The sequence below is a fragment of the Anolis sagrei genome, chromosome 3 (genome assembly GCF_037176765.1).
Source record: "Anolis sagrei isolate rAnoSag1 chromosome 3, rAnoSag1.mat, whole genome shotgun sequence".
Lineage (NCBI taxonomy): Eukaryota > Metazoa > Chordata > Lepidosauria > Squamata > Dactyloidae > Anolis > Anolis sagrei.
Window position 1 is genome coordinate 142,505,683 of NC_090023.1, and position 131,886 is coordinate 142,637,568.

General features: G+C 40.2%; 3 protein-coding genes and 1 long non-coding RNA gene across 6 annotated transcripts; 2 read left to right on the plus strand and 2 right to left on the minus strand.

Annotated features, from left to right (window-relative positions):
- Nucleotides 1-237: 237 nt before the first annotated feature.
- On the minus strand, nt 238-16,219 carry NICOL1 (NELL2 interacting cell ontogeny regulator 1). Of its 3 annotated transcripts, XM_067466930.1 has the most exons (5): nt 10,664-10,921; nt 6,783-6,877; nt 5,862-6,008; nt 3,955-4,043; nt 238-633 (listed from the first exon to the last, which is right to left on the minus strand). In XM_067466930.1, the coding sequence occupies exons 3-5, from the start codon at nt 5,980-5,982 to the stop codon at nt 562-564; spliced, it is 282 nt and encodes a 93-aa protein (XP_067323031.1). In that variant the 5' UTR covers nt 5,983-6,008; nt 6,783-6,877; nt 10,664-10,921; the 3' UTR covers nt 238-561. The 3 variants fall into 3 exon arrangements, with proteins under 3 accessions (XP_067323031.1, XP_067323032.1, XP_060625286.1); XM_067466931.1 differs by lacking the exons at nt 6,783-6,877; nt 10,664-10,921 and adding an exon at nt 16,154-16,219; XM_060769303.2 differs by lacking the exon at nt 6,783-6,877 and having other exon boundaries at nt 10,664-10,908.
- NELFA (negative elongation factor complex member A) lies at nt 15,848-45,284 on the plus strand. The gene is made up of 11 exons (XM_060769301.2): nt 15,848-16,262; nt 24,096-24,267; nt 28,037-28,198; nt 28,806-28,895; nt 29,985-30,115; nt 31,650-31,719; nt 34,267-34,355; nt 35,303-35,414; nt 36,388-36,620; nt 37,749-37,848; nt 41,612-45,284. Exons 1-11 carry the CDS (start codon nt 16,011-16,013, stop codon nt 41,794-41,796), a joined length of 1,596 nt encoding a protein of 531 aa, XP_060625284.2. The 5' UTR covers nt 15,848-16,010; the 3' UTR covers nt 41,797-45,284.
- Nucleotides 45,285-48,485: 3,201 nt separating this feature from the next.
- Nucleotides 48,486-115,743, minus strand: NSD2 (nuclear receptor binding SET domain protein 2). The gene is made up of 22 exons (XM_067466932.1): nt 115,629-115,743; nt 100,243-100,865; nt 95,125-95,281; nt 93,687-93,853; nt 92,335-92,838; nt 90,401-90,545; nt 87,752-87,870; nt 83,725-83,803; nt 82,128-82,243; nt 75,210-75,338; nt 67,428-67,551; nt 65,628-65,828; nt 64,111-64,290; nt 60,821-60,977; nt 60,094-60,299; nt 57,979-58,082; nt 56,919-57,188; nt 56,107-56,223; nt 53,672-53,813; nt 53,278-53,384; nt 51,616-51,817; nt 48,486-49,416 (listed from the first exon to the last, which is right to left on the minus strand). The coding sequence occupies exons 2-22, from the start codon at nt 100,831-100,833 to the stop codon at nt 49,154-49,156; spliced, it is 4,080 nt and encodes a 1,359-aa protein (XP_067323033.1). The 5' UTR covers nt 100,834-100,865; nt 115,629-115,743; the 3' UTR covers nt 48,486-49,153.
- LOC137096745 (uncharacterized) lies at nt 69,969-71,570 on the plus strand. The gene is made up of 2 exons (XR_010909708.1): nt 69,969-70,124; nt 71,253-71,570. It is a non-coding gene; the product is annotated as an uncharacterized lncRNA (long non-coding RNA).
- Nucleotides 115,744-131,886: the final 16,143 nt, after the last annotated feature.

Sequence of the window (131,886 nt, forward strand, 5' to 3'; positions counted from 1 at the left end):
CAAAATGGTGCTGTTAAAATGGTGCTGCTCACCTACACCTTTTACTAGCTCATCTTTTAAAAAATCCTGTAGCTATATTAATAGGGACATTTTCTTATTGAATGATATTTAAAAATCCAACTGTTACATATTGCAGCCACAATTTATTTTCTCTGCTTCATTCAATTTTATTGTATTTTATAATACCCCCTTTTAGATCATTACACAATTATTTTTTAAAAAAACACTGGAAACAAGAATGTTTTGAATTTTTATACAGTTCTAAAAATGGATACAGTTAAAAATGAGAGTTCTAAAATTAAAATGTTAATAGCGCATAATTGCACCTCCTTTGACTGCATTTCCCTTCTTTTGGAAAATATCTTGACTCTCACGATGACATCAAAAGGGGTAAAAATGTCTTACACAATAACTTGGATTGCAGACACAAAGTAACCTAATAAATGTATGTGCCCCAAGGATTACATCTTTGCAGTATTTGTTTCCTACATTTTTCTGCATTAACTGCAGCATTTTAAAAACCGTTCAAGAACCAGAAACATCTAGACAGATATCCAGTATTCAGTTCAAGGTATTTGCTGTTAAACAGTCGCACAGAGTTCTCTTCTCCACTTTAAAAAGCAATGTCTCTGTCTGCATGGAAAGAAAGAGAGAGGGAAGAAATACATTTGTTATGGAAATTAGCATCAAGTCATTTAGTATGCTTGGGAAAGAACTGCTTTACTGAAACAATACTCCACGTGTCAGATTGGAAGGAATAGTAAAGGTAAAGATTTCCCCTTGACATTAGTCTAGTTGTGCCTGACTCTGAGGAGTGGTGCTCATCTCCATTTCTAAGCCAAAGAGCCGGCGTTGTCCGTAGACGCCTCCAAGGTTGGCATGACTGCATGGAGCACTGTTACTTTCCCACCAAAGCAGTGTCTATTGATCTACTCATATTTGTATGTTTTCAAACTGCTAGGTTGGCAGAAGCTGGGGCTAACAGTGGAAGCTCACCCAGCACCCCAGATTCGAATTACTGACCTTTCGATCAGCAAGTTCAGCAGCTTAGCGGTTCAATCCGCTGTGCCACCTGATCACATCTATTATTGGTGACAACAGTGAAGGTGGGTCTGGATCAAGGCATCAACTAACCCAACTGTTGATAAACATGCTGACTCTCCAGAATGCTGCTAGAAACTTTGGGATGGTGGAAAGGATCCATCTGAAGACCTGCCCCACATGATCCTGCTGCACGACTCCCTAAGCTGGGCCAACTCAATTACTTGCCCCACATCCAGTCCCATGGAAGGGACCTCTTTCTTTACCAATGCTAAATAGACACTGTCCATAGATTTACAGATCCAGGATGCATACAATCTCCCCAGAATGCTGTGACAGTAACAAGGAACCCCACATGTCATAAAATACATCTGTATAAATAGCATATGTAGCTCCCACTGACCACAGGGTGGGTGAGTTTGTTGCTACACCAGATGGACAGCCTAGTGCACACGAGAGCAGTCTGATTGGAGTTAAAATCCCACCCACGCCACTCCAGTCAGACCCAGTCAAATAGACTCAAACCCTGCTTTAAGCCCATTGGTTGGTGGGTTCCGCTTCCTGCCAGGCTGTGCCGGGCCACACAGGCACCTAGGAAGAAGTGGGCAGTACTTGTCATGGAGATGGATTGCCCCAGCTCCACTATTGCCTCAACTCCAGAAATCTGTTGCACAGTAAGTAGTCATCCCACAATTCTCTGTATTTTCTTAAAAATAGAGCCCTGTTGATCATGTTGAGCTTGTAATAAAAACCTTATTAAACACATTTTTTATTACACATGATTTACAATGTTTCATAGAAATATTTTATCTGAAATTTGGGCTATCCACATTCTACTGTGTGCAATGTCTTATTACTATATGCAAAGAATAATTACTATAAGTAACTTATAGAAAACAAGGGTTGCTAGGAACACTCACAACTTTTGACATGTAATATGTAGGGTCTAATCCAGGCATGGGCAAACTTAGGGGCCACATGGTGGGCCAGGAAGGGCTGGGTGGGCTGGAAGAGGGGATTCTCTTTAAGTCCCCTCCCTGCCCTTTCCTCCCCTTCTTTTTTGGAGGCATAAAGTGAAAGAAAGACAGGAAACATTTGGATCCCAAAACACTTTGCCTTGGTCAAGATGAGATGGTGAATGGGAGAGAGAAAATGTATCCATTAGACCCCATATTGCCTGTTCCTGATAAAGAATCCTAGAATTGGGAGATACTCCCAAGGGCCATCCAGTCTTACCTCCTGCCATGCAGGATGGCACAATCAAAGCACTCCCAATACACAGCCTCTGCAGAAAAGCCTTTAGAGAATGAGACTCCACCACACTCCAAGGTAGCCTTGCCACTCTCCAGGAAGTTTTTCCTAATCTTTTCAATCAAATCTCTTTCTTTGCCATTTTAACCCATTGCTCCCTTGTGCCTTGGTCTCTAGAACACCAGAAAATCAGTTTTCCCCCTCCTCCTCAATGGGACACCCCTTTACATCTTGAGACATGGTTATTGTGCTCCCTCTCAACTGTCTCTTCTCACAGCTAAATATCCCTCTGGAGGAAAGAAGGAGGGAAAAAAGCAAAGGGAGGGAGGAAGAGAAGGATGGATGGAAGAAGGGTAGAAGAGAATGGAGGGAAGGAGTAAAAAGAAGGAAGGAAAAAGAAAAGGAAAGGTATGAGAAAGAGAGAGGGAAGGAGGGAGGAAAGAGGGAACGAAGGATGAAAGGGTGGATGGAAAGGATGGAAGGAGAAAGTGGGAGGTAAGGAAGGGAGGGAGGGAAAGTGGAAGGAAAGAGAGAAGGAAGGAAGGATAGGAAGGTGAGATAGAGGAGGGCCTGAGAAAAGAGCCCAAGGGGCTTGGGTTTGCCCATACCTGGAATCCATGTGATAAATTCTCTCCTGTTGTTGCTACAGTTGTTGTGTGCTTTCAGGTTGATTCCAATTTACGGAGGCCCTAAGCTAAATTTATCATGGGGAAAAGTTTGTTCACAGGAGGTTTGCACTTGTTTTCTTCTGAAGCTGAAAGAGTATGATTTGTTCAAGGTTACCCAGTGAGTTTCTATGGCCAAGCAGGGATTTGAATCCTGGTCTGCAGAGTCATAGCTCAACACTCAAACCACTACATGACGTAGCTATAGCTTGGAGACAACCTGAATGCACACAATAACGATAATATTTGACATCATGCATAAGAAGAGACATGTCTTTTAAGGGCAGCTAAGGCTGGAATACAGCATGAGAAATATACCAGCACACAAATACATGGTCACTGATGCTCTATATATCAGTTTAAAATTAACAGTAATACTTGCCAATGATTCTGCTAAGTAATATTGGTTAAAAAAGTTAACTATCAAATATGAACAGAAACAATATTTTCACCAGTCTTTACTAGAGGAGCTACTTTCCCAACGCTCTTTGCCTGCTGCTTCCATTTCCCTTTTGGGACAACAAACACTAGATTCCAAACACTAGATAACATCTGGAGGAACTGCAGGGGAAAGCTAAGGCAGGCTAGATGCTGTCAGAAGATGGAGCTCCATGGCTTGACATCATCTGTAAGCTGCCCTGAGTCCCCCTCTGGGGGTTGAGAAGGGTGGGGTACAAATAGTTGAAATAAATAATAAATAATAATAAATCCAGCAAACTAGGTGAGATGGAGTAACAATTCAGACCTTGTATCAATCCTATTTCTCACCCAGCTCTAAATGCCATAGGCTTCTTTTCCCCCTCCTCAAGGAAACATCACTAACCATTAATGTGAACATAATGGTTTCTTAAACAACAATCTATCTGATTTTGCCTCTGAAATAATAGCCAACGAAAGTCTTAATTTATATGTACCTTAAAAACCCCCCAATGATCTATAGAATGCTTGTGTGTATCTGTGCACATGCATATGTTAAGAACAAAGACAGATGCCTTACCCGTGAATCTAAATTGTAAGCTGTTTTCTTTAAATCTTGCAAAGCTCTTTGCATGAATTCAAATGCATGGCAATCAACACATGGGCGACCTAGAAACATTGGTAAATAAGCATGTAATATTAATGAGAACAAAAGTGTCTGAATTTAAGAGAACAGTAGCCAAGGCATCCTCAGAAATAGAATTTACAAGTCTAAGATTACTAGCTTCATAGAACATTTTTTTCTGATAGATTCCTCCAACCCCATCAATACAGTTTGGAGCACTTCAGAAACACTATATAGCTTTGAGTGTCACAAAAATGCCAAAATACAATTATCAACATTAAGGATACAAATTAAATAATGTATACAAAATTATATTGTTTATTTCAGTAATATAACTTTTGACTTCTTGGTATCCAAACTGGAGTACTATGGATCCAAAGATGTTTCAAAAACACAAAAGTAAAGCCAGAGGCAAAAACAGAAGCTATATAGTGCCAATAAGAACAACAGAGGGTCATGGGGGAATAATTCCTCCAAAAGGGTGAAACTCATGCTATAAAAACATATTAAAGACTGTACTTCAGATCTTTAAGAGAAAATTTTCATAATTCACTTGTGAGAGTATTTTGAAAGATGTATAACAGAAGTTATTTGGAAAGTGTTCATGTTTTATCCTGCATACTGTGGCATCACTAGGTATCACAGGTATATTTACTGGTCTTTCCTCCTCTCACACAAGCTCATTCCTCCTTTGTTTTGTTTTTTAAATAGACATATAGTACCACTATTGCTTTCTTTGTGATTTAATAATTTGGAACATACTTTGAAGTCTTTTAGGGTCAATCCAGACAGTCCCAAAACAGTCCCAAAAACCTGTCTCAGTTTTTATTGGAAGTATCCAAATAATGCCTCTGGTAAAAATGAATTAATTCAGAACAAACCAAGGTTTCCTTGGTTAGTTCCGAATTAGTTAAATACTTCAGTAGATCCAGGCCTTCTTGAAAGGCACAGGTCTAACGGGCTATTGGGCCTATGGGGCCTGACTTCCAAGGTTGCATTTGTGACCCCAGGGGTGTCTCCACTACCATCCCACACCTTTTGGGCTCCTGGAGACTAAAGGTAGGGGTGAATGCCCACCTCCCCTGCCCCTGTTTTACCCCCTAAAACTTAGTAAAAAGGTTCCTGTTCACCATAAATCCTCCTTTTGTGTCCTCCTGGTACAAAAAAATTATGCACGAGGAAACTGGAGGGGAGGGAGGCAAGGAGGGATTTTCCCCTTCACTCCTTCCATCTCCTCGGGCATCATTTTCTCGCACCAGGAGGATGCAAGAGGTGGATTTATGGCAGTCAAGGACCTTTTTAGTAAGTTTTTGGGGACAGATCAGGGGTTGGGGAGGAAGGGGTGGCTACTCTCTTGCATCTTTGGCCTCCAGGGGAGCCCAAAAGATGCAGGCTGGCAGTGGAGCATATTTTACTCTTGTGTGGAAGGGCCCTTCATATGTATATTGGTAAAAATCAATTTTGGGGGGGAAATCCAAAATAATGGCTTTATAAAGTTTTACAAATCATATTAAGACACCACAGAAATTGATCACCAACAAGAAGGCTTACCGAGTTGGGATGGCTTCCAAGACAGCACATTTAGGAACCAGTTCAGCTGTATTGACTATCACTAATTCAGGATTTTCTCTCGGGTTAACTTAACCCGGGGAAAGCAATGATAAGGTGGCCTTTCCCCAGGTTAAACTGCATCAGCCCCATGCAGCATTTAGCTGCCTTGGGGTTGATCTATGGCCACACCAACCTAAGTGGTCAGTTGTCCTATGTGGTCAGTGTAGATGTTCTACTTGATTCACATTAACATTAAGTGAGATTATCTTCGATGTGACAATTTGAGAGTCTAGATAAAAATCAGTACGCACTTTCTGCAGGGATTGTTGTTCCCGATTCTTCTTCAGCTATAGTTGGCTTTGTAGAAATAAGCCAAATTATTAGAATTAGTGGTGCAAAAGTGATCACTCTGTTTACACAAGTCTTCAGCATCTTGCTAGTTGAATCTTCCTCCTTCACTGGGGGAAACAGAGTAACAGGATGGATATAACATTTTGAAGCATATTTAGATGGGTGTTAGGAAACATATTTTAACAATCTAGACAAAATAAAAAAAATCACCAAACAATAAATACAGTAGCAGTATGTCAACATTCTCAATGTAATTAATTTGTCTTATTCAGCCACCATCTTCAGACACATCTATGCAACTGTAGGCAGAATACTTACAGAAATGCTGAGGTAGATACATTCAATTTCCTAGCAGAAGGATAATATTAAGTATGAAATAATGTTGCCAAATCATACCACACTTACTACTGCCTCTGTAGTTGGAAGAATGTAGCACGAGATGAGGCCTGAGGTAATCTCTAAATAACTTGTTTGTTAGAGGTATACAATTATTTTGAGAACCTGGGAAGCTAAGCATCCTACATATCCACTTTAGTTTTGTTTTCCTTAACAAAGGAGAAGCAATATTATAGATGTGAAATGTGTTTAGCATTGCACAAACCTGTTTCTAGACACAGATACAGGTGGGACTGAACACATAATCCCTGTTGCAAAATATATTTATTTTCCCTAGCCAGCACTGTGCAAGCTAAACCCATGTATCATCCCTGTATTGATGATCAACCTTTTGGATTTTGGAATTCCAAAATCTGAAGTATTTTAAAATTCAAGACTATCCACATGGGTGGCTGTGACACCACAAGGGTCCGTTCTAACCCCAATGCTTTTTAATGTTTACATTAAACTGCTGGAAGAGATCATACGGGGACAAAGGTTCTAACCTGAGGATGAAAGTGTGTCAACCAGTCCTGGATGGGGTTACATTCTCCCTGAAAGACTTGGAAGTGCTCCTGGATCCATCTCTCCAAATGTCAGCCTAGGTAGATGCGACAGACAGGAGTGCTTACTATCAGCTTTGACTGATATGCCAGCTGCACCCCTTCCTAGAATCCAAGGACCTGAAGATGGTGCCACACACACCTCAAGGCTCGACTTTTGTAATGTGCTTTACATTGGACTACTTTGTATTTTAAAATTCAGATTTTGAAAGTTTGGAAACTCTAATTAGTTCAAAACATGGCAGCCAGGCACATCTAAGGGTGAGCACATCATATCCTACTAAAGTCACTCATCTGTTTGCCAATTAAGTGCTTCCAGACAGCACCAAATTGTGGGTTTAATAGGTAGCACAAAAAAACCCAGGACCTGAGAGCAGGTCCACACACAGACCTGTTGGTTCTGGAATTTGTGCCTGTGATGTCCAGACTTGCTGCTTTGTTTTGGGATTTAGAAGCCTGCAAGATGGCTGCTGCGGAACATCCGCTGAAAACTCCGGCTTTTTGAAATATTTTTTTATATTCAGATGTGAATATGCGGATCATTTGTACGAGTTTTGTTCCTGGGTTATAAATATAGGTTCCACATTGGTTCTATTATAAAAACCTGGCGAAAGTTGATTACAGGGAAAAAACTTTGTTGTGGCAAGAGGGACATTGCCATAAACCCATTTATCAAACTTTTTGGCATACAAACAAAGTTTTTTGCTGTGTAATCAACTTTCCCCATGTTTTTACAATAGAAGCAACTAGGAACTGACATTTATAACTCAGGAAGAAACCAACATAAAAAATCCCGTATTTTCTGAGTGCAGGGACATATAGAGATCCGAAGATCCAAATCTTCTGGCCAGAACTGGGATATCCCAACACTTTTTTTCTCACAGCTTTTTGGGTTTGTAGCAATTCCTCCTGTATTTTCAGCTGATGTCATCTAGCCACCCTCCATTATGAACCAGGAGCTCCTGGGATAAAAGTGCTATGTGGATGGGCCCTTAGTTTCCAGGCAAAGTACAAAGTGTTGCTTCTAAGTTTTAAAGCCCTACATAGTTTTGATCCAGGTTACCTACAGCATTGCCATCTCCTGTATAATATGCCACTTAGGGCACTGAGATCCTCCGGGGAACGGTTACTTCAACCAGCCAAAACCCGACAGATGACTGTCACCCAGAGAGCCCGTTTCATAGGCCACCTCTAGACTGTGGAAAGACCTGCTGGAAGAGCTCCAACAACTAAAGTCTGAATTTAAAACACAACTAAAGACCCATCTCTTCCAGCAACCCGAACCTAGCCTACTTTGAACCATACATTTTAGATTTGCATTGTATTGCTGCGGGTTTTTTTAATATTTGTACCATGTGTATGCATTTTATAGTAGTGTGTTTTGATATACACACTATCTACAGACTCACTAATAAAATTCAACAAATGCTATGTTCAGCAAAGGACAAAAGGGATCCTCTCACCTCTGCAGGGCTCTACCGTATACCATGCAGCTGTGAACAAGTCTACATAGGGACCACCAAACACAGCATTGCCCAAACATGAATCAAAGAAAATGAAAGGAACTGCAGACTACTTCAACCAGAGAAGTCAGACAAAGCAGAGCACCTGATGAACCAACCTGGACACAGCATATTATGTGAGAACACAAAATTGCTGGACCACTCTGAAAACCACCATGTCAGTCTACACAGAGAAGCCATTGAAATCCACATACATGTGAACAATTTCAACAGAAAGGAGGAAACCATGAAAATGAACAAAATCTGGCTACCAGTATTAAGAAACTATAAAACCAGGACAGTAAATAAAGAGGAACACTCTGAAAACAGGGGAATTCCAGACATGAAACAATCAGGGTCAGCTAACACCTCCCAACAAAGGATTCCCCCAGGCAGGAAGCAACCAAGACTTGAAGCTGCAAGGCTTTGCAATGCTAATCAAGGTGATTAATTGCAACATTCACACTTGCCTCCAACAGACAAGAGTTCTTTCTCTCACCTTGGACCTTCCACAGATATATAAACCTCCTTTGTCTAGTTTCCAATGTATCTCACAACCTCTGAGGATGCCTGCGATAGATGTGGGCAAAACGTTTGTGGAACATTACGATAAAGCCCAGAAAACTCACAGCAACCTATATGTATTTTGTTGTATGCATTTTATGTTGATATGTTTTGACTGTGTTGTATCCCGCCTTGAGCCCTGAGAAGAAATGGGTAAGAAATATATTGTTGTTGTTGTTGTTCAATATCTGCAAACTTTGTTTTAAGCGCAAAATTGTTACAAATATTGTATAAAATTACTTTCACACATTGTGTATAAGATGTGTATGAAATATAAATGAATTTTGTGTTTAGACTTTGATCTCATTTCCAAGATTATGTACATTATGTACATATAGGCAAATAAAGTATTCATGATCTGAAAAAAAAAACCCTTGAAATCCCAAACACTTCTAGTCTCAAGCATTTTGGTTAAAGGTACTCAATCTGCATTTATTTCCAGCATTTAAGAATGAAATTGCAACCCACACAAATCTCACACCACACTGAATATCATAACATTTGAGCAATTCTCTTCTACAAATCCAGAACACATAAAATGGGGTCATTACAGCAGCTAAACAAGTCAATGGTTTCATACTTTCAAAAATTATATCCATTCTTCAGGAAACAGATGTTTCACAACTGCAGTCATTTTTGAGCAGGATGATGGAATCTGTAGCTATGCAGTCTCGCAATGATTAAGCAAAGAAGCAGGACATTGAAACGACACAACATATATCTATAATGAACCAGCAATGCTAAGCATATTGAGTATCCTTTATCTAAAATGCTTGGGACTAGAAGTGTTTTGGATTTCAGAATTTCTCAGGTTTCGGAATACCTGCATATTTGCATATTCATACATAATGAGATACCATGGGGATGAAATGAAGTCTGAAAGTAATTTTATACTATATATATTATACTACATTCTAAGTATCTTTGTGGATTAAACAAGGTTTGAGTACACAGAACCTTCTGAATGCGTATCTCAACCTCCTGCATGCAAACAATCTTGGAGGATTTCAGATTTCTGGATAAGGGATGTTCAGCCTGTATATGAATGTTGATAAACAAATAGGGAGTGCTAGACTGCTCCATTTCCTATGTAGAAAGCCAGTTAAGAATAATACAGTCAAACAGCTGCTGGTTAAATCTTCGTATCTACCTCCTGAAGCTGGTGCTTCAGTAAATTAGCTATTTTGCACATGTAAGTGGTACAGATTGCTATTTCAAAAGCACTCATTTTGCAGCCACAACATTAACACATATTATTTCACATAATTTCCATTAAAATATATTTCATGTAAAAATTCACCTTTGTATGCTTCCCCCCCCCCCCCCAATCATCGGAAATTTCTTAATGTGTTTTATTTTAATTCCTTGCAATAAAACCTGCTTCCTACAATATACATTAATGTCAATCACTGCATAGAGTGACTTCAGCTTTGTGGAAGTCTTTGTCACACAGCACAAAGGAAAGCCCTTCTCCTTGCTTTGGTGAAGCAAAGGTAATGTGATATTTCCTGCAAATACCTCGTACTTAATCAGTCCCAGCCTCAGGATAGTTTATCATAACAGCCTCGGGGAAGGAAAGATGGCCAGACAAAACCTCCTGTTTCAGACCTTGTGGTCTAATTATTGCATAGCAAGTAAAAGCATCTGCACAGCGTAATTCAAAAACAAATGATGGGTGATGCTCAGTGTATTCCCTTTTCGGTTTTATAAAATGGAGACATCATGACAAGAGATGAACAAAATGTAAAATAGAAGTACCTGATCTTTCCCTTCCCTTTGCAATGGTCTCTTAGATGGCTGCTGCAAGCTGCTAGTGGAGCATGTACACTTGCATCTCTGAGCATGTGCACTGCCTGTCTTTATCTTACCCAGAAAGAATCTGCCATGGCAACACTGCAGAGCACTCCAGCAAAGGGAAGGGTGAGAGAACAATGGCTTTGGTCCCCCTGCTTTGCTATTGATGGGAGTGCTTTGAAGGGAGAATCCAGATCCAAATTATTGAAATCTATATCAAGGCAGGCATTAGTGACAAGACAAAATCACCCTGCTAAGAACCCCTGAAAATTACATAGAGGGAAGAAATGATTTTAATTCTCTAGAATTCTTCAGCAGGCAAGATGTTACGCATAAAGAAGAGGAAGTAGCAAAAGGGGGATCTTTAGAAATTAAGTCTACAGCTGTTATGGTGGAAGGTAGGAGGTGCCAGACAGGCTTCCTTACCCAGACAGATTGCCAAATGCATCCAGGATTATTGGGAGAAAAAAAATAAATTATTATTGTTCCCTCCATTTTTTATCATTCAAAAAATCTGGTAGTTGCTCAGAATTGTCTCCAATCATATCAAAACACATATATCTGGATCAAAATAGCTCCGTATCATATCCTAGATTTAAACAGCTAATTTCTCTTGCTCCACAGAGGTATTGTAACTAATTAAAACTAATCTCCAGAAGGTCTGCTTTATAAAACCACAATCCTGGCTTATACAGAGGACCAAAAGTCTGGCAACTGTAAAAGCAACATTAATATAGGAAATCCTAAGAATGTTATAAATAATCTGCATTGCTTCTCATACACCCAATAAAGAGATAGATAACTTTGATTTAAATTATTAATATACCACTGCATATCATAAGTTCTCTGGGTAGCTAACAATAAAATCAATTTAAACAGTTTCAGCATATTTTAAAAATGAATAATGTTTAAAGTTAAGGTTTTTTTTTTAAAAAAAATCTAGAATCCGTGTGTATGTATATAGATGAAATAATTAGACATGTATCTCTCTTCAACACATCCTGTAATAACTATTAACATTTCTGCTCAGGAGAACGTCCTTATGAAAATGTCATACCTTATCCATACCTTATCCAAAATGTCATACCTTATCCAATGTAACAATGCCTTTTATATAATGTTATGAGAATAATGTGCTCAGATGTTAAAATGTTAATGTTTTCCCCAAAGACAGTGGTTTCCAACCTGTGGTCCATGGACTACCAATGGTCCGCAAGAACAGAAATATGATCTGCAGTCCAACCATGACTACACCGTTGCTTCAAAACCACACAGCAACGACAGCGATTGTCTTGCAAAACCCTCTTGTAGTGCCAAGGCAACAGGGATGTTGGGAGGGGAGAGGCTGACTACCCACAAAAGATTACTACTACTGTGCCATTACACCCAGACGCTTTTAAAAAACAAAACTATGATGTGCTGCTCCCTATGTCTGGGCAAACTACTGGGGCTCTTCTTGAGACGATTGAGATAATCAGCAACTGAGTCTTGCAAGTTCTGAACATCAAAAACTATATTTATTTCAAAGTCTTGCTGACTTGGTACAGTTCTTTCAAAGTTGCAAACAAAGTTAATAGATAAAACCAAATAGATATTCCTTCTTTCTCTTCTCCACCAGTTACTGAGTAGGCCTTTCCCAAGTGGCAAAGGGTCCAAGAATCCTTCACCCTAATCCAGAGCCTTTATCTTTAGAAAGAACCAATCTTTCCCTATCTATCTTGGCTCCAGATTAGCCTTGGAGAAAAGCAATGACGTCTCTCTCCCTATAAACTCTATAAAACTCAATTCTATTCTATCTCAATTGCCTTCTCTAATTCTCTATTCTCTATTCTCAAACTTATCTCAATTGTTTTTGTGGTGGTTTGTCGGAGCTACCTTTTCTGGCCTCCTGCACACCAGATTCCTTCTTCAGAACTAACAGACAGGGAGGACTTCAAAATGGAAGTCCTTCCCCGGGAGCAGGGGCGGGCCCAAAGAGCTGCTCCCTAGGCCAATCACTGCAAAGAGTTTGCAGACTGGCTTTTTCCCGCCTTTGGCTGCAAACTCCAGGCCCTGCAAGGCTGCAGCAGCTTCTAAGAGAAAGGCAAGGGGCAGCCACTTCAAGCAACCAAAAAAGCAATATAAACCAGTCTCCTGAGAGACGGAACAACTACCACATCAACTCTAGATTATTAAATATGGTTTTCTGTGAGCAAGCAGATGGCGACTACTGGATGGCATATGTTCTACATCAGAAACTAGAACTGATGTGGTCTATCCAATGCAATTTTCTGAATCAGCACTCTATATAAGCAAACCAAATCTAATGTTGACCAAAAACGGATTCGTAACTCTTTTGGATCTAATGTTGGAGGATGGGCCCTGGTCAAAGTGGGCCCTGGTCAAAAAAAGGTTGAGAACCACTGCCCTAAGATGAGTGGGTATGTTTGCGTGTCTATGACTGCCTATAATACATAGCCTAAAAATAGAAAGCCTGTTCATTCTCCCATATAAATATCCCAAGATTCCAATACTTAAGAGAGTATTGTTGCTGACAATGCCTTTCTGGATGTTACTTTGGGCAACAATTTTAATGCCCAGTCAGCCAGAAGGTGTTAAAAACAACTTCCAAAGATACAGACTAGCTGAGGAATGGCAAGGTGCCCTCACCCCTCTTTCTAAAACGTTAGGGATAGGGAATTACGCGTGTTTCATTATACTTGGTACAGAGTAGAAAAAGTAGAAGTATGTACCTTCAGGTTCCCATACAATTTTGTTTTTGCCTATTTATAATGAAAAGTTTAATTCAGCTCAATTTATCCAGTGGAGGTATTGATTAAATTTAGAAAAGGAATCTCAAAGCTGAAAGTTAAAAGACCCACCAATCACAAAATTGTACGGAACCCGTCCAGGCCCTGAGATTTTCAGGAGAGGCCTTTCTCACAGTCCCACCTCCATCTCAAGTTTAGTTGGTGGGAATGAGAGAGCGAGTCTTCTCAGTGACTGCCCCATGACTCTGGCACTCCCTGCTTAGGGAAGCCAAGCTAAAACCTTTTTATTCAGGCAGGCTTTTAAAGATGAAGGTTTTAAAGAACAAGTCAGGGAGTGCTGTGATTTTTAACTTTGAATATGTTTTTGTGGATTTTAACTGATTTTATATTTACTTTGGGTTGCTGTGTTTTTCGGTGTGTATGGCCATATCCCAGTAGCATTGTCTCCTAATGTTTTGCCTTAATCTATGGCAAGCATCCTGAGAGGTCTGTTCAGAAGTCTGTTGGAAATGAGGAAGTGGAATGTGTATATGTATGTGGAATGTCCAGGGTGGGAGAAAGAATCCTTGTCTGTTTGAAGCAAGTGTGAATGTTGCAGTTAGCAAGCTTGATTAGCATTGAGTAGCCTTGCAGCTGCAAAGTCAATCAGCAAGGGTATTTGCCTAGAGGTAGCCTGGCTGTTGTGTCAGGAAACATCCTTGGTTTGGGAGATGTTAACTGGCACTTGATTGTTTGTTTTCTGGAATTCCCGTTTCTGAGTGGTGTCCTTTATTTACTGTCTTGATTCTGGTGTTTTTTAAGACTGGTAACCAGATTTTGTTCTGAGCTCTGAGCCTTACGTTCTTTCAGCTCCGCTCCTTCGGGAGCACTGTTTGCGCAACGCAGAACAGAACACACATATTATAGAAGGAATTTAAGAATTCTTTAATGGTAAAACCCTTACCTGAACCCTAAGCCTTACCTCTTACCCAGGCCCGTAGCCAGGATTTTGATTCGAGGGGAGGGGGGCTGAGTTTGATGGGGGGGGGGGGCTGAGTCTGAGTGAAAGAGGGTCTACCCTAGCAAACCTTTTGTATCGTTACCCCAATACCCCCCTGCATATGGGATATATTGAGCATGGTGATCAGATCATGATATGACTAAACATAACAGTTTTAATAATGTATCAGTAAGGCCTTCTCGCGGACCACCCTGAGATTTTCGGGGGTGGGGGCTGTGAAGCCCCTCAAGCCCCCACCCCCCACTGCGTGCCTGCCCTTACCCTAACTCTAACCCCTTACCCTAATCCTAACCCAAACCCTAAACCTTACCCTAATCCTAAACCTAACACCAAAGCCTAATTCTAACCCTATTCCTAACCCTTACCCTACCCCAAACCCTAAACTTTATCCTAACCCTCCCCTCCTTTCTATCCTTCCACCAAATTGAAGTATATTCCCGCCCTCCACAGTGTGCCGCTCTCCCTTTCCCTTATACACAACCACCATTGCGGAATGTGCATAACGCTCGGAGCTTCCGGGCCCAGCTATCATACTATCACCACCCAGAATATCAAGGTAGAGAATCTCACAATATCTGCTTTGAACTGGTTATCTGAGTCCACACTGCCATATATTCCCTTTCGAAGTGAGAAGGGCAGCATATAAATGTAATAAATAAATACTGTGGGATTTTCTGCCTTGCTATTCTGGGATACAGGGCTGTATGGAAAGGCTCCAGTTTGTTTGTTTGTTGTGTCAGGAGCGACCTGAGAAACTGCAAGTCATTTCTGGTGTGAGAGAATTGGCCGTCTGCAAGGTCGTTGCTCAGGGGACACCTGGGTTTGATGCTTTATAATCTTTGTGTTTTTATCATCCTTGTGGGAGGTTTCTCTCATGTCCCCGCATGAGGAGCTGGAGCTGATAGAGGGAGCTCATCCGCCACTCCCTGGATTCGAACCTGTGACCTGTCGGCTCTTCAGTCCTGGCGGCACAGGGGTTTAACCCACTGCGCCACCGGAGGCTCCTATAATCCAGTTTACTGTGTGGAAGGGGCCTTAGAACTGAAGGGGATGCAAGGGCTGCCCCCTTTGCGCATGCGTGGCTCCTGGCCTGGCCGCCTGACGCAATTCCCGCAAAGGACCTAAAGGCCTGTCCAGCGTTGATACCAGGAGGCCAAACGTCCCCTAAATTTTCCCTCACGCGCCTATGGACCACCAAAGCACGATTTAGAACTGCTATTATTATTCCTCGAAGACAAACGCCTGGAGACGAGGCCTGAAAGTACCAAACCCCAGGGAAAAACGACAGGAAGGAGGCGTTTCTTTAAAGCGACCGCCATCTTTGGGTACGGAAAGGTTCACCCGAGCGCGCCATTTTGCGCCGGCTTCCTCCGGAGACGGGCGCTGCCATTTTGCGCTTACGTACGTTGCGTCCCACTTCCTCCCCTGGCCACACACGTCACACCTCCCTCGCCCCATCAGCAGCGGCGGCGGCACCATCTTGTGTTACGGACGAAGAAGGCGGCCCCCTGGAGGGGCTGGGGCCTGGCTTCCCCCCTCCTTTTTTAGGTGTCTTCATAAAATGCCTGCCGAGGGTCCCCTCTCGCCGCTGCTCCGCTCCAAGATGGCGTCGATGCGGGAGAGCGACACGGGCCTGTGGCTGCACAACAAGCTGGGCTCCACGGACGAGCTGTGGGCCCCGCCGAGCATCGCCTCGCTGCTTACCGCCTCGGTCATCGACAACATCCGCCTCTGTTTCCACGGCCTCTCCTCGGCCGTGAAGCTGAAGCTGCTGCTGGGGATGCTGCACCTGCCCCGCCGCGCCGTGGACGAGGTGAGGCGCCCGGAACAGACAGGCAGAGGCACAGACAGACAGACAGACAGAAAGAGCGCCAAAGGCCCCGCACTCGCCCGCTCCCTTGGCAAGGCCGCCCAGGCAGGCCGCGCGCGGCTCCTTGTTGTGAAGGAAATAGAGCACACACCTTCTGCAGAGCCTCCTGTCAAAGCTGCCTTGTTGTTACTAACACCTCTGTGTCAATACCACTAGAAGCCTTTTCCTGTTGGCCAAAGTTTTCGTGGCCCCAACATTCACCTAAGTAGGGGCCCTTCCTTCCACACAGTCGCATAACCCAGAATACCAAGGCAGAAAATCCCACAATATCTGCTTTGAACTGGGTTATCAGAGTCCACACTGCCATATATCCCAGTTCTAGGCAGATAATGTGGGATTTTATTAAGCTGTGTGGAAGGGGACTAAAGGGATCTCAATTGAGGCAGGGATACACAGTTAAAGGTAAAGGTAGTCCCCTGACATTAAGTCCAGTCATATCTGACTCTGGGGTGTGGTGCTCATCTCCATTTCTAAGCCGAAGAGCCAGCGTTGTCCGTAGACACCTCCAAGGTCATGTGGCCAGTATGACTGCATGGAGCGCCGTTACCTTCCTGCTGGAGCGGTACCTATTGATCTACTCACATTTGCATGTTTTCGAACTGCTAGGTTGGCAGAAGCTAGGGCTGACAGCGGAAGCTCACACCACTCCCCGGAATTGAACCTGCGACCTTTCGATCAACAAGCTCAGCAGCTCAGTGCTTTAACCCACTGCACCACCGGGGGAGGAATCTATATATATATATAAATGTAATGTTCATTTGTGGGATTAACATAACTCAAAAAACACTGGACGAATTGACACCAAATTTGGACACAATACACCTAACAAACCAATGAGTGACCATCACGTTAAAAAGATTGATTTCGTCATTTAGGAGTTGTAGTTGCTGGGATTTATAGTTCACCTACTATCAAAGAGCATTCTGAACTCCACTAAAGATGTAATGTAATCAAACTTGGCACACAAGACTCCCAAGACCAAAAGAAAACAGTAGAAGGGTTTGGTGGGCATTGACCTTATTTATTTATTTAGGTTGTGAGGTCTGTTGGAAACTAGGAAACCATGAAAATGAGCAAAATCTGGCGTATTGAAAAACTAAAATCAGGGCAGCACATAAAGAGGAACACTAAGAAAAGCACAGGAATTCCTGACATAAAACAATCAGAGCCAGCTAACCCCTCCCAACAAAGGATTCCCCCCAGCAGGAAACAGCCAGGCTTTATTATTTATTTATTTACAGCTTTTATATTCTGCCCTTCTCACCCCGCAGAGGACTCAGGGCGGATTACAGTGTACACATATATGGCAAACATTCAATGCCAATTTTTGACATACAAACATATACAGACATACACAGAGGCTATTTAACTTTTTCTGGCTGCCAGGGAAGCTGTCGCTTTCAACGTCCATCTGCGACGCTGATGAAGTACTTCCGCATTCCCCTCATGCTTTGGAATGCTTTGCTGGAGTCTTCTTTATGGCCTCATAAATTAGTTAATTTTAGCCTCCCCACACTTTAAGGTGGTACCTAATTTTCCTACTTGACAGATGCAACTGTCTTTCGGGTTGCAAAGGTCGACAACAGGCTACACACAATTGGTTGGAAACCCACTCCAACCCGGGCTGGCTTTGAACTCATGACCTTTTGGTCAGAGTGATATTAATGCAGCTGACACTCAGCCAGCTGCGCCACAATCCCGATGCCGGGATCCCGGTGCCACAATGCCCAGACCTTGAGTTTTGAAGTTATAGTTTATACCCAGAGAGCACTCTGGACTCAAAACAATGATGGATCTGGACCAAACTTGGCACAATATGGAGTTTGGGGGAAATAGACCTTGAAATTTGTAGTTGTACTTGCTGGGATTTATAGTTCACCAAAAATCAAAGAGCATTCTGAACCCTACCAACGATATAATTGGTCCAACCTTCCCACACAGAGACCCCCATGGCCAACAGGAATTACTGTGTTTTCTGGTGGTCTTTGGCAATCCTTCTGACACTCCCTCGAGAACCCCCCCCCCCCCCCCCCCCCAGGTTGAGAAATGCTGCCTTAAGGCCATTCAGATTCAGTCCAACTCCCTTCACCAGAGCAGGGAAACATAACCAAAGCCTTCCTGATTAAGAGCCATACACACATACATGTATATGATAGATATACTATCCTAGATTTGAAAGGGCTCCCCTAAAAAAGGACAATTATATGTAAGCAACCAGACAATCTCCACATCAACATTGACAAAGAAACAAGAAATACTGTTTACCCACAAGCATACAGATATTACATACATTAGAAACCAACACTTTATCTCTACTTTATTTTTCAGATCACCAGACTGGGCCACAGCAATGCTTGGCAGGGGACGGCTAGTCTATATAAATAAAAATGTCATGTTCGTTTGTGGGATTAACATAACTCAAAAACCACTGGACTAATTGACACCAAATTTGGATACCACACTCCTTAACAGACCAACGAGTGACCATTACTCATAAACCCCTCCCAAAATATAGCAGAAATGACTTAAGAGCCCCAAAAGGCTACATGACAATCCAGCACTTGTGTGAAAATGACAGCTCCCAGCATCCCCTAGACCAGGCCCTTTAGGGGAGGAGGATGATCCATATTCACTGCCTCCAATCTGCAAGCTTTATTCTCCTTGGATTTCTGTGAGAGAATCCCAATCCGTATGTATTTCCTATTCCTGAACTGTAACTCCCAGCAATCCTCCAGATAGATAGGAAGTATAGGTTAGATATAGATAGTAGGTAGATAGATCAATCAGGAGGACTCCTGGGAGTTGCAGTCCAAGGTAGAGAAAGAAGACAGGAGAGAAAGACAAAGGGAGGGGAAGGAAGGAAAGAGGTAGAGAAGGAAGGAAGAAAGGAGAGAAGGAAAGAAAAAAAGGGAAAGAAGGGAGGAAGGGAAGGAAGGAGAGAAAGAAAGAAAGAAGGAGAGAAAGAGGGACGGAAGGTTGGCCACAGCAACACGTGGCTGGTACAGCTAGTAAAATTATAATCATAATCACAATTTTATTTCTCGCCTCTCCTCGTGACTCGAGGCGGGTTGCGGTCTAATTAAAGCACATAAACTGCGTTAAAATCCCCCAAAGACACAGATTAAAATGTATTTCTATGTTTAAAACATACTTATTAAAACATATTTCTACAAAATGCATATTACAATTCACAGAACGGAATTAAACACAAGACACGAGTTTAAAATTCTTACTTAGATACACATAGAATATCTACCACAAATATCATGGAAACAATATGATAATGGCTTGCTATTTTGGGGGCCACAGTGGCACAGGGGGTTAAACCACTGAGCTGCTGAACTTGCTGATTGGAAGTTCAGCAGTTCGAATCCGCAGGTCAGGGTGAGCTCCTGCTGTTAGCTCCAACTTCTGCCAACTTAGCAGTTTGAAAGCATGCAAATGTGAGTAGATCAATAGGTACCGCTTCGGTGGGAAGGTAACGGCATGCCATGCAGTCATGCCAGCCACATGACCTTGGAGGCATCTGTAGATAACACTGGTTGTTTGGCTTAGAAATGGAGATAAGCACCACCCCCCAGAGATGGATACAACAAGACTTAATGTCAAGGGAAAACCTTTACCTTTACTTCCTATTTTGGCTTTTAAATTTTTTAGCAAAATTTATTAGCATTAATTTTGAAGTTTTCTCTCTTGAATTGTTATTTCTTAAACGTAATTTTGCTACGTCATGTCTAATATATTGTAATGTTTTCACAGTTACTGATGTGGGGGGTAATATATATATATATTAATTTAAGGTTGTTTTGGTTATTTTGGTTTTTTATTGCACTTGACAGCCTTGAATGTTTGCCATTGTCAGCTGTGAACCCCCGAGTCCCCACGGGGAGAGAGGGCAGGATAAAAATAAAGTATTATTATTATTATTAAAACTAGCTGGGTGTAGAATAGAATAACGTTATTGTCATTGTACATCATAAAATGAAATTAAATGCCATTCCCCAATACACGTTACATAGGTAGAATTACAAAGCAAAACACCTATCCTTCTACATTCTAATTGCTATTGCACAGCCACATCAGTGTGAAACCAGAGTTAAGGAAAGCTGTCTCTCAGCCTATTTGTCCTTGTTCTTATCAGTGTTTTAAAGAATTATGCTGCTGGCCTTGGCAATAGCCAGGAAAGATGGGGGTGGTTGTCCAAAACATTTGATGGCTCCGTTAATCTCTGAAGGCGCTTTAAGAATATTAGAAGTGTCTCCAGGACCAAATCAAGATTTTTCTCTTTCAGTAGAATAGTTAGCAATCAGCATTTTATTTAGCCACAGTAGTATTCTCATGACTCTACATAACATGATTTTTGTTCCTGGGTTATAAATTTCATTTCTTAATTGGTTCTATCATAAAGACATGGGAATAGTTTTTTAAACTATAGTTTTGTTATAGTTTTTCAGTGAACATCTCAAGAGACTATCAACCAATTCAACATAGTTTGTGGTAGTTACAAAAACAAAGTTTCTGGAGTATAACTCCTTTCAAAGGAAGTAGCACACATTTAAACAGGAAATGACACTTTCAAACCAGGAATAGAACATTTTTTACATTTTGTAACATAGTGTTATAATTGTGGTACTTCACTGTGAGCTGCAAGATTGTCTTGGGCACTGCTTCTTAAACTGTGGATGCGGACCCCAAACGGGGACTCTCCTTCACTCAATATTGAGGTTGATTTGGCAACAGTGAAAGGTTTCTGAATGCCACCCTTCTACATCAATCTATTAGCAACAACACACAGTGTTGAGTGGACTCTGCAAAAATTGCTTCTGCTGTACTTCATAAAAAGAGAAAATTGGATGGTTTAGCAAGATTTGCATATGCTGATTTATTGTCAGTAAATGTTTGATTTTTATACCTATTTTATATACCTATATACATTGAGTCCCATACAAATTTCTCATGTGGAAGAGGTCACAAGTGGGAAAAGTTGTAAGAAGCCATGGTCTGGATCAAACTCTAATATTGTCTTTGTTTACAAGACAATATTAGCATTTCCCACCTGGCCTTTGGTGTGTGAGGAGAGCATCCTGCACCTGCTTAGAATACAATGCAGTTGAGAGGCAGTACTTACAAGGACTGTGGTACTTCAGGTTTCAAGTAGGGAAGGATTTATTTTAGTGTTGCTCTATAAAAGAGTTCCTTTTGGTGACAGGCTAAAATCTTTTCATTTAGGCAGGCTTTTAAAGCAGAAAGTTTTAAAGAACGGCTCAGAGGATGCTGCGTGGTGCTTGATTTGTTTTTAAGTTTTGTACTTGTTTTTATGTGATTCTTTTAGTAATTGTAGCATTTAATTTTATTTTAATATTTATAATTTATATTATATTTATTATATTTTGCTGGCTTGTAAATTGTATAGTTTTAAAGGTTGCATGCCACGTTGAATCGTGGTTCCTAAGAGAAAAGTGGGTTACAAATAACTACCGCTACAACAATAAGGATGAAAATAGTAATAGCATGAAAGGGAGAATGTTAGGGTACTGAGGTTCTCTGTACAAGAAAAGTTTGGGAGTGGTGGGGGAGCGCAATCAAATGTGTTAAGTACTCTATATCAGTATATAAGCACATTCATATGACTATGTGTGTGTATAAACTATTCACCATATTGTATTGGCACTCTTTATAAAATCTTAGATATGCCATCATGGACCATAAAGACTTCCACCATCCCCATTCCTCTCAATGCAGGAACTCCAGCTAGAGCTTCTTAGAAGTAGGTGTCCAACTTCTTTCTGAAGACTTTGAGAGAAGGCGACACCTCCATGTCTCTAGGCAACTGGTTCCATGGCTGAACTGTTCTCATTGTTAAGAAGTTCTTTCTCATGTCAATGTAAATCTGCCCTCCTGTAACTTAAAACTGTTAGATCTGATCCTATCCTTCAGGGAAGTAGAGAATCAACCTGCATCCTTCTTGTTGAAAGCCTTAAAGCAGAGCTTTCCAAACATTTCATGTTAGTGACATGTATTTTATATATGCATTTCACTACACAGTACACACTGTTTCTCTATTAAGGGCAATTAGATATTGTGGAATTCCAAATTCTTTTACGAACAACAATTTCTCATGATTTACATAGGCTGTACCTTACTATAAAGCCCAGTTTGTTTTTGTTTCCTGAAATTATTTGGTGTGTTCTATTATACAACATATGTTTGCATTGAGATTCTTGGTGCCTCTACCTTTTCTGAACCCAGTTTATCCTTGTTGTGAATCCTTTTTTTACTTGAAGATCTCTTTTGTTCTATATTTTTGTTTTCTGTTTCTTTGGATTGATAGTTGTAATAGTTATCTATATCCATTAGCATAAGTCATAGAACAGTTGAATTTCAGAGTCTGACCCTGTCCATTTCTACTTTTGGTTCTTAATGATTCAAGGAGTTTCAATCTCATCCAAGGAGGTTTTTATTTCCTTTTGGCTACAGATAGCGCAATTTTGCATTCATCTCTGACACTGTGGTTTTGGTCCAGAATTCCTCTGGTTCTCTTTCAGCGAGGATTAGTTGTGGAAATCTGTTCTTCACACAGTCCTTACATTCTCTAGGGATCCTTTCAGGTTGTATTTTGACATGATGATGGACTAGTATACTTCTTTAGCTTTACTCTAATTTTTGGTATTAGTTCATGGTGTGTGCTTGAGTCAGCTTCTGATCTTGGCTTTGGTAGAGCATCTCCAACTTAGGGTGCCAATTACTTCATCTATTTGATTTCTATATTTGTCATCTGGTGAGATCTGTGTCTTCTGTTGCCTGAATAATGTATTTTCAGTCAACAATTGTTGGTCTCATAAAATTCAGTCAGTTGCTATCCTGCTTTATTTTTGGATCCCAGGTTTGATTCTGTTAATAAATAGTACATTTTATTTATATTCTACTCTATCTCCCGGAGGGTACTCAGGGCAGATTACAGAACACATATACAGCAAACATTCAATGCCGTTCTCAACCTGTGGGTCCCCAGATGTTTTGGCCTTCAACTCCCAGAAATACTAACAGCTGGTAAACTGATTAGGATTTCTGGGAGTTGTAGACCAAAACATCTGGGGACCCATAGGTTGAGAACCACTCTCCTAGATAAAGATAAAGTTGGAGATACCTACTTGGACAGATAGTCATATAGTGTAATCCAGTATAGGGTATAACATCTTCTTTTAGAAGATGTTCAAATCTTTCAGAAATTGGAATACTGTTATAAAGTTATTTTATAGTATTACAATAATGGGATAGCTGGAAATATGATTATGATGATGATTATGATGGTTTATTTATAACCTGCCTCTCCTTAAGGCTCAAGGCAGTGCACAACCTAGCTAAAATAAAAGCACATATTAAGAATACACATACATGAAACAAAAGTTAAAACTCAATAAAACAGACTGTGGTTTTCAAATTCATGGTTAAAACGGACTGGGTAGGCCTGCTGGAAGAGATCGGTCTTCAGTTGTGTTTTAAATCCTGACAGCTCATTTAACTGTCAGATCTCTTCCAGCAAGTCATTCAAGTGCTGATTGTATGGAAAAACGAGCCTCTCTTCATTGTGCTTATATTGGGAGGAAGGCTAAATGACTGATATATCGCAGAAGCAGCAGTAGTATAATCTTGTTCTTTGGTATATGTAATGCATGTAGTGTGTATGGGCTGTATCCATTTAGAAATTTTTATCAGAAACAAGCTGTTTCTTGCTTTGAACAATCCCCTTTTAATTTTTCCCTTCTTTCTTATTAGATGAAAGGTGCACTGACTGAAATTATCCAGCTTGCTACTTTGGATCCAGACCCCTGGGTCTTAATGGTGGCTGATATTTTAAAATCCTTTCCAGATATTGGCTCCCTTAACCTTGATCTGGAAGAGCAGAATCCCAATGTTCAGGATATTTTAGGAGAATTACGAGAAAAAGGTAAGTCCCCTTCTGTATCAATTCTTTTATAAATGTTGTCTTCCATTTATTGTGTAAAGAACAGGTTGAGCTTTTTATCTTTTTTTAACAGAATAGGTTTGGTGAGTATTCAAAGCCTAAGACTTAGGGGCCAAACCCTCAAAAGATTGAGTTTAGTTAATTTGTGATGAGTTGAGACAGAGTCATGTTTGTGGGAGACTTGCCTAACTCCTTGTCAATTCAAAATTATTCTATTATTCACCTAGGAATCAGAACAATTAAATGTTGTGACACATCCACTTCTATAACACTGAACCATAGTATTTCATGGTCTTTGCTATAATCTATAAACCATAGGCTGATTTTTTTCCAGAATTATGGTGTGATCAGTTTTCCAATATATGCTTCTAAAATGATCCTTTCCAGAACTCAGTTTGGACATTTGGGATTTCTTGTGCAATAGATGGTAAATATCTTTATTATAGAAATTTGAGCATCATGTTGTTTGCAAAGGTAATTAATTAAATGGACCTGTGGATATTCCATTCACTATTTCCCCCCTTTCTTGGGGATTTGAATGTATATTGGGTGTTTCCAGTCTATGGTCCATTGTTCTGTTTTCCATATTTGTCCTGCAATTTTAATTAGAACTAGATTAGATTCTGTTGGTGTATAATTTAATAACTATTTCTTGCAAGTGTTCTGAGTGCAGCTTCCACTTCCTTTTCTAAAATTGTAGGCTCATCTTCAATTGGTTCTTCATTGAATAAATCTCTCTTTTGATTTCTGAGATCTTGATGAAGAAGTTCCTTCGTTCTTCTACTTTTCCCTTTTTTCTCTGCATTGGTTATTGCATTAGTTCTTCTTATCCCTGCACCAAAGTGGTTCAACAATTTTATTCAGGATTAGATCTTATTTCTGTCACTTTTTACTTTTCTTGTCTATTCTTAAGAGTTTCATCTGTCATCCATTGAGGCCCCTTTCTTTTTTGGCTGCAGATAGTGTCTCTTGTCTTCCATCCTGCAGTGTCTCTGGCTTCAATCTCAAGTTCTGGCTCCTGGTCAGTTAGCTCTATGTTTTACATTAACTTTAAATTCTGTGGAAATACTTCATTTCTGTATTGGCCACCAGTGAAGTCCATGTATGATAGAGGATGTGTTTAAAACTGCACAGGGGAAAGAGTCCTTTTATAAGGATCTGTAAAAGGACAATCCTTCAAGCTGCAGTAGTCAGTTCTGTCCTGGAGATGACGGTTTGAGTGCATCCCGTGTGCAGTGGGTTGCTCCTTAAACTTCATTGAGAATAGGAGGTTGATATTCACTGTGATTGGTCATTTTAGTGAGGCTGAAGGAACAACCTGCCCAAAAAGAACCAACTTCATGTGTTGTCAGTGAAGTTATATAACAAAACTGTGGTGAGAGTGAGTTAAGAACAGTAGACAGAACATTTTCGAATTTTGAAGATCCTGCCTTGAACTGGTTGGCGTGAGGGTTTAACCATGTGTTCAGCCTCACTAGAATGACCATTCATAGTGAGTATCGACCTCTCATCCTGTTATGAAAAAGAACAATGCATGAGAGTCCACACAAATGCTTTTGGGATTCTGCATGCGTGTGTCCCATCTGTTTTGTTCATGTTGGAATCAGGATTTTTCCCCAGTCCATTGGACCCTTCAGTAGTTCAAGTGTGGAGAACATCTTTTGGTCTATGAGCTGAATTGACTGTGGCCAGAAAGGTCAGAGACCATACCCGCAGTAGTAGTGCCATTCAACTTTTATCATGTGCCCTATTATGCAGATTTTAGTCATAAATATATGCAAATAGACAACCTTGTATATGCAAGATGTACACATCATTTTTCTTCTTCGAAAATGCTCCCACATGACCTAGACAATTATCTCCTAGTCAGCCTGACATCAAAACCAGGGAATTTTTTTTGTCTTCATCAGTAACTTGGATGATGGAATAACGGGCATGCTTATCAAATTTGCAAATGCACCATCAAGTTAGAAGGGGTAGCTAATGTACCAGAGGACAGAATCAGAATTCAAAATGGCCGTAACAAATTAAAGAGCTGGGAGGCAATTTGAAAAGACAATGCAATTCTCGGCTGCATCAATCGAAGTATAATGTCTAGATCAAGGGAAGTCAGAGTCCCAGTCCATTCTGCTTTGGTCAGATCTCACCTGGAATACTATGTCCAGTTCAGGACACCACAATTCAAGAAGGATATTGACAAGCTGGAACGTGATCAGAGAAGGGCAACCCAAATAGTCAAAGGTTTGGAAACCATGCCCTAGGAGGAACAGCTTAGGAATCTGTGTATACTTATCCTGGAAAAGAAGACTTTACAAGGTGATATGTTAGCCATGTGTAAATATTTTAAATGTCATATTGAAGGTGAAGCAAACTTATTTTTTGCTGCTTCAGAGATTAGGACTTGAAGCAGTGGATTCAAACTACAGGAAAAGAGATGGGGGGCTTTTCCGAATCTTATTACAGTGTGTATTCAGTTTTTTAAAAGCAGTTTCTTTCTCTGTTACTCTTTCCCATCTTTTTGAGACAAGCACTTTGTTGAAGGTAAAGAATTATTCAAAACACAGAACATTTGTAAAAAAATTACAGTCCTAAAGTCATGAAATGTAAAGCTGTAGTGGAACAGGTAGTGTTTGTTGCGGAAGAAACATCACAGCTCTTCATTGAGTCCATATTGAATATAATCAAATTGCTGAAAAATAGTTCAATATTTTCAATTTGGAACATCTTTTTGAAGTAATTTTATTGACTTATAGTGATATTGAGGTCATATCAAAACATTGTTAGACACTGAGATGTTTTTCAGTTGACTCCAAAGCATTTCCAGTTTTTGATATCAGGTACCAACAAATACATCTTAACTTAGAAGCTTTTTTGTATCATGGGTACAAAAGTTATATATGTTGGTTTTTGCATGTCTCCTGTAAGTATGCCATGTGTTATAGGCAGGAACAGTATAGCCTAGCACAGGGGTCCTCAAACTTTTTAAACAGAGGGCCAGGTCACAGTCTTTCAAACTGTTTGAGGGCCAGAATATAATTTGAAAAAACATGAATTCCTATGCACACTGCACATATCTTATTTGTAGTGCAAAAAACACTTTAAACAATACAATAATTAAAATGAAGAACAACTTAAACAAATATAAACTTAATAGTATTTCAATGGGAAGTGTGGGCCTGCTTTTGGCTGATGAGATAGGGTTGTTGTTGTGTGCTTTCAAGTTGTTTCAGACTTAGGTTGACTCTGTGTGCGGGCCGGGCAAATGACCTTGGAGGGCCGCATCCGCCCCCCGGGCCTTAGTTTGAGGACCCCCGGCCTAGCAGAAAGATTCACTGAAAGGGAGACAGACATCATTTTTGAAATACGCTAATATCTCATTTTTTATTCTTGTCATAGACACAGCAAGGCAATGTGTCAGGTAAACTGTAGCTGCCGATTTGTTCTTGTTTGGGTCAAAATAGTACATCTTGGAAACTGCCAGCTCTACTTGTATAAATAGTAATTATTTTCAAGCAAGCACATGAAAAGCAAACAGGTCCATGCAGTGGCAGTTTTGCAAGCAGTGTACTACCTTTTAAAAAATGTAATGGGTACAATTCCTTTGCAAGAGTCAATGATAGAGGCTGTGCATATATCTGAGTGCAGACAGTAAGCTGAGCTATTTATCCATGAGGGTTGTTCTAGGGAGGTTACTGAATTGTTTCTAGTGGTGATGGGAACTTATTTCCTATCTGTCTTCCCTTTCATATAGTGAGTGAATGTGAAACATCAGCCATGTTGCCATTGGAATGCCAGTACTTAAACAAAAATGCCTTGACCACATTGGCTGGACCACTTACACCTCCAGTGAAACACTTCCAGCTCAAACGCAAACCAAAAAGTGCCACTCTCCGAGCAGAGCTTTTGCAGAAATGTAAGTATCAAGCCGACTGGTAAGAAAAACACCAAGGGTGCTCTTAATATTGTGTACAAGAATGGCTGTTTTAAAATATTTAGCATGTGCAGCTGATGTATTGAGATCTGGCCTAAAAAGAAGAAATAAAAATAAATGGGAGGAGGAGAAGTAGAAACAACTCTGACACAATGGGAAATAAGTACTTTTACTTTTTATAGGCTTGTAAAAGAGGACATTCAAGTGAATGCAGATTTAATTTCTTTGACAGCTATTAAGCTCGTATGTTGAATTTTCTCCTGTTTTTAGCTGTAAAAGATACAGGAATGTTATGCTGCTTTCTATCCATCTACCATAGAATGAGGGGAAGTAAAATAAGCATGAACTGTAAAATTTAAAAGTGGGCCATTCATCAGATAACCTGACAGATTTGAAAACTAGTGGCTCATAAGAATGTCAGTGTATATTAAAGTGTAAAATGTGCATATTCTTTTGGATCAGTAGTTCTTGAGGTACATATGACCAGAGTGTTTTGGTGATGTCTCACAGCTTGTGTTTCAATTGCAAGATGCATTTAAGAATGGTTGTGATCTTATAAGCCAATTATTATCTAAAATTATTCTTTCAGCTACTGAAACAGCACAGCAGCTCAAGAAAACAGCTGGAGTGCCTTTCCATGCCAAAGGAAGAGGACTGGTAAAAAAAATTGATACAACAAGTAGGATATTTCTCTCTCTCCTTTATATTTGGAATTCATGCCCAATTCAATTATTTTGTGTGAGTTTGAAGGGGAAATGGCTCTCTTATTTCCTTTCAGCCAAAACAGGAAGGAGGTTTCTGGCAACTTAAAGATTAGAAAATTGGATTTCAAAAAGACTTTTATGGATTCCAGATCAGATACAGACATTGGGTCTATGTGGTCCCTATACCTGAGGTCTTTTTACCTGAGGAAGTAGGTTTGAATCTAACAAAGCTCATGCAAAATAAAACTTGTTTGTCTTCAGAGTGCCACAAGCTTCAGAAAATATTTCTGTGATGGATCGTTTCTAATATTATTGGCATTGACTGTCTTAATTGTATTAGAATAAAATTGAGGTGGAATGGCATTTCTCCTCCTCTTTGTTGTGCAAGTGAGAATATAAACAATGTTCTTTACTCTTATACTATCAAAAGAAGTTGGAAGGAAATGTGGAATGTAAAAGGGATATTGTCTCAAATTTTCTTCCTCTGAGTCTTCCTAGGGCACCAAGGGAATATTTATATTTTGAATTAATTACTGTAATTAACGGTAGCTTGATTAATTAATGCACACATCCTTTTGAAAAGAAAGATTTTTTACTAATTGGCCAATATAAAAGTGTTAGAGAAACAATGTAAAGAAGATATTTTTATTTCTCACACCCTTTTTGTGAACTATGTCAATTTGGTTGTAGTCACACTCTTGAACATAATGGTTGTGTCTTCTGATTCCCTAGATTAGGCCTGCACAACATATGTCCCACAAAGGGGTTCCCTGTGGCCCACAGATGGGGCGGGGTTTCACCTTTGTTTGTTGGCCCTTTCGTTGTCCTGGTCAGTCAGGCAGAGAGGGAAAAGGTCTGCAGAAGATTTTTTTAAAATACTGGCCCTTTAAAAGGGCCAAGTTGTACAGGCGTGCCCTAGATAAAGGATGTAACAAATTTAATAAAATATATAGCTTGAAATGTTTTGGCAGTATTTAGTATTTTGATATTCTTTGTCAGATGTGATATGATCATAGATTTTCAGTAATACACACCTTTGCCATTCATATATATTTAATTTTCAGCGCCTCTCAAAGGAATACCAAAGCAAGCTCCATTCAGAAATCCTACTGCTCCAAGTGTATTTAGCCCTGCTGGAAATAGAACTCCAATTCCTCCCTCAAGGACCCCTCTGCGTAAAGAGAGAGGAGTAAAGGTATATATACTTAAAAAAAACAAAACATGTTTAACTCCTTCATTCTCCCCCATCTACCCAGAAGTGCAGCTGCAAGACCATGCATTGTTGAGGCATCGTAGTTGCATGATGACATCAGTGGTGCACTGAAGAGATACCTGTAAATTGCAGCTATCTCTGTTCACAGGAATGCTGCAGGATGAATGCTGCTTCATGCGTGAAAGTCCAGAGAGATTAAAAAAAAAAGAAGTTAGAAGTATAATTGAAACTGGTTTGTTTGTTTTTTTGTCATGTCAGGAGCGACTTGAGAAACTGCAAGTCGCTTCTGGTGTGAGAGAATTGGCCATCTGCAAGGACATTGATGTTTTTATCATCCTTGTGGGAGGCTTCTCTCATGTCCCCGCATGAGGAGCTGGAGTTGATAGAGGGAGCTCATCCGCCTCTCCCCAGATTCGAACCTGTGACCTGTCGGTCTTCAGTCCTGCCAGCACAGGGGTTTAACCCACTGCACCACTGAAACTGTTAGACATCATGGTGAAGGGCGCTTCCATACAGGCCCAAAATCCTCCCTGCCCTGAGTGTTGTGAATAATTGAGGCTAGGGGCCGTTTGTCCGCTGGGAGAGGCTTCTAACAGTAATCATCTGAATCTCTATGCCCCACCCTTTCAAGGGTAAGAGTTTAATTCATGGCCAGTTTGTGGTTGCAGAAATACAGCAATTTCAAATCAGGCCTTTTTTTTGAAGCGTCATACAATTAAGGAACAGCAAAACAGATGGATAGTGGTAATATTGTTTTCAATAGTACCATCCAGTTAAATTGTCTTTAGGGAATTTCCCTTCTGTGCATTCAGAGTTGCAATTAATTTGAGATGTAACGATTGTATGCATACGCAGAATTGTTGAAAACAAATAGTGTAATCTGTACACCAAACATGCAGCTAATATGTTGTCTTAAGACTTTCATGGCCAGAATCACTGGGTTGCTGTGAGTTTTCTGGGCGGTCTAGCTATGTTCCAAACGCATTCTCTCCTGGCATTTTGCCCACATCTATGGCAGGCCTCCTCAGAGGTTGTGAGGTCTGTTGGAAACTAGGAAACCATGAAAATGAACAAAATCTGGCGTATTGAAAAACTCTAAAATCAGGGCAGCACATAAAGAGGAACACTAAGAAAAGCACAGGAATTCCTGACATAAAACAATCAGAGCCAGCACCTCCCAACCAAGGATTTCTCCCGGCAGGAAGCAGCCAGGCTTTGAAGTTGCAAGGCCATTCAATGCTAATCAAGGTGGCCAATTGCAATATTCACACTTGCCTCCAGCAGACAATAATTCTTTCTCTCATCCTGGATATTCCACAGAGATATAAAGCTCACTTTCCTAGTTTCCAACAGACCTCTCAACCTCTGAGGATGCCTGCCATAGATGTGGGCGAAATGTCAGGAGAGAATGCTTCTGGAACATGTTCATACAGCCCAGAATACTCACAGCAGCCCAGTGGAGCTAATATATAATTTCATAAATATGAAAGTAAGCATTCCCTTTATTTATTTGTAGTTACTAAACATCTCAGACCTAAAGATGGTTGGTGCTGGCTGGGAAGCGAAAAGAAGAAGAAAGACCATAGGTTAGTATAAAGCATTATGAACTTTAAAGATTTATGTATAATGAAAAAAAAATAACTTAAAACAAAAGCCAAATACATTACTTTTTAATATGCCACAGTGGGGGATTGAATTGGCTGTGTTTTCCTGTAATAGGCTTGACAAAGATTATTTCCTAAATTGCAAGTGATTGCAGTTGAGTAGAGATGATGGGAATGTAGTATGTGTGCACATAATGCAATGTGCAAAGATATGATTGTGGGTCAAAAAGTTTTGCTTCCTGTGTCATAAAAATGTTATGAATGAACATATAACAGCAGAAGTTGCTACTCATCATAGCCTGAACTGTCCTCTACGGAAAACTACCATTCAACATTATCATCATTTATTTGTACACATTTGCGCCATTGTTTAACCCAGGCATCAAAACCGTTTTGGAAAAATTCAGGGTTTTGCTTCGTGACCCATGATTTTAAAGCTATTTTAACATCATTCAAGTCACTGAACCTGAGCCCACGTAGGTTGCCTTTCAGAGGTCTAAACAGGTAAAAGTCACAAGGGGGCAAATCATAAACATTCTTCAAGCAATTATGGATTTCCTTAGGTGCGCAACCTTCTTTTGCCAGAGATTCAACGACAACTCTTTCTTTTAGCTTCAGATTCATGGATCTAATCAGTCAATCGTAAAAAGAAAAGACTGTATCAGTAGAGTAAGGTTACCTCTGTCATATCATGCATAGATAGTTAGCTGTGAAAGAAATAAAAGTTAGAGCATCAGAGTGACCCACCCTCGTACATTGTGTCATTAATGAAATACATAAAAGATAAACGAAAATTCATTTTTTTCTTTGTCCTAGATCTGTTTTTTTCTTAGTGAAAAGAAAGGTTGAATATTAATTATCTGAAATGCTTGGGAACATAATCAGATTTTGGGATACAGTAAAAAGACTATTATATTTTATTGCATAATAGTTGCAATGTTTGTCCCCTTTTTGGTTGAAAAAAAAGGGAGTGCAACTATTATGTTTGCTGGATTCTGTTTTTTTTTAAACTATTTGTCCTATTCCCAAGATGAAGAGAAGAGAGAGAGACCTCTCTGATCAAGCTGACTTTTCTATCTTAGCTTTCTGTGGCTCAGAGCCCAGCTGTCAATCACATTGAACTCTGACCCCAGTGATGGTGGGTCTAAAAGTCACACTTCGCTGTTTGATGTGTTGGCTCCATCATTCTTGCTCTTTCATTGGACTAGAATATAAAGTGGCAAGAGGCATGGATCCCCGCCACTTCAGAGATCCTTACATGTCTATCCAGCTGTGTCTCCAGTTACGTCTTTCTTCAGTCTCACAAATACAGTAAAAATATCTGTGTGGTGAAAGTTTAAAAGTTTTGAATTTTGGATTTCAGAATTCCAGATAAAGGGACACTTAATAGGCAGAGTACTGGACATGGGTTTCTCAAATGAAAAATGCAATTTTCAAATTCATGTTGTTGAGTGTCAGCATTAGTAAAATGAAAACTGTATATTCTGGCGTATAAGACTACTTTTTAACCCAATAAAATCTTCTCAAAAGTCAGAGGTCATCTTATACGCTGGAGTAGCCTTATGTATGGGAGTCATCTTATATGTGGGAGTAGTCTTATACGTCTGGAGTTGTCTTATAGAGCGGGTGCTGAAACTTCCAATCCGGATTGGAGAATCTGTGGTTGCTGCATATTGGGGGGGGGGGGGAGCTCAAAAGTGGCAGTGGCCGTGTCCCTGCCGCATGCAGCGACTCTATGAAAGCATTAAGGGCGATGCTGTACAAGTGTGGTAGAAGAAAATCCATTTATCAGGATTCGTGGACAATGCGGTCCCGATGGTGAGGTGAAGGGTGGAGCAAGCTGCAGGCGTCTGGGGTGCCTGGGGTATGGAAAAAAGAGATAGAGTGGCTCTGGGCCCAGAAAAATACACCTCTTTTACCTGTCTGGCCCGCCCTTGTATCCTGTTACCATACCTCCTCCTCTGCCTCTCAGATCTCACTCCTGAAGACTGCAGTGAAGTGGTGCAGGTTCACATATGTGAGATCTTGAGAGGCAGAGAAGGAGGTACAGTAATAGGAAAATTACCATATTGGAATCAAAGCTGATGCTTTTAAAAATTTTATTTGGTGTGCGTTGGAAGAGGGGTAGTCTTATACGGCGAGTATATCCCAAACTTTATATTTTAATTGGAAAAGTTGGGGGTCGTCTTATACGCCCAGTCGTCTTATATGCCGGAATATACTGTACATTGTTTCGATGATTGTAAGACATACTTTGTTCCATATGAACATCTCGAAAACCAGTCTCTCTCTCTCTCTCTCTCCCTCTTCGTGTGTGTGTGTGTGTGTGTGTGTGTATAGATAGATAGAGAGAATGAATATATGTATATATACTTTATGTACAAAGCCTTTTTCTGTTGGTGGTAGTAATATTAGTGTGCATCTTATAATCGATGCTGTCTTAGAATTGTTGAATTATGGTATATTCATGTTAGGCTTTATCCTTCATTTTTCATCCCGCTTCATTCTTCTGTGTTTTCAATTGAATAGATACAGAAGTAGTGGAAAAGCAAACAAAAGAAGAAACTGTTGTAGAAAACGCTACTCCAGACTATGCTGCTGGACTTGTGTCTACACAGGTAAGAGTTAACAAGCGTATTATGTGTCCCCAAAGTTGTAATGATCTCTTACATTAATGCTGAAGCCCGACATATAAGTAGTAAATAGTCACAAATTTGCAAATTTCCCCGTGGTGAAGGGAGAAACACTGAAATGGTCAAGAACTCAGAAGAAGACTAGGATTTGGAAGGGCAGCTATGAACGAACTAAACAAGATTGTGATGTGTAATGGTATATCAGTTAGTACTACAGTTAAGATTCTCCATGCTATGGCTCCCATTTCTATGTATGGTTGTGAAAGCTTCAATGAAGAAAATGGATAGGAATAAAATGAACTCATTTAAATTGTGGTGCTGGAGCAGAGTTCTCTAGAGACCGTGAATTTGCTACAAAGACAAACAGGTCCTAAAGCAAAACAGGCCTAAGCTATGCCAAGAAATCGACGACTCTCTATGGGAGGGAGTGTGCTTTCCTTCTACATACTGACCACATTTTTGTTAAAAACACACTATTTGTTTATTTATCACAGGAAAAGCCTCTTGTTCTAAGTACTTTGTGGGGACAATTTTGCCCAGTGTGCTTTAGGCTCAGAAGAGGGCTTTTGCTAAAAGTGACATCAGGTTTTGTAAAGCAACAATATCCATCAGATCATAAATAGTCCTGTAATATGAGGTGGTTGGTGAAATATTCCTCTAAAGAAGACATCCTCCATATGTGGCCTTCCAGCTGTGTAGGACTCCAACTCCCAGGAGCCCTTGCCAGCTTGTTCATTGGTTAGGAATTCTGGGAGTTGGAGGCTCAAACAGCTGGAGGATGCCTGCTCTATAAAGTCTCTGGAGGATATGAGATATAGGGAGAAGGGGCCTCTGAACGTAAGTTGTGGTGGTAGGATGCACTTGTCCACCCCTGTCCACACTAATAATGTCCTGCTTGAAATGATTTTGTCTTTGTGTGTCCTGTCATACAGAAACTTGCCTCCTTGAATAATGACCCTGCCCTGGCTTCCACAAGCTATCTCCCTGCAGCACCCAGCGTTGTACCATCCTCTTCCTGTGTTCCCAGTTCTGACACACAGCCCAGTAAGTGATGTGCTTTTCTTCTTCAATATAGCTTTGTGCTAGTTCTTCACATATTATGTCCAGCGTTTCAAAAATGAAATGAAATATTGTGTTGCCGCTAATCTGTGTTAAGCTTAGGTTCTTTGTAAACAACCAAAGGTCAGTCCACTAGCCAGATTTTTGAACTTCTTACCTGTTCAAAACATCCCCATTCCCTATCTTTGCACTTGATGGGAGCACTTGAAAGCTCATGCTACCTTTGTGGCATTTTTGTAATGTTTTATTGGCTCCGCTTAATAAAACAATAAATGAAAAAAAATCTGGTTACTAGTATTAAAAAAACCTCTAATATCAGGACAGTAAAGAAAGAAGAACATTCAAAAACAGGGGTATTCCAGAAAATAAACAATCAGGGCCAGTTTGTCACCTCCCAACAAAGGATTCCCCCAGGCAGGAAGCTGCAAGGCTATTCAATGCTAATCAAGGTGAGCAATGGCAGCATTCACATTTGCCACAAACAGGCAAGAGTTCTTTATCACATCCTGGACATTCTACAGATATATAAACCCCACTTGCTTAGTTTCCAACAAACCTCAGAACCTCTGAGGATGCCTGCCATAGATGTAGATGAAACGTCAGGAAAGAATGCTTCTGGAACATGGCCATACAGCCCGGAAAATTCACAGCAAGGTGATAAAGTATTCTGCTTTTTGTATAGAATCTTGACCTTTTTTTTAGCCACCCGCTCCCCCCAGGGCAACACAAATATTATCAGAATATTCTCTCCCATATGCTGGAGTTATAGCATGGTTTAAAAAAAAAACTTCAAATGAGAGTATATTATTAGATTCAATTCATTTGGCTAACTGACTGACTCCATTTGTCTATCTGTGTCTTTGCCATTGTGACGCAGGTTTGTTTTGTCTGTGTGTCTGAGCAAACACTCATTTCCATTTATGATCTGTATTCATTTACATTATTTTTCTCCAAATAGCTGGACCTGTTCGGGAGCCCTTGCAAGCTAAAGAGGAGCCTACTACACCTCCCACCACTGCAGTGACAACTCAGTTTAAGCAAAGGACACCCATGTACAACAGTAATACGAATGTAGCTGCAGTCACACCTACCTCCCCTGTGACACCGCCGGCTGCCCCTCCAACAGCGCCGGCACCACAGGGCACCCCTGCCCCTCAGCAGGCGCCGCCCAAGAAAAGCCTCTCCTTAACAGTAAGGACAATTTTGTCACCGTTGCGTCGGGAACTTGATTGAATCTGAAGATGATCTTGTTACCTTAGAAATGACCAGGCATGTTTTTGAAAGCAGGAAGTTGGGAGAATTAAATAAAGTAACTAATATTCCTGCATAGTTCATAACACTGTGTAACATAATTTTAGTTCCTGGGTTATAAATGTCCTTTCCTAATTGGTTCTATCATAAAAATATGGAAAATGTTTATTAAACTGGAAAAAGAGACACCCCGCTATAGCACCTTTTGCTATAGGTATTTTTTTTATAGTTTGTGGCAGCCACCAAAAATGAAGTTTCTGGAGTATAACTACTACTTTCAAAGGAAGTGCCACACAATTAAACAGAAAATAACAATTTAAAATCAGGGTTAGATTTTTTTCTTCCAAATTTTGTTACATAGCTCACCAAGGTTGTTTTCATGTTTGGATATATTACAAACAATGCTATTCTTATTAAATTCTGGTTTCTATAAATCAGACTCTAATGTTCCCTGTTTTATACTATTTTTTAAAAAAAACCTTTTAAAATGTATGCTGGCTTTATAGGAATTTTGTCTTCTAAATCCAAAACTGACTTCAGATTTGCTCTGTCACATACTTGCATTGACATTTCCATGTTGGTAATATATGACTGAGCAAAATTAGCTCTGAAATCAGTAATGAAAGTTACTGAACTGTGTGTGATCTTATATTTTATTGATCTTACATTTTGTTGTGGATTTTAAGTTCAGCACCCCAAAATACATAGAAAACAGCTGCAAAATTGAAAAAAAAAAGATTTTTATTGGCAAAAACAATATGCGTGTTGTTGCTCTGTGTGTGTGTGTGTGGTGTTTATAACATTCAGCTACAAACTAGTGCAATAAAGAAACAGCTGTGCACAGATTATTCTTCATTTCATAAAAATTGTGTTAAAATTAAATCTTCGAAGGCCTTGTTATGATGGTTAAGGCTGCTGCTGTTTTTCTGTTTTGGAGCTAGAAAATTTGTATTTGTAATTGTAGAAACGATAAGAACGACAAAGTTATTCTATGAAGTTAATATTAATCTTGAAATATAATATTCTGGAATCTGTTTTTTTTGTGTGTTTGTTTGTTTGTTTTTGTAGAGGGAACAAATGTATGCAGCCCAAGAAATGTTTAAGACAGCAAACAAAGTAACAAGACCAGAGAAGGCTCTTATTCTTGGATTCATGGCAGGATCCAGAGGTATGTTTTGAATTAGTCCATACAGTGATAATGTGCTTAGAAAATGGCTGGGTTGGCTGTCAGGAGAAAGAACATTGAAGAAAACAAGATAAAGCATACAAAGCCCAGCATGAATAGGATGACTGACTTAATTCTTTCAGAGACATCCTGATTGCCTTCATTGGAGATGCTGGTGAGATTCACTAGCTGCCAGTCTCTTTGCAGGCACAATTCAAAGTGCTGGCTATGCCCTTTAAAGCCCTAGACAGTTAAGGTCCAGACCATTTGGCCGACTGCATCCCCTTGTATGAACCTGCCCTGTCCGGCCCAGCGATCCTCAGAAGAGCCCCTTCTCTCGGTCCCACTTCCATCTCAAGCTTGGATGGTGCAAATGAGAGAGCAGGCCTTCTCTCTCATTGACTGCCCCTCGAGTCTGGAACTCCGTTCTTCCCAGGGAAGCCAGAATGGCCCCCTCCCTGCTGTCCTTCCGGTGGCAGGCTAAAACCTTTTCATTCAGACAGGCTTTTAAAGATGGTTTTAAAGATCTAGTTAGAGGGTGCTGTGGTTTTTAACTTTGAATTTGTTTAATAGTTTTTAACTGGGAATTTTCAAATATTTTTTATATTTAATCTTGTTTTAATGTTCACATATTTGTATATTTTAAATTGTTATGTTAAGCTGCTTTGAGTCTTCAGGGGAGATTAAGCGGAATAATAATAATAATCATCATCATCATCGTCCATGATGTCCCTAGACATTTTCAGCACTTCCTTTTTAAGGAGCTTCTTACAAAGATTTTGTTTTTCCTTTTTTTCTCTCTGAGGGGCCAAGATTAGATCTAATGTGCTTAAGGTATAGAAAGCTAGCTTTTCATTTGAATGTTATGGGAAACCTTTTAATTTTAAGAGCAATCAAGCAAAGTATAGGGGATATGGGGCTGTTCCTCCTTGGAAGCTGGGAAGCCAAATGCTGGGATTTACTTTCCAAAGCAGAGTATTAAACCAGATCAGGACTTCTTAAACTTTTTCAATTCGCAACCTGATTTGTCTGAGAAGTGTATACACAATTTCAGATTTATAAAGTACAATGCAAGAAAGGGGGAAACATTCCCAAACTCCCAAAATGGGAAGGAAAGGAGAGACCCCCAGATTCCCAAGATGAGAAGGGAAGGAGAACCCCCAGACTCCCAAGACAGGAAGGAAATGGAAGACCAACACACTCACAAGACAAGAAGGGAAGGAGGGATGCACAGGATTCATAAGATGGGAAGGGAAAACCCAGATACTCTCACAGGTGAAAGGGTTGCTTAATCCCTCCACTCCACAGACCTCAAAGCTGGGATATCAATGAAGCGCTCCCTTCCTCCTTGTTCCCCTCCCTTTTCTCTCTCTAAGCAGTGGCTCCCAACCTTTTTTTGTCTGGGGATCACTTGACCAGGGATCACTTTGACCAGGGACCACTCGCTAACATTAGTTCCAAAAAGGGTTACGAATCAGTTTGGTTATTTGGGGTGCTGATTCAAAAAATTGCATTGGGTAGACCACATTAGCTCTAATTTCTGATACAGAAAATATGCCACCCAGTAGTCAACATCTGCTCGCCCACAGAAAACCATATTTAATAAGCCTCGGCACTGTAAGAGGGTTTCGCAAGGCTAATTGCTCTTGTTGCAATGGTGTAGTAACTGTGAGGCTGTGGACCATATTTTAGTTCTTGCTGTCCTCTGGTGGTCCAGGGACCACAGGTTGGGAACTACTGTTCTAAGGCAAGCAAAAGCAGCAAGGTCCCAGGGAGAAACCCCTGGCCAGAAGAGGATGCCTCTTCAGTCAGGGGTTCAAATCAGCATGAAATGGCCTGTTGAGTAATAGAAGGGTCTTTTCACTCTTGTTAGGAAGCTAAATAGCTTCTTGCAGTGAAGTAGTCTCCTCAGGAACAAAAACACAAGGCTGTTAATTCCAACTGGAAAGTTTTTCTTTCTTAACTTGCAAAAATAGTAAAAATATCAAGACAGTATTTACATTATGTACAATCTCTCTCTCTCCTATCTTCATTCACCAACCCTCATCAAACTAGCACGCCGTAACTACAACCTATATACTATATTCTCAGCATTAGCCACCACACCCCAATTACAATGACACCTGTGGTTAGCCCTGGGACACTGATCCTGTTATCACTTAAAGAAATGCTTACAAATCCTGACATCTTACCTTTCTTCTCCCTCGCCTCCTTTCGGTTGGCCTCGTTCTCTCATAAATTTTTCCCGACTGCAACATAAAGCGACAGTGACCCTGCTTGGGGTCGTAACCCACACTTTAGAAAAGCTTAGGTTAGATCAAGATTTAGCAGTGTTAGTCTCTGCTGGCAAAGAACAGAACCAAAGCTAAAAATAAGCAAGTTTCCTCTTTTCTTTCTTTTGATCTTTCTCTACATTTAGTCAACTTTAGGGGAAGAAACATCATCCTTGTGCTAGCCTGATCACTTCCAGGGGACTTTTGAAACTAGGCCAACTGTAGCATATCACACTGATGGCTGTAGGCTACTTGGTCTGGAAATAAAATGGTCAACAGAGCCCACTCCACCAGTTCTGATCTCATGGGATGGAAAAGTACCATAATGGAGCACCAGTGGCTTCGCCTCTTTCTCGTGGTTTGATGAATTGAAATGTATAATAATAATAATAATAATAATAATAATAATAATAATAATACTTTATTTATACTCCCCCCCCCCCCCACCATCTCCCCAAGGGACTCGGAGTGGTTTACATGAGGCCAAGCCCAACAACACATTAATAAAACAAGAAAGCAATAGTGTTTCTCAACCTTCCTAATGCCGCGACCCCTTAATACAGTTCCTCATGTTGTGGTGACCCCCAACCATAACATTATTTTCATTGCTACTTCATAACTATAATTTTGCTACTGTTATGAATCATAATGTAAATATCTGACATGTAAGGTGTATTTTCAGTCACTGGACCAAATTTGGCACAAATACCCAATACGCCTAAATCTGAATACTGGTGGAGTTGGGGGGATTTATTTTGTTATTTGGGAGTTGTAGTTGCTGGGATTTATAGTTCACCTACAATCAAAGACCATTCTGAATTCCATCAACAATGGAATTTAACCAAATTTGGCACACATAACTCCCATGACCAAGAGAAAACACTAGAAGGGTTTGGTGGGCATTGACCTTGAGTTTTGGAGTTGTAGTTCACCTACATCCAGAGAGCACTGTGGACCTGAAGAATGATAGATCTGGACCAATCTTAGCACAAATACTCAAGATGCTCAAACCTGAACACTGGTGGCGTTTGGGGAAAATAGACCTTGCCATTTGGGAGTTGTAGACACTGGGATTTATAGTTCACCTACAATCAAAGAGCATTCTAAACCCCACTAACGATATAATTGGGCCAAACTTCCCACTCATAAATCCCATAATCAACAGAAAATATTGTGTTTTCTGGTGGTCTTTGGCGACCCCTCTGACACCCCCTTGTGACCCCCCCAGGGATTCCGACCCCCAGCTTGAGGAACACTGCAATAAACAGAAAAAACAATACAATACAATTAATATAAATCACATATAAACAATAAGCAATAACACACAAGGATTTAAAAACCTATGGGCGGGCCAAATGCAACAATTGAAAATTTTAAAAAAAACTTTGGGCATGAACAAGGTAGGATATATCTGGTAAAAGGGTCTTAAAAGAAGTGAGGGGAGCGCAGTCCAACCCAATCCAATAATTAAAGTATACCTTTTGCCTCCACAGAAAACCCATGTCAAGAGCAGGGAGACGTCATCCAGATCAAGCTGAGTGAGCACACAGAAGTGCTGCCAAAGGCAGATGGCACAGGAAGCACCACCATGCTAGTGGACACTGTCTTTGAAATGAACTATGCTACTGGCCAGTGGACCAGACTAAAGAAATACAAACCAATAACAAATGTTTCTTAAACAGTTCGGACCCCCAGAATTGTAGACCAAATGGACCATAGGATAAGCCAGCTTGTATGTCATGTGGGGACTCGGTTGAAAAACATTCCTGCGTAGGCCTGGTTGTAATCGCCCAGCATCCTGGCTGTGATTGACTGAAGTAGGAGGAGGGGACAAAATAGGAATTCTTTTATTTTTAATTAAAAGTTTGGGGAGTATATAGTGATTCATAAGGGTTGAGAGATTAAAATTGAAACACTTCTGCCTTGGGAGAAAAGAGGTTATGTTTTTCTGTTTTCTCAAGGGAGCATCCTGTGCAAGAAACCTTCAAGAAGAACACATTTTACAGCAGTGGTGAATGGTTGATTCTATTTTAGATTATTGTGACCGGTTTTCCCTACTCTACTTGCAGTGCCTCGTTCCTTTCTGTAGCAGACTGTTAATGCTTTCTGTCATGTGCAATGGCTCCCACTGTAGTGGTTTTACCACCTGTTGGGAAAGCATGCAGAGTATTCCTCGATTGGCATACATTAAGGGCTTGAGGGTGCATTTTGTAAAGTGGCATGGAGGAAAATTGGCATTCTTCGCCCCTTGTGAAGCCCATTGTCGGACCCTAGTGTTTGCCCCATAATTAATTTAATGGTTTCCATTTTAACCTCTTTAGATAAACGGATGAATGAAATCAAGCCCTGACATCCAAAGGTCAAACCTTCGACCTGGATGGCATTGAAGATGATTTCGTTTTGTCACTTCTGAAGTGACAAAATGTATGATTGGCTTCCTTGATTTGCTTATACTACAAAATGCTCTGTAAATTGATCAGTCCCAAGCTCTTTAAAGGGTCTACCTCAAGGTCATACAACTCGTTACAAGACGTCGAAGGCAAGGTCTCAATGGACCTATGCTTCTATGTCTTTAGCTATCATAATACGACATCTTATGTCACTGTCATCCCTGTCTCTATGTTGGAATGTATTTAGGCCAGTCACATAGTTGTTTTCCCCCTAATTTTTCTTGGGCCCATCTAGTCGCCACTACTGGAGAATTATTCTTTGGGAGGGATATTGCACACCCAAAATAATACATTTCAGAACGTTTTCAGTACAGCCATTCACAGGACCTGTCATCCTTGGGATGCAAAATATTATGACCAAGAGTATATCTGTAGCCTTATCAGTTGCTTCCTGAGACTGAAGATCTCTGCTGGGAGCAACCCTGTTGCAGCCGAGGAAGCTTCTTGCGAGCTGTGCTCTGTTTGCTGCCCTCCAAGAAATGTCAATCGCAATGAATTACCACTTCCCATGTGAGAATTGAAGACTTAATGCGCCAGAACAAATGAAGGAAACAATTACATTTCCTTATGTTATTCTTAATTACATTCATAATTTTGGAGTTGATGTTGAAGAGGAACTTCCTTGTAGCAGCATGGGATATGAGGAGGGCTTTGTGCCGACCTAGACTTAAAATGGTGGTAAAGAAAAGACTTTAGCAAAAACTCTTAGTCAAGGTATGCTGAGGCACTAGATCACTTTAAATTTATTTAGCACATTGAGTTTCTGGGCTACATGTAATTTTAGTCCCAACTAGAGTAGGACTGAAATTAATGGGATTTGTTCCTCACTGCTTACACAAATCCAATTGATTTTAGTGGATGACCTCTGTTTGCAGATAAAATTGACTTTTTGGCCTTTTCAAACCATTCCTTGTCTGAGAAAATTTTAACTTAAAGACAGCTTGAAGGTGGTGTCAACTAACCATAATTTTTGTTTTGGATACAGGATCACTTCAAAAGGCAGTGTTTTCTATGTATTTGTCACTGGAAGTTGTGCACAGGAAAATTAACTCTTCACTTGTTTTCTAGCATCTCAATTTGCATATATTAGCAAGCCCATTTTTTTTTACTTTTATGTGATTGCTAGCATTGGATTTGATGGTTTAAAATGAGTAAAATAATTTATTTTAGCGTGCTTAGCCGTGGTTTTGTCCACTTTTGCCCATAAAATATCAAACTTGATTATTGTTTTTCAGCTGGACCTTTTGATCAAAATATTAATGGGCAAGTTAGTGTTGCTTTGAATGACTGTCATAATTACAGTGATCTAAACAAGTTGGTCAGAATTCTTTCATGTCACTATCTTTAAATATGGAAGGTGACACAAGTCCCAGAAGAAGGGGAAAAGTATCTTTGTTTTATGCTTGTGTAAAAGTGTATCTTTAGACTTGGCGTTAACAGAGCAAAGCACATGTTAGGTTTGGCATGATGAAATGCTTATGGTATATGCAGAAGCTGACCAGCGTTGGGCATCTTGACTTCTTAGACAACGTGTCTTCCCCTTTCTGTTGGATAGCTCCTCATCCTGTGCCTAGCATTAAAGCAGTGGGGCGAGAGAACAAAGCTGGAAATAGAAACATTTCGTAGATCTGATTAAGGTAGGGATATCCCATTCTGTAAATACAAAACCTCCATCTCTGGTAATCCTTTGGGACATGTTGGCTGTAAAATGCATTTTGTATTAGGAAGAGAGCCAAGTAAAAAATTGCTATATTTTGGAAATGATGGGTGTGTGTGTCTTTGGAAATGGTTCCTGAAAACTTGGGTTTTTTCACATATGGTTTCCACTTCCTGTTGGGTCGCATCTTAAGATGCAGAAAGTACTTTCCAATTACGCATGATTCCTTTTAAGACAGTGGTTCCCAACTTTTGGATCTCGAGTTGTTTTGGACTTTGGCTTCCACAATTCCTATCAGTTGGTAAACTGGCAGTGATTTATGGGAATTGAAGTCCAAAACACCTGGAAAACCAAAGGTTGAGAACCCCTGCTTTAAGAAGTAGAGAAAGAAGTTTTCCTGAGGGAAGGAGGATATAAACCAAAGGGTATAATTACAGAGATGACAGCTCTGCTATCCTAACCAGGCAACTGTATAGACATGAGCCCCACAAAAAAGTGGAAGTAAGCATTTTAAATACTATATTTCTCTGTACAAAGAGATTACCCCAATCGTTTAAAGTCCTAAGTCCCATGGAAGAGGCCAGATGAAAATGTCAGTAACCAATTAATCTCTTTTGGAGGTAAAACATTGGAAATTCTAATTCCAGCTATCAACCGTTGAGATCCACTCATTCAACAACAGTCACCTAACTTTCCGTGAGATCTGGGCAGTGGTGATGTCTGAAATACCCTTTGTCATCTTACGGTGTCTCCCAGTGAATCATGAAGTGACACTTGCCAAACTTCTTGAACGTACTTTGACATCGCCATGTGGATTTTGTTTTCTTCCTTGGATGGAGAGGAAAAAACCCATAAAAATGTTTTAAGCCAGAGCCTTCTAGGAATCTTGGAATTTTTAAAAAAAGCAATGCTGTTTTGTAAAATGTTGCATATATAGTATAGCAAACCATATGTTTTCTATCTGTTATGTTTTTGTATAAATGTAAATTCAAAGCCTCATGTCCTTGAGTAAATATTTTCAACATAGCACAATATAATAAAACATTTTTCTAAAGAAAATTTTCCTTCTTCCTGTAGTTTTATAATTAACTGCAGTAACTCTTAACATTCCATTAGTTTACATAAGTGATCAATTAGGACTCAAGCTGTTTAGAGCACACTTGTAGTTTTGAGAGGTTTTTTTTTGTGTCATGAGCAACTTGAGAAACTGCAAGTCACTTCTGGTGTGAAATAATTGGCTGTCTTGTCCAGGGGACGCCAAGATGTTTTGATATTTTACCATCCTTGTGGAAGGCTTCTCTCATGTCCCCACATGGGGAGCTGGAGCTGACAAGAGGGAGCTCATCCACTGTCCTCGGATTCAAACTTTTGACCTGTCAGTATTTAGTCCTGCCAGCACAAGGGTTTAACCCATTGCACCACCAGGGGCTCTGTTTTGAGAGCTGAGGCACAGAATGATAGAGTTGGAAAAGACCTTGCGGGTCATCCAGTCCAAGCAGGAAAATTGCATCCAAAGCACCCCCAACAGATGACCATCCAGTATGAACTATTGCAGCCAGATCTACTTTCCTAGGTGCTAGTCACAAACAAAAGCTGAGTTTCCCCAAAGGTGTTATTTTTTGCCATGATTGCTTCTGTATAGCGTCATCCAACAGAGCTGTCTAAAGTAGGCAGGGACAGGCCTTTTATGCTTGCCTGGCAAGAGCAGCAACATTCCCAGAAGCCTATTGTGAATAATTTGCATGACACTTTACAGATAAAGTTGCTCCTGTCCAGCCGATGGATATGGACGGAATCAGTTAGGAGGTGAGAGACATAACTTGTGTAATAGATGAATTAGAAAATGTCCAGAGGGTGACCAAAATGGTCAAAGGCCTGGAAACCATGGTGTCTGAGATCTCATTATGTTTAGCCCGGAGAAGTGAAGATTGAAAGTTGTCATGATAGCCATGTTTAAACAGTTGAAGGGATGTCATACTGGAGTTGGATCAGGCTTATTTTCTGCTGCTCCAGGGGCAATGACATAGAGCAGGGGTCCTCAAACTAAGGCCCGAGGGCCGAATACAGCTCTCCAAGGTCATTTTCCCGGCCCTTGCTCATGGTCAACCTGTCTTGAAAGCACACAACAATCCTATCTCATCAGCCAAAAGCAGACCCACACTTCCCACTGAAATACTAACAAGTCTGTATTTGTTAGAATTGTTCTTCTTTTTAATTATTGAATTGTTTTAAAGTGTTTTTTGCACTACAGATAAGATATGCGCAGTGAGCATAGGAATTCATGTTTTTTTCAAATTATAATCCAGCCCTCCAACAGTTTGAGGGACTGTGACCTGGCCCTGTTTGAAAAGTTTGAGGATTCCTGACATAGAGCAATGGATTTGTACTACAGTTGTACTTAAACATCAGTACATGATGGTAAGAGCTGTGCAGTGGTAGAATACTCTGCTTCCACTATCCATTTTTAAGCAAAATTCTGGTGTGGATGGTGTTCTCCAGGCATTCCTGAATGAAAGGGCAGAGCTCCCCAATACCTTCTTTGCCTCAGTTTCCCCCCAAAAGGTAAACATTTGATTGGGATAATAGCATAGATGACACAGTAGGGGAAAGACAACACAAAATATGTAACGAGGCAGTACAGAGGTATTTGGCTAATCTAAATGAATTCAAGTCTTCAGGGCCAGATGAATTACATCCAAATAATGTTTTGTTTATGTGTTGTACCTGTGTGTTGCTGCTTGTGGGCTGTAATCCTAAGAAAGTTACATTTGAGAGGTGGGTAAGACAGCTGGTTAAGTTGGGAGGTGACCCACCTACTTTCATGATTGCATTTTCTTCTATGAACCTGCGCGATCTCTTCGATCTTTAGGGGAAGCCCTCCTCTTGCTCCCTCCTCCGTCACAAGTGCAGTTGGTGGGGATGAGGGAGAGAGCTTTTTCTGTGGTGGCCCCTCGGCTCTGGAACTCGCTATCCAGGGAGATCAGGCAAGGCCCCCCCCCCCCCTCTGGCAGCCTTTAGGAAAAGTTTAAAAACTTGGCTTTTCCAGTGTGTTTTTGATGAATGAGCAAATCCCCATAACATGTCTGTCCCAGTACAAACTTGTCCTTTTGATGTACTTTATCTCATTCCTCAGTGAAGCTCAACCCCATTGTTTTTCCCACTCGAGTCTCCCACTATATTCACCACTCTATTTATCTATCTCACCCAGGGGGTTTATAATTTTATCCTTTGCATTTGGCCCTGCTCGCTGTGTTTAATTCTTTTATCACTTCATATTTTGTTTCATTAAAATTATTGTTATTATTTTATTGTATTATTTTGTTATTGTTTAGTATTTTACTTGATGTTATTGTCTGTTGTATTTTATTTTGCCTTACTGTAATTTCTTGGGCTTGGCCTCATGTTAGCCGCCCTAGTCCCTTCAGGGAGATGGTGGCAGAGTATAAATAAAGTTTATTTTTATTATTAACTATCTGAAGGGATGACAAATGGAGGAGCAAGCTTGTTTTGTTGCTGCTCCAGTGTTTAAGAGCACATCTACACTAAGGTTTTACAAAGTCTTAAACATTCTCTGCCAGTGAGAACAAGTGTGTCACCAAATTACAAATATCAGCGGGATTCCACAGCATTGAACAATTGCACTAGAAGTGGCGTCAAACTGCATCAATTCTACAGTGTAAATGAAACCTGGAACAGAAACCAATGCATTCAAATCATAAAATATTCTTCATAAATATGAGAGAAACTACTTAGAAATATAAGAAAGAATTGTTCAATTGACTTCTTCAGGGGGTTGTGAACTCTACTTCTTTGGAGGTCTTTTCATGACTTTTCATGAGTGCTGTATTCCTGTATAACAAGAGTTGGACTAGATGGATTCTGTGGTCTCTTCCAACTCATGCATTTTATTAATAACCCCGAGGAACACCTTCTGAGATGGTATTTCCTCATCCATCACAGGAGAGCTCTCCTGACCTGCAAGTGACACATCTGATGTACTGACAGATTGTGACACATAAAAAAAAAGGTTTATGTGGGTGGAGGAGTAAAAGACATTTTCTTTGATGTATTGTATTTGCTTTAAAACATGTACATAAATCTCTCAAGATGACAATTACTGGAAAAACATGTAATAGAAGAAATCCAACTATCATAACAGAAACTAAAAATTCAGACACAGTGGGCTGATTTTTTCTCTATCATGTTGACATCACAGACACTTACCTGGACCAGTCATCTTTTTTTTAAAGAAACAATAACTTGATTTTGAAAGACTTTTATTATGCAAATAAAATCGTAAAAACAGAGCTAAAAATTCAGTATCCGTTTATAGGTGGACTTGGGCCATGAATCACTTTGCTTATCTGAAGTCCAAATGAGAGATGGGGCTCTTTCTTTCAGAGCTTCCCACAGGTATGTTTGCTTCCATCCCTCATATTTTTATTCCCTGATAGAATACTGTTACAATAAAATTATAAAAAATCAAGCCAAATATCCATACTGTGCTCTGCACTTTATGCAGGCAAGAAAGGCAGTTCTCCCCACAACATTCAGTTTAAAAGCTAATCACATCTTTCAAGTACTAAACACTTGGATGGTGACTACTATTTCAAAACACCTTAATTGGTTGGGAATCAACATACCTCCAACTGGGAAGTACTGGAGAGAACTGTTCCACTCCTGACAGTTCAAGTGTTGTCATTATTGCTGAAAAGTAAACTTGGTTTGTCCTGAAAGTGTTTGAACTTGGCACGCCAGAACTCATGATCAGTGCAGTTACGGCAGGACATCCTGCTGCGATTGGCTCAGTGGATTAAAATGATTTCCGCAAACCCATTCTTGCACGTATGTAAAATATGTGTCCTTCCCTCACTCTATTCACAACGTATCTACAAGACAGTACAGGTAGCAGAAACTGCAGTTGAATACTATTTACATTCCGCCTTCTTCCATTTGTTTCTTTGTCTTCTCTTAGACTTCAGCGTGATCATTTTCCTGGCAGTTCTCTTCACCTTCTTTTCTGTGAAGTTCTCCTCAATATGGTCTGTACAGAACAACTGTCCGCTTAAGTTAGAATCAAGCACTGCGTCATCTTGATGATCCTTGCAAAAAGAGTTTGGACAGAAGTGGCAAAAGGCAACAGAAAGCTTGCCGCACACATCACAGTGGTGCCAAGGGCATTCCCATTTTCCTGCCATGGAAAAAAAAATACATCCAATTCAGAAAAGTTGCTTCAAAGGTATGAGCCTGACCAATCTGTGTAAGAGTGTGTAAGTCTAGCACAAGTTTGGAAAAGGAAAGCATCTCTTTAATGTGGTTTCTTTCGTGTCAGGTAAACTATGGCAAATCTTAAAACCAACCTTAATTCGACAAAGAATGGCATACCCGTTAAGGAAAATCAGAAAGTTTGGTATCATTTGTGATTGTTGACACAGATTGCTTCAAATAAAAAGAGCAGCTGAATAAAACAGTACCATCTCACAATGCTGAGAAAAAAACTTCAACCAGTAATTGTGTATTTTTTTCAGTTGTTCGCAGCATAATGTGATTTTAATTTTTATATTGTTAAGTTTTATCTCCATGTTTTAATGTCTAAATGTTGTTACATCTTATGATTTATTTGACAGCTTAATGTTATTGTTTTATGTTATGTCTTCATATGTTTGCAAGGCATTGAACTTTGCCGTAAATATGTTGGAAACCAATTTGAGTCCCCCCCACCCCCTGGGGTGAAAAAAGTGGTATACAGATAAATAGATAGATAGATAGATAGATAAATGAGTGGTGCATATCTGTATCTCTTCCTGTCTCAAATATGCTACGTGCTCTTAGTAGTTTTGTGAATATTCTAAATGCAGAAACTAGCCCTAAAAAGATAACAATTTGAATTGCAATATTCTCAGCTGAAATTACAACATTGAGACGGATCCAGAAGCATGGCAAACGAAGATTGCCAAAGCCACCATTGTGTCATTAAATGAAACCTGCTTCTGATCCGTCATCAGAACTCTGGTGATTAGTGGCAAGAGAGGGGATGCACGATACAGAGGACCTGTCCACTGGAAAAGAAACACATCTTTCAAGATATCTGAATGAGGCAGTTTTGTGTGTAATAGTAAGGAAATTGATAACTGGGCTGGCAAAGAAGTCCCATAGATCAAATATCTTCTGGATGTGCGGCAGAAGTAGTGTTCATTTGTGAGATTGAGGCTGGTAAGTGCTGAGGATGAGAATCTTTGTCACTTATTCTCAGATTTACAATTTCAGTGCTAAGTCAGAGAACAGCAGGCAGGGTAACTGAGATAGCAAAGTATTTACTTTTCTAGGCCCCTATTGGTAGCCTTGCAGCTGCATTTAGATATAGTTGATCTTTCTGAGAAGTCATAAATGACAGATATAATTATAACGTAACCTAATCTGCAGATTTTAGAATGTGCAAAAACAGTACACTGGCCCTCTCTATCCAGCTGATGACATGAATTTTGTCATCCAATGTGCCATCCAAGGTTCTAGTGGTAAAAAAGGACAGAGCCAGGGCTGACCTACCTTTCAACAGAACCAGGCTGCAAATCCAAGCCTTCAGGGTGAATGTAACTTCATCGAGGATAGGCTGACCACTACCCCTTTTAATGTCTAAAGAGTGAAATGTCTTATGGACATCTGAATGAAATTAGGATAAACCTTATGCAAGCTATAGCTGTTACAACAACCAGTACGAAGTTAAAAACAGGTATGAACTGTGTGTGTAGTATACAACTCAACCTGAATAGAAAAAAGGTGGAAAGCAGAAAATGTGAGTGATTCCCCCCCCCCCCCCCGGGGGAAAACACGATATTTGTTCCTGGGCTAGAAATGCCATAATTGGTTCTATCATAAAAATATGGGGAAAGTTTATTAAACTGCAAAATCTTTGTTTTGGTGGGACATCCTGCAGCATTTTGCTATACTTTTTCAATGAATGTCTCATATAGTCAACCAGTTCAACATAGTTTCTGGAGTAGAACAACTACTTTCAAAGTAAATACCACACAATTAAACAGGAGATAACACTTTCAAATCAGGAACATTTTTTCCCTATTTTTGTTGCATAGTGTCTTCTTCTAATCACTTTCACAGACTTGGTTCTTGTTTGGCAGAACCCCGTGCATTCTATATCTGTTATAACTGATGAGGATTCCACTCTTATGTTTCTATATAAAAGGCAACACTCGGGATGTTTTATAGCAATTCCTTACTAGTTTTTTTTTTCTTTTTTGGAGCAGCAGTTGGCTAAATTTGAATTTTCTTTGCAAAAAGGTATATACAATATACCACATTTTTATTGAGGACTGCCAAAGGCTCAAGAATGATTGTTAGTAACCTATTTAAACCATGCTTAATTTTTACTCACCAAAGGGGCGCTTTATTAAATCAAGACAGGAGAGATGGTATGCCTTGGTACAAAATTTTCTGTCACATAACACCAGCTGCCCTCCATCACCGCAGCGGAAACAATAGTCCTCAGTTTTTTTCCTCGCTTTGCTCTTGCTTTTCCGCCTCCTTATTCTTTTGGTTTTCTTTCCTTTCTCCTCTGAAGCATTAGAGGATGAATTCTAAAAAAAAATATAAATATCATGTAAAATGACAATTCCCCAAATCAAAGAGGAACAACGCAAAGACAGCCCTGAGTTGAGCAAAAACCAAGAGTTGGGCCTTGAGTTGGATGAGATTATACTTCTAAATTTTAAAAATGAAACATTAGACCATCATGAGTTGCCAGTCTCTATACATTTTCTGTGTTTGACAAGTAAGTTAGCCATGAGCAGACTCAATCCAACAAGACAGAAGACTGGATGTGGGTTTTCGTGACCACAATGACATGTGTATGTGTGCGAATATAGTCTGGGAAGGATAGTGTTTGTTCATCAACAGGTAGCAACATAGGAATATTCACTAACAATTAAAGTTAGTACAAATACTGACGTCTTTTCAATTTGAAAAGACCAACACAATTGCCAGGCTTTGTAAACTTGAACTTTGGACACTATAACATCATTACCAAATATATATCCAAAGAGCAGTTTGAAGGCATGGTACAGAATGTGGCAGTCTGCCTTTTATCCACAAATTGGGGAAGCAACATGTTTTAGCCATCTTGCAACTGAATTCAGGGAAATAAAATTATCATGGTTCCATCGCATATAATTAGAACAATGGTTCAAAAATTGGGTAAAAAATAATACAAATGGAAGTAAGCTTAATCAATTTGAACAAATAATACAAAATGGAAGAGATATAGATGAACATAAAAATATGAAAGGAATTACCACTAAAATATATATTAACTGAAATAAAGGAAGGAAAAATAAAGAATAACACTCTCAAGGAGATTTGGGAGGAAGATTTAGAGATGAAAATAAATGAAATTGAGTGGTCACAACTATGGGAAAAAAGACTTTTTAAAAACTTATCAATATGAGTTAAGGAAAATTATTATAAATTGATATTGAAATGGTACCTAACACCAATAAAAATAGCAAATATAAATAAAAATTACTCAAAACATTTCTGGAGAGGATGCCAAGAAGCGGCAACATATATACGTATGTGGTAGCATTGTAAATATGTAAGCGATTTTTGGTGAAATGTATTTAGGGAGGGAGATAGATGATATAATGAACATAAAAATAGAAAGAAGTCCTAGTACTGCTTTATTGCCATTATATAATAATAAACAGCTGAAAAGAGAAGAAAAAGATGTAATATCTAACCCATTAACAATCGCAATACTGTTTATAGAAAAGAATTGGAAAAAAAGAAGTAAATATACAAATTGAAGAGTGGTAATTGGAAATAAATGATAAGCTGACATTTAAAAGTTAAAAGAGGAATATGAAAAAAGTGATTTTTATGATGTCTGGGGGAAATTTATTGAAAGAGGATTTAAAAAGAAGGGTGGAAAGTTACCTCCACAAGAGGAAGTGAAATTTTGAATAGAAAATATAAAAGAAGTGGCTCAGGGGGAGGGGAGCATGGTGGTGAAATATATTGAATATTTTTGCCCTCTCTGTACCTTTGGTCTGTCCCCAAGAAAACCACTACAGTTGGGAGCACCACATTTACACACAGTTTTTTCATTTCCCAGACAGTCAAGGTTGTAATTAAAGGTCAGCTCCGTCCCTAAGTAGAAAGAGAGACAGAGAGATATTATGTTACTTCATAATAAAAATCCCAAATATCAACATGTCAGCTACAGTATCTCCCTCTGCCTCCACACAGTAAAAGAAATGTAAGGACAAATGAGCCGCGAGAAAGCCAGGAAAAGTAGCAGACTAGCTGCTGGAAATTGTATTGGCTGCACTTTCTCAACTGTTTTTCTCAAAGATAGTCCTCGTTTCATGTCACTTGTCAAGCAGGCTGCAACGGAGTTACAGAAAGGATTTTGTAATTTTAAAACTAGCATGTACCTGCAGGAATATCACACACAGCAAATAGTCCCACGCGGGTGTCGCCATGTACTGTCCACTTCAGAGTCTCACAATTAGGCTGACAGCTGTGATTCATAAAACGAGAATAATTTCCTTTGGGTCCAGCATCAATTATGCGGTCCTAAGCGTCAAGAGTGCAACAAAATGCAAATGTTCATTAATAACAACACTATTTAAAATATGGTTGCTCTAACAGCCACGTGGCTTTTTACACAAGCTTTTGACCATGTTTAGGGATTATTATTATTATTATTATTATTGTAAGCTTAGTGAGTGGTCACTGATGCACTTTACAAGGATGAATATTGCTCATAACTGCTATTTTATAGCTTGTTGAGTCTTTTAATATTTTTAACTGATAGGGGTTTTATTGTTGTTTTATGTGTAACGGGGCTAATATTATTGTTATTAATTTAACCTTTTATATTTTCTTGTATGTGTATTGTGTGGTACTGAGTGCATCCTGCGTGCCGCCCCGAGTCCCTCCAGAGAGATGGTGGTGGGATACAAATAAAGTTCTTAAATTATTATTATTACTAATCTTTCATCTAAACTATAGCTCTTCACTCCAATACAACCCCTAAGGAAAGGCACAAGTGCAACAAGTTCATTATTCGCAAGGAAAGGGAATAACATTCGATGAAGCATACTTCAAAAGATATCTGAGATTGCATAACTAACTATGGGCATGACTTTCTTAAACAATTCCCCTTACTACAAACTGATGTCTGAATTTATATAAAACATGTGATAAAAACATGTTTAATTTTACGCAGTCTGTTTCTTCACAACTTTTAAAGATTTTTGTTACCTGCCTTGAGCCTTCAGGATAGGTGTGGGCAATAGATCTAAATAAAATAACCACAGGAGCAAAGAGTTTTTGTATACTTGATATAAATATAATTTTAACATACACAGGAAATTCTGGAAAGTTGCATTACTTGTGATGGTTACTCAAGTTAATTTTTTGGAAGTAAATGTACTGGGGACTTTCAAGAGGAATGGCAGAGATGCTCCACGAAGTGATTACAGGTCAAGCTGTTGATGGCCGGTAGAATTGATCCCTGGGACAAAGGAGGCTCAAGGGATCAACTACAGGGGTCTAAAACAGTGGGTTCCCAGATGTTTTGGCCTTCAACTCCCAGAAATCCTAACAGCTGGTTAACTGGCTAGGATTTTTGGAAGTTGTAGGCCAAAATAGCTGGGGATCCACAGGTTGAGAACCACTGGTCTAAAACATCTCTTTTGGTGATAAAACTGCCTTGTTAGTGGCGAATGATTGAAGCAAGAGGGAGGAAAGGCCGAACATGCCAGCATGTCCTGCCACATGAGAAGTCTGCCTGTATGGGGTACAAAAAGGACCAAAAAGGAACAAGAATGTTGGAGAGGCTTTCTGATCACAATGATAGAGATATACTTCTGGCCAAAGAACTGCTCTGTATGATGAATAGCTTTGTGAGCAAACTGGCTTGGGATTTCTTTCCAGAAGCCTTTTAAAACAAGGTTAATAAAATGCAAAAGGCAATAAAATTAAGAGAGATTTACAGAATGTTAACTGACACATGAATAGAAAGACTTTAAATGTTTTTGAAAGAAGGAAGAAGATTTTAATCGTAGGATTTGATATTCTGTAAGTTCAGACTAATTAGTAGGTGAGATCTAGTTTGAACATATGGGAAATAAGTCATCTAAACCCTTGGTAGGAAAGCTGGCAGTCAGTTTTTAGCTTATATGTTTCTTTGTATTTTCTTTTCTGGAACATATGTGTATTCTTGTGGTAATTTTACAGTTTGTAATTAGTTTATAGTGTAAAGCAAAAAAAGTAGAAGGAAGCCTCAACCCCAATCACTTGTATGGAGTCCACAATTAAATCAGAAACAGAAAACCAAAATTCAAGGGTAGGCCAAGAAATCACAAATAACAATTAGCAAGAGTCTAAGGTTGTAGCTCCAGGTACTGATGTTGTAGCCAGCAACAAGGTGCCCCACTTGAGCCTTAAATGCTAAGTTTTGGGGTGTTCCCTATTGCTGGCTTGTTTCGCAGCTACTCTCAAGGGCCTGCAAGGGCTACTCTCTTTGTAGGTGCACGAAAATTGGGACACTTAACCTTTCCTCAGCCTGCTCAGAGGAACTTGCTTGAACTTTATCTGCAGGCCAAGAAGTGGTAGCTACTTGAATGGGTTTTATTTCTATTTTTGGCCGAGGGAACTGCTGGGCACTGCTGGGTCCAGTTCCAATGCTGGCCCTTCAACCAGCATCTCCTCTCCCTCACTCTGCGAGCCACCCCACAACAAATCAGACTGAGAAAACATGATGGATATATTTACTCTGCTGTCACTGACAGACTAGAAGTGCTGATTTCAGTTATCCAGGGTAACTATGAGATACAAATCAAGACATGTTAGAATACTATACCTTATCAATAGTAAGCATGTAAAAGTGTGTGATGTCGTTTTCATGAGCATACTTGATTCGTGCCATACACTCCTCATCATCAATTAACTCACCAACATATTCATTCACAAATTCACCCTGAAAAATAAATGGACTGTTGCAAAACTATGTATCATCTGACAGAGGTACATTCTACAGGTTTTTAATGCACTGCAGCAGCATCTCTATCTCATCAGTTTTCCAATATCCTTAAGTTAACCTAAAGAAGATTCATGATTGAATCTATTCCAATTGTTTGCTCTAAAGACAAGTCTATTCTTAGTAATGTATCCTTGGTTTTAATTTACACAGCACTAAACTCTGAGGTAGGAAGAAGATAAATTCAGAACAGCAGACCAAATCAATCAAATAAAGCATCAAAACTCTAGCACATAATAGAGGAACACCTTATCTTCCCAATGAAGATTTATCATTCAACAATAAAAGCCAAGCTATCATCTCATTTAACTATGAAAACCTTTACACAGAAAGTGTGGCCAATCTGAGGAGTCTGGAGGCCATCGATCTACCTGCTGCATCACTTTGTCAAATCTAACCCATCTTCATTCTCATCTCAATTTTAATGGTGAGACTTCTAAGTAGCACAGTTTTACCTTTTCTATTTTTGAAAATGCAAAGGGCAGTCTTGATCCAAGTTCCCACAAACAGGTGGGGGAGAATATATGGGACCCACATTGCCCGTATACAAAGAAAGACCCAGGAAGTCTTCTGACCAAGAGTGTGGCACTATAAAAACATTTCCACAAACTGATCCAGCTCTCCGAAACACATACCTTTTTAATGTCTCTCTTTGCAATCAAGCCCCATCCTTTGCCATCAGTCTTTATGATCTTTGTTTCGGGGTACTGGCGTTTAGTAAAGCATTGGTTTTGGCAGCGCTCTCCGGCTGGACACACTTGTGGGTGACACTCATACATCAACATCCGATTTAGACACTCAGAATCAAAACCACAGGGGTTTTCATCAGAGGGTTTGCAATTGCATTTGGGAATCTCAGAAATGTCAGCAGTATACACCTGAACCTTTCCAAAAGGCTTATTTACCTGAATAAGGAAGAAGAGATGTGAAGCAAATTCTTAGAAAGGTAAGAAATGTAACAATTGGGCAGCATAGAGAACATGTATTTAAAAATATTATAGAATACTTTCAACTTATTTGAGGAACAAATATTTAATTCACCAGTGCAATAAATGTGGCTAGGGAATGAAATACTACAATTACAGGTTTGGGGTTTTTTTTGGGTTTTTTTTTGTATTTACAAATTACTTTTTCTTCTATCGATCTAAGGGTGGCATGCATGGAGGTAATTCTTTTTAACGTTGCATCTGCCATATAGCACAAATTAAAGCAGAAAATGTGAATCCAAATCAAACAAATTGTCATCATGTGTTCGTTTAGAAACCTGATTTTAGATCTACCCAGTCCAAGTCCAAGATTACCCATTACTCAATATGGCTCCTTGTAAATATTTCCATGTGTAACTGGGCAGTTTTAATGAAATTTTAGACAGGATCAAGGTTGACTAAACTAGACCAAAGACATAATTACAGTTCATTTTCTGGAATTTAACTGTTTTACAGCAGAAATAATTTCTTAATAAGTAATATAAAGTCCTGCCTTCTATTTTTTCAACATTATATGATCAATACAAGGTTGTTCAATTTGACACAGTCCAATTGTGAACTGATAGGTGTTTGAACGGTGTTCACACATTATGATCAGGATAACTGGATCCCAAAGCAAAAAGCCTCCTGCCAAGCAAAAGGTTGTATATGAGGGCCTCATTAATCACAGCTGAGAGAAGAGATATATGCACTCAGATACCTTACTTACCTTGATGTGTTTGTAAGGAGGAGGTTTACGTTCATTTTCCTGAGTTTCCTTGGCTTCACGTTGAAATTTTATTTCTCGAAAACGTGCTTCAGCATCTTGCAAAGCTTTAAAAGAAAGCAATTAGTAGAAATTGGAGAAACTAATACTTCATCCTCATCAAGATACCCTAGTTTTTGACATAGCGGCTGCTAGGCATTGATTCAGCATGTCTGCAGTTCCTCCCCATAGTCATGGAAGGAAAGGGGCATGCATATTTTCAATGTTGTTGTTTAACACCAATGCATCTCTGATTCTTTATTGAGCTGGAATCAGTGTGTTATTCTCAAGCTTCTGCATGTGCATAGGCGACACACCTCCCGCCAGCAGAACTAAAGAAGACATGTATACAGAGTTGGGATAAAAAAAATGGCCAGAACTTGTTTATTGATTACAGGAACAAGGGTCGGCTGGCATGCATGGGCAGCCCGCAAGCCAGTTCCAGGGCGAATGCCACACACCAACCTAAAAGTTGTGACAAGCTAACAAGAATCGAAAACATAACAAGCATGAACGGCGGGTGGGATGGATCAGCCAAAGCAAGCATGGTGCCTACAAAGGTCCAGGGAAGCCTTATAAAGGCTGCTGGGTGAAGAAGGAAGTGGGCCCTGGCCAATGCAGAGGTGGGGTGGGGCCTGCCATTGATCACAGGGGGCTTCTGAGAGGAAGAAGCCCCCCCCGCATGTTCCATGGCCAGTGGGAGGGCGCCCAACATCACAACAGACTTGCCCAGTAAGTTGGGCAATGCATTTAATGAGAAGTAAAATGCTTTAGTTTTTAGAAAGTGGCCATAAGCAATGCTTTTTTTAAAAAATAAAGAAAATGAGAATGCAATTGCAAAGCGCAGAATGCAACCTAGCATCATGATACAGCATAACAACATATTCATTTTAATATAGAAAGCAAAATATGTTAGGATGTGTGTTCAAAGTAACCAAGATGGTTGTTCCGATTAGATAATTTATAATTTGAGTTAGGCTAAGGAGAAAATAAAAGATGCCAAGATAGAACCACAAATTAGAATGCCTTTGGACATGTTTTGACCAATAAAGACATTTGGAAAGGGTGCTAGCCTGTCCAAATATGCTGAAAGATGATACTGGTAAGATATGCTGAAATAGATATATGTTCAAACATGCCCATGTTTAAAGTGCTGTAGCTGAAGCGCAAAATATAACAAATGTATACTACATTTCCCCAGTACAGGTAAAAATAAAGATCTGACATACAACCAGTGGCTTTCCACTTTAGCAGGTCTTACTTTGACAAATGTGATCATTCAGGGATTATTTTCTGCTGTTTCTGTTGCTACCTTGAGAGACTATGGCTTACAAATCCCTATGAAAACTGGCATGGATTTGCCAGCAGGGGAAGCGAAAGGGAGAAACCCAGTGCTCATACCGAGGGAAGCATAGAGCAAGTGGATAGGCACAGAAAGAAAGGAGGGTCAGTTTCTCCTTTTCTCTGCCCACCCACTTGCTCCCTTCCATTTCTCAGCTCACTTGTTCATGGCCCACTTCTTTTTCACACTCAGGGGCACATGTACGGGAGCAGAAAGAAGGCGTCCAAGAAGGCAGCCAGGGTGAGCAGCAGGATTGCGCCACCCTCCCACCTTCGCTTGCTAACTGGAACACAGAGCCTGAATTCTAATAGTTTATTAATTGGGGCTAGCTACTGGGAGTGGACAATTTCTCCCTGCTCCCTGCCCTTGGTTGCAAAATCTCCGCTAGCTACTACCATTTCCGGGCACAATTCACAATGCTGTTTTTGACTTATAAAGTCCTATACAGTCTGGGTCCAGGTTACTTGAACAGTTGTATCTCTATAAACCACTTAGAATAAATAAATAAATAAAGCAATTAATAGCAAAAGAGAAAACAATTGCCCATGCAACAAACTAAATGATATATGTTGCCTTGACACAAAAGTGAAACCAGGTTTTACAGAACTGCATGAGCAGGGTATCCAAATTAAATGAAACTGAAAAGGTTGCAGCAAGTCCTCACACTTCAATGCACATATAACAATGCAACTACAGAAGTACAAGATCATTTTAAACATTTCACTCAATATTTGTACCATTTTTGAAGACTTTTCCAATTCCTTTCATTCCTTGGTATCGGCTTCCCCGATCTCCTTCCATGTAGGGAAAGACACGAGCCTGATGAGTCCAGTAATAATCTTTAGACCCAAAGAAAAACACAGGGAACTCTCCGATTTCATGTTTCATTTTCTGGATATTTGGGGGAACATTTTTTGGATGGCAGACTTCTGCAGGCCACCACCTATAAGAGAAGTATCCCAAAAGAAGCAAGAATTTGAGAGACCTATTCTCACAGACGTGAATAATACATTTCTTATTTTCATCATAAATACAAAGAAACAAATGTACTCTCTTAATACTAAGGCCAGCTGAAATGTTACTTTTGAGGGCCCCAGTAGTCCCCAAATCAAAAAAAAAAAATGCCCCCAAATGCCACATAAGGGGTGGGGGTGTGAGGAGGCATTTTTCTCTTCCCGGCTAAGTGATTTCTGTTCACTTCGTGTTGTTAAAGGGCACTCTTCTGGGCCTAAAATGTCCTGGGGATGGGAATGGGGGCCTAAAGCATGACAAAAATGATTACAGCCCTGATTTCTTTATTTACAGGAGTGTGATGGGGGTGCAATCCTTAAAAGTCTCGAGGCATAAAACTGCACCCCCCCCCCAGCATTTCAGTTATCTGTATACACACAGGCAGACTCTTCCTGATCAAGCTCCTCAAAAAAAGAGATACAAATATGAATATTTAATTATATAAATTCAAACCTGTATTTTCCCAGTTTGACCCAAATAATATCCTGAAAACGAATTTTCTTTCCTGCTTTGCAATCATTGCAATACCAGCTTCCATCTGGCATTTCTATGTTTAAGCAATCTGGATGAAAGGCAGCAGGGCAAGATTCACAACATAAAAGGCTTCCACCTGCAAGATAAATCATATTTACATGGAAAGAAAAGAGAAAGTTTTACCTAGAGCATAAAAACTAAACACTAAACCCATAATCTATAAACACAGCATCAGGCTGCAGGCAAGGAAGAAGAGGTTTCTTACCTGTAAATGTAGTTCTTCAAGTGGTCATGTATGCATTCACACAAATGTGTTTTTTCCTGCACAGACCCCATTCGGAAAGTTCTAAAGCTCTCCAGCTTGGTGGGAATATCTCCACCCCTTCCTCCCTATTCTGCATGCCTCAATTGCCAAGTTACTTTTCCCTCAGTTTTGAAGTCCGCCAACATAGTGCCAGGGACCTGGAAGAGGGGAGGTAGGGTGAGTTTGTATAAGGGCACATATGACCAGTTGAAGAACTATAGTTACAGGTAAGCAACCTGTTCTTTTCCCTCAGTTTTGAAGTCCGCCAACATAGTGCCAGGGACCTGGAAGAGGGGAGGTAGGGTGAGTTTGTATAAGGGCACATATGACCAGTTGAAGAACTATAGTTACAGGTAAGCAACCTGTTCTTGGAATGGTACAGTTTTAGTTAATATGCTAGAGTCCAGCATATGTCCAATGAATTTAGGGATTGTTCCAGACAGATGGATGTGGATAGAAGGTTGGTATCACAATGTCCTTACTCAGATGGAATTGGGATACACCCTCCAATAAAAAGACCACATCTGGTTGAAGGTTATCATATTTTTGTCAGAGAACAGGGCTGCTAGTTCACATGCATGCCGCTCAGAGATTATCACCACAAGGAAGACAACTTTTAGGGTGATAATCTCTCAACTGTGCATGTCATTGGTTCAAACCGTGGACCCATCAACTGAGATGGTGTCAGAGGAACCAGAAAGCGACAGGCAGTCACATAGGTGAACACATGGGAGTAATCCTTTCAGGAGACTCTTTACTACGGGATGTACAAATAAAGAAATACATGTTTGTTGTGGCCGGTTGATGAGCCACAATGGCTGCCAGACACTTTTTGATGGAAGAAAGGGTCAGTCCTTATTCCTGAAGACAAAAGAGGAAATGCAATAACACAGATGGGGAAGGAGGCTCTGATCTTAATTCTGGGAAGAAGCAGAATTCACAATATTTATCATGGGGCCCTTCCAGACAGCCCTATATCCCAGAATATCAAGGCTGAATATCCCACAATTTCTGCTTTGAACTGGGTTATCTGAGTCCACACTCAGATGTGGGATTTTCTGCATTGATATTCTGGGATATAGGGCTGTGTGGAAGGGCCCATAGTCTTATGAATTCCTAGTAGAGCCTTTGCATGAGGGAAGGAGTACTTCTCAAATTCATGGGGAAAGTTACACCATTATCCCCCATGTGGTCTCTTGTAGAATGAACAAGTTGGGCTAAAGGGTCTGGCCGTGAGAGGAACTGTCATGCACCAGACCTTTAAAAGATGTAGCAGGACAAACAATGGCTGCCTCAGTCAGAAGGGAGCCACACACAGATGACACTGGACTTTCCCCTGCGCGATTTCACTATCAGCCTGGATAGCAGTGGGAAAGGTGGAAACAGAACAGAAGGCTAGACCTGCTGAGGGGTTGGATTTCTATGTGGAAATAGACATCACAAAGGTCTATCAAGGTGAAACAGTTTCCTCTGAAAAGGGGAGGATTGACTGTCGGGTCACCATTTTGAACTTCTTGGAGAAAATGTATATGTTCAACCCCTAAAGGTCTAGAATTCGTTGGAGCCTTCTATCTCTTTTCGTAATCTGTTGCCATTAAGTACCCTTTTGATAGAATCTCTGTGCGGAAAGTAGATAATTTCTTTGAGAAGGGATTGGGAGGGGAAAGTACAAAGCCAACATGTAGAATACTTGAGAGCTCTATGCTGTAACCCTGATGCACAATGGTAAGGACCCAACAACAAGTGGTGATGTTCCACCAAGTGTTGTAGTGGTGGAATAGTTTGGATGACTGGGATGGAAACTGGTCACACTGATGGAAAGTTGACATCAGTTCCGAATATGGATGGTCAGTGACGTTGGTGTTCATGCATTTCTGAGGCTTAGTGATTGACACTGAAACCATGTGTAGATGTTGTATCTTTGCTGCCTGCAAGGTGGGGACACGAGAGAAGCCTCCCACAAGGATGATAAAACATCCAGGTGTCTCCTGGGCAACGTCCTTGCAGACAGCCAATTCTCTCACACCAGAAGCGACTTGCAGTTTCTCAAGTCGCTCCTGACACGATAAAACAAAAACAAAAAACATCTGCAATGTGATTTCTCAACAAATAGAGCACTTATTGACGATATGCCCTCCTCCAAGGAGAAAAGGCACTTAGAATGCCCATCTGGCAAGGCAACCATATGGTCACAAACAAAACATAGTTTGAAAAGGGACAAAAAGGCCATAAGAGGGGTGAAACAATGAAAAGGATTGGGTTCTTTATGATTGGGTTCTTTAATGATATGGTTAATAAAGAATATAAATGTAAACAATTATGAGAGAAAGAATGAAGATTTAGAATATCTAAAAGACAAATGAATACTGAAGAGTGAGAAGATGATGAAAGGAATTTGGCAGACAAAATAAAACTGAGGGAACAGTAGCTTGGGATTTCAAACCTGTGTGATAAGAAAAGGGTGCGGGGATGTTGCTGCATAGTTGAAGAACTCTAGAACTTTCACAATGGGGTCTCTGCGCAGTATCCAAACCATTTGTGTGATGTACAGAGACCACCACAACAAAGAATTGAAGAAATACCATTGGTATGATCTGAGACAGGAAGAGGGTCCTGTCCCGTTGGTCCTTGTGTATACAAGGACCTTCTGTATGGCCTACATACAACAATCAGCATGATCTTTAATCACTTTGACAGGAAGCAAAGTTGCCAACTGTGAGGATAGTTTCAGATATTGTAGGATTCCAGATAAAAGATGTCCAGCTTGCATTGTATACCATTATCTACCCACATTGACAACATATACATTTGCACAATTAAGTGCCCAATAACGACTTTAAAAGAATTTTAAAGAAAGACAGAACAATTTATCCAAGTAACAGTTTCAACATAAAACAAAACATGACATTTACAATAAATGCTAGTCTTTTTATAATAAAAAAATAGAAAAAATAAACTTATTTACCTTTGGAGCACACAAAACACCAGCTTACATTAACATGTGCATGATGGCTCTTTCCTTTCATGGCAGTGAAGTGGTTGGTACAAATAATGCTACTGGAAGTAATCATTGAACATCCTGCCGCAACACAAGCATCACTAGCATGATAGGCAATAGGACACCGAACACATCGAATCATTTTGCCTATAAAAACACACACATATATGCACATCACCATACCAAATTACTGATCAAAATGTAAAGAAAATGCAAAGACAATTGCAAATGCTACCTTGTACGTACACTGTTCGCACATGTCAACTATATGCCATGAACATTTTCCCCCAAAACAATTAACGTAGTATATCTGTTGCTTTCTGCCATTTGACTACTTTTGTATCTTAGCTAATTTAACATGCTGGAGCAAAAATGTCCCATGCCATTTTTCATGAATTCATGGTATAGCAAAGAAGTGGCAGGTTACCATCAGATCGGCCTGATTTTGGGAGGGGGGGGGGGGGGGAATCAAGATTTCTTTCCCGAGGACAATAGAATTCACTTGGGCCAACAATTGCCCCGTGAAATATAGAATAAGCATTTTTATCACATTTACTTTTAGTCTAGTATTGTTTTCTGGCTCTACGTGTCTTGATGGGATCTTCTGCTCAAGAACACTTCTTTAGACATATATATGCTAAATGTTATATGACAAAAGTAAAAAACAACAACAAATAAACTGACCCATTAAAAACACAGTTATAAACATAACATATCACTTCCAATCACCATTCTGCCATGCAATTAAAAATCAAATAAATAAGAGATAGACAAGAAGAGTGCAGTCAAAGCAGGAGGGCTGTGCAAAGGCTTCGGCAATCTGCCAGGCTTTGGCAGAAAAAAATAACAAAGCCTCAACTAAAGATAAACCAATTTCTGACCGCTAGCGACCTAGCTATCGAGGGATTAAAAGTCTCAAGTTTGGGATGTGTAGTCAGATGAAGCATCGTTTAGAATCACACCAAGTTCTCGTCCTTGTCTTATGGAAACCTTGCTTTGAAGTTTCATGCTAAGATATTTCTTGTTCATGGTTTTGGATTCCTGGATTTCATGATTGCTTACCCAAGCCTTGGATCAATGTATTCCTGATTTTCTAGATTGTTTTGGAGATGTGTGGACTTTGCTTTTATGGACGTTGCTGAACTCTACCTTGGACTAATGCTGAACTCTACCTTGGATCTTCCGTATCATAATAAGTCTTTTAAAAAAGAAACTTATATGCTATCCTGTTTTCAGCCACTAGGTGGCAGCATTATCCCATTTGAAATCATTGTAAAGAAACATACTGCACTTTTTTTGCAAATAAAAATATTCATATCCCTAAACCTTTCATGCTACTACCACAATAAACCATAGAACCATATATTTAGAACTACATGAGCCATCCAGTCCCAACATGCTGAATATGTGAACCACTGGGCTACAGTGTCAAAATTCAAAAAGGCATTCAAATTTTAAAGAAAAAACACATAGAAAATAAATACCTTTAGACACTTTAGGATTAGAAGGACTAGTAACATGGCAACTGACACAACTGTGAAGAGGGCATCGAAAACCTCTATTTTCAAATACTGTCAGGTGGAATTTTTTAACACATGTTTCATGGTAAAATTTTCCGCAGTGTGATACAATGCAACGTTTCACCTCAGATTTTTTCTCTTTGCACACAAAACATGAATGATTACCTATAAAAAATTAAAACATGCTTGAATATTTTAAAAGAGTAAAACCCAGATTAATTTCATGATACATACCTAATTGCCATATATACTCAATTACAAGTTGAAATTTTGTTTGGCAAAAAAAATTGACACAAAAAATCTGGTTTGACTTAATTACTGCTCCAACCTCCAGAATCACCCAACCTATGAGATATATAGTGTCATCCCTACAGATCTCTTTCTGTAGTACAATCTCTGCACGGCATCTTCCCTCTGGGATGCTGAAGGCAAGGGGGTTACTCATGAGTAAGCAAGTGGAAGATCATCCCCCTCACATACCCAGACATTGTATGCTCCTTGGCCAGTGAGGCTCTGCACTTGCAATCATGTTATGATTTCTCCTCCATCTCTGGAGTCATGCTCCTTTGACTCCCAGTAACATGGTGAGGCTGCTGCAGAGCTGATGCCACTACATCAGCCACCACTGCTGCCAATCCTCAGGCCTGCCACAGCCATGACCATCCTGCTGCATGAGACTCAGGCGAGAAGAGTTTGCTGCCTCCAGAACAGTGGGATACAGAACAGGAGTGCAAGTATGTGGAAAGGACATTGGAAGCAGGTACATCATCTGCAATAGGTGAGCCAGGAGGTAGCCTAGCCAAAAAAGGAGTAGTGATCATTCACTTGCTTCCTCAGGAATGAAACAACTATTCTGAGCTGCCCAGCAAGGAAAGCATAGTGCAGGCATTGTAGTATCACATGACTGGGATCACACTAACTCTAGTGATGCTATTTATGTGGGTGGGAAAATGGTGGCAGTGATGGCACTTTGCCGTTTTCCCTAAAAGGGGAGCTGAGAGAATTGCAAGGGGTTAATTAATTAATTAATTAATTAATTAATTAACTACATTTATATCCCACTCTTCTCACCCCGAAGGGGACTCAGAGCAGCCTTACAAAAAAGGCAGTAATTTGATGCCATAAACATACATATAGTAAAATAAACACATACAGTAGAGTCTTGCTTATCCAACATAAACAGTCCGGCAGAACGTTGGATAAGGAAATGCCTATTAAACGTCAAATTACATTATGATTTTACAAATTAAGCACCAAAACATCATGTTTTACAACAAATCGACAGAAAAAGCAGTTCAATACACAGTAACATGTTGTAATTACTGTATTTATGAATTTAGCACCAAAGCATCACAATGTATTGAAACAGCTGTGGATCTGGGCGGGAGGCAGACTGCGTTGGATAATACAGAACGTTGGATGAGCGAAGGTTGGATAAGTGACACTCTACTGTACATTAAAACCAGGAAATTAAAACATCAATATTAAAACCAGTTATTAAAATCACATCGTACAAAATCCAATCCAATGGGTCCACCCAATACAGACTAAGCTCTTGCCTTGTTCATTCTATCCTACAAATTTTCCCCAGGGTTTAATGTGACTCCACTATCCTTGAGACATTCAATGTATAATATACATTGAATGTCTCAATAAATAAATAATGTCTCAATAAATGTTAGTTTTTAGCTTTAATCACGAAAAATTGTAAAATTATGCAAACAATAAAGCATCCAATAAGTTTGTGGTTTCAGAAAAACTTGCCTGAAGAGCATTCAGTACAAATAAAGTGTCCTAAGGGCTTTGCAGATAGACCTGTGCAGCCTGCATGAAAAGCACCAAAACAGCGTCCTTCACAAAACAGCAGATCTCCAGGCTTTTCGCAGATCTTTGAAAAGAGAAAAATTAAATACTAAAAAGCATAGAAACAGTGGAATGGTTTCTCTTCTTTTCAACCAGTCTTTCTTACTTACATGACATATCGAAAATATAGGTTGCTTACCTGTAAACGTATTTCTTCCAGTGATAGTCTGTGAAATGCGCACTAATGGGTTTCTGTGCGCATGCGCAGTGATTTCGGAACATTCTAGATGAAAAGAATTTAGGCGGGAGTCCCGCCCACCCTCCCAATGGTATAAAAGGCAGTAGGCGGAGTTCCGCTTCAGTTCCTTGCCGCCAGACAGCAGCCAGGAAAAGAGGCATGACATAAGAGGGGAGGACGGGCGGGACGTGCGGATTTCACAGACTATCACTGGAAGAAATACGTTTACAGGTAAGCAACCTATATTTCTTCCTCGTGTAGTCTGTGAAATGCGCACTAATGGGTGATTGTAAAGCTACCAACCTGGAGGTGGGTCATGCCACACAGGAGAAGAGAACTGCTCTGCCAAAGGCCGCATCTCTCTTGGCGAGGATGTCGAGCTTGTAGTGAGAGGCAAAGGTGGAAGGTGTCGTCCAAGTTACTGCTCTGCAGATGTCGTGGACTGGAACACCATGGAGAAAGGCTTGAGATGTTGAAAGCGACCTCGTAGAGTGGGCGTGGATAGTTGAAGGAGGTTCCTTGTGCGCCAGACTGTAAGCTAGGCGAATTGTGGATACTATCCATGATGACAATCTTTGAGATGTTACTGGGGCGCCCAAGGCGTCCTTCCGGTATTTTAGGAAAAGTCTTGGAGATTTTCTATAGGAGGCTGTCCTGGATATATAGAAGGAGAGGGCTCTTTTGACATCCAGCGCGTGGAGTGCAACTTCCAAAGGAGAGGAAGGGTTAGGAAAAAAGGCAGGGAGAGTGATGTCTTGGGACATGTGAAACTTGGAGACAACTTTAGGAAGGAAGGTAATGTCGGTCCGAAGGACTACTTTGTCCTCGTGGAACCTAATAAAAGGAGGGTCTGAGCGAAGAGCAGCGAGTTCACTGGCCCTCCTTGCAGAAGTGATGGCCACTAAGAACGCCGTCTTCCAGGAGAGGTGGGAGATGTCGCAGGAGGCCATAGGCTCAAAGGGAGGTTTGGAGAGTTGAGACAATACAAGCTCAAGGCTCCAAGCCGGGGGTGGAGGGGAAACTGGGGGGTGAACATTTTTATAACCTTTAACAAATAACTGTATCAACGGATCTTGAAAAAGGGACAGTAGTCCTGATTTTCTCCTAAACCAGGAGAGTGCTGCGAGATAGCACTTAATTGAGGAGAGGTGAACTAGAAAGTCTAAGACAATATGTACTGGGGCTGAGGCAGGCTCAAAGCCCAAGGGGTGAGTGAAAGACTTGAATTTTGACCATTTATAGGTATAAGATCTTTTGGTGGAAGTCTTTTGAGCTGCCTGGATGATGAGTCGTGCAGCCTCAGAGAGATGGGTCATGGTGTGATCCTCCACGCCGTGAGGCGTAGAGTTGGGAGATCTGGATGGCAGATCAGCCCGTTTTGTATGGTGAGGAGATCCGGGCTGGATCGTAGGCGAAGAAAAGTTCTTCGCGATGCGTGAAGGAGAGGAGCAAACCATGTTTGCCTGGGCCACCAAGGGGCTATCAAGATGCAATTGGCCTTGTCTGTGATGACCTTCGCAACTACTCTGGAGAGTAGAGGAAGGGGGGGAAAGATGTAGAGGAACCCTTGAGACCACTGGAAGAGAAAGGCGTCTCCTAAGCAGCCTGGGAATACGTGAGGGTGGAGCCTCGCGCAAAAGAGTGTGCACTGTGTGTTGTCTGGGGAGGCAAACATGTCTACTTGTGGTTGGCCCCAGTGACGGGTCAAGAGGTTGAACTCTCTGGGGTGTAAGTGCCACTCGTGGGTTGTGGTCGGAGTCCTGCTGAGGGAGTCCGCCAGAGTATTGTCTTTTCCCGGAAGGTGGATTGCAATGAGGAATATGTTCCTCCGAATGCACCATTCCCAGATCTCTGATGTTATGGAGAGGAGAGTTGGGGAGTGGGTTCCCCCTTGTTTGTTGAGGTAAAATTTTACTGATGTGTTGTCTGTGACTATCTGGATGGTGCGGTTGGAGACTTGGTGAGCAAAGGCCCGGAGGGCTTTTCCCACTGCCAGTAGCTCCAGTGCGTTGATGTGGAGTTTTTGTTCTGAGTGAGACCAGCGGCCGCTGATCGTCAAGTCTCGGAGGTGTGCTCCCCAGCCGGAGGAGGAGGCGTCTGTTGTCAGTGACAGGGACGGGCGGGGGGGGGGGTGTGAATGGGAGACCTGAGCACACATTGGATTCCCTTGTCCACCACAGGAGGGAGTTGAGGACATGAGCGGGAGGTTGAAGAATCATGGATTGTGAGTCGTGAATGGGATCGAGTACCCCCAGGAACCAGGATTGGAGTGGGCGGAGGCGGAGCCGGGCGAAAGGGGTCACACTTGTAGTGGACGCCATGTGGCCAAGGATGGATTGGATAGCCCATGCAGAGGACCGGCCTGAAGAAAAAAGGCTGTTGATGGCTTGGCAGAGATTGGAGAACCGGTCTTCTGGCAGGTAAGCCCGTTGGGATGTGGAGTCTATCAGGGCACCAATGAAATGGATGCGCTGGGTAGGTATGAGGTGGGATTTGTCGAGATTTACGACAAGTCCAAGTTCCTGTAGGAGAGACAAGGTGAAGGAGATGTCAGAGAGGAGCTGGGAACGAGATTTCGCCGAAAAAAGCCAATCATCTATGTATGGAAAAACCGTTACGCCGTTCTGGCGTAGGTGAGCAGCTACTACTGACATGCATTTAGTGAAAACCCTTGGGGCGGAGGAAAGACCAAAGGGTAATACGGAGAAAGAAAAAATGTGGTTGTCCAGTGCAAAGCAGAGATATCTGCGATGGTTGTGTCTAATTGAAATGTGGAAGTATGCGTCTCTGAGGTCAACCTTGGCGAGCCATGCTCCCTTTGTGATGAAAGGAAGGATGTTGGCTAATGTGACCATGCGAAATTTGCGAGGTGAAATGAATTTGTTAATGCCTCGGAGGTCTAGAATGGGGCGTTGACCTCCGTCCCTTTTATCTACTAGGAAGTAGCGGGAGAAAAAGCAAGTGTGAGCTAAGTCGGGATGTACAGGGGAAATTGCCCCTTTCTCTAAAAGAGAGGAGATCTCGTCCCAAAGCATGGGAGAGGATTGAGTTGGTAAAATTTTCCCCAGTGGAGGTAGAGAATGGAATTCAATGGCATAACCTTCATCCACTATGCGGAGGACCCAGGTGTCATTGGTTATGGACTGCCAAGCAGGTAAGTATGGATGGAGTCTGTTGAGGTATAGTGGTAAAGTGGATGTGATGTGTGTGGAGGGTGGGGAAAGGGCAGGTAGATTCAGTGCTGGGGAGGGAGGGGGGCTAAAAACGCCGTTTTTTGTTATCTGGAGGTTTAGTGCCCCGATACTGACCCTTAAAGGGAACAGGTGGCTTCCCAGTGGTGGCAGGAGATGAATGAGGACGTTGTTTTCCTCTGTAGGAGTGAGGGTTGTAACGGCCTCTATGATAGGTGGGGTAATGATAGTAATTGCCCCATCATTGCCTCTGTTGATAAGGTTGTTGGTCATATTTAGCGACTGTTTGTTTCATCTCATGAGAATGTTTTAACTGGGAATCTGTTTCTGGATTAAACAATCCTGTTTAATCCATAGGGAGATCTTCAATCAACGTGCGAGCTGAAGGAGAAAGAGTGGACGCCCTGAGCCAGGCGTGACGTCTCAAGGCCACTGCCCCGGCAATGAGTTTGCCGGACGTGTCAGCTGTGTTCTTTGCTAAGTCCTTTTGGAGCTTAGAGAGAAGAAGTGCTTCTTGAGCAAAGGCTTTTGCCATTGGTTGATCAGCCATTGGTAAGAGATCAAGATAAGGTGAAATTTTGTTCCAGAGGTGTGTCTGGTATACACTCATGTAAACGCCATAATGTGCCATTCTGGCAAACAGGCAGGCAGAGGAATAAAACTTTTTTGCCATGGCATCTAGTTTCTTTCCTTCTTTGTCTGAGGGAGAAGCCTGATTTCTCTGAACTGGTTTGGGTTGGGCGTCTGTAACAACTGAATTGGCTCTAGGTAGTTTAGCAAGCCATGAAGCTGCCGTGAGGTCAATGCGATAAAGATTCTCAGCTCGCTTTGGTGTAGCTGGAACCAGGGCTGGCGAAACACCTTCTGTTTTTAGGACTTCTAGAAGGTAAGGTAATGTGGGCAATATAGTTGACATGGGTCGCTGTTGTTCAGATGAGGTGAAACAAGGGTCATCCACAGCCTTAGTAGGCTGGGGAACGGCCAGATTAAGTGACCTGGAAAGTCTGATAAATAAAGCAGAAAAGTTTTTAAACTCTTCCGCTTGTAGAGGGTCTGGATCTGGTTCAGCTTGAAGAGCAGAAATGGGAGGTGAATCACTTGAAGATTCGACATCCACAGTTTCTGGGTCGGGTTGGTGATCCTGCTGAGGAGTAGTAGGATCCGGGGGTGGCGCCCCCTGGTGTTGAAGGAGAGGGGGCTCAGGAGGGGGCCTAGAGACAGTGGCGGAAGGAGGGGGGTAGGAATGAGGATAGGGATGAGGAGGAGGAGTATGGTCCCTCGAGTATTCCCCTTGATAGTAAGGGTAGTAGAAGGGGGGGGGAGGATAGAGGGGAAAAGGATAGTCATAAGGGTAAGGAAAACGTGGATCGCGCCCGCGCGGATCGCGCCCGCGCGGGCGTTTGGAGGGAGGAGTGTGGGACCGGGACCGAGAATGCGAGGAGGATGAGGATCGGGACCGGCGCCTGGAGGAGCGGCTCGGCCGAGAATGGCCACGTTCTCCTTGTGAGGTGGGAGGGGCCGGTACCGGGGAGGGAGGTTGTTCCCTGAGAGGTTGGGCAGGCTGAAGGAGGGAGGGGGAAGAGGGGAGGTTAGGATCGGGCTGGGAGTTGAGGAGCTCGATCGGGAGAAGTTCCGGGGGCTTCTGAAGCTCCAGAAATTGCGGTGCGGTTTGCTCCGTGGGCGAGAGCTCAAGCAGCTGGGCCGGCGGTACCAGCGGGGGAGGACTCAGGGGCTGTACGCCAGAGAGTTGCCGTCCCTTTTTTTTATTTTGTTTCTCCTTTGACTTGCTCTTATGAGCAGTTTGTTTGGAGACCCTGAGTCTTTTCGGCGGCGGCTCGTCCCCAAGGGGAGGAGTCACGGCCGCAGGGTTTTCTTCCAGCTGCATGGAGGAGGTGCCCGGCCGCTCTCCGGAGAGAGGGGAGGGTGAGGGCTGCTGAGAGAGACTGAGCGCGGCTGCTCATATAAAAGAGCTTTAAGACGGGAGTCTCTGCTCTTTTGGGCCCGAGATGTAAAGCCTCTGCAGATCTCGCAGGCAGAGCGATTATGGGCCTCCCCAAGGCACAAAAGACACTTGGTGTGTCTATCGGCTTCTGGGAGATTAACTCCACAAGCCGAACATTTTTTAAAAGATAAAGCCGACATGCTAGCCTGTCCGTGGTCGGTCCGTTGTCGAGGGAAGGAGAATGGAGGATCGTTGAGTGCAGTCCGAGTCGATAACAAGGTAAGTAAACAGAGAGGAAAGTCCGAAATGCTTCTGCTGTCGCGCGGAAAGAAGAACTGAAGCGGAACTCCGCCTACTGCCTTTTATACCATTGGGAGGGTGGGCGGGACTCCCGCCTAAATTCTTTTCATCTAGAATGTTCCGAAATCACTGCGCATGCGCACAGAAACCCATTAGTGCGCATTTCACAGACTACACGAGGAAGAAACTACATTTCTATTTCGTTCTCATTGAGTCTCACTTTCAACACCATTTAATGTATCAAATTATTTAATCATTCAGCCTAGTCCTGAGCGTGTTTATTGATAGGCATGTTCCATTTGAATCATTCCCTTTCTTATCCCTCCTGCTCCTTCTCCTTACTTGCCCTGTTTTAATTATAAAATTAGGCTAAGTTGGATGCAGAGAAGCGTTAAATCATTGAAACTGAAGTGGCCAACTCTTTCTGATATGGTTGACAATTAGCAGAACAATCAGAGCACTGTATCACCTCCACAGGATTTATTAGTATCTTCACATTTATAATGATATGAAAGGAAACCACAAGAGTAAGAGCAGCCTCCTACATAGCCCAGGACACTGCTTGAGCTGGAAGCTATTGGGTTGATACGCAAGCCTGAGACATACATTACTTGATTCTGAGAAGCTGGAGAACTTAAGGTGCTATTATGTCAACTTAGAGCAGTGGTTCTCAACCTGTGGGTCCCCAGAGTCTCATGTGAAGGGCACAACAATTATTTTCTGCTGTAATATCTGTTTGTATACTTATTCCACACAATTAATAATGCTCCCCTTATATAATGGTTATTAAAATAAGAGTCTGCCTTTATCATAGCAGAGATAGGCATGAATCCCATTTTTTCCGTTCTAGTTGTGGTACATATTCATTTCTCAAGAACAACCAGTTTTCAACCAAGATTATCAAACAGGGTGTGTGATAATCGGTTTTGAGACAAGGAACACTTAGTCCTCCTCTTTTCTTACAGTCTTATAGTACTTTCAATCTGACCCTTGGTCTTTTTCCTTGCTAAATAAATGCTGATAGGTCTTTTTGCCATTGCTTAAATCAGTAGTTCTCACCTGTGGGTCCCCAGGTGTTTTGGCTTACAACTCCCAGAAATCCCAGCCAGTTTACCAGCTGTTAGGATTTTCTGGGAGTTGGAGGCCTAAACATCTGTGGCCCCACAGGTTGAGAACCACTGGCTTAGAGGGAGTGCCTCCAATAAGTAGTTACAACTTGATTAATAGGGTCTTTGATGGGAAAGAAAAAGGAGGGACCCAAAGGCCACTGAAAGCTGTAGAAAGAGTCCTCCTTTGGGTGGTGAAGGCTGTAGTACTGATAGATAATCAATGGGCCTAATGGAAAAACACTGTACAAAACCCACATTAATCTGCAATGTGCTCTCCTCCCAAGCAAAATGGCTTCTACAACTCGAGAATCTTCTTATTGCGCGGGAGATAGCACCTCTTGAAGAATGCTGTAGGTGCCATTAACAAAATTCAATCCACAAAACTTAATTTATTCACTAATGAACGAATGACTTGATGTAATATCTTGTTTAGGAGGAGTGAAAATTAAGTAGTCCTCCAGATGGTACTGAATTGAAACTTTCATGAGTCCTCACTAACAGAGGCAGCATAGTGAGGAATGAAGGGAAAACTACACATTCTCACCATTGTTTAAACCATTAGTAAGAGATACCCCAATTTGGTGATTAGAAAGTAGTAATCAGTCTTTCTGACTAAAGTTACTAGGCAATTAAGAAAAGGATAAATGAGTCATGTTTCTTATCTGCAATTCTGTTGGTTACGTATAAATGAAATGAGAAGGCTACTCTGGGAAAATATCAACACGATCAGAGCTCAAATTAATTAATCTTCATTGTTTCAATTCATATGGTTCATACAAAGCTTAGTATGTTAACATCTTCTCCTAGTCTTTTTCATGCTATTTCAGTGAAAGTCTTAGCTCTGCTAATGGGATTCAAAACAGCCCAGTCTGTCCTGCAGACTTGGTGCTATGAACAAGGAGTGTTCTCTCCTTAATAATGTTAATTTAGAATTGAGATCCTGCTCCAACTCATTTCTCTTACCTGGCATACATATTCCTTTTTTGCTGCAGCTCCTCGATCAGACTTTTTGGACTGAGATATTTCTGCTAGTGCCTCATCGGCACTTTCATAAGGAGACTCTGATCGTTCATCTCCCAGGCTATCTGAGATCTAAAGAAAAACAAAGTAAATTAAATGAAAATTTGATTTATATAATCATTCCGAGACAATTAACACTCCACCCTCCCCCGATAGCGACTTGTACTTTTTCCTGACAGGGAAGGGGTTTGAATCTGCCCACCTCTGGGAACTGAGCCGCCATGATATGCAAATCAGGACTCTCCTCTACAACAGAAAATGTTCTTAATGTGTGTAACTTAAAACAGAATCTGCCGAATCAAAATTTTCTCGGTATAAGATATTGGTTATTGGCCCAAAACAATCCCTAATATGAATCTGCTCAGAAATTTAAATGTAACATCTACTTACCCTTTCTTAAATGCATATAAAAACACTTTCATGTACAAATATAGGCTATTCTATTGCAGTGATTCTCAAACCTTTCTTTACAAGGGACAACTTTTAAGTATTTTAAAAATGTGTTTATTGCTGTAATTTAAGTATCATGTGGCATACAATATAGAAGTATTCTTAATGTATTAGTAGCAGTTCATCTTATCAATGTTCCCCCTCTAAATTCTTCCTCCTCAAATAGAGTAATTAAAAAAATAAATTAAAAGACTATTATATAAAGTCTTTATTGCTACCTTATAATTTCACTACTATTAAATTTAATATTCAAAACCTGCAAACCTTTTGTAAATCACCTGCCATCAACTCTCTTTACATAAGCACCAGTGATGTTACTAGGATTGGTGTCAGCCCAGTGAAGCATCTGTCTTTGCCCCTGAAGGCGGCAGAGAGGGGCTGTCACCACTGCCCATGGGACAAAGAATCAAAGGAAAGGATGAAAGGAGAGAGATATTGCTCAAGGGAGAAGACAGCAAGAGATCTAGGGAAAAGGGGGTAGAGGCAGTTAGTTCCCCTTTTAACTCTTTCCAGCTTCATGCTGTCACACGTGCACTATGGCAGGCTTCCCCCTGCTTTTTATTTGATATGCATTGTCCTTCCTGCAAGTACCAGGACTCTGCCCTCAGCATGAATGAAAGGGATTCCACTGCCACCTTCAGGGAGAGTTACCAGTTTCTTTCCCAGTCAGAATAGTGATGGTGAGACCTGTTTCACAGCTGCACAGCGAACTCAACAGGGAACAGAAAAAACTTCCCACTCTCTGGCAATAACTGCACACACTCATACAAACACACATTACACATTTTAAAGAGCTGTAAGTTGGAAGTGCAGAAAAGCAGTCTGGCATATGACAATTATAGGGATCTAGTGAGCTCTCTCTTATTCTCACACATTCTCATCATCTTCAGTCAACTAGGGAACTGGAGGGTAGTGACAGCAGCAGCAATGTGGGCAGGGGGCCATAGCAGTTCAATCCAGCCTGAGGACCCAAACCTCTTCCTCCAGCAGGCAGTGCCGGGTGCCTCCTTGCTCCAATCAGGATGTGCAATCCTGAGACAGCGGGAAAGGTGGCAGTGGAAGGAAAAGGGGAAGCACTCAGAGAGGAGCCCCTGCTGTATATCACCCTCCTCCTGTCCATCTTGTCCTAACCCTACCCCCTCCACAGCTGCCTAACATACTGCTGCCCCCCTTGACTTCCCTCCAGCCCTTCCCTAGCCTTGCATGCCAAGGGCTAAGCCCTTCCTAGTCTTGCATCATATGTCTAGGCAGTGTGAGGCTGGGAAGGGGCAGTATTTTCTTTCAGTATTCAGATCTTGGCATGCTTGCCAGCCCAGGTGGGCATATCAAAGGGCCGATCAGCAAGTTAAGGCCCCTCCTAGGCAAGGGAGTAGGTGAGCCTTCACCTGCCTGTATGCCTACTGGCCTGACCTACAAGCCCCCTTCGATTGCTGGAAGCCCCAAAGCTCTCGCCTTCCGATAGGCAGCTGAAGAAGTCCCTCTGCTCACCCATCACACCCGCAGCAGAAACCTATCAGCCAGGGGAGGCCCCATAGCCTCCAAAGTGTTCACTACATTGTAATTGCATCCCTCCTTTTTGAAGGGGAAAAGAGTATGTCTACTATGTGGTGAAATACTATCATTATTACTTTTGTAATAACTAGAAAATGTGTTCTTGTGGAGAGAAATGGGGATATGTTTGTAGTGTATGTCTTCTTTTGTAATTATGTCATGGGGGGGGGGGGGGACACGACAAATGCTGGTATGTGTTTGTAATGAATCTGTAGGAGCCATCTTGCAGGAACCCTAAGGGTATTATCAGGAAACAATAAAACGGCAATTGCCCCAAGATCTTGGAAAGAGAGAAAGGCTCCTTCTCTCACTGAGATACAAGAAGAGGAGTGTGATTCATGATCACAGGAACTATTGACATTTACGCTTTCATATAAGTAATCACAGAAAGACCTTCCAGTCTTGACAAAAAAATAACTTGTAATGGCACCAATTCGGATAGTTAGCAATAAAGTTCCTTTAGAAACAAGGAGACTCCTCACTGAATGACACTTAGGATGCCAGCAATCCTGACAACCTGGCCCTTGCTTGGAAGTTTTCTTTTAATGGGTTAATGCTGTTGTTTCACAACCAATATATTTCCAATATCCTTTTATTATTTACTATATGTGTAATAATCTGTTTCTAGATAGATATTCCAGTTACTATAACTGGTAAGGCGCATTGGTGAGCATATCTACATGGAACATTTAATCAAGCTAGCTTCAGTGCATGGGGTTTACATGAAGCAGGCTGCAAAAGTACATGCTTTAAGGGCTATAAACCAAGATAAGCAAAATAGAGCCCTTAACGTGCACCAAGTTGCACCACTATAAACCAAAGTGCATGGTGAAAGTAACTCTGCAGAACATAAATTGTTGTGCAGACATCCGAAGTACTCCACTGGTCCACAGGTACACATTCTGGAGGAGGTTTGGGGGGACAAGTATTTTCGGCAGCTGTCAAGCCTCAGATACTATGAATCCTGGATCCTTATATAAAATGGCAATAATCAAGGTTGCTTTTAGATTTGTTTTGTGGTGGGGGGAATATTTTCAAGTTGTGGATGGTTGAATCTGTGGGTGCATAATTTGTGAAGACCAAGGGCTGGCAGCATTACCAAAACATGTTAACTCTTGAGGTCAGTTTGGCGTGGAGAAAGAGCTATAAAAGCCCCCTGCCTTTTCTTCAATTCACATTACTCCCAATATAACCTTAAAAGAGAAGTCATTGGGAAGCTAAGATTACATGTATTTACATGAACTATATGTTTAGGGCTTCAAAATACATATTGTGGACTAAAAAAACCTAAGGAATGACTACATATAAATTAGGTGTTATTAACAATTAAGACAAAGGAATTAATGTTGCCCTTAACATTTTAGAAAAAGAACATAAATACTGAGAATCAATTCGTACACACACATTATGTGGACATAGTGAAACTGACACAGCAAAGTTAGTTAGCAGTTTCTTTATTTCTCAGTACACCATAGCATAACACAAAGACTTTCCAAATTGAAAGTTTTTATTTACTTGTATTAGTAAAACAGATTTAGCATTAATTATATTTTGTTGCAGACAAAATGAACACTGGGATGCAACTATATCTGTTACTGAAAAGTATATAAATTTCTGAAGAAACCCAAAAATAGTAACTGCTATTTATCCTTGATAGGAGTGTGAAAATGTGTTAATTATTGTAGATTGTCGACTTCGATTTATTTGTACATTTATAATACAATATAGGTAAGGTATCCCAATCTGTTGCTTTCAACATCCCCATGATATTAAATTAGCTATAAGGGAAATGTCAAGCTTTTCTGCCTCCCCTGTCCTAATGCTTCAAATATTTACTGCCATATAATAGACTAACGTTAAAAATAGGCATGTTTATTCTTATATACAATCCTTATGTTATAAGAAAATCACCTCTTTCAAATTATATATTCTGAATAAGAAAGCCTCTAATTGGTGTACAATTATACCTTTGAGTGAATTCAATTATTCTTAAACCCAATTCAAACAAAAATAGTTTTAAAAACTCAAAGAGACTTTACTAAATTTAATTTATTTACTTTACTATATATTTTTTTCCTGGTGTGTTGTATCATGCCCTCCCAGTTGGGAGAGGCAGGATTTGATGGGTCGCACCGAAGGCTTTTGCAGTCTGAATGTGACCCACTGACCATATATTGTGCAGGCCTGGTTTAGAAGGGAGGCGACCAAAAAGTCTGCTGCATGCTTTATTGTGGTAATCTGCAGTACCATCCATGTAAGGCTTCACTGTGGAAAAGTAGCACTGTCTTGTTAAGATCACCGGAGAGATATTCCATCAGAGGACAAACTCGCTCCCATAGGAATAGCTGATAGGCCCCCAGAAAACCTTGCAAAGTGCTAATCTGGGGGAAAAAGCTACTGTAGGATATTTTTCATGCTCTGAGTGTTACATTGTTCTAATATATGAGACCCCTGTCCCCTGCCTGAGCATATGATTTGAGGGTAAAGCATCTGCAGAGAAAAAGTGAAGAGACGTGGTTGAGGGAGAAGTGCAAACTGGTGGCCCTATTAGAAGAGTCAGTCGAGCAACTGACTACATACAACTGCAGAGGTCAAGATACAAAGTCACTCTGCCCACAGACAGTCCTGTCATCTTGAAAAAGGCTTAGTTAAGGTTCTCAAAACTATATTCAAGTGCCATATGAAAACTTCATCATGCACAAAGAACACAAACGTTTCTCAGAAATGTAGGCATAGAAGGTTGTAAGGATAGAACAAAGAAACCTGAAATATGTAGTACGTAACTAAGGGTGAATCTTGCCTGCAAAATGTGTTGGATTGTAACATAGAAACCACAGAAATGCTGAGATGCCGAGCATGTGAGAATACTAACTTGACCCACTAAACAAGGTAATGAGCACCTCCCACGTAACATAACTTGCTAACCAAACCAGTCATTCCACCTAACCATTCTGGTTAGCAACAGGTTACTCTTTCCCACACAGCAACTGAAACAAATTTAGATTGCAATAAACAACTAAACAAATAAGCTTCACACATCTCCCCTTGGGGAGATAGGGCGGAATATAAATAAAGTTTTTATTATATTATGAAGTTGGAGAAAGAAAAGACTCCAAAATAAGTAACAATTGAAATAAGGCATCTATCAATTATTTAGACAACTTCTCCTAAAACAACTAGGAGGATGAAGAGCAGTGGAAGAAAGGGCATTTTACTCCTTTACCCAAAGAAAACTGGCTCCCCTCCTCCACAGCAAAAGCTTGCTCTGAACACGATTGTTGGAGGGAAAGGCAAAAAGGACTATCACCAATTTCTGGACTTTGGTAACTAGACTCTGGGGCCCCATCGAAACAGCCTTATAGTGCAGTTGAATTATATTGTCAGTGTTGACACATATAATGCAGCTCAACTGCATTGAATTACACTGTACGAGTCTTCACTAACCATACAATAGTTTCAAACGTCATTATATAGCCGTGTAGATGGCGTCTGGGTTAAGGGTCATGAATAGAGTCCAGAAATCAATGGCTCACTTAGTCACTTTCTGTTTAAAATTCAGTTGTACAAGTTGTATGTCTCCAGAAGAGCCATAACGGTTCATTTGATAAGTACTATAACAAAATTTACAACTGTAGAATATTTATGATCCTTTTATCTTTCTTGAGAAATGAATGTGAACACTATCATTAGAGACATTTGAATCAGACCAGGAGTCTAGCATTGAGTTCCCACAGTAGCAAACCAGGTGCCCTTGGGAAGCCCAATAGCATGGCATAAAAACAAACACCACTGCCTTATCTGCAGATTGCATTATACTGTACATCTGACCACCTAAGCCCAGGTGTCTCATTTCTATTCATGGAAGTTTAGATTCTCAATATTTCAAAGGCAAAATCTAAAACTCTGACTTTTCTTGTTTCACATTTTTATTCATTATCAGTTAGAAGGCAGTTTTCAGGAAGTCATACCCACCAGCCCTGAATTTAAATTAAAACCCCACTAGCATGACCTAACACAACAAACTGCAGTCTTCCAGATGTTTCAGTATCACAACTCTCATCAGCTCTAGTCATGATGCCTAATGACGAGGAATACATGAGTTGTAGTCTAACATGTGGAGGGCCACATCAAAGGACGTGGGCTGGATTCGGTCCACGGGTCTTGAGTTTGACACATGTGCCTTATGCCGTAAGTTTTGTATGGAACAGGAACCATGGTTTGCAGCGACCAGGAGCCACTTATTAGGATACAACAAGTATGCAGTACTTGGCATACTTGATTGAAAAATGTACACAATTTGGGCTGAGCCTCATTTCTGAGTCCCTCTGCGGAGGTTGAGATAGGACGGGATATAAAAGCCCAAAATAATAATAATAATAATAATAATAATAATAATAATTTTTCTCTTACTCTGACCACTGCTAAAATAGACCATACTTTCAAAATTGGAATTTGCTCAGCCTACACATGAAAAGGGTTTTTTGGTAATTGTTTTAAGAAGATGCTTCCTAAATCAGATTATCTAGTCTGCATTTGTAATCTGAACCAAATGATTGGTTTTGCTGCTTCTGCTTTACACATTACATGCAAAAGGAATAATAGTCTGCCCAACTCTATCAATACATGGCAGACTCATCTATGCATAAACATGTTCCCCTCCCTTCCCTCTCCATCTGCTTAATGCAGTGTGTCACAAATGGAAGATATACAGAAAGAAAGTGAATTAAAGTCAAAAGATGCTAAGTGAATCCCGTTATATTTAGTTCTGTTTCTAAAGAATATACTACTTTGTTATGTTGAAAGCACATATACAGTTGTGTGTTGGTTATATTTGAATGCTATCATTCATTAATATTTTACCTCATTCTCAGTTAAGGAAGCTGAAGGGGATGAACTTTTGCTATAACCAAGATGTGAAGACTCTGCTGCTGAAACTCGATTTCGCTTCTTCAGTGGTTTACATGCATCTGATAGACCTGTTGTTATAGCAAAATAATTTGTTTACAAAATAAACATGTAATTTTAATATTCCTTGAAGACAGCAGAAAACATGCCCTCGCTTACATAGGGATCATTTTAGCATTTTAGATATCCATAGTACTGATTTGTAAAATAAACTTTAGTTATATGTATTTTGTTAGCCATTTTATTATTACTCATATTATGCAATCTTCTTTTGGAATTTGAGGTGGCATACATATTATTCTATATGTTTTTAATTTTGTTAGATTTTTTAAAAAATTCAAAAAATCTTGGAAACAGGTTACTTTTTTAAAAAAAGAAAAAAGAATGGAACAGGTTGAGCTTATGCACAAGTTGAGGACAAGATTTGGAACTAAAATTCGTTGATTTTATATGTTCTGTAAACAAGCTGAGGACATTTTTTTAGTTTTTAGTCAATTTGGGTTCCCAGATGTTACTGAATGACAGCTCCCATCACTTTCGATTATCCACAATGCAGACTGGAGATAATAGGAATTGCAACCCAACATCCCTTGTGGCTCTGAAATTGTGAAATTGTTAACGGACATTTTAAAGCAAGACATTATATCCACAAGCCTTGTATCTCAATTCAAACCCTATCTTGACTAAACAGAACAAACTGCAGCCTTCCAGATGTTACAGACCAGAGACCTTGAGTGTGACACATGTGTCCTAGATCCGGCCCACAGGCCTTGAGTCTATCCAATATGGAGTAAGAGATCATCACAGTCCATCTGGAGAGAACATAAAAAGACCTCCTGGACTCTCCTCACATCTTTGTGACCCCACTTCATTAAAGACAGCAGAGTAGGTTGGTGCTTCTTTAACAGCAGACTCGCACCAGCCCCCTTGGCTCCTCCTCCTCCATCTCTGCTGTGTCTTCACTCACTACTTGTGTAAAGGGTGGTCACTGGTTGGCAGTACAGGAAATGGTATTGCTTGCTTGCTCCCCTTTGCCCTCATCTAACCTTCTTACTTCTCCAGCAGCTGCTTTCTTGTTTTTTGTCTGCCTTCTCCAACTCCTCTTTGCAGACCAAGTTTGGTCTCCTCAGAGAAGACAGAGAAGAGGAGATAAGCAGGGCAACACTAGAATGCCGATCTTTCTTAGTCTTCTATTCTTTACACGCTTACATGAAGTAAAGCTCAGTGAATTCAATAGGATCACTTTTGAGTGGATATGTCCAAGATCATGTTAGAAGTCAGTGTTGGAGAACGCAAATTTCATAGGCTTGTTCCTTAACATCCACTCCTACTTCAAATCTCACTGAATTGAATATTACACATTGCATAAATAGAAGATGGTTATATTAACAGATTATAGGAGTACAAAAAAGTGGAACTCATACCAACATTGATATACAGTTACATTGTTTTAAATGTGTCTAGCCTCTTTAAACAAAGAGAATTTATAATGGACTAATTCAAAATTAGGAATCAAAATGAATTCTAACACAAGTGGGGAGGGAAGCATTACCTGACTGGTTCTTTTGTGAAGATGTTTCTGTGATCTTAGAAGAGTATGTTTTTTCTGTTTTGTCATTGCTTTTCTCCCTCTGTTTCAAAAACAAAAAGGGGGGAAAAGAAAAATGAAATGGAATGGAATGAAATGAAATAAAAACCCACCAAATTTGGATAAACGTGGCAATTGTGTTAGGGCTTTTGTTACTAGATAAATACCTTTGTTTCTACTGTGGTCTAAAAAAACACAGATCTATATCAGATATAGGAGACAGAAAGGGGAATACAATGCTATAACTGAGAGGTCCACATCATTTATATGGGTTTTGTCAGTGAAGACAAGATGCAAATATAAGAAACAATAATCTGGTTTTAAAACCATTTACGGAATAGTGTTACCAGTAACGATATAGTAATGTTGCTCTGATTTCAAATGCACTTTAAGAACAAACTATTACAATATAGTTCGCAAAAGACTGTAAGACTAGATGGTTTCTATTCAGCTTTTACTAAGAAGAATACTAGGAAACCTGAGTGTTTATTTCAATAAAGTGACTATTAGAAGTTTTACAATTCACTTTTGTAAAAGATGCTCTTTAGTTATCATTTTGAAGACCAAACTACTGTTTTACTTGCAAACAAAAACAAAACTTGCAGCAAAAGAATGCGCCTCAATCAGAAAGGACAAATGTGACTACAGAAGTTTCGATGCTCATGGTTTACTAACTTTCTTAAACTCCAGTCATAATCCATATATGCAACACTTAAGTCTCTGAAGCTATTCATATTCACTAAATCAATTTGACATGTACTGCAGATTTAATGGAGACCAGTAATTAGATTGAGGCTACCTCACAACAAAACAACTTTCGGTACTCTCAAGTTTTATTGGCAATGTGACAAGTAGTTAAAATAGGAGAGAAGGACATTTACACTGACCATTTAATGCAGTTGTGAAAACATGCTGCAGTGCACTTTAAAAGCTTTAAACCAGGATAAACAAAGCTGGGGGATACGCCAAAATAGGGTCCTTAACACACATCAGCATGATCTAGTGTAAACCACATTACACAACAAAAGCAACTCTGCAGAATGCAAATCAATTCCATGGTCCCCACATGCGCATTCCAGCCCAGGCTGGGGATGCCGAAATAAAAAATTGCATTCTCCGTGGCTGTCAAGCCACGGATCCTGCGAGTCTCTGAGGTGTGCTATGTCCTCAGACTGGTTCCAGAACTTGCAATGCAATTGTCCACACAGTGAAACTGCTTCCTTCTATGCTGGTTTCAGCCCAGAATAAGTAATCACTATAGATGTGCCCCAGGACTCTATGGGGCAAATGTTTGGAACAAGAGATTGTATGACTTCTCTGGTGCAGGCATCTTCTGCCTTGATGTAGAAGTAAATACATTTTTGTAAAAAAAACTCTAGTTCTGCAACAAGAAGGTAAATTCAAGAGAACTATGCCAGAGGGATTTTCCAGTTCCCCATCTTTCAACTGGATCTTGGACAGATATGCTGTATTCACTGTAAGGTTAAGCATGATTGAAGACTGTACAAGGACCAAGAGCATGTAATGCCGGCCATAACACTATACTGCCAGGAAGATGGCAATATATACTGTATGTGAATTTGCCTGGTCACATATTATGGAGATTCATATTATAAGCAATTGTCTTCCTCTTCATAACCTTGGTGAGCTCCTGCTTCTCTGATATTATCCCAGAGAAAGCACTGCTGCCTGATCCTCATCAAAAATAAGACCAAGAATGTTACAGCATTCTTTTAAGAGTTAGACCCCGTAAAATTTCAATATTCTACTATGATTAAATGGGAGAAGTACAGGAAGACTGGTAGATTCCAGGCTAATCTTGAATGAAAGCCCTGCTAGTCCAAGACCTCATGACTCCAGTGCTGTTGGACAAATTCAGTGGATATATATAAAGTTTCCAAAGTACAGGACATTTAAAAATATGTATTGTCGAAAAATTGCATTGCCATTGTTGTTGTACTTTTTTTGTTTTGTTATATGGCCATGTTCTAGAAGCAGACCTTACAACCTGAGGATGCCTGCCATAGATGCAGGCAAAATGTCAGGAGAGAATGCTTCTAGAACATGGCCATATAACCCAAAAAACCTATAATAACCCATTTTAAAAGATATTTTCTTGGCATTGTGTTGCTAATAATAACAAGATTCTAACATTGTTTTATATGGCAAATCACAATTGGGAGAAAAATGGAATATTAATTAATCATAAAGTCTCTACATTATGGAAGAAATCCTCCTCCGGCTGCTCAAATTACTGACTACTGTAAGGGGCTTCCAATCATCATTATGCTCTCCAAGGTCAGAGTCTTCCAAAACTACATGCTTTGCATTTAGAAAAGTTCTGAAGCTAGAGCAAAACGACAAAGCCTACTTTAAGACACCTGCAGCTGCTAAAATAGGAGTGGGGAAAAACCTGCAGCCTTTTCTATCTCCAAAAGAAGGTGGGATAATTATTCCCTGAAGTTTTTCTTGCATGGCCTATGATTTGGAACATTATTGATGGGAAACCATCCCTCAGATTCAAATAAAGGACTCTGCATTCTCACACAGGAAACAGAATTGCTGGTGTTAAGTATACTGAATGATATATTCAAAGTATAAAATGTTTGCACTTGAGTAACCCTGAAATCTCAAACACAGTATTAGAGATGATCCCCACAGTTACCTGAATAAAAAAGAAGTCAAACAAACCTTTTTCAAATTATTTTAGAAGAATTCTTCAAATTTTGAACTTCAATAAGAACCAAGAATGCACATAAATTTAAACTATGAGAAGTATCTGAGTAAATAATACAAGTTTGAGAAATAATATAGGCAGGGAATCATGAAGCATGAAGAAGCCTTCTAAGCAAGTCCCATGGTGGGACAGCCCTATCTTCACTAGTTCACCCATGGATTAAGTAACACCATCTACATCAGTGGGGCACATTTATTTCACACACCTTGGGGCATATCATTTTCTGATACTGAATTACATCAGGATATTGAATTTCTCAGTTTTTCAGATGTTCCTGAATTGCAAGTCCCATCAAACGCAGCCAATAAAACCAATATGATAGTAACTGCACTTCATTATCATCGACACAAAGTTCTCAAACCTAAATTATACAATAAAGACAACTTGGAAGGAAACACGGCGAATACTCAGCGTTGCTTTTTAAAATAACCTACATATTGCCCATGCCATTAGAGATCAAAGTAATGTATTTTTGTTTTCAAAAGACAGCTCAAATTGTTTCATATAAATTGCTTTTTAGCTGTTGTCTGTACTACATCTTTATGATGTTAAATATGAAATAAAGGATTTGGGCTCTATTCCCTAATATTAAATTAATGTTCTTGCCTCATCTTAACAACACAGGTAGAAGAGAAGAAGATTAAAAAGGCCAAAGAAATATATTTTCATATATTGAGGTTTAACATCAATATGCTGGAATAAATATTTGAGTTTTCGTAACAGTAGCAAAACTGGCTTATTGTGTATCTTTTATATGATTGTCAAAAATATTAGAACAAAAAGGAGACATTCTATATACCATTGCTTTGGCAAGTCAACTTATTAATATACTTGCACAAAACTGTACAGCCTGTTTTTAAAGATATGATTGATACCTAAGAGATAGAATGACAAAAAGCATAATGAGAGCTACTATCAGTTAAGCACCGGGGTGGGGGGGGGTGGTACACTTACTGAAAAAAAATGTGGCATTTAGGATACCTTTTACTAGCTGAATGACATCAGGTTCCCCAAATAGAATCTGCTAAATATATTTTCCCTCACTCAGCTTCCAGACAGCAGTTCTTCCACCCATAGCCCAATACTCACAGATGTATGGCAATATACAAAATATTTAACTTGAATCTGACACTTCCAATGTTTTTGAAAGTTTTTGCAGTCTTGCTAGCCATTCATAATTATTTTTTACAGTGGATAGGGAATAACCAAGTCATTTTGCTACAATATACCCAAACAAGCCAACAACATAATTACCTTCCGATAATTCCTTTTTTCCATTCTGAGCCTCTTCTTAGGTGCCTCCTCAGCTTCAAAATCTTCTGTGTGTTTCTTTGTCCTCTTTATTGGCTTCCTTTTATTTCCATGTAAGTTACCTTGGAGCAGGGGATGGGGGAAACTTGTATGAAAAAGATCTAAAGCTTGCTTATAAATTTTCGTGAATTGATTTAGAAACATAACTACTCTAATGAATTTTAATAGATTTTGTGCATCTGTAATGCCCTGGAGCTCACATCCTCTCTTTTTGAATTAAGTTTTACAGATCAACATGTCATGGACAAAGTTCATATCAAAGCATATAGTTCAGTAATTTTAATAATGAATCTACAAGCTTTTAAATAATTTCTTTTAAGGATAATGTAAAATGGAAAGCTGTTATGTAGGGAAATTATTAAATTACCTCTGCCTCTCGAAATCATTATTATGACATATCATTTCTCTGAATGGTTTAAGAGGTGGACAGTGACATATATAAGTGGATTATTTTGTACAAATACAAAGAAACCCCAATTTAAACATTTTATGTCGATCAAAGCCTTGGAAAACAAAGACCATGAAGAGAAGTGTGTTAAACATTTATATTTTTACATATGAGGAAAAAGGCCAACTGAACGTAATAAAAATTCCATGTTACAGGCTTTAAAAGAAGATCAACAGCTAATTTATACATTGCAGTTTAATAACAGTTTTTCTATAGTTTACTGTACACACATTCTATTTCCAAAAAGGTTTCAATGTTTAGCAACTTGAAACTACACAGAAAAACTTTAGTAAAAATTCTGTTAGCTGTTTTTCCTTCCTTAACCTGATCTACGAAACTAGCTGAATGCTTAATATGAAACTAGAGAGTAGTATTCAAGTCACTTAGGTATCAACTCCTTCCTTTGGGACTTGACATTTCAGGTTTCCAAGACTATATCCAATTGCTGATTAAAACCAGAGTAGACTGATGGAATCAATATGAATGGAAGAAATCAATACTTACATAAACTTCAATGATTCAATAGATATTCTCTAGTTGGGATTTTTAATATATCTTGTTATTCTACAAAAAAAATCTAGCAAGTGTTTCTATATATGGTCTTTTCTACACAATAACTGAGTTTATATTGGCATACACTGATGGTATAAAAGTATACTCAAATATTAAAGTCATATTGTTTTGTTTAGAGCCCCCAGGGGCGCAGCAGGTTAAATCGGTGAACTCCCGCTGTTAGCCCCAGCTTCTGCCAACCTAGCAGTTTGAAAACATGCATATGTTAGTAGATCGATAGGTACTGCTTTGGCGGGAAGGTAATGGTGCTCCATGCAGTTATGCCAGCCACATGACCTTGGAAGTGGCTATGGACAATGCTAGCTTTTTGGCTTAGAAATGGCTTAGAGCACCACCACCCCAGAGTCGGTCATGACTAGACTTAATGTCAAGGGGAAACCATTACCTTTTATTCTTAAGGTATGAAGGCAATATTCATTTTAATTATTTTGTGGAAACTACCATAGTATTGAATGAAATCAAGCACTACAAAACTGAAGTATTTCATTAAGGATCCATTAAAAAAATGAAATTCAAAACAAAACAAACCAGCATCTGAGGGGGAGGGGGTAGGGGGAAGTTTTGTAAGCAGTTACAGAAAAGGCAAATTTAAGCATTACTTATAATGAGTCAAAAGCACAGAGTACAGATTTCAATTACTTCGGGATCTTGAGCTCCTTTTTGGTGATGCTTGAAAAACTTTAGGCTTGGTCTCTCCCACATTCTTCTGTGATGAACCTTGAGGGATATAGAATGTTGTGTAGTGTTGTCTTTTCATAAAACTTACATCCAAGTATTTTACACACTGAGACAAAGCTGTTAACTTTCCCACAATAAGTTATTTCACACAAAGATAACAAAACTGACTGCACTTTTTATACATTTTTCCAAAACTGATAATCCTGGCAAACACACCTCATTCCTCTTCATTGTCCAAAGCAGCAACCTGGTACCTCAAATTTCTGTAATTCAACAAAGTTCTTACACTAAATTAATAGATTATTGTAATTGCTATTACTGCTACTATTGCTGCAAAAAAAATACTCTCTATTCCAGATAATTATCATCGAAGTGTATCAGGAAAGGAAACAATGTATTTATCAAGAGAGGAATATAGCCAATTTCATACAGTTTCTGTTGCTATTTTATTAGAAGTAGTCATTGTAAGCTATTATTTGGAAACACATTTCAGAAGTTTAGGTATGTCACCACTCTCACTTATTATAAACAAAGGAAAATGGAATTACAAGTTACATTAGCATTTAAGAACTATGACTACCTTTAATATTTAGGTTCAAAAGATGAATTTAATGTTCATATTTTCATCATTTTCAGTTGATAGTAATGGCAGCTGCTTGTAGGCAGAAAGGGAATGAGAAACCAGCAATATCTAAACAGTAGATTTACATAGAGAAATTTTGTGGAACAATGACCAAGAAATGGAGATACGATTAACTTTTATTATAAAGACAGCACAACAAACCAATATCAGGAGAAAGACTGCTCTCCCCACAAGATTCACTGTGTGCTTGGTTAATATCACTACATATATTAAGCTTAGTTAGAGTATACTAGCACAGTTTTACGTTTACCAGTATCTTCTTCAGATTTGGGAGAGGTCATTATGGCAAATTTTGTGTTATAGCGTGCTTTTTGTTTTTCACTAAGCATGTTCCACTGTGATTCCAGCAGCTCTTCAATTTCATCAGTTGAAGCTTCTGGGTGTTCAGCAACCACCTAAGCAAACATAATACTTGTTCAAATATTAAAACATATATTTAGTTAAAAATAATCCTTTATTTTCTAAAACTTCTCATAAAGGACCTGAAGACATCTTCACTTATCTCATGGCACTAACAAAACAAAATGTCTGGTTAGAGCAGTGGTTCTCAACCTGGGGTCCCCAGTTGTTTTTGGCCTACAACTCTCAGAAATCCCAGCCAGTTTTCCAGCTGTTAGGATTACTGGGAGTTGAAGGCCAAAAACATATGGGGACCCCAGGTTGAGAACCACTGGGTTAGAGTGTCTCTATGTATATTTACTAATTTTTAAACACATACTAAGAGACTGAGCAGTTTTCTTAAACTTTATACATTTTATGTAAGTTAGCAGGCACACAAATAAAAACTGAAGAATTGGGGGTTATTTGTGGGTGGCTGGGGAGCCAAAACAAAGGGTATGTGGCTTATACTGTCCCCAATTCTGATTTAAACCCAACAGGCGAGCAATTTAGAAATTGAGAATTTAGAAATTCCTTTAAAGACAGATTGTCTTGGAAACTCATGCACATACAAGATATTGATTTCTAGGAGTAGGGAATAACACAGAACTAGTTTTCTAATTCACACTGCTTTAAAAATCTTTTGCAGTAAAACAGACATTTGGGTTTAGGATGTTTCTCAGGTTGTGTAATTGTAATCCCTACAAAGCATTTTTGTGGAAAAGATGGAAATGAACCAAAGTTACTTTCTGTTCTGTAAAAAAGCCCTATATGGCCTAAATCGGATGGGAGAAGGAACCAGTGAAATTGCTGTCCCCCTCTCATTTTTCACTAGCTGGTCCCTTTAAAACAACAACAGCAACACATGGGAGGACACATACAACTTTGCAAAAAGTCGACTTTGATGTAATAAAATATATTGCTTTAAACACTTCTTGTGAAACCAGGATCTAATGATTTTATTGGTTTTCTTTATATTGTACTTTGTTTTGTTGTTTGTTTTGGCTTGGTAGTTACTCATACTTTTATCTTGTGCATTTACAAGAAACATGGGTGCAATTACTATTGTTCTATCATGTATTTAAAATGTTTTCTTTTTCTTTCGAATTCCTTTTGCTATGAGGCAAGGGGCAAACTGGTTGCTCACCAGTGGTCACCTTTAACCATACACAGATTAATTAGTTCACCCACAATCTGGACCAAACTTGGCACACATACCCATCATCACCTACTTTAAAGACGTGTGTGTGTGTGTGAGGGATTGACCCAGGATGATGAGAGCTGAAGTACACCCACATCTGGAGCGCAGTGTGAATTCCACTGACAATGGATCTGGACCAAATGCTGCACACATACCCAACACAACAACAAATCAACATTTGCAAGTCTTGCTAATCAGGCTGAGTTTCCTTTTTATGAAGTACAGAGTCCACTGTAAACACTGCACAACAGATTCGTGTAAATATCTAAAACGGCCACTAGGTGACTTTTTTTGTGACCTCAACACTGAGTTAAAGGAACCCCATTTAAGGTTAGAATCCACAAGTTAGAAAGCAGCGGCCCAAACAATAGAGACAATTACAGCATGGAGAAAAAGGAGCAAGGATGTGTAGGGTAAGCAGTGACATACGGACCTAGCTCCTCCTCCTTGGACCACAGCGTTAAGCGCTAAGTTAGTTATTCATTATAGGGACAAAGAATTTCATCTACTCCAGTCCTTGAAGCACCTTTGGAATGCTAACATAATGAAAACAGATGTGCATAAGGAATAATTGAACTCATAATGCAAGTTCTGAAGGTACAAACCTCATCTCGGTGTTTCTGACAAAAAACCAAGAATTGGGAACCTGCGTCTCCTTTTCTGCCTCGTGGAATATATGTAACAGCTTTTTTTCTACTGATAGGAGACCCTGAGACTCTTTTGCCTTCTCCCTCTTCAAGGTTCTTTTCAGGATTACTATTCTTATCAGACATGCCGATATCCTTAGCATGCATGAAGTCTTCTTCAGATTCAGTCATTACAAGCAATTTTGCTTTCCTCCTCCTCTTGGCAGGAGTATCGTAACCTTTCCTTGATTTCAAAGACTGAGAGATGTCTTCATCTGTGTAAATTTTATCCATTTCTTCCAAAGATTTAACAACAAGACCTGCTTCTTTTGCTACTTGGGGATTAAGAAGAGGTCTTCCCCTAATATAAATGAAAGTATATTTGGTTTTCCGTTCTTCCATTGTCAATGATAACGCATCTTTTGCTTGTTTAACACCCATTTCCCACTGCGGGCGCAGTTTTCCAGCAACAGGTTTTAACATCTGTAGGGAAATGCCAGATATATTAAACATAAAACAGTTGGCTGAGATCAACCATAAAAGAAATCTACATGGATTGTACAAATTGTCATCATTTCTATTTATCTCTTGCCTTTTTCTAAAACCAGGACTCAAGGCAGTTTACAAATTAAAGCACAATCAAATTCGTCGTCATAAGTCTAGCATTCTCTTAAAACCTCTTTATAGAAAAATTGATAGATATTAAAGGATTGTCCAAACAAAAAGGTCTTTGACTACTGAGAGAAATACAATAAGTAAGGGGCCATTCAGGCCACCCAAGGAAAAGAGGTCCAGATCTTAAAAGGCTTATGTTCCATAAGATATGCCTGTGAAATTGGAAAAGACTGAAAAAGAACCTCTCTTGGGGATCTCAGTGTCCCAGAAGGATCATTTGGAGAAATAATGCATATCAGATAGCCTGGACCTAAGCCAGAAGACAGAAAAAACACAAAACAAAATTTTGAGGTACTCCCACAAAGGTTATAATTGTCCAACATCCACAAATGTGATAGAAACGATGGTCTAATGTGGTGTTTCTCAACCTTTGATCCTACAGGTGACTTCAACTTCCATAAGTCCCCGCCAGCTAACCAGCTGTCAGGAATTGTGAGAGCTGAAGGCCAATGCAACTGGAGGATCAAAGGTTAAGAACCACTGGAAACTGACACAGAAGAAAATATTATTAGCAAAGGTCTTGACATTTGGTATGAAACAATGCTTTTTTAAAAAAATGTGACATTATCAATGCAGTATTCAGTATCCCCCAAATCATTTCAAAACTTCTTTATGAAAACTTGATTGGATAGCAAACCACATATCACCAATTTTACCTTTATTTTGTCTGCTTTGGTAAGGGAATGCTTTGCACTTTCCTGGCATAATTGTTCAAACTGTTCTTCTCCTTTGAATGATGCAAGACTTTTCTCAAATACCCAAGCTCGTTCTGGAGAATCTCCAAAAAACTGTACATGATATTGGCGAAAGCTTTTCTTTTGACCTGAAAAAATGTAGAATGCCCATTTACGTATATAAATTCCCATCTAACTCCAGAAACATTTATGAACCAAAATAGACTAAATGCTCAAAAATAGCATAAAATAATATTCAACAAAACCACAGATTTAACTTTGCAAGATTTCATTTTGGTTAACATCTAACACATCATATCAAGTCTCTACATACTGGTTCTTCTTCATGGCCTCTGAATCACAGGACACCTTCAGACCCCTCTGGAATTCTAGAGATACGTTTTTTGCAGTAACCCCACCCACTCTCCCCATCAGTATGTTGCTGCCAAAATCCCAGTTCTTTTCAGCAGCAGAATCAATAGGAACATTTCATGTATTTTTCTGTAGCTCAAGTCAGGTCACTATTGGCTGCCTCACCCACTGCCAATGAGACCTTCTCGGTCCAGGTCCAGGGATTGAACCCATTCTCACCACCACAGGCGATTCTAGTTTCAATTTCAATCAAATTTGTGTGTCATATAGGATATCCCCAAGACTGTTCCTATGTTATTCATCCAACAAACCTGTTGTTTCACTTTCATCACAGTCTTCATGGAGGAAGGTGCCACCATCAGACTGTCCTATGAACTTGCAACAATACCGCAATACTAAAGAAAAACTTTGAAATTGGCTATTTTTCAGTTGACTTCCAGTAATACCAGTGCACTTTTGCTTTTCTATTTGGATTTTCATCAAATTTATTAGTCTTGGTTTTTATAGTAAAAGTGAATCTTATATAATTTAACTGAAACTAAATAAAAAATCCCTATATGTGTCCCCAAGAACATAAATAAGAAAAAACCACAACCTTTCTTTGATCATTGGTCAGTAAAGTTACATTAATATCCTCTTCTATCATTGTTTAATAAATAGCTGAACGCCATGGTGCCTTCTCAGGGCCCTTCCAGACAGGCCCTTTATCCCAGGATCTGATCCCAGGTTTTCTGCTTTAAACTGGATTATATGAGTCTGCACTGCCAGATAATCTGGGATAGACAGAAAATCTGGAATCAGATCCTGGGATAAATGGCCTATCTGGAAGGGCCCTCGGTCTATTTAAGTGAGAAGTGAAAACACGTGCTTCTCTAGCCTCTTCTGCCTTGCTCCAGTTCTCCCACTGTTGCTGCATCTGTTATTGTTTTAATGTAAACTCCTCCAGTCCAATGCAAATCAACGGAACCATGTTAATTTTTTCCTAGCTGATCTCTGGATGTAATACAGCAATATTACATATAGCAAACTATATTTTAAAAAGACATACCATTTAATTTAGTGAAGTTATGAAGAAGCGGATCAGTTGAAATCATACATGGCCACCACGGATAACCAGATACTTTGGACCATACAATGTCTCCTATGTGGTACCTCAGTAGATCGCTGTTGTCATCATTTCCTGGAACTAAATCTTCACTAGCAGTCTTTAAAAGAAAAGAAAATATTTATCCAAAAATGCTCAAACTATAATCTGTTGTAATTATGACCTGATTTTATCGTATCAATCTGATTTTAAAGTATTCAACCTTTAATCATACAATCATAGAGCTGGAAGACCACAAGGTCCATCCAGCCCAAACGTATTCTGCAATGAAGGAACACACAATCAAAACACTCCAGGCAGATGGCCATCCAGCCTCTATTTTAAAATATACAGAGTAGGAGATTCCACCACCCTCCAAGGCAGCATATTCTACTGTCCAACAGCTCTAAGTGTAAATAGGTTCTTCTTAATGCTTAAGTGAAATCTCTTTTCCAGAAGTTTGAATTCATAGCTATATGTCCTAATCTCTGCAGCATCAGATCACAAGTTTATATATGGTTGTTATATGACCTCTTAACATTGTCTTCTCACAGTTGAAGATGCTCAGTTTCCTAGACTGCTTCACATAAACCATGACTGAAGCACAGCTGTCCATACATATTTGTGTAAAAACTTAAATGTGCCAACAGTGCTTTTACTGCAGCACATTAACAAAAACCCTAAGAAAAATGGAAGCAGATTATACACTCCATATATATGTTGCAAACAATTTTATGCACCAATGTCAACATGTGCACTAGTGGGAAAAAGCACAATACACATCACAGTTCTTGGCTGAAAGTCATTGTCTACCAAGCAGGCTGCCATGACTGCTAAGAGCAGAAGTCTCTTGTTATTTTCCTTTCTCAACATTTTAGTATTTCCTACCAAATCTCTACACTAATTAGTCTCTACACTAATGCACAGATCATGGGAAATAAGCAAAATGAACTGGAACTCTTAGCACAATGAAACAGTTGCGATGCAATAGGCATCACTGAACCTGGGGGATGATTCCAATAAATGGAATGCCGTAATGGAGGGGTGTAACTTATTTCAGAGAAATAAGACCCTAAAGGAGAGGGGGTGGGGAAGAATTATACGTTAAACCTGTTAATACCTGTGAAGAAGTGCAGGACTTCAATCCTGACAACCAGGTTGAGAGCATGGTGATAAGAATTAAGGGAACGAGAATGGAAAATGATGTAGTTGTGGGCTTACTACATACCTCCAAGACAGACTGAAGATGGGTGAAGCCTTCCTTGAACAGATGATCAAACAGGCAGAAACGATTTAAACTATTCTGAAATTTGTTGGAAAACAAACTCCGAGGACCTTGTCAATGAAGTGGAAGTAGTGGGATTCTTAGATGGGAGTGACCAGGTTGTCCTGGAGTTTGTGATACTGAGGAAAGGGGGAATTAAGGGAAATCAGACAGGCATTCTAGAGAGAGCTGACTTCAGAACATTTAGGGAAAGACTGAATGTGATCACATGGATAGGAATGGTAAAAGATAAAGGAGATAATGATGGATGGGAGTTTCTTAAAAGTGATATACTGAAGTGACAACCGAAAACAGTGCCAACAAGAAGAAAATAAGAGAAGTGTAAAGAAAGCAGAACGGATGTCCAAAGAACTTGCAACTGAGCTAAGGTTAAAAAGGGACATGTACAAGAAATGGACAAGGGGAGAAATCACTAAAGAGAAATTCAAATGAACAACCAACATATGTAGGAAAAAGGTTTGAAAGGCTAAAACTGAAAATAAGCTAAGGCTTCTTGGAGAGATTAAAAACAACAGAAAGGGATTCTTTGGTTGTCAGGAGAAAAAGTAAGAACAAGGAATCAGTAGTGCCTCCTCATGTAAAAGATGGTGAAATGCTAACAGGCAGATAGGGAAAAGGCAGAACTGCTCAACACCCTCCTTGCCTCAGTCTTCTCCCAAAAGGAAATCAGTATTTGACCGGCAATATAGAGTGGGCAAGGCAACAGGGGAAATGCAACCTAAAATAGGTAAGGAAAGAGTCAGGGAATACGTGGTTACTCTAAACCAGGGGTCCTCAAACTCTTTAAACAGAGGGCCAGGTCATAGTCCCTCAAACTGTTGGAGGGCCAGATTATAATTTGAAAAAAACATGAATGAATTCCTACGCACACTGCACATATCTGTAGTGCGAAAAACTCTTTAAAAACAATACAATAATTAAAATGAAGAACAATTTTAACAAATACAAACTTATGAGTATTTGAATTAGAAGTGTGGGCCTGCTTTTGGATGATGAGATAGGATTGTTGTTGTTGTTATGTGCTTTCAAGTCGTTTCAGATTTAGGTTGACCCTGAGCGTGGGCCGGGTAAATTATGTTGGAGGGCCGTATCCAGTCCGCGGACCGTAGTTTGAGGACCCCTGCTCTAAACTAATTTAAGTTTCCAGGGTAAGATAAACTACATTGAAGTGTATTGAAAGAACTGGCAAAGTTAATTTCAGAGCCACTGATGAGAGTCTTTGAGAATCCTCTGAGAACGGGAGAAGTCCGAGCAGATTGGAAGAGGGCAAATGTTGTCCCTCTCTTCAAAAAGGGGAAAAAGAAGGACCCAAACAATACTGTCCAGCCAGCTTGACATCAATACCAGGAAAGATTCTGGAGCAGATCATTAAGAAGGCAGCATATAATCACTTAGAAAAGAATGCTGTGATCACTAAAATTCAACATAGATTTCTCAAAAACAAGTCCTTGCCAGAGTAATCTAATCTTTTTTGTAGAAAAACCCCAAAAGTTACAAGCTTGGTAGATGTAGGGAATGCTGTGGATGTTGCATATCTTGATTTCAGTAAGGCGTTTGACAAGGTCCTCTATGATCTTCTTGCAAAAAAACCTAGTAAAATGTGGGCTAGAGTAGATAATACTACTGTTAGGTGGATCTGTAATTGGTTAAGCAATCAAATCCAAAGAGCATACACCAATGGTCCCTCTTTATCCTGGAAAGAAGTGAACAGTGGGGTGCTGTAGTGTTCTGTCATGTGTCCAGTGCTGCTCAACATCTTTTTTAATGACTTGGATGAAGGTTTAGATGGCAGGATTATCAAGTTTGCAGATGACACCAAATTGAGAGGGCTAGCTAATACTCCGGAAGGCAAAATGAACTTAACAGATTAGAGAGATGGGCCAAAACTAACAAAATGAATTTCAACAAGGAGAAATGTAGAATTAGTCAGGAAAAAATGAAATTCACAGACACAGGATAAGTGATATCTGGTTCGACAACAGTTCATGTGAAAAAGATCTTGGCGTCTCGGTGGACAAGTTGAACATGAAATCAAATGCACAGATACAAGATGGGTGCTCACTAGCAGTCAATATGGACTTCTCAAAATCCTCCTTCTCCAAAGATTTTTAAACAGAGCTTGGATGGCCATCTATCAAGGATGCTTTGGTTGTGTGTTCCTGCATGGCAATTGGCCCTTGTGGTCTCTACTAACTCTATGATTGTGTGAGGATGAGGTAAGACAAATGAATCATTTAACAGCCATTCCTAAAGTTAAACATTTCTTGTCTAATCACATGACGTAACAGGGATTTAAAATTCTAGCATGTTCCCAAAAAAATGATGGGCTGAGATTGTATTTTAATGTCCCAGGCTTTAAAAAAAATCAACAATACTCCTTACATATATTATGATAGAGAGCCAGAATAATGTAGAAGTCTAAGTGTTGGACTACAACACTGAAAGACTAGGATTCAAATCTCCATTCAGTCATGGAAACGCACTAGATGAGCTTGAACAAGTCATACTTACTTAGCCTCAGTAGAACTCAATGGCAAACACATTTTGCACTATTTCTGCCAAGAAAAACCGATTATAGGTTCACCTTTGGGACACTATAAAAATTACTTGAGGATACACAACAATAATTTCTAATATTAATACGGTATGACCCTCTTTTAACAGACTAGTGTAAGATTTTTTTAAAGGAAATAATTAAAAATGGTAAATGCCTAGGCCAGCACAAAGACTCTGGGCTTTTTTGAAATAACTAAGAAGTTGCTTTCTACTTGTTTCCAAATTTCAAAAGCCAATACGGAACTAGGGGCAGCAAAATTTATTGACTGTGATATATATTGATTGTTTTAACTGTCTTAATCGTTTTAATTGCTGTTTTACACGTTTATTTGTATTATTGTGTAGGCATCGAATTGTGCCTTTTTGTAAGCCACCCTGAGTCCCCCCTCGGGGGTTGAGAAGTGCGGGGTAGAAGTACACTAAATAAATAAATAAATAACGCTACATGAACTTCCACAAGTTTATAGAAATTACATTTTTAAAAACCTCAAATAAATCTAGTGGGGAGGTCAACTCCAAACAACGTCATGCAAACAAAGCATGCTTAGTAAACATGGCATATCAACAGGGACAGAGGTGATGGTGAGGGAATGAGAAATGTGACAAGGTGACAGTAACACCAAACAGAAACAGCCAACATCGCGACTATGCATTAGAGAGCATTATGTAAAGTAAATAATGGAATGAAGAAGTCCTAAGAAGCTGGATCAGGAGGATCTAGGTATGATACTGACAATAGCTAAACTTCACTTTACCTTCTTCCTCCTCACTCTGCCTCCCTCATAAATCACTACATAGCAGGTGGGAAGGAAGGAAGTGACTGCATAGTTTTTGGAGACATCCATGAAGTAGAGAAACAAATACTGTAATTTAAACTATCATCTCACTAAGTAAAAAAGAATGCTCTGTCCATTGTTCTATCTCCAGCTTCTAGGAAGGAGAAAAAAATGGAAGCAGAGGGAAGGATCTGGTTATAGAGAGGAAGCAGTGGATGAGCTACCAAAGGAGAACAAAGGGAATGGAAAACAGAAAAATGTGAGAAGATAAATGAAAGTTAGGGAAGTGAAACGGAGAATAGACACCTACAGTCACAGCATTATCTCCTTCACCTATTAATAGGTTAAAGAATGGAGAACTTTCGGATATATAATCTGTGCAAATAACTTTGCTTAAAATTTTAGTAAGGTTAACCTACATGAGCTACAATGTCACAATTACTAGTCAGTAAAGTTACTTGGTACCTTCTCAGAGGGACTAGACGCATTTGACACAGATGATGCTTCAACAAATTCTTGTTCAAGTACAGAGTCATATTTGTTGCTTCTTTTTCTGTTTCTCCTCTCCTTGTTTGATGTCTTTTTCTCGCTTTCTTCAACCTGAGGAACTTCCATTCCATTATCACCACAAATTGAAGATTCAAACAGAGGTTTTCCATTCATGTAAGTCTTTGTGATTTTCAATTTAATCTCTGGGGAGCCGTTCTTGACAGGTGTAGTGTGAGGTGGGGTTCCTGCTTCTTTTATATCCCGAGATTCAAAATGCAGCTTGCTATCTTGTGTTTCTGATTCTCCATTAAATACACAAGAAGTGAGATCTTTCAGTTTGTCTGCTGGGATGAATGGAAGAGCATCATGGCCGTTATACTTTGGCATAACATCCTCCTGTAGTGTGGTAGAAAGATGTGTTTTGCCCAGGTAGACAGAACAGTCCCGGTTCACTTCACAATTCTGTGTTTTTACTGTAGCATTTCCAAGGATTTCTGGTACTTGCTTCATTTTGATGTGATTGCCACTTTTTTTGGTTAACAGCAGAGAACCACTTTTGAAATCCATTCAATTAAAGAGATTTCCAATTTGATGTTGCTCTATTAAAAGAAAAACAAGGAAATAAATTGGAGCCATAATATTAGCAGTGTTTTCTGCAGTGCTCAGGGTATCCCTCTTTAAGGTAGTTTAGAAAACACTTGTCAGAAATTCACCCAAACCACATTCCACTTCTAGAGTAATAAAATCGGATATTGAACTGGTGCAACTGAACACAATATTGCTCCAGGGCAAAGCCGTAGTCAGGAGTGGGTGGGTGGGTTAAGGATTCTACCCTGGTTTACTCAAGAATTTTATCTGGTTAACCAAGTTATGAATAAATCAGATTTCTCTTTTAACTGGACACATTTCAGGGCAGGGTTGAACTTTTAACCCCCCCCCCCCCCCAAGCTATGGCGCTGCTCCAGAGGGAAGACTTAAATCCTCAAATTAACAAATTTGGCATTACTTTACCAAATTAAATCTTCACTGTACTATCTCAAAGAAAACTGTTTTCCCACAAGGGAAACAAATCCAATTACAACCAAACTAGAACATAGTTTCAAAACTATCTGTACTGGTGAGAGATGATGGGAGACATTGTCCAACAACATTTAGGAGAATACTAAGAGGAAAAGGGGTTCAGAAAAATATAGAGCTGCTGGTCTGAAGTTGCCATTCATCCCAGAAATAGAATTTTGGGTTTGAAAGCATTCCACTCCAATTCATTTTATCACCCCCTAAGGGTAAGAAAAGTGGTATATAAATACTGTATATAAATATAAAATAAATATTTCAAGAATTGTGACACTAGCACTAGTTTCATTATACTTATTTTTGAGTCAAAATATGTGCGTGTTCTGGTGCCTTTAAGTGATCTGTTCATGACCCCATAAATTTCATAGGATTTTCTTGGGCAAAAAAATCCGCAAGAGGTGGTTTTGCCAATCTCTTCCTTTGAAATATAGCCCACAAGACCTGGCCTCTGTTGGCAGCCAAATGAAAGATTAACCAGAGCTAACCTTACTTAGCTTTCAAGATCAGGGTGTGATTTGTCCAAGGTCAGCCAATAGTTAGCCATGATTGAGTGAGGATTCAAACTCTGGTCCCTAGAGCCACAGTCTATAACCTAAACCACTACACCACACTGGCTGTTCCCTTCCCATTTCAACAATAAGAAACAGAGTTGGCAAATGAAATGAGCCCATCTTGTTGTAATGTTGGAGACTTAGTAGCTCTCTTGGAAGTTCAAATCTCATTCCTTCCCTAAAACACAAAGGTGACTCCTGTATTACTGTACTATTTGATGGTGCATTTCTGACAATAATATACAGGGTTAGTCAAAATGCATAGGCCAAACATACATACAATTGTATGTATGTTTGGCCTATGCATTTTGACTAACCCTGTATGTTGCTTTGATCCAACTCCTGTCACATCCAAGACCAGGAAATAAAGCCTTGGTCCAACAGTGAGATAATTAACTTTTGTTGTCATGTGTTATTACTTGTGCTTTTTAAAAATGAAGTTTGAATTGTCAAAAGGAAGACAAAAGAAAGGGAAACAGAAGTAGCATTTAGGACATGGCTTCTTGCTACTCCCACCACCTGAATAACAAAATCAAAAACAACAATAACAATAAGGTAAACCAAACTTCTACCATTAAGCTCTTATCTGATTGTTATAGCCAAAAGGAATGCAGATTTTTTGTGTGTGTCTAGATGTCTTGAAAAAATGCACATCGTACATTCTATGCTAACTATTCTGTATCTGCAATTGAGATAATATTTAAAGCATCAAAGATGTTAACCCCCTACCTGAAAATCCCAATTAGTATTGAGTATGCTTAGAGACTCAAAGAGCCATAAAATGTGTGTTAGCTCCAAGAGAAAACAGGAAAAAGGTTGTTGGAAAGTGAAGGTAATGGACATGGAAACAGAAACAAACAAGACTAACACAGTATAAGATTGCAAGTAGAATGTGTGTATCTTACTATAGGGTGTGTGGCTAGATTCTTATGAATCTGTTAAAATGTAATTCCATTTGCTATGTCGTCCATTAACAACAATTTCTACAATCGAGTACTTCTCTTTGACTTCCTTGAATTTTTGCCCCTTGGGTTTTAAATTCATCTTATTTCTAAATTTGATGTTTCTGATGCTCCTCCTCTGTATACCTTTCCTTTACATGTATACTACTATGATTTTAAAGTTCAGTACTTCAAGATCTTTTCCCACATTCAAAAAGAACAGAAATCAAAGTGATTCATTATCTCCACAGCAATGCAATATCACTACATGTGCCATGGCCATTCATCCCAAACTGTCTTCTTCCGAAGTAATTCTTCATCTATGCTTATAGCACTTCAATCCACCAAGAAAGATTCAGTATCCCTTATCCAGAATTCCAAAATACTCTAAAACTCAACAATGTCCCTATAAGAGAGTGAGATCAATGGACACAAAATTCATGCACAAAATTATTTTAAAATACTGTATAAATATATTCAACCTATGTGAACAAGGTTTCGACAAAACAAATGTATTTCATGTTTAAACTTCAGTTCAAGATATCTCATGTACATATATATTTATAGAGCTATTATAAAATCCAGGAAAATCTAAAACACTTCTGGCCCCAAGTATTTTGGATAAGGGATATTCAACCTACACCAAAAGGTTTGTTTGAAAGAAAATTTGCTTATCAAACTGGTTTAACACAGTTTTGGTATTTAAGGTGCATCTGCACTTTACAATTAATGTAGTTTGACACTATTGTAGCTGCCAGAACTCACTGCTATGGAGCTATGGAGTTATGGGAGTTGCTGTTTGGCAACATTTGGACCTTGTAAAAGTACAACTCCCGTGATTCAATATCATTGAGCCCCTGGCAGTTCAAGTGGTGATACTGCATTAATTCTGTATAAGGTGATAAAAGTGATTTGTTAGTGTTGATGTGTGAAAGCAAGAAATCTGCTTACTAAAAGTCAGTTTATCAGGGTTCAAACCTTTTTCTAAAATTTCTTTTGTTAGCTGTACAGTAGTGAGAACTGCTGTATTAATATAGGCAGTGTGCCATGAAGCCACTGTATTTGTTCATATCTCCACTGATTTGGAATTTGTAAATATAATTCAACCCAACTCTTTCTTTTTCTAGTCTTCATTTATCATTTCCATATCCCAGATCAGTCACAGAGTTGTTTGCACTGCCATGGACTTGCAAAAGGAAATTGGCGGTTAGGTGTACTCTAGCTGCATGCAGGATAGTATTCTTTATGGCTTCTTGTCTATCCACGATAGTATTCTTTATAGCTTGTTGTCTATCCTGGTGTTATATGTTGGTATATAGGGATTCCACATCCATAGTGCCTAGAATGTTCTCTGGGAGGTTGTGGATGAAATGTATTTTCCTCAGGAAACCAGTTGTATACTTCACATAGCTTTGAGTGCTGGAATGAAAGCAGAGTCTATATATATCCAGGCATGTCATCTCATCCAGGACATACTAGGTGAGCTTTTCTCTCCTCCAGTTTCTGTTCATTTGTTGTTGTTTTGCCCTGGCAAAAAAATTGCTTGCTTTGCCATTCACTTACAAAAGGAAAAAAAAAGCCTGGCAGTTTCTTCAACTTAACAGTGCTTTTGGGAACACAGTGATAACAAAACAAAACAGCAAAATAAAATAGCTAACAAGATCAAATTTCACACTGTATTTACACAAATACATTCTTGAATGTGCTATGATCTTTTTTAAAATCGTGTTAAAAGGTCAGGGTATAATGATAGGCTACCATTTTATGATAAATTTTCTTCCACTTAAATTTTAAGCCTCATACCATACATTATCTGCCAAAAGCAAAACAAAAAACCAAGAAGCAATCAGGAAGCATGCTTTGCTCAAGGTCTTCTTTTGAAATGTTGTAATTTAGCTCAGTAAAGAATAGTAGGCTCTGTTCTAGAGAGTTTACCCTCTTCAATTATGTATGTCTGCACTAAAAATAATCATAAATATGTGGGTTTCTGGGGCCAATAGCTCAAGAAGCACAACTACAAAGGTTTTTCCTGTCAACAAATCTCACTGTGTGGTCTTTCAAACTGAAATAGACACAAACTAAGGAATTAAGAGCAGTGGTGTAAACAGGCAATCTGCACTTTTCAAATCATAAAATAATGGGTGATTCTCAGCTAAACGTTTAGTAAATCCCAAGGAGAAGTCTTTGCATTGCACCTTATTGCAAACAAATAAACCATTGATATCCACTGGGATTTGGTTCCAGGGCACACATACAATGGGGATACAAAAATCTGTGGATGCTCAAATCCCACTATATATAGCAACATAGTAAAATTGTGGCAAAATCAATGTTTGCTTTTGGGAGTTTTTTTAATGGGAAGAGGGATATTTTCAAGCCATGGCTAGCTGAATCCACAGAGAGCCAACTGTATTTACAAAGCCTATGCAGGGGATTCATTAATCTGATTTTTTTGAATGGATGCACAAATATTTTTATTGGATTTTATTTGATTTACTAGCTGTACCCGCCACACGTTGCTGTGGCCAACCTTCCCTCTTTTTCTTTCCCTATCTCTCTTCTTTCTTCCATTTCTACCTGTTTCTTTCCTCCCTTTCTTTGCTCTTTAGTTACATCCTTCCTTCCTTCCCTATCTTTTGTTCCTTCTCTCCTTCCTTCCCTCTCTTTTTCCTTTCACTTTTTTATTTCCTTCTCTCCTTCCTTGATTCTCTATCTTTCTTTCTTCCCTTCTTTCCCTCCCTGCTTCTCTCCTTCCTTCCTCTTTCCCTCTTGTTACTTCTTGGGGAGGAGAAGGAAGGAAGGAGGAAAAGAAAGAAGGGGATGAAGAAAGGAGGGAGGGAAGGAAATGAAGGGGAGGAAATGAAGAAAGGGAAAGAAGAAGGAAAGGGAGGGAGGGAGGAAAAGAAGGAAAGGAAGAAGGAAGGAGGGACAGGAAGGAAGGGAAGGAGGGAAAGAAGGAAAGGAAGGAGAAGGAAAGAAGAAAAGAAGGGAAAGAAGGAAAGGGAGGGAGAGAAGGGAGGTCCTTCATTCAAGCACCGTAGACCTTCCTCGCCTCCTCCCCCCCCCCTTCTTCCTTGCTCCGTAGCTGCTGCTGGCACTCATCTGCCTTTTCCTCTTCCAACAGGGAAAAGAGGAGACTGCCCTCCTGACATAGGAGGGAAAGAGAAGGGACTGCATGTGGCAAGCCTCCACCTCCACTCGCTTGTGTGTGTGTGTGGCCGTGCAAGTGTGCCTGGCTTTAACGGCCGGCTGTTTCCCGCAAGGAGGAGGAGGGGGCATGGCCACGAGTCTCTGTAGACATGCAATTTCTCCTTTGTGGACATGCAGTTTAGAAGTCCTTTCTGTTTTTGGTTTTCGTTGTTTTTTTGAGTGGAGAACATACATTGGGTTGTTAGGGACATAGTGTCCAAATTTGGTGTCAATTGCCCCAGTGGTTTCTGAGTTCTGTGAATAGCACAAATGAACATTACATTTTTATTTATATAATGACCCAGGGTAAAATACAATAAACAACTGACTGGGTGTATTTCCAAGGTTCATTCTTTACTGAAGAATGAGAAATACCTTGTTCTGGGACACTGCCCTCTAGAGGCATTTACTGAACCCCCATAATATCCTGGTGCCATGAGCAGCAGCAAAAATGTGCTGAAATATGCTTTTGCTTTCCTCTAACCATGTTCTCGCTGAGAATTACATACTACCAGTCCTAACTGGCAATCTAGAATTGTATTCTGAATAAGCTTCAAAAATAGCCTACTGCAAAATTATGGACAGATTGGAACACAAACCTAGTATAAACCTAATCAGGAAGGCATCTAGCAGCATCTTAGTCCTGTATCATAATGCTGTCACACAACAAATGCATCATACATGTCTAGAGTATCCCTTTTATATTACAGTTAGGGACAGGTTCCACATTTTTTTACTTAAGAAGCAGGAATAACAGTAGCCCATAATAAAAAACCGGCAGCTCTGATTTTTCTTAGATGCAGAAAAGACTTTTTATAATGTATCTTGGTCATTTTTAGGGCGGTAATGGAAAAGATAAGCCCCCTGGTGGCACAGTAGGTTAAATGAATGGAATTAGATTTTAACAGATTCATAAGAATCTAGTCTCAGACCCTATAGCTTTGTACTTCAGTTTCCAGAAATCTTAACAGCTGGTAGATTGGCTGGGATTTCTTGGAGCTGAAGGCCAAAATACCTGGGGACCCATAGGTTGAGAACCTCTGCCTTATAGTGAGATTCATACATTCTACTTGCAATCGGCTTATACTGCAGATCTGAAAAGTATAAGCAGATTGCAATCTGTGCCTGGTAGCACAGCAGGTTAAACTGCTGAGCTGCTGAACTTGCTGACCGAAAGGTTATCAGTTCAAATCCGGGTAGCAGGTTGAGCTCCCAATGTTAGGCCCAGCTCCTGCTAACCTAGCAGTTTAAAAACATGAAAATGTGCGTAGATCAATAGGTACCGCTTCTGCAGGAAGGTAACCGCAGTCCATGCTGACCACATGACCTTGGGCTACTATTATTCCTGCTTCTTTGGCTTAGATATGGAGATGAGCACCACCCCCGAGTTGAACACAACTAGACTTAGTCAGGGAATACCTTTACCTTTACTTTAATGGAAAAGATGAACTTTAGGCCAAATTTTCAAAGATGAGTTAAATGAATTTATGATGAGCAAAGTGCCCAAAATTTGGTAAATGGGGAACTGACTAAATCTTGTAAAATACAAAAAGGGACCAGACAAAATTGTTCACTCTCACCATTATTGTTTTTATTGGTAATAGAGGTTTTTGACCAACACCATAAGAAAGGGAGAAGACATCAAAGGAATAAGAATAAAAGGACAAAGTTATAAGTTGAAAGCTTTTGTAGATGACTTAGAGATTTTTAGAGAACCCTATGAACACAGGTAGAGGTCTGAATCCTATCCTGAAAGAATATGGAAGAGAATCATGGTTTAAACTAAATAAGAAAAAAAAAACAATGTTGACAATGAATCTGACAAAAAATGGAACAGAAAACTCAAATAAATTGGGTTTTCAAGTTGTACAAAACATTAAATATTTAGTTATCAACATTTCTTCTAAAAACCAAAGTTGTTTAAGGATAATGATCTAATATGGAAAGAAGTTTTAAATGATTTACATAGGTAGAAAGATTTACAGCTATCTCTTATAGGTAGAGATTCAGCTATAAAGATGAATGTACTACAAAAGTTGTTGTTTCTATTTCAAGCCTTGTCAATTATACTGACTAACATTCCATTTAAGCCAGTGGTTCTCAATCTGTGGGCCTTCAACTCCCAGAAATCCTAACAACTGGTAAACTGGCTGGGATTTCTGGGAGTTTTAGGCCAAACATCACGGGTTGAGAACCACTTATTTAAGCAACGGCAAAAAGACCTATCAGCATTTATTTGGCAACAGTTCCAAGTCCAGAGAAGCCTCCAAAGGCACACCCTCAACTGACATTGCAGGTTATAGCAAGCACCATGAACATGTAGCCCAAACGCTGCCAATGTCCTCCCCAAACACTATGGTCCACCACCCAAGAAATGCTTTCATTTGGGAAGAATGTCGTCCTAGATTTGAAGTATTTCCTCCACCACAGAAGGGCATCCCAGGGTTCCTTGGGTGTAATTTGCATGACCCCGCCCACTGCCTATCCCTTAACCCTTTCCTATGACACACAGCAAGCACAGAGGAATTGATCAGCAACTGAACAGACTGGAGGGGTTTGGAAATTGTAGTTCACCCTGCATCAAGGCAGAGCACTGTGCTGGCTTTTTTTCCAATAAATGTGTTACTAATTAACTACATATTACCTTTCATTCCAAAACAAACAATGCCTTTTTCAAATAACCTGGGCAACGCCAGGTACCCAAGCCAGTTAAACATAAGGCAGATGTCCTTTCAGACCATGTTTCTATTATTACAATACCTATTTTAAAATGGGGAGCTTCAAAGACATGCAAAATATATTGCAATTTTATATTTCACTTGATGGTTAAAATAGCAAAATGAAATTTTGTGTAAACATTAAAGAAGTATAACTTAAACTTTAGACCCAGGAAGGTCACCAGGAGTCCAAGTATCCTAATTAAAAATTCTCTATCTCTAAAAGTCACTCACAGCATTTCAGATGCAGGACAGAAGTTGAATGATTTTAGCAATACCTTTGGGAATAGCAGGCCTTGAAATATGTAAAACTCTATCAGTCTTGAACAAGGAGACATCATAATGAAGTTACTTGTACATATTAGTTACATAATTATTTTCTGAAGTTTAAAACCTAGTTCACTTACTACCAACATAAATTTAAGTGTCAATCAAATGCATTGTCTAAGAGGCTTCTTCAACCTGTGACTTTTGGACTTCCGCTCCCAGAATTCCTGACCATTCAACAAGCTGGTTAGGGCTTCTGGGAGTTGGGAGGCCAAAACACCTGGAGGGCTGCATCTGACGCCTGGAACATCTTGTTAATGTTGTGCCTTACCAATGTAATACAAATTTGTCATTTTCAGTTTATTGGGATTTTAATGAATTACTTAAAAAGTCTTTAATGACATTTATCAAAATATATTATAACATATACAGGCAGTCCCCAAGTTATAAACAAGATAGGTTCTGTAGATTTGTTCTTAAGCTGAATTTGTTTGTAAGTCAGAACAGGTACATTTCACAAGTGTAACTCCAGCTCTCTCTCTCTCTCTAATGTGCATTTCAATCTTCAAAACCCTGAAACTAAAAAAAGATTTGCTGCCGAATGTAATGTGCAGCGGCAAAATGTGTCCTCTTTCTACTTAGCTATTACAATTGCTGCCTGCTTAGAAATCCTTCCTTAAAAACACCAAAACTTCCAGCAACCTTGGGGTTCATCTCTGCTGCAGAATGAATCCATTATCATTACCTTGATTTAATGCTATGGAGTCATCAGACCTTGAGCCTTCTCTGCCAAGGAATGCTGATGCTGATGCCTCACCAAGCTACAAATCCCAGGATCCCATAGCATTGAGTTCTGGCCATTTAATTAGAGAGAATGTTCCTCAAATAGGTGCTCCAGATGCTCCTGAAGCAGCTTCTCCTTTTGTTTTGGCTCACTAAGATTACTGAATGAAGCAAATCTAAGCACACTCTAAGTATATATATATATAGAGAGAGAGAGAGAGAGAGAGAGAGAGCGCATACTTTGGATAGCATAAGAAGGGTGAACACCCTTATGGTGTTTAGCTGACTGTGCCCATTCAAAACATTTTACCTCACTTTCTGTCCCTGTGATAATTGGATTTGTAAAAAAAAATGGCCTATTGTGAAAACAAGGATTGGTGAGAAAGCTTCAGTGGAGACACCTTTTTGCTATGGTAACTCTTTCCAAAGTGAATTTCCCTTCCTGGAGTAGACTGCCTGTATATTAAAACTAAGGCCACCTTCTACACTGACCATTTACTGCAGTTTCAAACCTGTACTGAAGGTTTCACTGAGTAGATGATTACACAGGAAATCCTGAATGAATTTGAGGCCCAGGCCCCTTTTACACTGCCATATCCAGATTATAAAAGGAGATAATCCACATTATCTGCTTTGAACCGGATTATCTGAGTCTACACTGTCATACAATCCAGTTCAAAACAGATAATCTAAATTTTATATGGCAGTGTAGAAGGGGCTCCAAATGGCGATTACATAAACCCCAAAGTACAGATACACATCAAGGGCTTTCTATCACATGGTGGTCGGGGAATGTGTTGTCTAGCTGCCACAGTTTGAAGATAGCTTCAAACAAAGTGAAATGGTCAATGAAGAAAGGGCTTAAGTTAAAATCAGTTCACAATTTTCATATGGTAGGAATTAATGATAGCCATTATTCTCAACAGGAGAGATGCAGAATTAATGAAGACAAGACAAAAAGATTTTTGTTATTGCTCACTTCTACAGCAGAGGATGGGTATGAGTAAACATTGCAATATCCTAACCCAGAATGATGGCTAAGGGACAAGGGACAACCTATAAGTAATTGACTAGAAAATGGGAAAACAAGCAGAACCCAGCCAAGAACATCTAGCCCAAGGAATAAGAGGCTCAGCAACAAGTTAGTCAGTTAATTAACTGAAGAATGCTATCTTGATACAGCTAAGGCAGTCCAATGCAGGACATAAACCCAGTTACCTACCTACTATCTTAACTGATACTAGCAGAAATAAATTCAAAACAAAAATAAAAAATAGATTAAATTGTCTCATGGGACACACTGGAAAGAAAAAAAAAACACTTCCAAATAAGGCAGGGAAGAACTGAGGAACTGGAATAGACCTAGGCCTCTTCTACACTGGCATATAATACAGATTATCATATCAGATAATACACATTATCTGCTTTGAACTGAATTATATGAGTCTACACTGCCATATAATACCGTTCAATGCAGATAATCTGTATTTTATATGGCAGTGTAGCAGGGACCCTAGTTTCTTGTTACAGGATACTGACAAAACAAGTGACAAGCATAGTTATTTGCGACATAGTAATATATGTGACCATCTGAAACAAAGATTTTTTTAAACTTCCTCAATTATATACAGTAACATTGATCAAAGATTGAGAATCCGTTGCCCAAAATGCTTGGAATCATATAATGCAAGTCAGTTTAGACTCATATAATGCAGTTTAACTGCACTGAACTGCATCATGTGACTATACTGACCATAAAATGCAGTTTCACACTGTATTATATGGCAGTGAAAATGGGTCCTGCATTTACACATATGTATATAATGAGCACCTTAAAAATAAGACCCTAGTGAAAACATGAAAATCATTTATGTTTTGTATGAACCAGGGGCACATAGCCTAAAAGTAATTTTAAAAATATTTTGAATCATTTTTTGCATAACATTGAATTTGGGAACATGTCTCCAATGTAGGCAACTGAAGCACATCAAAAAGTTACTCATTCTGAATTAGTCATCACGGCAGGAAATTACTAACATTCCCATAAGAGTTTCCATTCTCAAGGTTATCAAGAACAAGGCAATCAGACTATTTTCTTGTTGATATTTCCTAATTTGCATGAAATATCTCTGCCTACAACTACTGTTTTTTTTCTTCTGTGAAAAATGTATACACACAGGAAAAAAGAGTAGACTGAACAAAATCAAGTTTTAAGAGGTGTGTTCAAAATTATTTTCACAAAAAGCCAGTATATATAGGCCCCTTCTACACTGCCCTATAATACAGTTCAAATCATATAATCTGGATTTTATATAGCAGTGTTGAAGGGGCTTTAGTTTGGAGAAATGAACACATATGTCCCTTCTGCACTGCCATATAATCCGGATTATCAAAGCATATAATCCACATTATCTACTTGGAACTGGATTATATGGGTCTACATTGCCATATAATCTAATCCAAAGCACATAATCTAGTTTTTATATAGCAGTGTAGAAGGGGCCTGAGATGAACATGATAGATATGCTAGATATGTTTAAATATTTGAAAGGATGTCACATTGAGGAGAGGGCAAGCTTATTTTCTGCTACTCTAGAGATCCTGCATAGCAAGGAGGTGGGCTGGATGGCCCTTGTGGTCTCTTCCAACTCTATAACTATCAACATGCCCATGTCCAAGGTGAAATATTGTTTCCTTTTTTTGTGCATTTGAACAAGACATTGATTATGAGGAGTCCAGAAACTCTTGCCTGACCTTACCTTTTGCGTGATTTGAGCTCCCTTCAGTTCTGGGTAAGGTAAAAGGCTTTTTCACCTGGAAAGGGTGCCATATGTGCCCATATTGATGAGCATTAGTTATCGTAGAGTTGGAAGAGACCACAAGGGCCATCCAGTCCAACTCCCTGTCGTGCAGGACCACAAAATACTGTTAAAGCCTCCCTAACACCATTCAGAAAACTTTATGAATACCAGGAACTGTAGGCTATATTTCAGAGAAAGGAACTAGAAAAACCATGACTGAGTATTCCTTGCATAACTATTAAATTAATCATGTCACCTCTTGTCAACAAGCATCCTGAAAGTCCACACAATCATATCATATTGTATTTTTAAAATTATCCAGTTGATTTTCCACTTCTAGAACGACTTAAGAAAGGAATGAGTAACACCCCATACACACACACACACAATCATTCACAGACCAGCTTATTAAAGCACTTTATGAAAAATTATTTTGAGGAGGGGAGTGCATTAAACTTGGTGGGATTTACTTCTGAGTAAACATGCATAGGGCTGAACTATCCAAGAAAAATGTGGCAGGCTGACAACACTTTAAAATACAACACAGATGGCAGACATAATAATATTTATGGCAAAGCAGCTAAGCCATATTGTACTGCATAAATCTTGTCACAAACGAAGAAGAAATTATAACAAGCAGAAAAGATCAATTTAATCCAACAAAAGTCAGTAGCCTGCCCTCACCTCTAAACAAAGTATTAGCCAGCAGAGGTCTGGCAAGAGTCTTCAGTCCATACATATTTATGTAGAAATCCTCCTGTGAAAGTCTTTGTTTCTAAACTGAGCAGAGAGGACAAGCAAAGAACACCCCATCTCTTCTCCACTAAGCAATTCTTACATGAAGGCCCCTTCTGTATAAAATCCACACTGAACTGGATTATATCCCTGTGAGAACTAAGGGCCCTCCCACACAGCCCTTATCCCAGAATATCAAGGCAGAAAATCCCACATTATCTGAGTGTGGACTCAGATAACCCAGTTCAAAGCAGATATTGTGGGATTTTCTGCATTGATATTCTGGGATATAGGGCTGTGTGGGAGGCCCTAAGGCCTCTTCCACACAGCTGAATAAAATCTCACATTATCAACTTTGAACTGGGGTAGTGTGGACTCAGGGCCCTTCCACACTGCCCTATAACCCAGAATATCATGGCAGAAAATCCCACAATATTTGCTTTGAAGTGGGTTATCTGAGTCCATACTGCAATATATTTCAGTTCAAAGCAGATGTGTGGTTTTATTCAGCTGTGTGGAAAAGACCCATGTTCACACTATATAACTCAGGGCCCTTCAATACAGCCTGATATTTTTCAGAATATCAAGGCAGAAAATCCCACAGTGCGGACTCAGATAACCCACTTCAAAGCAGATATTGTGGGATTTTCTTCCTTGATATTCTGGGATATGGGGCTGTGTGGAAGGGCCCTGAGTCCACACTATCATATATCCCAGTTCAAAGTTCATAATGTGAGATTTTATTATAGAGCCCTAGGGCCCCTTCCACACAGCTGAATAAATCCTCTATTTTCTGCTTTGAACTGGGGGTCCTTCCACACAGCCAGAAAAAAAAGGTATATCAAAGTGGAAAATCCCACATTACCTGCTTTGAACTGTAATACATGGCAGTGTGGACTCAGGCCCCTTTCACACAGCCCTATATCCCAGGATATCAAGGCAGGAAATCCCACATTATCAGAGTGTGGACTCAGATAACCCAGCTCAAAGCAGATGTTGTGGGATTTCCTGCCTTGATATTATGAGATACAGTGCTGTGTGGAAAGGGGCCCAGATAACCACATTCAAAGCAGATATTGTGGTATTTTCTGCCTTAATATTCTGGGATACAGGGCTGTGTGGAAAGAACCTGAGTTATATGGACCCCCTTGTGTGGAAGGGGCCCCAGATAACCCAGGTCCTTTCCACACAGCCCTATATCCCAGAATGCCAAGGCAGAAGATCCCACAATATCTGCTTGGAAGTGGGTTATCCGAGTCCACACTCAGATAATGTGGGATTTTATACAGCTGTGTGGATGGGGTCCCTGTTCAAAGCAGATATTGTGGATTATCTGCTTTGCCATTCTTTGAACCCAGTTCAAAGCAGATGTTGTGGGATTTCCTGCCTTGATATTCTGGAATACAGGGCTGTGTGGAAGGGGTTCCCAGATAACCCAGGGCCCTTCCCACACAGCCCTATATCCCAGAATACCAAGGCAGAAGATCCCACAACATCTGCCTTACCATTCTGGGTTATAGGGCTGTGTGGAAGGGCGCTTAGTCTGCAGGGTGGCGGTGTGTTTTTTAAGGACGCTTGTCTCCTTCGTGGCCTGGGTTATTTCCTCCCTTTCTCCATCACAGCTCCATCCCAAACCCTTGCACGCCACTCCTTCCATGCAAATTGCCATGTGCAGCTGGAATTCCTGCCTGTGGGGGAGAGGAAAACACACAAGTACCCAAGACACGAACGGGATGTGGGGAGACCCCGTTTCCGACTTCAAAAGAGGTGTTAATGAGGGAAACTGCCAAGAGAAATTTGGGGGGCGAGGGTCTGCTTTGCCCGCCTCCTCCCTGCGCTCCGAGGGGGAGGCCTCCCTCCTCCTTTGAGCCAGGCCCAGGGCGGAAGGGGCTCAAGGAAAGCCCTCCCTCCCTCCAGAAGTGTGCTGGGAATCGCATCTCCGCTGCAGCACCAGCTCCTTGGTAGAGAATGAATCAAACATGGCTTCCCCGCCATTCCCTCCCACAGCGGCATCCCCCCCTCCCTCCCTCCCGTTCAAACAGCAACAGCTTCCTCCTCCTCCTCCTGCGCGCGAGGGAGCCCCCCCCCCCCTTGGGGTCCCTCCAAGGCCTCCCAGCCCGACAAGGCTCCCTGAGGAGAAAAGCGGGCAGCAATGGAAACGAGCGGGAGAAAGAGAGGGGGGTGCGGGAGGGCGCGCCCAGCACCACCGACAGGGAGGCCGGCTCCTTCCCTCTTTCCCTCCCGCACCCTCTGCCCCCCCTTCCCACGGAGCCCCAGAGGCGGGAAAGAGGCCCCCGCACTCACCTGCGGCGCCCCGAGGGCCCTCGCATCCCCCGGCCCTGATGGCAAACCCTCCGCGCTGCCGAACGCTCCGCTCGCTCGCCGCCTTTTGGTCTCCGCCTCCTCCTTCGGCCAAAACCAGCGCGAAAAATCCTGCCTCCTGATTGGCTGCCGCCGCCTTGGCGCCCAACCCCTGAGAGCGGCTCATTCAAACCAGCCGCCCAGCGAGCCAGGCCGGAGGGAGCGCGAGCGGGCACGCGGACCCTGCCTTGCGCGCGGGCGGATGGACGGGAGGCAGCCAATCAAGGGTGTGAATGTGTGTGCCGCCGAATGCCCCCCCCCCTCCACACACACACAAACACACACAGACCGCCGGGGCGCCAAAATGGCCCTGGCTGGCCACCTCTTTGGGAGCACATCCCATCCTATTGAAGTTACCGTAAAACAAAAAGAAAAGTTAATAAAAACAAGCAAGCAAGCAGCTACTAAAAAAGGAAACCGATAAGGATTGGTCCAGCCTTTATATTGCACAGCTAGCTATCTGGCAACAAATCCTATTCAATTCCACACAGCTGTATAAAATCCTACAACTGCTTTGAGCTGGATTGTATGGCAGTGTGGACTCAGGCCCCTTCCATACAGCTGAATAAAATCCCAAATTATCTGCTTTAAACTGGAATATATGGCAGTGTGGACTCGGGGCCCTTCCATACAGTCTGAGTGTGGACTTAGATAATAATAATAACCAGGTGACCAGGGGAGCATTTGCACAGCTTAGGCTCGTGCGCCAGCTGCGCTCGTACCTCGGGAAGTCTGACTTGGCCACAGTAGTCCACGCTCTGGTTACATCCCGCCTAGACTACTGCAACGCTCTCTACGTGGGGTTGCTCTTGAAGACGGCCCGGAAGCTTCAACTGGTCCAGCGTGCGGCAGCCATGTTACTAACAGGAGCGGGACGCAGGGAGCATACAACGCCCTTGTTGTACCAGCTCCACTGGCTGCCGATTTGCTACCGGGCTCAATTCAAGGTGCTGGCATTGGCCTATAAAGCTCTAAATGGTTCCGGCCCAAGATACCTTTCTGACCGCATCTCGGCCTATGAGCCCACGAGGACTTTGAGATCGTCTGGGGAGGCCCTGCTCTCGATCCCGCCTGCCTCACAGGCACGCCTGGCGGGGACAAGAGACAGGGCCTTCTCGGTGGTGGCTCCTTGGCTGTGGAACACCCTTCCCGTGGACATCAGACAGGCTCCTTCCTTGATAGGAAACTAAAGACTTGGCTGTTCGAGAAGGCGTTGCACTTCTTATTGAACAAGAAGTGCAATAATTGGTAATGACGACAGGAATGGAACAACGGAAAATGATACTGGATTGTGGTTTAATGATGAGACGACACGAATGGCTTTTTGTATTTTGTATTATTGATATTGTTGATGTTTTTTGATGACGATGTTTTTGGTTATTGCTAGACTGATTTTAGATTGTGTCTTGTAATTTGTACCCTGTCCTTTCGATGTTGTACACCGCTGTGAATCGCCCCCGGGCTGAGAACAGCGGTATATAAGCACAGTAAATAAATAAATAAATAAATAAATAAATAATGATGGAGTCCACCGTATGCCACGAGGGTAAAGATAAAGATCCACCCAGAGGAAAAGTGTTCTTGCCATACATCAAGGGAACCACTGACCGCATAGGGAAGCTGATAAAGAAAACACAACATACAAACTATCTACAGATCCACTAAGAAGATCCAACAACTGCTACATTCAGCAAAGGACAAGAGGGATCCTCTCACCTCTGCAGGAGTCTACCGTATACAATGCAGCTGTGGACAAGTCTACATAGGGACCGGACCACCAACGCAGCATTGTCCAAACACGAATCAAGGAACATGAAAGGCACTGCAGACTACTTCAACCAGAGAAGTCAGCCATAGCAGAGCACCTGATGAACCAGCCTGGACACAGCATATTATTTGAGAACACAGAAATGCTGGACCACCCCAACAACCACCATGTCAGACTACACAGAGAAGCCATTGAAATCCACAAGCATGTGGACAATTTCAACAGAAAGGAGGAAACCATGAAAATGAACAAAATCTGGCTACCAATATTAAAAAACTCTAAAATTACAACAGCAAAACAGCAGAGAGGAAACAACCAGGCACATCTTAACATTTCTCAACAAAAGATTTCCCCAGGCTCAGCCAGGCCTTCAAATGCTAACGAAGGTAGTCAGTTGAAACATTCACACCTAGCTCCAGCAGAGAAGAGCTCTTTGCCCCACCCCAGTCATTCCACAGATATATAAACCCATTTTCCTAATTCCAACAGACCTCATTACCTCTGAGGATGCTTGCCATAGATGCAGGCGAAACGTCAGGAGAAAATGCCTCGAGAACATGGCCATATAGCCCGAAAAAACCCACAAGAACCTAATAATAATAATAATAATAATTATTATTATTATTATTATTATTATTATTATTATCAGTAAGCCAGAATTTTGGAGCACAATACTCCTGACCTCACAATCGTGTTAAAAAACTAAGTATGGATTGTCGATGTTGCAATCCCAGGTGACAGCAGGATTTAAGAGAAACAACTGGAAAAGCTCACACAATATGAGGATTTAAAAATCGAACTGCAAAGACACTGGCACAATTCTGGCAGCCCAAGAACAAGCCTTTAGAACAAATGCCATTAAAGCCAGAATGGAAAACCTGACGACAGATCCCAAGTGTAGACTCTGTAAGGAAGCAGACGAAACAATGGATCACATCCTCCGCTGCTGCAAGAAGATCGCGCAGACAGACTACTGGCAGAGGCATGACACCCTTGCTCAAATGATTCATTGGAACTGGTGCCACAAATATACACCTGAAACAAAGTACTGGTGGGATCACAAGCCTGAAAAGGTTTCAGAGAATGAACACGCAAAATTTGCATGGACAATAAACCAATGGCCCCTCCCCTGGACTTCGAAGAGTCTCATTGGCCAGACCATCCAGGATGATGTGGCCTATGGACATATTGTAGCATTCAACACCGAAGGCACTTATGTGCCATTTCCTGGTCTCTTAAATGGTATTTCAACTCTCATCATCAAGTAAATATCCCAGGATTATAGACAATGGAACTGGCTCTTTGGAACTAGATGGAAGATGTTATTTCAAGACTCAGGACAATAGCCTGGGCTGAAGCTTGAGAGCTTAAGCCATCGCTTTGGCCCCCTTATCAATACAGGCGTGGAAAGGGCCATTCATAATCTCATCACTATACTCATCAATTAATTGTTTCCCTTCTGGCCCTTCTCCCTCCCTGCTCATTGGCTGAGCGGCCGAAGTGGGCCTTGCATCCTGATTGGACAAGGCATGGCCTCCCCAGCCGCTCCTCTTGGCCAGCTGATACTCCAACCAATCCGCAAAGAGCCGGCCCAGGAGGCAGCCACAGGAGATTTGAATTTGACACTATAAATCTATTTCTCTGCTCAGCGAATATGTCGGCTCCTCGGGCAGATAACTGCAGTCATCATCCTTTCCAGCTGGAATGAAATAAAACCTCAGTGGTTTTGCTTAAACTTGGTGAGACTTTATTTGGGAAAATTGAGGGAAAAGTCTTTCTTGGTGCTTGCTGTCTCACCAGGTGTTCCAAATCCTTTTTTTTTTGGTCTGGCCGGTCACTGCCTAGGCAGGGCCTCCCAAATTCATGTTCAGCATCAATTGTAGCATTTAGAGGCCACAAATATGTTCACTTTCCTGTTCACAGCAACTAGTCCCACTACTAGTTTTTTAAAAATAATATGTCTTAGCCCCTTCCACACAGCTAAATAAAATCCCACGTTATCTGCTTTGAACTGGATTGTATGGCAGTGTGGACTCAGATAACCCAGGGAGGATCCAGACAGCCTTTTATCCCAGAAGGATTCACGTTTTTGGGAGGCTGTCCACACCCACCCCAGAAAGCGCACACTTTCTGAGGTGGGTGTCCAGATGTTCTCTTGGGACTAGCCTGGAGACCCTGCCCCCTCCCCCAAGCCCCCAAACTCCTTAGAAAAGTAAAATAAACTTATCTGGCCTCCAGTGCACTCTCATAGCAGTTCTCCTGGGGCATAAAAATGACACACCAGGAGAGTGGGGTGTGTGATTTTCCTCTCTCCCCCCACTCTCCTCGCGAGTCATTTCTACACACTGGGAGAGCTGCTACGAGAGTGCACTGGAGGCCAAGTAAGTTTATTTTACTTTTCTAAAGTTTTGGGGGCTTGGGGGGAGCGGGAGTGAGTTGTCCCACAGTTTACTGGGCTTATGTATTAAATCCACTATCAAATCAATTCTCTACAAACCAGAATTCATTTGGGACTATCCAGAAAGCTGTCTGGACAGCCCTTCCTTTATTGCGGGAATTAATGCAATAAAATTACTGTCTGGACGGGCCCCAGTTCAAAGCAGATATTGTGGGATTTTCTGCCTTGATATTCCGGAATATAGGGCTGTGTGGAAGGGCCCTCAATGATATTCTTTCTAACAGTAATATGTGGGGCAGAGCAGTGTTTCTCAGTCTGAAGTGAAACACAGGCCATCCATCATTATTATTATTTTTTGCTCACACTGCTGCAATTGCTGTAATAAAATAATAATAATAATAATAATAATAATAATACTTTATTTATACCCCACCACCATCTCCCCAAGGGGACTCGGGGCGGCTTACATGAGGCCAAGCCCAACAACACATCAGTAAACAACAAAGCAGCAAGCAAATAAAAGAGTACAATTAATATAACTCACATATAAGCAATAACACACAAAATTTACAACCCTATCAATGGGCCAAATGTAATAGATTAAAAAATTTAAAATAAACACGGGGCGTGAACAGAGGTAGGATGTATCTAAGCAGGAGGGCTTTAAAAGATAATGTAGGGAGACCAACCCAATGGTTAAAGTGCTTCTGAGGACATTTTGCAGGGAATTGATCAGAGCAGGGCATTATTTCCTTTATTCAGGGAAGGCACACTGGAACAGCCACGTTTTGAGGCTCCTCCTAAAGACTGCCAATGTGGGGGCTTGTCTGATATCCTTGGGGAGTGAACTCCAGAGCCAGGGGGCCACCATAGAGAAGGCCCTCTCCATCGTCCCCACCAATTGCGCCTACAAAGGGGGCGAGAGCAAGAGCAGGGCCTCTCCAGATGATCGAAGAGATCGCGTGAGTTCGTAAACAGAAATGCGGTCACGCAGGTAGGTGGGTCACAAACCGTTCAGGGCTTTGTAGGTAAGAACTTGCACCTTGAATTGGGACCAGAAAATGAACGGCAGCCAATTGAGCTCCTTAAACAGGGGTAGACCGCTTCCTGTAAGTCGCTCCAGTTAGTAACCTAGCTGCCACCTGTTGGACCAATTGAAATTTCCGAGCCGTCTTCAAGGGCAGCCCCATGTAGAGTGCATTACAGTCATCCAATCTGGAGGTGACTAAGGCGTGGCCCACCATGGCTTCTTCCTTTCCTGGACACTTGCCAGGGACTTGGCTGCCAAAAACTCAGAAAATGGCACTGGTCCAGGGACTCCCACCTTAAGTTCTTTAAGTCCCGCCAAGGAGCGTTGTTCTAGTCACACCTCAGGGCTAGCTGTCTGTGTGAGATTGTGTGATCCTGGGCCGCAGTGCTGCTCGCATCACTCACATGGTGTCCCACGTAACACAGGCTTTTGCTGAGAATGTGGACTAAGTAGGTCAAACAGCTATCAGGCAGCAGCAATAGACAATTAAATTGTTTAGAATTTTGCATATCTTTGCCCAGTCGTTAATGAGAATGGAGACTGCAGTCAATCAATCAGAAAAAGACCAGAACTTGGAAGGGTAGTTATAAAGGAACAAGAAAATATTTTCAAGTGTCAAGATACAGTATATCATTGAATACTAAAGTTAAGCTAGTCTATTTGGTTGTGAAAGATCAACAGTGAAGAAAGCAAACTAGAAGGAAACTTATTTGAATGTAATACTGGAGAAGGGTTCTTCAGATATCGTGGACTGCTGAAAAGATAAATAAGTCCATAAGTAAATGAAGCCTGACCTCCACCCTAGAAGCCAAGGTAACTAAAATGAAACTGCCATACTTAAGACATTTCATAATATGACTCACTAAAATAAGGCAGTAATACTTTGTGACAAAGTAGGAAAAGTGGAGTGCATTCCAGGTGAAAAGACTCAATCAAATAAATCGCCATTCTGAGGGCCCATCCACATAGCCATATAACTCAGAATATCAAGGTAGAAAATCCCACAATATCTGCTTTGAACTGGGTTGTCTGACTCCACATTGCCATATATTCCAGTTCAAAGCAGAAAATGTGGGATTTTATTCAGCTATGTGGAAGGGGCCTGAATCTGTAAGATTTGAACAGGGCTGTTGATGATAGAATGACCTGAAGGTCTCATCCCCAACACACTTTTCACTCTCTTTTCCATGGACATATTGAAGGTAGCCATTATGGGACATGCATGAGGTCCAGCCATCGCTCCTTAATGCTGCGACCCTCTCTTGATCTCTACCCCATGTGCACAATTAAGGTAGCCACTGCCACACAGGTGCAAGGCCCAGTCTCCCCACTTTTACAGTCATTTCCTCTCTACCCCTTGATGTGTCTTCTTGTTACAGTTGCTGGCCACCTTGACTTCTTCCTTGCTGATAAACTCCTGTTTGAGGACCCTCACTGCACCTATCCTTATTAAGACTATTTTAGAGTTCAGACTTAATTTGGGGGGTGACTTCTTGCCTTTAGGACATGACAACAGGGAGACATTATTTCTAACCACACGTTCCTCATTGTGTATCTGTTACTTAGTCTCAATGAGTTTTGGGAAATAAGCATATGCTGAAGGGAGATTATTATAGATGTTCCCCACATCATTTAGGAATCTGAATGTATAGGTCCAAAACCTGAGATTGTTTGACAACAGCAACATGACCAAATGGTATTCTGCACACTTAAAAAAGGTCTTCTTCATTTCTCCTCAGCTACATCCATGATGTAAAAGAGTCCGTATAACTCTTGTCGTCAAGTCAGTTTTGATGTAAGACAACTGTATGAATGAGAAACCTCAAACTTGGAAGACCAGGCAAATATGGCAATATGTTGACATTTGATCTGCAAAACTCCTGAAGGGAGAAATCACCACCTGTGGATAATCACCAGTTCTGAGTTATATGGAATAGGTGATGGTACTTTTCTAGGCAAGAAAAAAAACCCAGAGGTTTTAATGAAACCCCAGTTCTGCCTCTGATGTCCTATCAAGACACTGTTTTTATCTTAGCAACCACAGAGTTGTTAAGGATTAGAAAAAAACAACAACACCCGTCCCAGCATGGCAGGTGTAACACACAGAAAAGGAACATTTCATTGCCATTTTAAAAGAAGATTTTAAAGAGATTAACTCCTGGATGTTAGATGATTAACAACCCATCAGCATTTAACATCCATTCTCAAGACATGAGTTATATAAATCTTTTATCAGAAATTAAATAGAATGCAACTAGAAATAGCTGTTGTCAACTTCCACAGAGAGCTGATGGACTTTTTAAAAGTCTTTTAAGAAACATCAAGATTAATAAATTGTGTGTGGTGGGTCGATTGTAACACCTAAAACTGTTCACACCCATCAAAGGATTAAAGTTTTTTTTTCCCGAAGCCTTAAGAAATAAATTTTCCTATAACAAAGAAACAAAAAGTAAATATTTGAGCTATAATAACTTCCCTTTTGGGGATAAACCTAGTGACAGAATGCCAGCAGCAGCACCGCTGAAAAAAAGAAGAAAGTGTATTTACTGCCACCTTGTGTCAGATACATTAATAAATTTAAGGCAAAATGGCTATGGAAGGCACATTGGCCAAATATTAAGAACCGGTTGGATTTAACCAAATGTAAACAGATCGGAGAATTACATTAAAATAAATAACAGCAGAATAGAAAGGAATGCATAATTCTCTAACAAAGCTGACTAAGGAGCCAATTCAGACAGGCCAGAATTTGGTGAAACTGAAATCCAAAACCCAGCAGCAAACAGCAAGATTGGAGAAAATTTCTCTGGAAGCTGTACATAAAGGTTTCAGCAAAGGTTTCAGCAAACAGATAAGATCTATCAACAGGCCTGGCTTGAGGCCAAACAGCAACATCCACATAGAAAAGCTGTAGCTAACTTCATAAGACAGCAGATTAATGCAGTGCTGAGTGACCACTGTTATGGGAACATCCATATACAACAAAAGAGAAGAAGAGGATGAGGATCTTCTGTGTGGACTGTTTCTGAATGTACAATGGAACGGAAAAAAGATGTCTAGAGTATATGATAAAGGCTAACGAAAATTTGTGAAATATTTAAGATGAACAATTTGGTTAGGCTGAGTAAGCGAAGTATTTTTCTAACTTCAAGAGAGATTGGGGATTTATTAATTAATATAAAATTGGGGGATTGACTGCGGGATTTATGCGCTAGTAATATGCAGAAGTATGGTTATACAATATTTCTTAAAGGGAGTAGACTAGACATAACTAAAAAAAACATGAAATTGAGAGCGAGAGGTCAGTAGATTAGTTTTTACATTCATTAGTTTTGCTTTTGTATGTAAGTTTTGTGTATTGGTTTGGTTTAATGGTTTCATTAGTTTATTATTTATTTATTTATTTATTATTTAAACTTATATGCCGCCACTCCCCTGGGGCTCGGAGCGGCTTACAAGAATAGCTAAAATCTAAAAAAGTTTAAAAGCAATTTAAAACAATTTAAAAACAACAGTATCAAACATTAAAAGCCTGTCGGAACAGGTATGTCTTACATGCCCTGCGGAAAGCTGGTAAGTCCCACAGGGCACGAACCTCAGGTGGCAGAGCATTCCAGACTGATGGCGCCACTGCTGTGAAGGCTCTGCGTCTGGTTGCCGCTAGGTTATTGTAGGTTATTGTTTTATATTAAGATTTTGTTTGGCTTTGTGTTTGATGTAATTTGTTCATTTGCATATGTCTTTGTTTTTTTGAATTATAGTATGTTTATTCTTTGAATATAAATTAATTAAAAAAATAAATTACAGACCACCAGCATTGAAGCAATGATCCTCCACCATCAATCTCACTGTACCCGCCATTTTGTCCGAATGCCCAATCACCATCTCCCAAAGCAGTTACTATACTGTCAGCTCAAGAATAGAAAGTCGAATGTTGGTGGACATCAAAAGAAATTTAAAGATCTTAAAGCTAACCTTAAAAACTGTAGCATAAACACTGAGTAATGGGAAGTCCTGACCCTCGAGCGTTCTAACTGTAAGTCAGTTATTACTAACAGTGCTACAGATTTTGAAGAAGCACGAATAGAGAGCAAAAGGAGAAATGTCCCAAGAGGAAGGCATGAGAAGCAAACTCTTGTCATGACTGTCTTTCATTTGCAGATCGATGTCTTCAGACTAGGTGTCTGCAATCACTTACATACCCATGACCAAGACTCTACCTTTGGAAAGACAATCATACTCGGCCTATAGTATAGTAGCATGGAAAATAAATTTAATAGTCGTGCTGGTATTACATACCCTGGTATCACTTTTCTTGAAGGAGCCCCCCGGTGGCGCAAAGGGTTAAACCCTTGTGCCAGCAGGACTGCTGACCAATAGGTCAGAGGTTCAAATCCGGGGAGAGTGTGTTGAGCTCTCTCTGTCAGCTCCAGCACCCTGTGCAGGGACATGACTATTCCCCTTGCAGATGGCCAATGCCAATTCTCTCACACCAGAAGCGACTTGCAGTTTCTCAAGTCACTCCTGACACACACAAAACTTTTATTGAAAATTGGAATGCATGTTGAGCATTTCCAATCTGTGGGTTATAATTTGTCTTCCAGATTTGTGGCAGATTTTATTTAGTACTACAATAGTATTTTTTCCAAGTGCTCAACCAATTCTGTGTATTGTTTACATAGAGTTTTCATTTCTACTTGGTAATGTAGTAGTTACAAAAGAATACCACACCGTCTGTTGAAAACACTTGAAATCTGTGTCAATGCACTTTGACAGAAATCAGGCTCCATTGATAAACTTCTATGGACTCACAAGTGCAAGTTCAGCCAGGTTTTCTTGCCCCATTGTGCTTCTTATGTTTTTCAACATTTAAGAGTTGAAGTTATTATGTGTATTTATGCTTGCTTTATTCTGTTGTTGGCACTGTGCTGTGCTGGTTGGTAGCCGTCCTGAGTCCCTCTGCGGAGGTCAAGAAAGGACGGGATACAAATATCCTAAAGAAATACATACATACATACATACATACATACATACATATAATGTGCTCCCCTGCTGGGTCAGAGCTTCCCAACATTTGGTTTAAATTTATTTGATTTCATGAAATGTCTTCCTTTTTATTTGCTGTCATCATTTATTTCTCTGCATTTATTGTTATAGTTCTCCTTGTTCTCCTGCACACAAGTCACTAAACAGTTGCAATCAGAGTTGTGAATATATTTCTGTCCCCTTTTCTTTTTGCTTCCCAGCTATTTAATGGCCCAGAGTGTTTAATGTGTAATTCATTGAGGCTCCTTCTTTTTGGCTGCAGATAGTGTATTTTTGCATTCCTCCTGACAATGTCCTTGGTTTTAGTCTAGAGTTCTTCTGGCTCCTGGTCAATTAGGCTTCATAGAGAAAATCTATTTTTACATTATGTTTAAATTCTACAGGGCTATTTTTCAAGTTACATTTTGTCTCAAATATTGAGCCAATTTTATTCTTTAGCTTTACTCTAATTTTTAGTATTGGCAGTTCACAATCTGTATCCAATTATGTAGTCTGTTTGAATTCTGTATTGGCCATCAGGTGATATCCATATATAGTCACATCTTTCGTTGCTTGAAGAATGTGTTTGCAATTTATAATATCATTGAACCCACAAAATGAAATAACTCTCCTGCTTTACTTCTTGATCCCAGAACAAATTCAACTATGTTTGGTCCTACTGTTTCCTATTGCTCTAATCACCTACACATACCAATCTAAACTGCTACCTCCTGGATTCCAGTGTAGGATCATTTAGTTTTTTTCTCTTCTTTCTCTGCATTTGGAGCATAAACTTGGATTATGGCTATAGGTTTCCCTGAATAATTTATATTATTTGGTTAGACCATGCATTTCATCCCTTGTGTTTGCTACATCGGTCCTATTAACACAATGCAATTGCTTTTCATTTTTCCTGAGTAAAACACTGTGTAATTTACCAGACTGAAAATATCCCATTCTTGTGCCCTTTAGCTCACTCACCCCAACACTGCAGTGTTTATACATTCCACTTCCTGTGTTATTATGTCTAGCTTTCCCGGACACATGCTCCTCACATTCCATAACCTACAATACATGTTGTGCAGCTTTGACTTTCCTTTCACTAATGAGAATGTCAACAACTGGATGTCCTTTCTGTCTGAGTCTAGTTGTGTCATTAATCACTGTACTATTTGTACTGCTCTTTCCTTCCCTCCAGCCTAGAAGTGTAATCTTATTTCATTTTGGATTTTGTCACATAGGGTTTCCAAGGTAAAAGCCACCAGTAGTTTGCCACTGCCTTCTTCTACACACAATTATCAAGTTGTTTCTGGTACGATCTTCCACCATTGTCAACCCTCTTCACTGCCCCCCCCCCCCCCCATGCTACTTCCCAGTAGCTGTTTAGCACATTCATTCCAGCTCCTCAGCAAATGGCTGACATGGGAGTCCCCATTAGCAGCACTGCTGCTGTCAATGTGGCCTCTTACCTCACAAGAGTACACAATGTCACCACAGAAAGGTAGAATCATAGAGCTGGAAGAGACCACAAAGGCCATTTAGTCTAACCGTATGCCAAAGCAAAATCAAAACACCCCTGAGAGATGGCCATTCAGCTTCTGCTTAAAAACCATAAGAGAAAAATGCTAAGGGCCCTTCCACACAGCCATATAACCCTGAATATCAAGGCAGAAAATCCCACAATATCTTTGAACTGGTTTATCTCAGTCCACACTGCCATACGTATATTCAAATTCAAAGTAGAAAATATGGGATTTTATTCAGCTGTGTGGAAGGGGTCTAAGACAGCAGCATATTCCACTGCCAAACAGTATTTACCACCAGGAAGTTCTTCCTAATGCTTAGGTAGTATCTGTTTTCCTGGAGTTTGATTCAATGTCCTAGGGCCCTTCCACACAGCAATAGAATCTAGAATATCAAGGCAGAAAATCCCACAATATCTGCTTTGAACTAGGTTGAGTCCACACTGCCATATATTCCAGTTCAAAGCAGATAATGTGAGATTTTATTCAGCAGTGCGGAAGGGCTCTTAGTCTCCAGAGCAACAGAAAACAAGCTTGCCCACTCCTCAATGTGACATTCTCTCAACTACTGTATTTAAGCATGGTTGCCTCATCCCATCCTAAACTGATTTTCTCCAAACTAACCATACTCGGCTCCCAAAGCCATGCCTCATAGGGCTAGGTTTCCAAACTTTTGCTCATTTTAGTTATATTTCTCTGGACACCTTACAGCTTGTCAATATCCTTCTTGAAGCCCTGAACTGGGTGCAGTATTCCAGGTGAGGTCTGATCAAAGCAGAATAGAGCAGAATAGAGTGGGACTGTGATTTCCCTCGGTCTCGACACTGTACTCCTAATGATGCAGCCTCTTGGCCTCATGGGCTGGACAGCGTAGTAATATTTTAATTAGTAGATGTGGAGTGATCTCCTACAAGAAGCAAAGGATCAAGTATTTTGGAAAGGAGGGGCCTTTTTTATTAGTTGTTAATAGTTGCAGGAGCCAGACATGTGCGCACAAAAAAATGCTTTCCTGGTTAGCTGTTGGCAACCCTTCTCCATGAAGTGACAACTATCTACAGGAAACAATTAATATGTAACACTACTATAAATGTGTTGGGGCAAAATGATGTCTAGGGAAGCAAAGATGGGGAACAAAGATGGGAAGCTCTTAACAATAGCTGCATAATTGGCTACAGAAGCTACGAATGAAAAGATGCACTCCCTCAGGACATCTAGAAGCCCTGCCTTTCTTTGGCTGTCATGGCCTTGAGATTTTCAGGATAGCAGAAAATGCAGAAGTTTGTGCTCTTTTGTATGCAGGTTCAACAGTCGTTAGTATAAATTAGGAGCGTGCAATATTTCGTTAGTCATAAATCGGATCAAATCTGTTAAATTCGTACTTACGATGCAATATCGGACGCATGGGCGTGGTCTATGCCAAACACTTAAGAATAAAAACTTATGCAATCCTTTTTTGTTTGAATTTTGTAAACTTTAGAAGCCTCCCAAAATCAGTTTATTTTCAGCACAACGAAGCAAAGCAAAGTGGAAAAAGGCTGCCATTTCTCTTTAAATTAATGGCCTCTCACCATTAGGAGAGGGAAGCAGCAGGGAGAAAGCAGAGTTTGCTGGGAAAGAGACTGAGAAATCACAGAATTCTGGGAAATATAGTTAGGGAAGGTGAAGAGCCCTACTCCAGAGAATTCAAAAGGTCCTGCCTTAAACTACATGTTCCAGATAGCCCTAATCAGGAAAGGGGAGAGATTTGTCCCTCTGAAGCCGCAGCCTGCCAGAATTCCAATAAATCGTTGAGTCTGTAAAGAGGAGGACTAATACTTCTAGTAAGTAAATCTCTGTGCTGGGCTGGGAAGAAATTCCTAAATGCAAGTTATCTTGGCTAGTATGAGAGACATGAAATGAGACAGCTGTTGTGGCTTAAAAATATATACGTTTTTGTCAAAACTTAAAAAAATTACCTGAAATCAGTAATATCTGAGTATTTCTGCAAGTTGGGAGGGGGGGATTAACCTGTTATCTTGTGTAATTGTATAGAAAATTCAAGGAGATAGCTCTTGTAGTTTTTTAAATGTTTATAAAAACTTTGAAAATTCCTGAAAAATCCATGGATAAGGGAAATGTTCTGAAACTTGGTGAGCTAGCAGTGGTAAATGTGTTCTACCATTGTAGCAAGTTTCACCCTAATAGCTGTGAAAGGAGAAAGGAGTCCCTGCAGTTTCCCCATTTATAGTAATTTAATTATGCACATGCACAGTTTGGGAAACGAGAAGCCATATGCCTGCACTAAACTACATTTCCTAGAATACACTAGGCTGCAGCAGCCAGCTGTGTCATTTAGAGTCAGTCTAATAATAATACATAAAATTATTGAATCTGCAAAGAGGACTAAAGTAATAGTATAAATCTGTACTAAGTTGAAGTTATGTAGTTGTATGTCATACAGACAAATAGACATTAAAAGGGATTGTTGCTGTCGCTTTTTGGGGGGATAAATTGTTTTTGTCTAAATTTTTCAAAATCCCCCAAAATCTGCAGATATGTGAATCTTTCTGAAACTGCTGGGGATTGATTTGTTATCTTGTGCATTGTGTATAAAATTCAAGTAGATAGCTCTTGTCGTTTTTTAAAAAGTTTGTTTATAAACCCTTTGAAAATTCCCCAGAAATCCATGGATAAGTGAAACATTATGAAACTTGATGGGCTAACAGTAGTGAATGTATTCTACTACTATTTAACTCCAATAGCTTTAAAAATGAGGGATATAGGAGCCCCTGAAGTTTCCCCAATGGTAGTAATTACTGCATCAATGCACATGGCACAATTACTGTAATGAAATAGTAACATTTATTTAGTCTTGTTAGAGTAACAAATTTTTAACTAAGGAAACTTTAGAAACACTTGAGAAACTTGCGCAATTACTATAACAAATAAGTAACGAAATTTAGTTACAAAATTTTCACTAGTGTACAGCCCTACTACATACGCACGCATGGATGAAAACTGTCCAGATTTAGCCCCTTGTGATTTTTTTCTATGGGGTTTTTTGAAATCCTGTGTTTCTGTGAACTGTCCAAGGACCCTACAAGATTTGAAGACCAACATCCAGGAAGAAATGGCTAACATAACGCCTGCTATGCTGGCAAGAGTCATGACAAATGCTAGAAATCGGTTTACTCAGTGTACGGAGAATGGGGGACATCACCTACTTAATTTGATCTTCAAAACTATGTAAAACAAAACTTTTGGTATGCACCTACATTATAAAAAAATAAAAAATTCTGATTCATACAATGAGTTTTATTAAGTTTTGAAAAAAGGAAGTTATGCTGCCTCACCCCGTATTACCACCAATGAAATACTAGTAAGTTTATATTTGTTTAAATTGTTCTTCATTTTAATTATCGTATTTTTTTGTGTGCTACAAATAAGATACGTGCAATGTGCATAGGAATTCCTTCATGTTTTTTTTCCTTCAAATTATAATCCGGCCCTCCAACAGGTTGGAGAGCCACTTTCACGCCATGTGAGCAGGCTTCCCTGGGGAGGATAATAATAATAATAATGACAGTTTATTTATACCCTGCTACCATCTCCCCAAGGGACTCGGTGCGGCTTACATGAGGCCGAGCCCGCAATACAAACAAGACAAGCAATAACAGATACAATGCAAAGCAATTAAAATAAACACATACACAAATAGCATAAACATAAACAAATACAGTGCACATTTAAAACTATGGCTGGGCCAAATGTAATTGAAGTTTAAAAATAACTAGCTGTCCCCTGCCACGCGTTGCTGTGGCCCAGTCTGTTGATCTGGAAAATAAAGTAATGAGAAAGTGTTGGTTTCTAATATATGTAATTTCTTCATGCTTGTGGGTAAACAGTATTCCTTGTTGTTTCTTTGTTTGATGTGGAGAGTGTCTGGTTTGCCCACCCTGTAACATGCAAGATATCCTTGTCCTTCTTTAAGGGTCCTTTTCAAATCTATGATACTATATTTGTGAGTGTGTGAATCATATCTATCTATCTATTTATATCTATGGCTGGATGGCTGTCAGGAGGGCTTTGATTACATTTTCTTGCCCTAATGAAGGGAGTTGGATTGGATGGCCTTGAGTATTTTCTGTTGGTCATGGAGGTTCTGTGTGGGAAGTTTGCCCCGATTCTATCTTTGGTGGGATTCAAAATGCTTTTTGATTGTAGGTGAATTGTAAATCCCAGTAACTACAACTCCCAAATGTCAAGGTCTATTTTCCCCAAACTTCATTTGTGTTTATATTTGTCATATGGAGTATTCATGCTAAGTTTGGTCCAGTTCCATCATTGTTTGAGTCCACAGTGCTCTCTGGATGTAGGTGAACTACAACTCCCAAACTCACGGTCAATGCCCACCAAACCCTTCCAGTATTTTCTGTTGGTCAAGAGAGTTCTGTGTGCCAAGTTTGGTTCAATTCCAA

Excerpts from the sequence above, each read along its gene's own strand:
- NSD2 (XM_067466932.1), bottom strand. The coding sequence starts at position 100,833 with ATGGATTTCAAAAGTGGTTCTCTGCTGTTAACCAAAAAAAGTGGCAAT. Across the intron at positions 60,978-64,110 it reads GTGTTTTGTGTGCTCCAAAG|GTGGAAGCCTTTTATGTTGT; the intron begins GTAAATAAGTTT and ends TTTATCTTGCAG. Across the intron at positions 53,385-53,671 it reads TGTGTGTGATATTCCTGCAG|GGACGGAGCTGACCTTTAAT; the intron begins GTACATGCTAGT and ends CTTTCTACTTAG.
- NICOL1 (XM_067466931.1), bottom strand. The coding sequence starts at position 5,982 with ATGCTGAAGACTTGTGTAAACAGAGTGATCACTTTTGCACCACTAATT. Across the intron at positions 4,044-5,861 it reads AACAACAATCCCTGCAGAAA|GTCGCCCATGTGTTGATTGC; the intron begins GTGCGTACTGAT and ends CAATGTTTCTAG. Across the intron at positions 634-3,954 it reads CTTACAATTTAGATTCACGG|ACAGAGACATTGCTTTTTAA; the intron begins GTAAGGCATCTG and ends CTTTCCATGCAG.
- NELFA (XM_060769301.2), top strand. The coding sequence starts at position 16,011 with ATGCCTGCCGAGGGTCCCCTCTCGCCGCTGCTCCGCTCCAAGATGGCG. Across the intron at positions 30,116-31,649 it reads GTAAAGAGAGAGGAGTAAAG|TTACTAAACATCTCAGACCT; the intron begins GTATATATACTT and ends ATTTATTTGTAG. Across the intron at positions 36,621-37,748 it reads AGAAAAGCCTCTCCTTAACA|AGGGAACAAATGTATGCAGC; the intron begins GTAAGGACAATT and ends TTGTTTTTGTAG.